Source organism: Staurois parvus, unplaced genomic scaffold (genome assembly GCF_062004578.1).
Source record: "Staurois parvus isolate SC_StPar_1 unplaced genomic scaffold, SC_StPar_1.0 ptg000333l, whole genome shotgun sequence".
In the NCBI taxonomy this organism is placed as follows: domain Eukaryota; kingdom Metazoa; phylum Chordata; class Amphibia; order Anura; family Ranidae; genus Staurois; species Staurois parvus.
The window spans coordinates 32,217-176,395 of record NW_028318129.1 but is presented as its reverse complement, the minus strand read 5'-3'; the positions used below and the strand labels follow the sequence as shown (position 1 = coordinate 176,395).

Here is a 144,179-nt window from a genome sequence, read left to right as displayed (position 1 = left end):
ATGGGCCCCTATATACCGCCTCCTCATGCTGCTGCCAAGTCTAGAGTCTGTCATGGGTCCCTGTACGGCCTCCCATTGCTGCTGTCTCCATCGCCACACTCTGCTGCCATGTGCCACTTTCAGGTCTCTTCACACTGCTGGTGTGTTAAATTTTTTGACATAGGGTGCAGGCAGATTACGGGCCTCACATAGCTGCTGCCAGGCCCCTAATCTGCCATGGGCCCCTATATACCGCCTCCTCCTGCTGCTGCCAGGTCCAGAGTCTCTCATGGGTCCCTGTACGGCCTCCCATTGCTGCTGTCTCCATCGCCACACTCTGCTGCCATGTGCCACTTTCAGGTCTCTTCACACTGCTGGTGTGTTAAATTTTTTGACATAGGGTGCAGGCAGATTACGGGCCTCACATAGCTGCTGCCAGGCCCCTAATCTGCCATGGGCCCCTATATACCGCCTCCTCCTGCTGCTGCCAGGTCCAGAGTCTCTCATGGGTCCCTGTACGGCCTCCCATTGCTGCTGTCTCCATCGCCACACTCTGCTGCCATGTGCCACTTTCAGGTCTCTTCACACTGCTGGTGTGTTAAATTTTTTGACATAGGGTGCTGCAAGATAACGGGCCTCACATAGCTGCTGCCAGGCCCCTAATCTGCCATGGGCCCCTATATACCGCCTCCTCATGCTGCTGCCAAGTCCAGAGTCTGTCATGGTCCCTGTACGGCCTCCCATTGCTGCTGTCTCCATCGCCACACTCTGCTGCCATGTGCCACTTTCAGGTCTCTTCACACTGCTGGTGTGTTAAATTTTTTGACATAGGGTGCTGCAAGATAACGGGCCTCACATAGCTGCTGCCAGTCCCCTAATCAGCCATGGGCCCCTATACCGCCTCCTCCTGCTGCTGCCAGGTCCAGAGTCTCTCATGCCATGTGCCACTTTCAGGTCTCTTCACACTGCTGGTGTGTTAAATTTTTTGACATAGGGTGCTGCAAGATAACGGGCCTCACATAGCTGCTGCCAGGCCCCTAATCTGCCATGGGCCCCTATATACCGCCTCCTCATGCTGCTGCCAAGTCCAGAGTCTGTCATGGTCCCTGTACGGCCTCCCATTGCTGCTGTCTCCATCGCCACACTCTGCTGCCATGTGCCACTTTCAGGTCTCTTCACACTGCTGGTGTGTTAAATTTTTTGACATAGGGTGCAGGCAGATTACGGGCCTCACATAGCTGCTGCCAGGCCCCTAATCTGCCATGGGCCCCTATATACCGCCTCCTCCTGCTGCTGCCAGGTCCAGAGTCTCTCATGGGTCCCTGTACGGCCTCCCATTGCTGCTGTCTCCATCGCCACACTCTGCTGCCATGTGCCACTTTCAGGTCTCTTCACACTGCTGGTGTGTTAAATTTTTTGACATAGGGTGCTGCAAGATAACGGGCCTCACATAGCTGCTGCCAGGCCCCTAATCTGCCATGGGCCCCTATATACCGCCTCCTCATGCTGCTGCCAAGTCCAGAGTCTGTCATGGTCCCTGTACGGCCTCCCATTGCTGCTGTCTCCATCGCCACACTCTGCTGCCATGTGCCACTTTCAGGTCTCTTCACACTGCTGGTGTGTTAAATTTTTTGACATAGGGTGCAGGCAGATTACGGGCCTCACATAGCTGCTGCCAGGCCCCTAATCTGCCATGGGCCCCTATATACCGCCTCCTCCTGCTGCTGCCAGGTCCAGAGTCTCTCATGGGTCCCTGTACGGCCTCCCATTGCTGCTGTCTCCATCGCCACACTCTGCTGCCATGTGCCACTTTCAGGTCTCTTCACACTGCTGGTGTGTTAAATTTTTTGACATAGGGTGCTGCAAGATAACGGGCCTCACATAGCTGCTGCCAGGCCCCTAATCTGCCATGGGCCCCTATATACCGCCTCCTCATGCTGCTGCCAAGTCCAGAGTCTGTCATGGTCCCTGTACGGCCTCCCATTGCTGCTGTCTCCATCGCCACACTCTGCTGCCATGTGCCACTTTCAGGTCTCTTCACACTGCTGGTGTGTTAAATTTTTTGACATAGGGTGCAGGCAGATTACGGGCCTCACATAGCTGCTGCCAGGCCCCTAATCTGCCATGGGCCCCTATATACCGCCTCCTCATGCTGCTGCCAAGTCTAGAGTCTGTCATGGGTCCCTGTACGGCCTCCCATTGCTGCTGTCTCCATCGCCACACTCTGCTGCCATGTGCCACTTTCAGGTCTCTTCACACTGCTGGTGTGTTAAATTTTTTGACATAGGGTGCTGCAAGATAACGGGCCTCACATAGCTGCTGCCAGGCCCCTAATCTGCCATGGGCCCCTATATACCGCCTCCTCATGCTGCTGCCAAGTCCAGAGTCTGTCATGGTCCCTGTACGGCCTCCCATTGCTGCTGTCTCCATCGCCACACTCTGCTGCCATGTGCCACTTTCAGGTCTCTTCACACTGCTGGTGTGTTAAATTTTTTGACATAGGGTGCAGGCAGATTACGGGCCTCACATAGCTGCTGCCAGGCCCCTAATCTGCCATGGGCCCCTATATACCGCCTCCTCATGCTGCTGCCAAGTCCAGAGTCTGTCATGGTCCCTGTACGGCCTCCCATTGCTGCTGTCTCCATCGCCACACTCTGCTGCCATGTGCCACTTTCAGGTCTCTTCACACTGCTGGTGTGTTAAATTTTTTGACATAGGGTGCAGGCAGATTACGGGCCTCACATAGCTGCTGCCAGGCCCCTAATCTGCCATGGGCCCCTATATACCGCCTCCTCCTGCTGCTGCCAGGTCCAGAGTCTCTCATGGGTCCCTGTACGGCCTCCCATTGCTGCTGTCTCCATCGCCACACTCTGCTGCCATGTGCCACTTTCAGGTCTCTTCACACTGCTGGTGTGTTAAATTTTTTGACATAGGGTGCAGGCAGATTACGGGCCTCACATAGCTGCTGCCAGGCCCCTAATCTGCCATGGGCCCCTATATACCGCCTCCTCCTGCTGCTGCCAGGTCCAGAGTCTCTCATGGGTCCCTGTACGGCCTCCCATTGCTGCTGTCTCCATCGCCACACTCTGCTGCCATGTGCCACTTTCAGGTCTCTTCACACTGCTGGTGTGTTAAATTTTTTGACATAGGGTGCTGCAAGATAACGGGCCTCACATAGCTGCTGCCAGGCCCCTAATCTGCCATGGGCCCCTATATACCGCCTCCTCATGCTGCTGCCAAGTCCAGAGTCTGTCATGGTCCCTGTACGGCCTCCCATTGCTGCTGTCTCCATCGCCACACTCTGCTGCCATGTGCCACTTTCAGGTCTCTTCACACTGCTGGTGTGTTAAATTTTTTGACATAGGGTGCAGGCAGATTACGGGCCTCACATAGCTGCTGCCAGGCCCCTAATCTGCCATGGGCCCCTATATACCGCCTCCTCCTGCTGCTGCCAGGTCCAGAGTCTCTCATGGGTCCCTGTACGGCCTCCCATTGCTGCTGTCTCCATCGCCACACTCTGCTGCCATGTGCCACTTTCAGGTCTCTTCACACTGCTGGTGTGTTAAATTTTTTGACATAGGGTGCTGCAAGATAACGGGCCTCACATAGCTGCTGCCAGGCCCCTAATCTGCCATGGGCCCCTATATACCGCCTCCTCATGCTGCTGCCAAGTCCAGAGTCTGTCATGGTCCCTGTACGGCCTCCCATTGCTGCTGTCTCCATCGCCACACTCTGCTGCCATGTGCCACTTTCAGGTCTCTTCACACTGCTGGTGTGTTAAATTTTTTGACATAGGGTGCAGGCAGATTACGGGCCTCACATAGCTGCTGCCAGGCCCCTAATCTGCCATGGGCCCCTATATACCGCCTCCTCATGCTGCTGCCAAGTCCAGAGTCTGTCATGGTCCCTGTACGGCCTCCCATTGCTGCTGTCTCCATCGCCACACTCTGCTGCCATGTGCCACTTTCAGGTCTCTTCACACTGCTGGTGTGTTAAATTTTTTGACATAGGGTGCAGGCAGATTACGGGCCTCACATAGCTGCTGCCAGGCCCCTAATCTGCCATGGGCCCCTATATACCACCTCCTCCTGCTGCTGCCAGGTCCAGAGTCTCTCATGGGTCCCTGTACGGCCTCCCATTGCTGCTGTCTCCATCGCCACACTCTGCTGCCATGTGCCACTTTCAGGTCTCTTCACACTGCTGGTGTGTTAAATTTTTTGACATAGGGTGCTGCAAGATAACGGGCCTCACATAGCTGCTGCCAGGCCCCTAATCTGCCATGGGCCCCTATATACCGCCTCCTCATGCTGCTGCCAAGTCCAGAGTCTGTCATGGTCCCTGTACGGCCTCCCATTGCTGCTGTCTCCATCGCCACACTCTGCTGCCATGTGCCACTTTCAGGTCTCTTCACACTGCTGGTGTGTTAAATTTTTTGACATAGGGTGCAGGCAGATTACGGGCCTCACATAGCTGCTGCCAGGCCCCTAATCTGCCATGGGCCCCTATATACCGCCTCCTCATGCTGCTGCCAAGTCTAGAGTCTGTCATGGGTCCCTGTACGGCCTCCCATTGCTGCTGTCTCCATCGCCACACTCTGCTGCCATGTGCCACTTTCAGGTCTCTTCACACTGCTGGTGTGTTAAATTTTTTGACATAGGGTGCTGCAAGATAACGGGCCTCACATAGCTGCTGCCAGGCCCCTAATCTGCCATGGGCCCCTATATACCGCCTCCTCATGCTGCTGCCAAGTCCAGAGTCTGTCATGGTCCCTGTACGGCCTCCCATTGCTGCTGTCTCCATCGCCACACTCTGCTGCCATGTGCCACTTTCAGGTCTCTTCACACTGCTGGTGTGTTAAATTTTTTGACATAGGGTGCAGGCAGATTACGGGCCTCACATAGCTGCTGCCAGGCCCCTAATCTGCCATGGGCCCCTATATACCGCCTCCTCATGCTGCTGCCAAGTCCAGAGTCTGTCATGGTCCCTGTACGGCCTCCCATTGCTGCTGTCTCCATCGCCACACTCTGCTGCCATGTGCCACTTTCAGGTCTCTTCACACTGCTGGTGTGTTAAATTTTTTGACATAGGGTGCAGGCAGATTACGGGCCTCACATAGCTGCTGCCAGGCCCCTAATCTGCCATGGGCCCCTATATACCACCTCCTCCTGCTGCTGCCAGGTCCAGAGTCTCTCATGGGTCCCTGTACGGCCTCCCATTGCTGCTGTCTCCATCGCCACACTCTGCTGCCATGTGCCACTTTCAGGTCTCTTCACACTGCTGGTGTGTTAAATTTTTTGACATAGGGTGCTGCAAGATAACGGGCCTCACATAGCTGCTGCCAGGCCCCTAATCTGCCATGGGCCCCTATATACCGCCTCCTCATGCTGCTGCCAAGTCCAGAGTCTGTCATGGTCCCTGTACGGCCTCCCATTGCTGCTGTCTCCATCGCCACACTCTGCTGCCATGTGCCACTTTCAGGTCTCTTCACACTGCTGGTGTGTTAAATTTTTTGACATAGGGTGCAGGCAGATTACGGGCCTCACATAGCTGCTGCCAGGCCCCTAATCTGCCATGGGCCCCTATATACCGCCTCCTCATGCTGCTGCCAAGTCCAGAGTCTGTCATGGTCCCTGTACGGCCTCCCATTGCTGCTGTCTCCATCGCCACACTCTGCTGCCATGTGCCACTTTCAGGTCTCTTCACACTGCTGGTGTGTTAAATTTTTTGACATAGGGTGCAGGCAGATTACGGGCCTCACATAGCTGCTGCCAGGCCCCTAATCTGCCATGGGCCCCTATATACCACCTCCTCCTGCTGCTGCCAGGTCCAGAGTCTCTCATGGGTCCCTGTACGGCCTCCCATTGCTGCTGTCTCCATCGCCACACTCTGCTGCCATGTGCCACTTTCAGGTCTCTTCACACTGCTGGTGTGTTAAATTTTTTGACATAGGGTGCTGCAAGATAACGGGCCTCACATAGCTGCTGCCAGGCCCCTAATCTGCCATGGGCCCCTATATACCGCCTCCTCATGCTGCTGCCAAGTCCAGAGTCTGTCATGGTCCCTGTACGGCCTCCCATTGCTGCTGTCTCCATCGCCACACTCTGCTGCCATGTGCCACTTTCAGGTCTCTTCACACTGCTGGTGTGTTAAATTTTTTGACATAGGGTGCAGGCAGATTACGGGCCTCACATAGCTGCTGCCAGGCCCCTAATCTGCCATGGGCCCCTATATACCGCCTCCTCATGCTGCTGCCAAGTCTAGAGTCTGTCATGGGTCCCTGTACGGCCTCCCATTGCTGCTGTCTCCATCGCCACACTCTGCTGCCATGTGCCACTTTCAGGTCTCTTCACACTGCTGGTGTGTTAAATTTTTTGACATAGGGTGCTGCAAGATAACGGGCCTCACATAGCTGCTGCCAGGCCCCTAATCTGCCATGGGCCCCTATATACCGCCTCCTCATGCTGCTGCCAAGTCCAGAGTCTGTCATGGTCCCTGTACGGCCTCCCATTGCTGCTGTCTCCATCGCCACACTCTGCTGCCATGTGCCACTTTCAGGTCTCTTCACACTGCTGGTGTGTTAAATTTTTTGACATAGGGTGCAGGCAGATTACGGGCCTCACATAGCTGCTGCCAGGCCCCTAATCTGCCATGGGCCCCTATATACCGCCTCCTCATGCTGCTGCCAAGTCCAGAGTCTGTCATGGTCCCTGTACGGCCTCCCATTGCTGCTGTCTCCATCGCCACACTCTGCTGCCATGTGCCACTTTCAGGTCTCTTCACACTGCTGGTGTGTTAAATTTTTTGACATAGGGTGCAGGCAGATTACGGGCCTCACATAGCTGCTGCCAGGCCCCTAATCTGCCATGGGCCCCTATATACCACCTCCTCCTGCTGCTGCCAGGTCCAGAGTCTCTCATGGGTCCCTGTACGGCCTCCCATTGCTGCTGTCTCCATCGCCACACTCTGCTGCCATGTGCCACTTTCAGGTCTCTTCACACTGCTGGTGTGTTAAATTTTTTGACATAGGGTGCTGCAAGATAACGGGCCTCACATAGCTGCTGCCAGGCCCCTAATCTGCCATGGGCCCCTATATACCGCCTCCTCATGCTGCTGCCAAGTCCAGAGTCTGTCATGGTCCCTGTACGGCCTCCCATTGCTGCTGTCTCCATCGCCACACTCTGCTGCCATGTGCCACTTTCAGGTCTCTTCACACTGCTGGTGTGTTAAATTTTTTGACATAGGGTGCAGGCAGATTACGGGCCTCACATAGCTGCTGCCAGGCCCCTAATCTGCCATGGGCCCCTATATACCGCCTCCTCCTGCTGCTGCCAGGTCCAGAGTCTCTCATGGGTCCCTGTACGGCCTCCCATTGCTGCTGTCTCCATCGCCACACTCTGCTGCCATGTGCCACTTTCAGGTCTCTTCACACTGCTGGTGTGTTAAATTTTTTGACATAGGGTGCTGCAAGATAACGGGCCTCACATAGCTGCTGCCAGGCCCCTAATCTGCCATGGGCCCCTATATACCGCCTCCTCATGCTGCTGCCAAGTCCAGAGTCTGTCATGGTCCCTGTACGGCCTCCCATTGCTGCTGTCTCCATCGCCACACTCTGCTGCCATGTGCCACTTTCAGGTCTCTTCACACTGCTGGTGTGTTAAATTTTTTGACATAGGGTGCTGCAAGATAACGGGCCTCACATAGCTGCTGCCAGTCCCCTAATCAGCCATGGGCCCCTATACCGCCTCCTCCTGCTGCTGCCAGGTCCAGAGTCTCTCATGCCATGTGCCACTTTCAGGTCTCTTCACACTGCTGGTGTGTTAAATTTTTTGACATAGGGTGCTGCAAGATAACGGGCCTCACATAGCTGCTGCCAGGCCCCTAATCTGCCATGGGCCCCTATATACCGCCTCCTCATGCTGCTGCCAAGTCCAGAGTCTGTCATGGTCCCTGTACGGCCTCCCATTGCTGCTGTCTCCATCGCCACACTCTGCTGCCATGTGCCACTTTCAGGTCTCTTCACACTGCTGGTGTGTTAAATTTTTTGACATAGGGTGCAGGCAGATTACGGGCCTCACATAGCTGCTGCCAGGCCCCTAATCTGCCATGGGCCCCTATATACCGCCTCCTCATGCTGCTGCCAAGTCTAGAGTCTGTCATGGGTCCCTGTACGGCCTCCCATTGCTGCTGTCTCCATCGCCACACTCTGCTGCCATGTGCCACTTTCAGGTCTCTTCACACTGCTGGTGTGTTAAATTTTTTGACATAGGGTGCAGGCAGATTACGGGCCTCACATAGCTGCTGCCAGGCCCCTAATCTGCCATGGGCCCCTATATACCGCCTCCTCCTGCTGCTGCCAGGTCCAGAGTCTCTCATGGGTCCCTGTACGGCCTCCCATTGCTGCTGTCTCCATCGCCACACTCTGCTGCCATGTGCCACTTTCAGGTCTCTTCACACTGCTGGTGTGTTAAATTTTTTGACATAGGGTGCAGGCAGATTACGGGCCTCACATAGCTGCTGCCAGGCCCCTAATCTGCCATGGGCCCCTATATACCGCCTCCTCCTGCTGCTGCCAGGTCCAGAGTCTCTCATGGGTCCCTGTACGGCCTCCCATTGCTGCTGTCTCCATCGCCACACTCTGCTGCCATGTGCCACTTTCAGGTCTCTTCACACTGCTGGTGTGTTAAATTTTTTGACATAGGGTGCTGCAAGATAACGGGCCTCACATAGCTGCTGCCAGGCCCCTAATCAGCCATGGGCCCCTATACCGCCTCCTCCTGCTGCTGCCAGGTCCAGAGTCTCTCATGCCATGTGCCACTTTCAGGTCTCTTCACACTGCTGGTGTGTTTAATTTTTTGACATAGGGTGCAGGCAGATTACGGGCCTCACATAGCTGCTGCCAGGCCCCTAATCTGCCATGGGCCCCTATATACCGCCTCCTCATGCTGCTGCCAAGTCTAGAGTCTCTCATGGGTCCCTGTACGGCCTCCCATTGCTGCTGTCTCCATCGCCACACTCTGCTGCCATGTGCCACTTTCAGGTCTCTTCACACTGCTGGTGTGTTAAATTTTTTGACATAGGGTGCTGGCAGATTACGGGCCTCCTATAGCTGCTGCCAGGCCCCTAATCTGCCGTAGGCCCCTATATACCGCCTCCTCATGCTGCTGCCAGGTCCAGAGTCTCTCATGGGTCCCTGTACGGCCTCCCATTGCTGCTGTCTCCATCGCCACACTCTGCCATGTGCCACTTTCAGGTCTCCTCACACTGCTGGTGTGTTCCATTTTTTGTCATAGGGTGCTGGCAGATTATGGGCCTCCCATAACTGCTGCCAGGCCCCTAATCTGCCATGGGCCCCTATACCGACTCCTCATGCTGTGACGTTGCAACAAGGTGGAATTCAACCCTACATATGTTAGACCGCCTTTACGAACAGCAAAAGGCCATCACAGATTTCCTGATGTTAAAAGCAGATAAAGGTACTCCCTGTGTAACTTAGATGTCAGCCATTGGCAGCTCATGCGTGACACCTGCGCTTGCTCAGGCCCTTTGAGGAGGCCACGCTATTCGTGAGTCGGCAGGACTATGGGATGAACGACGTCATTCCTCTGTTGCACGTCCTGGAACAAATGCTGTTAACAATGGCTGGTCAGGGTGCGGTAGACGTGGCGCACAGATCTCAACGCCACATGGCCCCTGTGGGGGCAGGACTGGAAGAAGAGGAGGAGGTAGAGGAGGACATTGGTGCTCAGGAATTATTGAGTGAAATAGGTGGTTTTTCCACTCAGCGGACAGGAGTGGAGGAGCAGGAGCATCTGGTAGAGGAGGAGGAAGAGGAGACAGAGGACCTAGACGCACCGTGGCAGTATGCTGTGGAGATGGAGGCAGGGAGTCCCTCGCATTCCTTGGCACAAATGGCCCATAGCATGCTCGGTTGCTTGCGTAGCGACAGCCGAATAATAACCATCAGACAGAGGGATGACTTTTGGCTGTCCACCTTGTTGGACCCTCGCTACCGTTCAAAAATGGTGGCCTTTTTCACACCTGCTGAGAGGGAGGCCAAAATAACGTACTATAAAAAACACCTATGTAGTCAGCTGGTCTCTGCCTGTCTGCGCCAACGTCCATCCTCAGACACTGTGGGCCCTGTGCGCTCGTGTTCCGCTGCCATGGCAGCAGGGGAGGGGTGGGGTGGTAGGAGCAGTGGCAGCTCCACCAGCAGCGGCTGCCTCAGTCTGCAGTCGATGATGAGTAGCTTTCTTCACCAGCGCAGTGAGGAAACTACTAACCAGCCGCAGCAGCAGCAGCAGCATCAGGTGGACCTGGAGCAGGACCTCAAACAACAGGCTTAGGCCTACTTGGACAGCACCCTGCCAACCGAGGTAGACAATCCCCTTGACTACTGGGCAACGAAACTTGACCTTTGGCCCCAACTAGCTGAATTTGCCCTTGAAAGGCTGTCATGCCCGGCCAGTAGCGTGGCATCGGAGCGCGTGTTTAGTGCGGCAGGAGGTATTGCAACTCCGCGGAGGACACGACTGTCCACCCAAAGTGTGGAGAGACTCACGTTTGTGAAAATGAATCAGGCGTGGATTAGTCTGGATTTCAAACCACCAGTTCCTGACACAACTGACTAAATCCGCCATGAATCATGCCCCAAACATGTGCCACTTTCAGGTCTCCTCACACTGCTGGTGTGTTCCATTTTTTGTCATAGGGTGCTGGCAGATTACGGGCCTCCCATAGCTGCTGCCAGGCCCCTAATCTGCCATGGGCCCCTATACCGCCTCCTCATGCTGCTGCCAAGTCCAGAGTCTCTCATGGGTCCCTGTACGGCCTCCCATTGCTGCTGCCTCCATCGCCACACTCTGCCATGTGCCACTTTCAGGTCTCCTCACACTGCTGGTGTGTTCCATTTTTTGTCATAGGGTGCTGGCAGATTACGGGCCTCCCATAGCTGCTGCCAGGCCCCTAATCTGCCATGGGCCCCTATACCGCCTCCTCATGCTGCTGCCAGGTCCAGAGTCTCTCATGGGTCCCTGTACGGCCTCCCATTGCTGCTGTCTCCATCGCCACACTCTGCCATGTGCCACTTTCAGGTCTCCTCACACTGCTGGTGGGTTCCATTTTTTGTCATAGGGTGCTGGCAGATTACGGGCCTCCCATAGCTGCTGCCAGGCCCGTAATCTGCCATGGGCCCCCGTACCGACTCCTCATGCTGCTGCCAGGCCCGTAATCTGTCATGGGCCACTGTTGTCGCTTGTTGGCATATTCCGCTCGTTCAGATGCTCCTTCTCCTGCTACTCCTCTTCACGGATTCCGTCAGCAGTCTTTCTTGGAATCCGTTTCCAAGAGACAACAGTTTGCGAGCACGCACCCGACGGTGCAGAAGCTGAACGTCCTCCTGTCCAAGTTGCTGCTGCCAGGCTCGTAATCTGTCATGCGCCCCTGTACCGCCTCCTCATGCTGCTGCCAGGTCCAGAGTGTGTCATGGGCCCCCGTACCGACTCCTCATGCTGCTGCCAGGCCCGTAATCTGTCATGGGCCCCTGTACCGCCTCCCCATGCTGCTGCCAGGTCCAGAGTGTGTCATGGGTCCCTGTACGGCCTCCCATTGCTGCTGCCAGGCCCGTAATCTGCCATGGGCCCCTGTACCGACTCCTCATGCTGCTGCCAGGCCCGTAATCTGTCATGGGCCCCTGTACCGCCTCCTCATGCTGCTGCCAGGTCCAGAGTGTGTCATGGGTCCCTGTACGGCCTCCCATTGCTGCTGTCTCTATCGCCACACTCTGCCATGTGCCACTTTCAGGTCTCCTCACACTGCTGGTGGTTTCCATTTTTGTCATAGGGTGCTGTATGGCCTCCCATTGCTGCTGCCTCCACCGCCACACTGTGGCTCCACACTCTGGTTTTGGCCCCGTGACTGCCCAAATGAGTGAAGTGTGCGGTGATTCTAAGATCGACGGCACTCATCTGCATGTCATACTGACTGACAGTATTATTTCTCTTCCCCAGCAGACTCCAAGGGCATTTAAATTAAAGGTACAGTGTTCTGCACTAATATTAAGTCTCTCTGAAGCCTAGAAACACCCTTTTTTAAGTTAAATTCACAGCGAATTTATTCGACTCGAATCGAATATTGTCCACGAATTCGCCGAATCAGTCGAATCGAATTTTTCATTTCTTCGCTCATCTCTAATCACTACCATAGTATATACAACATTTTGTCAGGTCAAGGCCATATTGATATTCAATCATAGAATTACTTACTGGACCAAAACTGTGACATGTCCCCATCTCTCTCACACCCCTCTCTCACCACCCCCTCTCTCATCACCCCCTCTCTCACCCTGCTCTCTCTCTCTCTCTCCCACCTCCCTCTCTCTCTCATTACCGCTCTCTCACTGTGTCAGGGAGCGAGGAGCCAGACACACAAGGAGGTGCAATTAAAGGTAGGTTTATTATACAAAAACAAGACAGAGTCTATGCAAGTCCAACAGCAACAGCGGATGACTGGGTAGTACAGTAGCCAGGAAGGATGGTTGCCAGAGCCGGGGTCAGAAGCCAGGAAGGATGATCGCCAGAGCCGGGGTCAGAAGCCAGGAAGGATGATCGCCAGAGCCGGGGTCAGAAGCCAGGAAGGATGATCGCCAGAGCCGGGGTCAGAAGCCAGGAAGGAGTCTTGCCAAAGCCGAGTCAGTATCCAGGAGAGCAATGAGAAACTAAAGAGGAGCTTGCTACTGGGCAACAGACAGGACACGAATGCAATGGACAGCTACAAACAGCAGACTTATATGTCATAAGCCGCCACCTCCTGGAGGAGGAGCCGCAGAGGGCTGAAAGCATAAAGGATCCCACAATGCTTTGCAGACACCTAAGATTGATGCCAGCACATGGAGCAGCACAAGCCCTGAGGAAAGGTAGGACCTTGACACACTGCCCATCTCTCTTATCGTCTCTCTCTCTCCCACCCCGTCCCTCTCTTTCACCCCCTCTCTCGTTCACCTCCTTCTCTCATCCTCCCTCACCCCCTTTCTTTCACCCTGCTCTCTCTTATCCCTCTCCCTTACCCCTCTCACCCCATCTATCTCTCTTTCACACCCCACTCTCTCACCCCCCCCTCCTTTCATCCTCTCTCACTCATTGCCTTTCTCTCATCCCCCTCTCTCTCTCACCCCCCTCTTTCTCACCACCATCTCTCTAACCCCCCTCTCTCTCTGTCACCCACCTCTCTCTCTCCTGCCCTCCTCTTTCTCACTGTCCTCTCTCTCACCACCATATCTCTCACCCCCCCTCCCACTCTCTTACCCCCTCTCTCTCACACCCCTCTCTCTCTCTCAATCCCCTCTGTCTCTAACCCCCCTCTCTCTCACCTGCCCCTCTATCTCTCACCCTGCTCTCTCACACCCCCCCTCCCTCTCACCCCCCTCTCACCCCTCTCTCTTTCTCACCCCCCTCACCTCCACGCTCACCCCCCTCTCTCTTTTTGTATCCCCTCTGCTTCTCTCATCCCCCCTCTTTCTCACCCCCTCTCTCGCTCACCCCCACTCTACATCTCTCACCCCCTCTCTCTCAGCTCCCTCTTTCTCACCCCTTTCTCTCACCCCCTTTCTTTCACCAATCTCTTATGCCCACCTCTCTAACCCCCCTCTCACTCTCTCTCTCCCTCTCACCCCTCTCTCTCTCACCCCCAGTGGTGTATTTAGGTTTTGTGCTGCCCTAAGCAACACAAAAATTGCCCCCCTGCAGAGAGACCCTAACATTGACCAACAACATACTTGCCCCCCACCCAAGAGAGCCTTCCAATACCACTGCCCCCATACACCAGCCACCCTCCCCCATGGCGAGAGAGATCAAGACACTCACCTTCACAGCTCTGAGAGTGAGGCTGTGCACACACCGTCATGAAACCCGCAGCCTCTCTTGGGACCCACCATAGGTCCCCATGCCGCGTGTCTTCTTCCGTCCCTTCTTCCAAGGGGCAGTGCTACCCCCCTGAAAAATGCTGCCCTAGGAAAATGCCTTTTGGTAAATACACCCCTGCTCACACCCCCTCATTCTCTCAACCCCGCTTTCTCTCACCACATCTCTCTCACCCCTGTTTCTCTCACCCCCTTTTTCTCTCACCCTCCCTCACCCCACTCTCTCTCTCACCACCATTTCTGTCACCCCCTCTCTTATTCTCCATCACCCCCTCTCTCTCACTCTGCTCTCACTCTTTTTCTCTCACCCTCCCCTCTCTCTCCCACCCCCTCTTTTTCACCCCTTTCTCTCTCATCCCCCTTCTCTGTCACTCCCCCTCTCTCACCCCCTCTCTCTTGTTCACCACCCTCTTTCACCCCCTCTCTATCACCCCCCTTCAACCCCTCTCTCACCCTCCTGTCTCTCACCACCTCTCTCGAATCCTCCTTTCTCTGTCACCCACTTTTCACTCTCACACCCCCTCTCTCTCGTGTCCTCTCCCATCCTTTCTCTCTCTCACTCTCTCTCACTCCCTCACCTCCCTTCTCTGTTTCTCACCCTCCTCTCTCTCTTCCTCACTCCTCTCTCTCTCTCGCCTCACTCTCTCTCACCCCTCTCTTTCTCTCTCACCCCCTCTCTCTTTCAACCCTCTCTTTCTCTCACCACCTCTCTCTCACCCCCCCCCACTACCATCTCTCTCTCACCCCTTCTCTCATCCTCCCTCACCCCCTCTCTTTCACCCAGCTCTCGCTCATCCCTTTCCCTCACCCCTTTCTCTCACCCCATCTATCTCTCTTTCACTCCCCTCTTTCACACCCCTCTCTTTCACCCCCCCTTTCATCCTCTCTAACTCATTGTCTTTCTCTCATCCCCCTCTCTCTGTCACCCACCTCTCTCTCACCCCCTTCTCACCCCCTCTTTCTCTAAATCCCCTTTCCCTCACTACCATCTCTCTCACCCTGCCTCTCTCCTTCTCACCCCCCTCTCTCTCTCACTCCCTCTCCCTCACCCTTCCTCTCTCTCACCCCTCTTTCCCTCTCACCTCCCCCTCTCTCACTCCCCTATCTCTTTCTCTCACATCCTCTCTCATCCTTCCTCTCTCTCACCCCCTTTCTCCCTCTCACTCCCTCACCTCCCTTCTCTCTCTCTCACCCCACTCTCTCTCACCCCTCTCTTTCTCTCTCACCCCCCTCTCTTTCAACCCCCTCTTTCTCTCACCACCTCTCTCTCACCCCCCCCCCCCATCATCTCTCTCACCCCCTCTCTCATCCTCCCTCACCCCCTCTCTTTCACCCTGCTCTCTCTCTCATCCCTTTCCATCACCCCTTTCTCTCACCCCATCTATCTCTCTTTCACTCCCCTCTTTCACACCCCTCTCTCTCAACCCCCTTTCATCCTCTCTCACTCATTGCCTTTCTCTCATCCCCCTCTCTCTGTCACCCACCTCTCTCTCACCCCTCCCCCTTTCTCTAAATCCCCTTTCCCTCACCATCATCTCTCTCACCCTGCCTCTCTCCTTCTCACCCCCCCTCTCTCTCTCCCTCCCTCTCCCTCACCCTTCCTCTCTCTTTCACCCCCTCTCTTTCTCACCCCCTCTCTCTCCCTCACCCCGCTTTCTCACGCCCCATCTTTCACTCCCTTCTCTTTCTCACATACCCTCTCTCTCACCCACTCTCTATTTCACCCCCCTCTTTCTCTCACTCCCCCTCACCCCCTCTTTTTTTCACCTCTTTCTCACTTCCTCTATCTCACACCCCCCCTTACCCCCTGTTATTCTCTCTCACCAGGGCAGCCGTTAGAACTTTTTGGGTCCCTTACACCGCATTTGGCCTGGGCCCCTTCGGCCTGACCACAAACATTCCCCAAGGTCCGCCCAGTCCTGTATACCCATTGCTCTCCCACATCTATATACACGTATCACCCCTACACTGGTGTGCACTCAGCCTCCCCCACACACCTGTACGCACTCAGCCTCCCCCACACACCTGTATGCACTCATCCCCCCCACACCTGTGCACACTCATCCCCCCCACACACCTGTGCACACTCATCCCCCCCACACACCTGTACACACACACACACACACATACACCTGTATACTCTCAGCCTCCCCCTCACACCTGTACGCACTAAGCCCCCCTCACACCTGTACACACTCAGCCCCCCTCACATCTGTATACACTCAGCCCCCCTCACATCTGTATACACTCAGCCCCCCCTCACACCTGTACACACTCAGCCCCCTCACACCTGTACACACTCAGCCCCCCTCACATCTGTACACACTCAGCCCCCCCACACCTGCACACACTCAGCCCCCCCACACCTGTAGGCACTTAGCCCCCCCCCTCACACTTGTACACATTCAGACCCCCCCTCACACCTGTACACACTCAGCCAACATGTACACACCTGTACGCACTCAGCCACCCCCCCCCCCACACCTCTACACAGTCAGCCCCCCCACACAAAAACAACTTTATACACTCAGCAACTCCCCCCACACACACACCTGTACACACACTCACTACCCCCCCACACCTGTACACACTCACCCCCCCTGTACACACCTGTACACACACACACACCTGTACACACACACACACACACCTGTACACACACACCTGTACACACACACACCTGTACACACACACACCTGTACACACACACACACCTGTACACACACACACCTGTACACACTTAGCCCCCATGTACACACCTGTATACAAAAGAATATTTTTGCTCAGGGTAAATTCAATATTGCAGACAGGCCCTGCCTCAGGTGCTTATTATGAAGAAACTATTTTTCTACAGTATAAACCCCGGAGGTATTTTTGTGATTTTGTTTTTTCATATATTCCTCCATAGCATGTCTTTCTTTTGTAATTTTGTTTTCTCCTCTATTGATGGTGTGTGTGTGTTTCTGCCTAGTGAAACAATCATCCGGAACCCCTACATCTGGAACTCTGTTCTTGTGGGGTTGATCATCACCCCCTAAGAAATGTCACAATTTTGGTCCAGTAAGTGATCCCATGATTGACTATCAATATGGCCTCAGTCTGACAGTTTTGTATCAAGATTGAAAGATGCCAGCAGGTCACAGCTGACGTCCCCCACCAAAGACACAAGTCCTGAAACACATCTTGGTGAAGTGACCGTTCTCTGGGATTATTTGAATTGTCACACAAAGACAAGCTATATATAATAATGAATTAATATCACATTTTTATTAACTATAAGCTGTAGATTTCAAATAAAAAAATGTGCATGAATCTCTGTTGAGTAACTGTTGAATGACATTCATGACTTGAGAGTCAAACATTAGATTTGCACAGAAAAGGCCTTAGGTAAACTTTCTGTGGAATAAATGCTATTTTCACATTGTTCTAAGAATAGCAATGATTTGCTTCCAGCCATAAACTATTGTCGCTGCATCAATCACAACTGAAAAAGAAAAGACAAAAACAGTTCTGATGAAAAATTCCAGTGTATTTCTTATAAAGAATGTCTGACTCATTCTGCCATTTTCCTGTCCCTTAGATTCTACCCCATTCTGTCAGAGCAGCTCCCGTTCATTGCTACAGACCAGGGGCAGACTGACAACTCATAGGGTTCCCGTGCAATAGGGGATCATGGGGCCCCTTGTCCTTGCCCAAACTCAAAAAAGCCTATGGAAAAGGTACCAGGGGCATCTCATGGGGCCCCCTACTGACCCCGGGCCCTCAGGCAGTGCCAGAGTGCTCGAATGGTCAGTCCGCCCCTGATACCGACATATTCTGATATCAATGGCTATAGTGACTCAACATGTTTTGCGAAGATATCGCTTCTTCAGGAGTTACTTAATCCACAGGCATCATAGCGGGGGGGGGGGGGGGTTGGGGAGGGGGATCGGAAGCCCTCACAGCCAGGGCCAGTCGACAGGGGCACCCCAATAGGTCGGACAGACAGTCGACAGCCCCTCAAAAAGGTTTCCTTCCTACAAATGGAGGTATAAAAGTGTCATCGATTCTGGACCGATTGGACCACATCTAGAAGCATTCAGTCATATAAAATATATTGGGAAGTGTCGTCATTTCACCAATTCTGGTCCAGACAGAAAACGTGCGTCAACCATTGGTCATCAACAGTAATAAAATGTAAGGAGATCCCTTCCTATGTGCACTAACGTGGTGAAACATGAATTTATTTAAAAGCATATAAATGCATACTCACAAACCAAAAGGGAATAAAAACAGAGAAGAAAAGTCCGTAATATCAGTCCAAAGTGAGGATAAACCCTTGATGGGGTAAGCTAAACGCGTTTCGGGAGACGCACTACTTTCTTCAAAGCTAAAATGTAGACCTGCTATTCCAACATTTATAAGACACAAATGGTTTAAGAGGACTGGACCACACCCCCTCACACATGACAACCCAATCTGGGTTGAGCCAATCAGATCCACCTCCAGCACAAAATGTCACAGCGAAAAAATGGTAATGCGCATGTGAACATAACACATGTGGACAACCAAAACTCTTGGGGCAAAGGCATGACAAGACAAGAAAAAAATAAAAAAAACCAACCAACAACGTATTAAAGTTGAATGTTGGAATAGCAGGTCTACATTTTAGCTCTAAAGAAGGGAGTGCGTCTCCCAAAACGCGTTAGTTTACCCCATCAAGGGTTTATCGTCACTTCGGACTGATATTACGAACTTTTCTTCTCTGTTTTTATTCCCTTTTGGTTTGTGAGTATGCATTTATATGCTTTTAAATAAATTCGTGTTTCACCACGGTAATGCACGATGAGAGTGCGCCCTATAGTATTCAATGCCTAAGCCCACGAAGATATCACTTGCATGGATGCTGGATTGAGACCATCTTCCCGCATCCCCCTGATCACAGTCCATACTATCCCCTTACACCGAGAATGCAAAGGCCCATGATTCAACGTGATCCAGATGGCTCTGGGAACACCTAGAGCCCGTGTCACCTGATGTGCGCTCCATGATGGGGCCAACTCTCACCACCAAGATGATGACTCCTGCTCCTGGGCCAATCAAGTTTGCAGGGGCAGGGGGTCCTTCTCTTGCTCCATCAACTTGTCCTGCTGCAGACTGAAGACAACATTAGTTCCTTCTACTGTCAAGCACAATTCAGCATGTACAAACATAGAAACAGGTCATTCCAACATCCATGATGGCCACCAGCCGGTTGTGCATGCGTGGTAGCATGTGGACCTTCCAACGCAAGCTGGGTGTCACCCAGGAACCCAGAACAGCTGACGCCTTTCGAGGAAAACCTCTGGCATTGGAAGGTCCATCAGGACCAGCACTGTGTCATTACTCGATATGCAAATATTTTTACATTGTTTCTGCGTATAATTTTTATTTGCATTCAATAAAATTCACTAAGGATAATGCACTAGGCCAGTGCGCTCTTTTGTCCATGAAGACAGCACTACAAGAGTTAACAAGGTGTGAATACAAAAGAGATTACCAAGGGTAATGGGGGTCTAGCAAGCAGCCTTTCGTGAAGCCTGTACATGTGATGGGTGAGAGCCTCTTGCAGAAGGTGTTCTCTCCATGAGTAGATCCATCTCCCAACAGGGGCAGATCAGTGCAGCAGAGGTCCTCAACTTGTGCACAGGTATGGAAAAGCAAGAGGTAAAAGACTGCATGCATGGAGCATGTGCTAGGTGCATGGTGGGGCCCAGGGGCGGACTGACAACTCATGGGGCCCCCGGGCAATAGGGGATCATGGGGCCCCTGTGTCCTTGCCCAAACTCAAAAAAGCCTATGAAAAAGGTACCAGGGGCATCTCATGGGGCCCCCTACTGACCCCGGGCCCTCGTGCAGTGCCCGAGTTTCCAAATGGTCAGTCCGCCCCTGGTGGGGCCCCATTTCATTACTGTGGCGAAGTAGAATAGATAAGCTAGACAGGTGGAGTGGGCATAGGTTCAGCTTGTCCCTCCTAACTTCAGCTGTGAAGCGAAATTGTACATTGAGAGTTAACTGGTGTACAGTTTCTTGTTCAAGTGCACTGCAGTGTTCAACACAAAGTAAAGGTACCCCATGTGCAGGGGCGGACTGACAACTCATGGGGCCCCCGGGCAATAGGGGATCATGGGGCCCCTGTGTCTTTGCCCAAACTCAAAAAAGCCTATGAAAAAGGTACCAGGGGCATCTCATGGGGCCCCTTACTGATCCCGGGCCCTCTGGCAGTGCCCGAGTCTCCAAATGGTCAGTCCGCCCCTGCCCATGTGTAAGGCAATGACTCTGCTCAAGGTGCCTAAAGTAGCCCAGAAGACCTTACATTGACCTTACAATCGGATAGGATCTGCTTGCTGAATCTAGGGTATGAAGATCCCCATATAAATGTCAGGAGTTTACGTTGGTGAATCTGTAAAATGTGTAGGGGAACAGGAACTGGAAAGACTCGGAAAGCGTATAGTAATTTTGGAAGGTAAGTCATACGGATCGCATTAATTCTGCCAAACCACAACAGCGGAAAATGAGCCCAAGAAGATATCATGTCTGTCAATTTTTTAAATAAAGGGGGGAAATTGGATTGGTAGAGTCCATCATAGGATGGAGTGAGTCGGACTCCCAGATACGGCAAAGCGGAGAGCCATTGAAAGGGGAACGAGGTTTTTAAAGATGCTAATAAGGATGAGGGGGAGAGCTACCGACATAGCTTTGGGTTTGGCAGGAGCAACGTGAAGGCCCAAGAGAGACACAAATCGGCAAGGTGATACCAGGAGCTGTTAACGTCAGTAATATGGCGTCAGAGAACAGAGCTATTTTGTGGGGACAGCCCGCCATGTCGACACCCAGAATGTCCGGGTGAGTACATATGGCCTCCTCCAATGGTTCCAATGCCAGAATAAATAGGAAAGGGGAGAGCAGACAACCTTCCCTAGTTTCCCTACGGATTGGAAAAGTCGAGGATTCAAAACCATAATATTTAAGTTTAGCCTGTGGGGAAGCATACAAGGCTGCAATCCAACGCAGAAAAAATGGACCAAAGTCATAATGGTGGAGGACAGATGCAGGATAGGGCCAAGACAATGTATCAAAAGCTTTATTAACCATTTGCCGCCCGCCCTATGGCCGAATGGTGGGCGGCAAATGTCATCAGCATTCCGGGTGGACGCCATATGGCATCCTCCCGCACATGCGCAGAGCGACGCAGCGGTGCGATCTGTCACCGGCTGTGTACCTCGGATACGGCCGATACAGATCTGAGTATCGGCCCCGTTGCCGGTACCATGTGACCTGCTGTGACCAATCACAGCAGGTCACATGACAGTTGTATACAATGGATGGCTTCATTCATGCCATCCATTGTATACTAGTGCCTAGCTGTGAATGGCCACAGCAGGTCACATGCACATGGCATGTGATTAGCTGTGGCCAAATCACAGCTAAGCACAAAAAAAAAAAAACCCTGAATGAATCGATGTCATTCAGGTAAATGCTTGCTTATAGCAAAGTAATTCTTTGCTATAAGCAAATTGTTTAAAAAAAAAAAAAAAACAAATACTGATCACTTCCCCAAAGTAGTACTATGTTACTATGGTAACATTGTACTACTTTGGTCATAGTGAAATCTGAAAAAAAAATCTTAAAAAAAAGAAAAAAAATTTAATAAAAAATAATAAAAAAAATTAAAAAAATTATATAATTTTTTTTTTTTCACACTGTCACCAGTCAGTGTCCCTGATCACCGCCATGCCAGTTATATGATGACGCTGTACTGCACTGGTGGAAATATGTAAAAAAAAAAATAGTGAAACTAATTTTTTAAATTTTTTCATTTTCCGAAAAATTATGACAAAAAAAAATACAACTTCAAAAAACTTGCCATGCCTCTTATCAAGAACGTCGGACTGTCTACTTTGCAAAAAGGGGTCATTTGGGGGATATCTGTACTGTTCTAACATTTGGGGGATATCTGTACTGTTCTGACATTTGGGGGATATCTGTACTGTCCTGACATTTGGGGGATATCTGTCCTGTCCTGACATTTGGGGGATATCTGTACTGTCCTGACATTTGGGGGATATCTGTACTGTTCTGACATTTGGGGGATATCTGTACTGTTCTGACATTTGGGGGATATCTGTACTGTCCTGACATTTGGGGGATATCTGTACTGTTCTGACATTTGGGGGATATCTGTACTGTTCTGACATTTGGGGGATATCTGTACCGTCCTGACATTTGGGGGATATCTGTACCGTCCTGACATTTGGGGGATATCTGTACCGTTCTGACATTTGGGGGATATCTGTAATGTCCTGACATTTGGGGGATATCTGTACTGTTCTGACATTTGGGGGATATCTGTACTGTTCTGACATTTGGGGGATATCTGTAATGTCCTGACATTTGGGGGATATCTGTACTGTCCTGACATTTGGGGGATATCTGTACTGTTCTGACATTTGGGGGATATCTGTACTGTTCTGACATTTGGGGGATATCTGTAATGTCCTGACATTTGGGGGATATCTGTACTGTCCTGACATTTGGGGGATATCTGTCCTGTCCTGACATTTGGGGGATATCTGTCCTGTCCTGACATTTGGGGGATATCTGTACTGTCCTGACATTTGGGGGATATCTGTACTGTCCTGACATTCTTGAACCTCAAGAAATTAGATTGGCCGTCAGTACTTCAGGATTGATCAATATTCAGATTTTCACCATAGTTTGTGAACTCTATAACTTCCCTACAAACTAAAAAATACATCCTAATTTGGGTTATTGTCACCAAAGACATGGAGCAGAATACATCTCGGCCTAAATTTATGAAGAACAATTATTTATTTGCAAACTTTTATAACAGAAACAAAGAAAAACTTTTTTTTTTCCAAAATGTTTGGCCTTTTTTTGTTAATTTAGCAAAAAATAAAAACCCAGGTGAGGATTAAATACCACCAAAAGAAAGCTCTAGTTGTGTGAAGAAAATGATAACATTTTAGTTTGGGTACAATGTCGTATGACCGCGCAATTGTCATTCAAAGTGTGAGAGCGCTGAGACCTGAAAACTGGCCTGGGCAGGAAGGTGTAAAATTGCCCGGTATTGAAATGGTTAAAGCGGAGCTCCACTCATCCTGTCAAAAAATAAGTCAGCAGCTACAAAAACTGTAGCACATGACTTTTAAAAAACAGCCACTTACCTGTCTCTCGGTCCCGTGGTGTGTCCCCCGCAGCCCATTTCACCGGCCGTCCTGGATTCCAGGAGGCCGGCATCTTCAGTGTGGGCACCCGACCGTGATATCTTGCGGCTTCACAGCCGGGTACCCACTGCGCATGCGAGAGTAGCGCTGCGCTTCATGAATGGTCCTGTAGTCTTCTGGGACCTGTCACGTGTTCCAAAAGACTACAGGAAGGGAGGGAAGAAAGACACCTTCCTCTTCCAATTGCCTAGGCGATCGGACCGGAAATGGGAGCGGGTACCTGTTAAATTTGGGTACCCGCCCCCCAAAGGTGCCAATCCTTAATGGGGAGCAGGGAAGCAGTCCTTAAAACGGAACTTCCCCTTTTGGGTGGAGCTCCGCTTTAATATCAAGGGACAAAAGCATCATGTCTACCCAACGACTATGGGCTAGATGTTTTGTAATTGTAGAACCCGTCTGATGGGTAGAACCATCTTTGCTCTACTTTAGGTGCGACTTGCATAGGCGTCTGGTCAGATGTCTTGCAAGTCCCACCTAAAGTCAGAATGACATCTGACTTTGAAATCGTGCGACTTCCAGTGAAGTTGCACAATTTCAAAGCTGGATCAATGTGACCGGGGTGTAAGGGTGTAAATACATTATACAGGTGTGCTCGTTCTACGCAAAACCATTAGAGAGCAGGAAAGTATGACCTTTTTTTTGTTTTCTTAGGTTTACATTCGTTTTATTGATCAGTATATCCACCCCACCCAAATATCTCAAAATTTTTTCATTGCGTTTTTAGCAGTGTGAATCCATCGTCCTGCAGCCATGATCTTGGTGTGACCACTTGAGGACCACTTGCTGACCAGGAAGTTTTAATATGTATATTAGGGGCGGACTGACCATTTGGAAACTCGGGCACTGCCCGAGGGCCCGGAGTCAGTAGGGGGCCCCATGAGATGCCCCTGGTACCTTTTTCATAGGCTTTTTTGAGTTTGTGCAAGGACACAGGGGCCCCATGATCCCCTATTGCCCGGGGGCCCCATGAGTTGTCAGTCCGCCCCTGATGTATATCAGTCAGCAAGTGTTTAAGACATCAAAACTGGTAACTTATTGTCAGTTATGTCGGTTTTTGATCACAGGAGCCTCTTTAGGGCAACATAATTATTTTTACAAATGTAGCGTCCTTCTAAGTAGCTAGAGGGAGCTAGACTCCAATGGTTAGACAGTTGCTGAGCAGTCCAGGTGTAATAGCCAGTGGGGGTCAAATTGCGGTTAGGGCTGAGAGGCTCTGCAGGCCAGCCCCTCTGGAATTTCCCCCTGCTCTAGGGCTTTTGGAGGAAGGTTCTGGAGGCAGTGTGTCAGGGACCACCGCGACACATCTGCACATGCGTAGGTGTCCAACAAGACATGTAGGCAGGCGGGCACTAGGACCCAGGCGCGCCTGTCACCTATGACGGCGCTGGGCAGGCACTGGGACCCAGGCACGCCTGTCAGCACTGGGCGGGCTACTTAAACCAGCTCTGCACAGACACAAGTTGCCTGATGGTCTTCTCCCTGTTCCTGTGTTCCTGCTCTTCCTGTATGCTGATTGCCTTGTTGCTGACCCTGCCTGGACCTGATACCGCTGTCTTCTCCTGCCCTAACCTTTGGCTCGCCCTGACCATCCTCTGCCTGCTCCTTTTGTCTGACCTGCTGTTACCGAACCCGGCTTGTGACCCGATTACTCTTTGTCTACCGATCTGTACCGTCTGCCTCGCTGTTACCTACCCAGCTTGCCTGACCACGTCACACCTCTTCACATCTGGCTCCTACCCGCTACACGCCATTGGTGGTTGCCTTTACCACGGTTGGTGTCACTCAGGGGTCGCGACCTGGTCCTGGTCTGCTTCAAGACCATCCCCACCATCAGGGGCTCTGGTGAACCAGCAGACCTGGGCTTAGACTCCGCGCCCTGGGGGACTCCGGCCAGTGGGCCAATAGAGGTCGCCATCAGTGATCGTGACACAGTGATTGGATCTGAGGAGTGGCTGGTTGCACTTTTGAGGGATCCTCGCCATTTTCCAACAGGAAATTGGAAAGGGGCTGGGATACTCTTAAAAGTGTTGAAGTGTGTTCAGTAGCAGGAGTTTGGGTGGAAGAAAGAGAGGAGGATGTGAGGCTGAAGGAAGGAGGCTGCGAGGAGGCACAGAGGGATGGGGCCTACCTGCAGGCCTGGAGCTGGAAAGGAGGAAAGCTCAGAGCTCACTAGCCCCCTGAGAGAGGACCACGTTTTTTGGCAGGGAAGGAGCAGCCCAGCTGATAGGCCCGGTAGCAGCCACCAACCCACCAGCGGTACAGGAGAGGATCTGAGTGAGTACACCTACACCCCCTGGGGGGATAGGGGAAGCAGAGCTCTGGTGGGAAACCAGATTAACCCCTACTAGTGACTGTGCACCTCTTAAAGTGACAGGAACCGGATCCCCTGTTCAGGGAAACCTCCAGATTGCTGGGTGAAGAGGAGGCTCTGAGGTGGTTCACTAGGAGACATTGGCTAGCTCTCCAACAGAGACTGTGCTGCAGAGAAGGCTTGTAAATAGTTCCAGGACGTGGTCCTCAGTTATCAGTTCCCTTGGGCATCCTGGATTCCCCTAAATCTATCCCAGTTCAAATCCCCTAAATAAAACAACAAAAACCAAAGCTCACGGACTGATTTCTGACTCTGGATGCAAGCCTGCGTGAAGATGTGCGATGCCTGGCTGTGCAGAACTATAGGGGGACCCAAATCTTCTAGCGACTCCTAAGGGGGTAGTGCCGCACAAATGTAAGTCTCCCCTTTGTCTCTGCCGCCGTTTGGCAAAAGTGTACTGTGCCTAATGATTAAATATGCCCCCCCCCCCCCCACAAAAAAAAAATCCAGCCACATAGGAAACCCGATCGCTACAAACTTCAGAGTAACAGGAACTGTTTCCTGCTTTGTACGAAAATTAGCAAGAAATGAAAGTTGTCACGCTGCATTGATTGCACTTCTCTGGTACTGGGTGTCTTGTGACTATACCTACATTCTTCAGATAAACTGCCAATTATTTGTCATCTATATAAAAAGTAGTGTTTGTGTCAGAGAGGCGGGGTTTGAGAACACACAATGGTTTTCATGTCAACGGCATGGAGATGGATATATAAAGGCACAAAGCCTTGGGGGTGTCACAAGTCTCCTCCAGCTCACAATGGCAGCACAGACCAGCATCCTTCTCCTGGCCGCTCTCTGCATAGGGACAGGTAAGGGACCGCCGACTTCTCACAGCCAGCAATTCACATTGTGATATTAAAGAGTAGCTCAAGCCGAAAAATCTTTTTGACTGTGAGAATCAGAGGCCATTGGCTGCCATTACCTAACTTGATCATCATTCTGGCTAGGGGGTGACGAAAAGAGTGATTCTGGCTAGGGGTGAGCTGATAGCTTGGCTTTGGCCTCTGCCTACAGTTCTGCCCCCCAAAATCATATTTAGAAAATGTATTTCTAAAGTTTCAAGGAGCTGTCATTCAGCTATGTGTATCTTCAGGAACGGACATGTTTTTTTTTTTTTCAATGGGTGGCGGGCATCATGACCCACGATGGTATTACAACAAGGGACATTTTGGGAGAGTTGCCAAATGTTAAGGTGTCTTTATTTCGAGGTAACAACTTTTTTTGTGAATTCAAATAGGACGTTAAAAAAAAACTCTCCTAGAAGCCGTCCTCCTCCTGGCAGCAGCAATTTTGCAGCAAAAAAACGCCTGACGCTTGCAAAAGTACCTAACGCTTTTAGACGCATTTACAAGCACCAGGCGCTTGGGCATTCATTCATCTCAGTGACCGGAATGATCATTTATTTTGTCCGTTGAAATGAATTAACGCTCAAGCACTAAACACACTAAGTGTTTAGATGTATTTACACGCGTCAACTGCAGGGGCGGACTGACCATTTGGAAACTGCCCGAGGGCCCGGGGTCAGTAGAAGGCCCCATGAGATGCCCCTGGTACCTTTTTCATAGGCTTTTTTTTATTTTGGGCAAGGATGCAGGGGCCCCATGATCCCCTATTGCCCAGGGGCCCCATGAGTTGTCAGTCCACCCCTGGTCAAATGTTTTTTCTGCCAAAACGCTGCTGTTTCTGGACGCACTGGCCCTGAGGGGGGGGGGGTTCCTGCTGGTAAACGCTACTGTTACTAAAAGCTTTTAAAAAGTCTATGTGGGCACAGAAACCTAGGATAACATGGAGGGCCATTTGGAAGCCGTAAAAAACAAACGCCTGACGCCCCTGAGCCCTCACGCACACGGAACGTTTTGTTTACACTGGTAACATTAGCTGTGTAAAGTCACATTAAAAAGGTGAGTTTTTCACCTTTTTTTTAGCGTTTTTGGCGGTTTCCCGCGTTTGCTTTTTCTAGTGTTTTTTTTATCGAAAAAAAATTGGTAGGGGGGGGGGGGGGCAAAAAAAGTCCAAAAACGCTGGTTTGCAGTGTTTTACTGCATTTTGATGCGTTTTTCAGCATTAGAGCATTTTCACAGCTAAAAAAACTCCTCTAGAAACCCATCAGTTCTGGATTTTTTTTCCAGCCAAAAAAATGTCCCTGCCAAAAAACGTAGATTCCAGTCTCTGTGTGTGTATGCACACCTAGGATAACATGCTGGGGGGTTTACTGGCTGTAGAAAAAAAACTTAAAAAGCCAAAAACATCTGCTGTAGAACTTCTAGTGTGCGTGAGGACTAAAAGTGGCTGCATCAACACCTTGTGTGCGTGAGACTTTACCCTCATGCACACTGGGGGGGACGTTCAGATAATGCCGGTAACCAGGGGCGGACTGACCATTTGGAAACTCGGGCACTGCCCGAGGGCCCTGGGTCAGTAGGGCCCCCATGAGATGCCCCTGGTACCTTTTTCATAGGTTTTTTTGAGTTTGGGCAAGGACACAGGGGCCCCATGATCCCATATTGCCTGGGGGCCCCATGAGTTGTCAGTCCGCCCCTGCCCTTAAATCAAAATTAACAGAAAACTTCACAGAAAGGGCATATAAATTCCAAAATATATATGGAATAGAATACGCGTGAAAATCATATATAACAGTGGAACCCCCAAAATACTAAATCTAGGGTGTAACCTAAGTATGCCATAAATAGGTGACTTATGAATTAAAAAATACATAGAATAGAATGCACATGAAAATTAAAAATCATATATAACAGCGGAACCCCCAAAATAAATCTAGGGTGTAGCTATTTATGGCGTACTTAGGTTGCACCCTAGATTTAGTATTTTGGGGGGTTCCACTGTTATATATGATTTTCATGTGCATTCTATTCTATATATATATATATATATATATATATATATATATATATTGGAATTTATATGCTCTGTGAAGTTTTCTGTTCATTTTGATTTAAGAGATATAGTATTAGCGCAGCACCAAATTATTGTATTCAACTATTGTCCATTGTGGTATGTGGTAGGGTGGTATGTGGTCGGGTGGTATGTGGTAGGGTGGTATGTGGTCGGGTGGTATGTGGTCGGGTGGTATGTGGTCGGGTGGTATGTGGCAGGGTGTTAGCGGCTGTATATAGAGATTGACATTCTGAGCGCGGGAGGACTATATAGAGATAGATTTGCCGTGATTAGCAAGGTTTTCCCGCGTTTTTCCGTGTTTGCATTTTTTAGCATTTTTTTAAGCCCCCAAATTTTTTTTTTGGTAAAAAAAAGTCCAAAAACGGCGGTTTGCAGCGTTTTTCTGCGTTTTTCCACATTTGCCTTTTTAGCGTTTCTTTAACCCCCGCCCCCAATTTTTTTTTTGGTAAAAAAAGTCCAAAAACGCCAGTTTGCAGCGTGTTTCTACATTTTTCCGCATTTGCATTTTTAGCGTTTTTTTAACCCCCCCCCACAATTTTTTTTGGGTTAATAAAGTCCCAAAATGCCAATTTGCAGCATTTTTCTGCGTTTTTCCACTTTTTTCAGCATTAGAGCGTTTTCACAGCTAAAAAACTGCTCTAGAAACCTGCTAGTCCTGGGTTTTTTTTCCAGCCAAAAAAATATTGATTCCAGTCTATGTGTGTATGGATAACATGCTCGGGGGTTTACTAGCTGGGGAAAAAAATGTCAAACACTAAAAACTCAAGTGTGCATGAGGATTTAAGCAGGCCATAGACGGGTCAAACATCGGACGATTTTTTTAAAAAAAAACGAAAAATCGGTTGTTCGATTGGCCGACGTTACCACCAATGTTAAAAAAATTGGCCGATTTTCGACCCGTCTATGGCCGGCATAAGCCTGAGCAGGGAGAAACTTTAACACTGTCATTGCTGGTCTCATTTGGAAACATACTAGGTGCTGGATTGTCCCCGACTTCAATAACTAAGGGGTTACATAAGGACTTGATCTACATGAACTGCCATCAAATTCAGATCAAAGGTTATTCGGATACAAATGGATACATTGTTGCAAATGCAAGACTTTTCATATAAAATATAATAGCGGACTGGACTTCCAGTTCGTAGGAAGGATTCAGGTGTCTCCCCTTCTTCTTCTACTTCTTCTTTCTTCTCTTCTTCTTCCTTCTTCTTCTTTCTTTCTTCCTTCTTCTTTCTTCTTCTTTTCTTTCTTCTTCTTCTTCTTTCTTCTTCCTGCTTCTTCTTTCTTCTTCTTCTTCTTCTTTCTTCTTTTTCTTTCTTCCTCTTCTTCTTTCTTCTTCCTTCTTCTTCTTCCTCTTCTTCTTCTTCTTCTTTCTTTCTTTCTTTCTTTCTTCCTTCTTCTTCTTCTTCTTCTTTCTTCTTCTTCCTTCTTCTTCTTTCTTCCTTCTTTTTCTTTCTTCCTTCTTTTTCTTTCTTTTTCTTCTTCTTCTCCTTCTTCTTAACCCTTCTTCTTCTTTCTTCCTTTTTTTTCTTTCTTCTCCTTCTCCTTCACCTTCGTTCTTCTTTTTCCTTCTTCTTCTTTCTTCTTCTTCCTCTTCCTCTTCTTCTTCCTTCTTCTTCTTATTTCTTCTTCTTCTTCTTTCTTCTTTTTCCTTCTTCTTCTTTCTTCTTCTTCCTTTTCCTCTTCTTCTTCCTTCTTCTTCTTATTTCTTCTTCTTCTTCTTCTTCTTTCTTCTTTTTCTTTTTCCTCTTCTTCTTCTTTCTTCTTCTTATTTCTTCTTCTTCTTCTTTTTCTTCTTCTTCTTCTTTCTTCTTTTTCTTCTTCTTGCAGGTCATGGCTCATGCGCAGATTTTTTATCGGTAACATGATTGGCTGATCTGCCCATCATTGCCAGGAAAATCGGCCGATTGTCAAAATCGGCCGCAAATTTTCCAACATGACCGATAAAAATAATGTGCAAAAAGCCCAAAAAACAAAAATTGGCTGATTTTTGACCCGTCAATGGCCAGCATAATTGTCAAAGCTTAATTGAACCAGCTGAAGTTAGAAGCTGATTGGCCCCCATGCACAGCCGCTCCAGATTTTGCACTCTCCGATTATAGTAAATTGACCCCATAGTGTCTGCTATGTATTTCGGAGGATTCCACGCTGTAGGATGTGCTACAGCAAAAGTGACATTTACAAAAAAAAAAAAGATACATTCTAAATTGTCAGCAAATTACATTCATTGTCAGCTTCTTGAAAAAAAAAAACAGAACACAGACCCCGCAAAAGATTCCCCAAAATACCAAGTGGTTCCATGGAGAGGTCTGTGTGCTGTCATTTAACAAAAAAACCCAAAGCAGACGGCACTGAAATGTCATTTGCTGGCAATATTATACACCATTTTCCTTTGTAAATGTCAGGGCTGCTGTAGCATTTTCTGTATATATACATCAGAGATGACTAGGACCCCCCCCCCCATAAATGTTATTTCAAAGAATTTTACATTTTTAATGATTCAATTTAATCATTTAAATAACAATTCCTTGCTCCCAGCCAATGGATTATTCTGAAGTGTTTTTTTATACTGGTACCCCTGGCCAGTGCCAACCCTCCTCCTTGTTTTTGTCACCCCTTTGCCTATTAGCCCAGAAAACGGGTATTTTTATTCCACAGATTCAGCCCCTATTGGTCTATAACCGAGCTCTGGTTCAAAATGAAGTTCTCCGAACCCAACCCAGGGCAGCTCAGCTCATTGATTTTGCTAAAGTGAAAACTCTCAATTTTTCTCATTCAGGAGCTTCAGCTAAATCAGAAAAGCAGAAATGATAATAGAAAGGTGGAGTAACGCTTTAAGTTGTTGTCTTTCAGCCCATTCCCTGCAATGTTACACGTGCGTCTCAGCAACCAGCAACGACAACTGCAAGGCGGTGACTAACTGCCCATCTGCATCCAACTACTGTGAGACCGTCACAGCAACTGTCGAGGCCCGTAAGTTCTTCTCACTCATGTTACCACTTATTATCCAACATGAGGTGAGAGCACAACTCAGTCATGGGGACGTGTGAAATACAAGGTCCAGGTGCAGAAGATCAGCAGTTGATAGCGAGTGTACACAGAGGAATGATAGAGGGTGTACACAGAGGAATGATAGCGGGTGTACATAGAGGAATGATAGCGGGTGTACACAGAGGAATGATAGCGGGTGTACACAGAGGAATGATAGCGGGTGTACACAGAGGAATGATAGCTGGTGTACATAGAGGAATGATAGCGGGTGTACATAGAGGAATGATAGCGGGTGTACACAGAGGAATGATAGCGGGTGTACACAGAGGAATGATAGCGGGTCTATATAGAGGAATGATAGCGGGTGTACATAGAGGGATGATAGCGGGTGTACTCAGAGGAATGATAGCGGGTGTACATAGAGGAATGATAGCGGGTGTACACAGAGGAATGATAGCGGGTGTACATAGAGGAATGATAGCGGGTGTACATAGAGGAATGATAGCGGGTGTACACAGAGAGATGATAGCGGGTGTACACAGAGAGATGATAGTGGGTGTACATAGAGGAATGATAGCGTGTGTACATAGAGGAATGATAGCGTGTGTACATAGAGGAATGATAGCGGGTGTACATAGAGGGATGATAGCGGGTGTACATAGAGGGATGATAGCGGGTGTACATAGAGGAATGATAGCGTGTGTACATAGAGGAATGATAGCGGGTGTACATAGAGGGATGATAGCGGGTGTACATAGAGGGATGATAGCGGGTGTACATAGAGGAATGATAGCGGGTGTACATAGAGGAATGATAGCGGGTGTACACAGAGGAATGATAGCGGGTGTACATAGAGGGATGATAGCGGGTGTACATAGAGGAATGATAGCGGGTGTACACAGAGGGATGATAGCGGGTGTACATAGAGGGATGATAGCGGGTGTACATAGAGGGATGATAGCGGGTGTACATAGAGGGATGATAGCGGGTGTACACAGAGGAATGATAGCGGGTGTACATAGAGGGATGATAGCGGGTGTACATAGAGGGATGATAGCGGGTGTACATAGAGGAATGATAGTGGGTGTACATAGAGGAATGATAGCGGGTGTACATAGAGGGATGATAGCGGGTGTAGACAGAGGAATGATAGTGGGTGTACATAGAGGAATGATAGCGGGTGTACATAGAGGAATGATAGCGGGTGTACATAGAGGGATGATAGCGGGTGTACATAGAGGAATGATAGCGGGTGTACATAGAGGGATGATAGTGGGTGTACATAGAGGAATGATAGTGGGTGTACATAGAGGAATGATAGCGGGTCTATATAGAGGAATGATAGCGGGTCTATATAGAGGAATGATAGCGGGTCTATATACAGGAATGATAGCGGGTGTACACAGAGGGATGATAGCGGGTCTATATAGAGGAATGATAGCGGGTCTATATACAGGAATGATAGCGGGTGTACATAGAGGAATGATAGCGGGTGTACATAGAGGAATGATAGCGGGTGTACATAGAGGGATGATAGCGGGTGTACATAAAGGAATGATAGCGGGTCTATATAGAGGAATGATAGCGGGTGTACATAGAGGAATGATAGCGGGTGTACATAAAGGAATGATAGCGGGTCTATATAGAGGAATGATAGCGGGTGTACACCGAGGAATGATAGCGGGTCTATATAGAGGAATGATAGCGGGTGTACATAGAGGAATGATAGTGGGTGTACATAGAGGAATGATAGCGGGTGTACATAGAGGAATGATAGCGGGTCTATACAGAGGAATGATAGCGGGTGTACATAGAGGGATGATAGCGGGTGTACATAGAGGAATGATAGCGGGTGTACATAGAGGGATGATAGCGGGTGTACATAGAGGAATGATAGCGGGTCTATATAGAGGAATGATAGCGGGTGTACATAGAGGAATGATAGCGGGTGTACATAGAGGAATGATAGCGGATCTATACAGAGGAATGATAGCGGGTGTACATAGAGGGATGATAGTGGGTCAATATAGAGGAATGATAGCGGGTGTACATAGAGGGATGATAGCGGGTTAATAGAGGAATGATAGCGGGTGTACATAGAGGGATGATAGCGGGTGTACATAGAGGGATGATAGCGGGTGTGCACAGAGGAATTATCGCAGGAGTGTGTGTCACACCGGGCACAGGGTTCAGGTGTGTGGGTCACACAGGGCAACAGAATTTAGGAGTGTGTGTTGCGCAGGGCACAGGGCTTAGGAATATGTGTCGCACAGGGCGCAGGGCTCAGGAGTGTGTGTTGCACAGGGCGCAGGGCTCAGGAGTGTGTGTTGCACAGGGCGCAGGGCTCAGGAGTGTGTGTTGCACAGGGCGCAGGGCTCAGGAGTGTGTGTCGCACAGGGCGCAGGGCTCAGGAGTGTGTGTCGCACAGGGCGCAGGGCTCAGGAGTGTGTGTTGCACAGGGCGCAGGGCTCAGGAGTGTGTGTCGCACAGGGTGCAGGGCTCAGGAGTGTGTGTCACACAGGGTGCAGGGCTCAGGAGTGTGTGTTGCACAGGGTGCAGGGCTCAGGAGTGTGTGTTGCACAGGGTGCAGGGCTCAGGAGTGTGTGTCACATCCCCTCAGTACAGAGCTCGCCTCCTAAATTTCTCTCCAAAACTCCTCCAGAATAAATTCCTCCCCAGTATAATGCACGCCACCCAAATATCCCCTCAGTACAGAACTCTCCCTCAAAATCTCTCCCCAGTACAGAGCCATCTCCCCCCCCCCCCCAATCCTTCTCCACTACAGAGGGGAGTCCACTGGGCAGAGAAAACTGTATTAGCTCAGGACGATCGGGATTGGCAGTAAAAAAGGCTATGGTCCTTGGGGTTGGATGGCCAGATGACTGGGGAAGAGTAGGGAATCTAATGGACTGTTCAGTCTCACTTAGAAGCCAAAGCAATTAGTAGTAGTAGTGGTAGTGGTAGTAGTAGTAGTGGTAGTAGTAGTAGTGGTAGTAGTAGTAGTAGTGGTAGTAGTAGTAGTGGTGGTAGTGGTAGTAGTAGTAGTGGTAGTGGTAGTAGTAGTGGAAGTAGTGGTAGTAGTAGTGGTAGTAGTAGTAGTGGTAGTAGTGGTAGTGGTAGTAGTGGTAGTAGTGGTAGTAGTAGTAGTGGTAGTGGTAGTAGTGGTAGTAGTAGTAGTGGTAGTAGTGGTAGTGGTAGTAGTGGTAGTAGTGGTAGTAGTAGTAGTGGTAGTGGTAGTAGTGGTAGTAGTAGTAGTGGTAGTGGTGGTAGTAGTAGTAGTGGTAGTAGTGGTAGTAGTAGTAGTGGTAGTAGTAGTAGTAGTGGTAGTAGTGGTAGTAGTGGTAGTAGTAGTAGTAGTAGTGGTAGTAGTGGTAGTAGTAGTAGTGGTAGTACTGGTAGTAGTAGTAGTAGTGGTAGTAGTTGTAGTAGTGGTAGTAGTAGTAGTGGTAGTAGTGGCAGTGTTAGTAGTGGTAGTACTTGTAGTAGTGGTGGTAGTAGTAGTGGTAGTAGTGGTAGTAGTAGTGGTACTAGTATTAGTGGTAGTAGTAGTAGTGGTAGTAGTAGTAGTGGTAGTAGTAGTAGTAGTGGTAGTAGTGGTAGTAGTAGTGGTAGTAGTAGTGGTAGTAGTAGTGGTAGTAGTGGTAGTAGTAGTGGTAGTAGTAGTGGTAGTAGTAGTGGTAGTAGTAGTGGTAGTAGTGGTAGTGGTAGTAGTAGTGGTAGTAGTAGTAGTGGTAGTATCTTAATGTGAGGGTGGTGCTACACGCAGTAGTAAGTAGCAAGTGTGTCCTATTACTGATAGGTGTTAAAAAAGGAATTCCTGATAAGCTGCCACCATCCCGATATGACTGGATGAATTATGCCCCCCCCCCCCCTGTACCAGTGGGACTTTGAAGCCATCATACATTAAATGTGTAAACTCTTTATTTGTCAAACTTTCTTTAATATTGCAGCAGAACGCGCCATTGTTGTCAGACAGCCATATTGTACCTTTTACCATTACAGGACGTTATACACAGAGTAACCTCTTGGCACCGACGTCACACAAATATGTGGCCTCACAGAACTGGGATTTTTTCCGTGGGGCCCATATTTGTGTATCTGTCTTTCCTAGCACAAAGACCACGGTGTCACTGAGAGCACCAGGTCCCGTTCTAACGAACGGGACCTAGGACTCCAGATTTCGGGTCACATGATCACTGTGATAGCCTCTGATTGGCTATCACAATGATCAGTCACTGCGCAGCCTGGCCCCTTGTTTATTTTTCTCTCTCCCTATGAATGGAGGAGAGAGATACATTGTATCATTATATACATCCCATTATACATTGTATACATTGTGTATCCGCTCTCCCCGGACCCCGCATTCACTATATCCGCTCTCCCCGGACCCCGCATTCACTATATCCACTCTCCCCGGACCCCGCATTCACTATATCCGCTCTCCCCGGACCCCGCATTCACTATATCCACTCTCCCCGGACCCCGCATTCACTATATCCGCTATCCCCGGACCCCGCATTCACTATATCCGCTCTCCCCGGACCCCGCATTCACTATATCCGCTCTCCCCGGACCCCGCATTCACTATATCCGCTCTCCCCGGACCCCGCATTCATTGTATCCGCTCTCCCCGGACCCCGCATTCACTATATCCACTTTCCCCGGACCCCGCATTCACTATATCCACTCTCCCCAGACCACGCATTCACTATATCCGCTCTCCCCGGACCCCGCATTCAGTATATCTGGTCTCCCCGGACCCTGCATTCACTATATCCGCAATCCCCGGACCCCGCATTCACTAAATCCCCTCTCCTCGGACGCCGCATTCTCTATATCTGGTCTCCCCTGACCCCGCATTCACTATATCCGTTCTCCCTGGACCCCTCATTCACTATATCCGCTCTCCCTGGACCCCGCATTCACTATATCCGCTCTCCCTGGAACCTGCATTCACTATATCCGCTCTTCCTGGACCCCGCATTCACTATATCCGCTCTCCCTGGACCCCGCATTCACTATATCCGCTCTCCCCGGACTCCGCATTCACTATATCCGCTCTCCCTGGACCCTGCATTCACTATATCCGCTCTCTCCGGACCCCGCATTCACTATATCCGCTCTCCCCGGACCCCGCATTCACTATATCCGCTCTCCCCGGACCCAGCATTCACTATATCCGCTCTCCCCGGACCCCGCATTCACTATATCCGCTCTCCCCAGACCACGCATTCACTATATCCGCTCTCCCCGGACCCCGCATTCACTATATCCGCTTTCCCCAGACCACGCATTCACTATATCCACTCTCCCCGAACCCCGCATTCACTATATCCGCTCTCCCCGGACCCCGCATTCACTATATCCGCTCTCCCTGGACCCCGCATTCACTATATACGCTCTCCCCGGACCCCGCATTCACTATATCCGCTCTCCCCGGACCCCGCATTCACTATATCCACTTTCTCCGGACTCTGCATTCACTATATCCGCTCTCCCCGGACCCCGCATTCAGTATATCTGGTCTCCCCGGACCCTGCATTCACTATATCCGCAATCCCCGGACCCCGCGTTCACTAAATCCCCTCTCCCCGGACCCTGCATTCTCTATATCTGGTCTCCCCTGGACCCCTCATTCACTATATCCGCTCTCCCTGGAACCTGCATTCACTATATCCGCTCTCCCTGGACCCTGCATTCACTATATCCGCTCTCTCCGGACCCCGCATTCACTATATCCGCTCTCCCCGGACCCCGCATTCACTATATCTGCTCTCCCCGGACCCAGCATTCACTATATCCGCTCTCCCCGGACCCCGCATTCACTATATCCGCTCTCCCCGGACCCCGCATTCACTATATCCCCTCTCCCCGGACCCCGCATTCACTATATCCGCTCTCTCCGGACTCCGCATTCACTATATACGCTCTCCCCGGACTCCGCATTCACTATATCCGCTCTCCCTGGACCCCGCATTCACTATATCCGCTCTCCCCGGACCCCGCATTCACTATATCCGCTCTCCCCGGACCCCGCATTCACTATATCCGCTCTCCCCGGACTCCGCATTCACTATATCCGCTCTCCCTGGACCCCGCATTCACTATATCCGCTCTCCCCGGACCCCGCATTCACTATATCCGCTCTCCCCGGACCCCGCATTCACTATATCCGCTCTCCCCGGACTCCGCATTCACTATATCCGCTTTCCCCAGACCACGCATTCACTATATCCACTCTCCCCGGACCCCGCATTCACTATATCCGCTATCCCCGGACCCCGCATTCACTATATCCGCTCTCCCCGGACCCCGCATTCACTATATCCGCTCTCCCCGGACCCCGCATTCACTATATCCGCTCTCCCCGGACCCCGCATTCATTGTATCCGCTCTCCCCGGACCCCGCATTCACTATATCCACTTTCCCCGGACCCCGCATTCACTATATCCACTCTCCCCAGACCACGCATTCACTATATCCGCTCTCCCCGGACCCCGCATTCAGTATATCTGGTCTCCCCGGACCCTGCATTCACTATATCCGCAATCCCCGGACCCCGCATTCACTAAATCCCCTCTCCTCGGACGCCGCATTCTCTATATCTGGTCTCCCCTGACCCCGCATTCACTATATCCGTTCTCCCTGGACCCCTCATTCACTATATCCGGTCTCCCCGGACCCCGCATTCACTATATCCGCTCTCCCTGGACCCCGCATTCACTATATCCGCTCTCCCTGGAACCTGCATTCACTATATCCGCTCTTCCTGGACCCCGCATTCACTATATCCGCTCTCCCTGGACCCCGCATTCACTATATCCGCTCTCCCCGGACTCCGCATTCACTATATCCGCTCTCCCTGGACCCTGCATTCACTATATCCGCTCTCTCCGGACCCCGCATTCACTATATCCGCTCTCCCCGGACCCCGCATTCACTATATCCGCTCTCCCCGGACCCAGCATTCACTATATCCGCTCTCCCCGGACCCCGCATTCACTATATCCGCTCTCCCCAGACCACGCATTCACTATATCCGCTCTCCCCGGACCCCGCATTCACTATATCCGCTTTCCCCAGACCACGCATTCACTATATCCACTCTCCCCGGACCCCGCATTCACTATATCCGCTCTCCCCGGACCCCGCATTCACTATATCCGCTCTCCCTGGACCCCGCATTCACTATATACGCTCTCCCCGGACCCCGCATTCACTATATCCGCTCTCCCCGGACCCCGCATTCACTATATCCACTTTCTCCGGACTCCGCATTCACTATATCCACTCTCCCCAGACCACGCATTCACTATATCCGCTCTTCCCGGACCCCGCATTCACTATATCCGCTCTCCCCGGACCCCGCATTCAGTATATCTGGTCTCCCCGGACCCTGCATTCACTATATCCGCAATCCCCGGACCCCGCGTTCACTAAATCCCCTCTCCCCGGACCCTGCATTCTCTATATCTGGTCTCCCCTGGACCCCTCATTCACTATATCCGCTCTCCCTGGAACCTGCATTCACTATATCCGCTCTCCCTGGACCCTGCATTCACTATATCCGCTCTCTCCGGACCCCGCATTCACTATATCCGCTCTCCCCGGACCCCGCATTCACTATATCTGCTCTCCCCGGACCCAGCATTCACTATATCCGCTCTCCCCGGACCCCGCATTCACTATATCCGCTCTCCCCGGACCCCGCATTCACTATATCCCCTCTCCCCGGACCCCGCATTCACTATATCCGCTCTCTCCGGACTCCGCATTCACTATATACGCTCTCCCCGGACTCCGCATTCACTATATCCGCTCTCCCTGGACCCCGCATTCACTATATCCGCTCTCCCCGGACCCCGCATTCACTATATCCGCTCTCCCCGGACCCCGCATTCACTATATCCGCTCTCCCCGGACTCCGCATTCACTATATCCGCTCTCCCTGGACCCCGCATTCACTATATCCGCTCTCCCCGGACCCCGCATTCACTATATCCGCTCTCCCCGGACCCCGCATTCACTATATCCGCTCTCCCCGGACTCCGCATTCACTATATCCGCTCTCCCCGGACTCCGCATTCACTATATCCGCTTTCCCCAGACCACGCATTCACTATATCCACTCTCCCCGGACCCCGCATTCACTATATCCGCTCTCCCCGGACCCCGCATTCACTATATCCGCTCTCCCTGGACCCCGCATTCACTATATACGCTCTCCCCGGACCCCGCATTCACTATATCCGCTCTCCCCGGACCCCGCATTCACTATATCCACTTTCTCCGGACTCCGCATTCACTATATCCACTCTCCCCAGACCACGCATTCACTATATCCGCTCTTCCCGGACCCCGCATTCACTATATCCGCTCTCCCCGGACCCCGCATTCAGTATATCTGGTCTCCCCGGACCCTGCATTCATTATATATCCGCAATCCCCGGACCCCGCGTTCACTAAATCCCCTCTCCCCGGACCCTGCATTCTCTATATCTGGTCTCCCCTGGACCCCTCATTCACTATATCCGCTCTCCCTGGAACCTGCATTCACTATATCCGCTCTCCCTGGACCCTGCATTCACTATATCCGCTCTCTCCGGACCCCGCATTCACTATATCCGCTCTCCCCGGACCCCGCATTCACTATATCTGCTCTCCCCGGACCCAGCATTCACTATATCCGCTCTCCCCGGACCCCGCATTCACTATATCCGCTCTCCCCGGACCCCGCATTCACTATATCCCCTCTCCCCGGACCCCGCATTCACTATATCCGCTCTCTCCGGACTCCGCATTCACTATATACGCTCTCCCCGGACTCCGCATTCACTATATCCGCTCTCCCTGGACCCCGCATTCACTATATCCGCTCTCCCCGGACCCCGCATTCACTATATCCGCTCTCCCCGGACCCCGCATTCACTATATCCGCTCTCCCCGGACTCCGCATTCACTATATCCGCTCTCCCTGGACCCCGCATTCACTATATCCGCTCTCCCCGGACCCCGCATTCACTATATCCGCTCTCCCCGGACCACGCATTCACTATATCACCTCTCCCCGGACCCCGCATTCACTATATCCGCTCTCCCCGGACCCCGCATTCACTATATCCGCTCTCCCCGGACCCCGCATTCACTATATCCGCTCTCCCCGGACCCCGCATTGTCTATATCCACTTTCCCCGGACCACGCATTCACTATATCCGCTCTTCCCGGACCCCGCATTCACTATATCCGCTCTCCCCGGACCCCGCATTCAGTATATCTGGTCTCCCCGGACCCCGCATTCACTATATCCGCAATCCCCAGACCCCTCATTCACTAAATCCCCTCTCCTCGGACCCCGCATTCTCTATATCTGGTCTCCCCTGACCCCGCATTCACTATATCCGCTCTCCCCGGACCCCGCATTCACTATATCCGCTCTCCCCTGACCCCGCATTCACTATATCCGCTCTCCCCGGACCCCGCATTCACTATATCCGCTCTCCCCAGACCCCGCATTCACTATATCCGCTCTCCCCGGACTCCGCATTCACTATATCCGCTCTCCCCGGACCCCGCATTCACTATATCCGCTCTCCCCGGACCCCGCATTCACTATATCCGCTCTCCCCGGACCCCGCATTCACTATATCCGCTCTCCCCGGACCCCGCATTCACTATATCCGCTCTCCCCGGACCCCGCATTCACTATATCCACTTTCCCCGGACCCCGCATTCACTATATCCACTCTCCCCAGACCACGCATTCACTATATCCGCTCTTCCCGGACCCCGCATTCACTATATCCGCTCTCCCCGGACCCCGCATTCAGTATATCTGGTCTCCCCGGACCCTGCATTCACTATATCCGCAATCCCCGGACCCCGCATTCACTAAATCCCCTCTCCTCGGACCCCGCATTCTCTATATCTGGTCTCCCCTGACCCCGCATTCACTATATCCGTTCTCCCTGGACCCCTCATTCACTATATCCGCTCTCCCTGGAACCTGCATTCACTATATCCGCTCTCCCTGGACCCTGCATTCACTATATCCGCTCTCTCCGGACCCCGCATTCACTATATCCGCTCTCCCCGGACCCCGCATTCACTATATCCGCTCTCCCCGGACCCAGCATTCACTATATCCGCTCTCCCCGGACCCCGCATTCACTATATCCGCTCTCCCCAGACCACGCATTCACTATATCCGCTCTCCCCGGACCCCGCATTCACTATATCCGCTTTCCCCGGACCCCGCATTCACTATATCCGCTCTCCCCGGACCACGCATTCACTATATCCACTCTCCCCGGACTCCGCATTCACTATATCCGCTCTCCCCGGACCCCGCATTCACTATATCCGCTCTCCCTGGACCCCGCATTCACTATATACGCTCTCCCCGGACCCCGCATTCACTATATCCGCTCTCCCCGGACCCCGCATTCACTATATCCACTTTCCCCGGACTCCGCATTCACTATATCCACTCTCCCCAGACCACGCATTCACTATATCCGCTCTTCCCGGACCCCGCATTCACTATATCCGCTCTCCCCGGACCCCGCATTCAGTATATCTGGTCTCCCCGGACCCTGCATTCACTATATCCGCAATCCCCGGACCCCGCGTTCACTAAATCCCCTCTCCCCAGACCCCGCATTCACTATATCCGTTCTCCCCGGACCCCGCATTCACTATATCCGCTCTCCCTGGACCCCGCATTCACTATATCCGCTCTCTCCGGACCCCGCATTCACTATATCCGCTCTCCCCGGACCCCGCATTCACTATATCCGCTCTCCCCGGACTCCGCATTCACTATATCCGCTCTCCCTGGACCCCGCATTCACTATATCCGCTCTCCCCGGACTCCGCATTCACTATATCCGCTCTCCCCGCACTCCGCATTCACTATATCCGCTCTCCCTGGACCCCGCATTCACTATATCCGCTCTCCCCGGACCCCGCATTCACTATATCCGCTCTCCCCGGACCCCGCATTCACTATATCCGCTCTCCCCGGACTCCGCATTCACTATATCCGCTCTCCCCGGACTCCGCATTCACTATATCCGCTCTCCCCGGACCCCGCATTCACTATATCCGCTCTCCCCGGACCCCGCATTCACTATATCCGCTCTCCACGGACCCTGCATTCACTATATCCGCTCTCCCCGCACCCCGCATTCACTATATCCGGTCTCCCCGGACCCCGCATTCACTATATCCGCTCTCCCCAGACCACGCATTCACTATATCCACTCTCCCCGGACCCCGCATTCACTATATCCGCTCTCCCCGGACCCCGCATTCACTATATCCGCTCTCCCCGGACCCCGCATTCACTATATCCGCTCTCTCCGGACTCCGCATTCACTATATACGCTCTCCCCGGACTCCGCATTCCCTATATCCGCTCTCCCTGGACCCCGCATTCACTATATCCGCTCTCCCCGGACCCCGCATTCACTATATCCGCTCTCCCCGGACCCCGCATTCACTATATCCGCTCTCCCCGGACTCCGCATTCACTATATCCGCTCTCCCTGGACCCCGCATTCACTATATCCGCTCTCCCCGGACCCCGCATTCACTATATCCGCTCTCCCCGGACCCCGCATTCACTATATCCGCTCTCCCCGGACTCCGCATTCACTATATCCGCTCTCCCCGGACTCCGCATTCACTATATCCGCTCTCCCCGGACCCCGCATTCACTATATCCGCTCTCCCCGGACCCCGCATTCACTATATCCGCTCTCCCCGGACCACGCATTCACTATATCCCCTCTCCCCGGACCCCGCATTCACTATATCCGCTCTCCCCGGACCCCGCATTCACTATATCCGCTCTCCCCGGACCCCGCATTCACTATATCCGCTCTCCCCGGACCCCGCATTCACTATATCCACTTTCCCCGGACCCCGCATTCACTATATCCGCTCTTCCCGGACCCCGCATTCACTATATCCGCTCTCCCCGGACCCCGCATTCAGTATATCTGGTCTCCCCGGACCCCGCATTCACTATATCCGCAATCCCCAGACCCCTCATTCACTAAATCCCCTCTCCTCGGACCCCGCATTCTCTATATCTGGTCTCCCCTGACCCCGCATTCACTATATCCGCTCTCCCCGGACCCCGCATTCACTATATCCGCTCTCCCCTGACCCCGCATTCACTATATCCGCTCTCCCCAGACCACGCATTCACTATATCCACTCTCCCCGGACCCCGCATTCACTATATCCGCTCTCCCCGGACCCCGCATTCACTATATCCGCTCTCCCCGGACCCCGCATTCACTATATCCGCTCTCCCCGGACCCCGCATTCACTATATCCGCTCTCCCCGGACCCCGCATTCACTATATCCACTTTCCCCGGACCCCGCATTCACTATATCCACTCTCCCCAGACCACGCATTCACTATATCCGCTCTTCCCGGACCCCGCATTCACTATATCCGCTCTCCCCGGACCCCGCATTCAGTATATCTGGTCTCCCCGGACCCTGCATTCACTATATCCGCAATCCCCGGACCCCGCATTCACTAAATCCCCTCTCCTCGGACCCCGCATTCTCTATATCTGGTCTCCCCGGACCCCGCATTCACTATATCCGTTCTCCCTGGACCCCTCATTCACTATATCCGCTCTCCCTGGAACCTGCATTCACTATATCCGCTCTCCCTGGACCCTGCATTCACTATATCCGCTCTCTCCGGACCCCGCATTCACTATATCCGCTCTCCCCGGACCCCGCATTCACTATATCCGCTCTCCCCGGACCCAGCATTCACTATATCCGCTCTCCCCGGACCCCGCATTCACTATATCCGCTCTCCCCAGACCACGCATTCACTATATCCGCTCTCCCCGGACCCCGCATTCACTATATCCGCTTTCCCCGGACCCCGCATTCACTATATCCGCTCTCCCTGGACCCCGCATTCACTATATACGCTCTCCCCGGACCCCGCATTCACTATATCCGCTCTCCCCGGACCCCGCATTCACTATATCCACTTTCCCCGGACTCCGCATTCACTATATCCACTCTCCCCAGACCACGCATTCACTATATCCGCTCTTCCCGGACCCCGCATTCACTATATCCGCTCTCCCCGGACCCCGCATTCAGTATATCTGGTCTCCCCGGACCCTGCATTCACTATATCCGCAATCCCCGGACCCCGCGTTCACTAAATCCCCTCTCCCCAGACCCCGCATTCACTATATCCGTTCTCCCTGGACCCCTCATTCACTATATCCGCTCTCCCCGGACCCCGCATTCACTATATCCGCTCTCCCTGGACCCCGCATTCACTATATCCGCTCTCCCTGGAACCTGCATTCACTATATCCGCTCTCCCTGGACCCTGCATTCACTATATCCGCTCTCTCCGGACCCCGCATTCACTATATCCGCTCTCCCCGGACCCCGCATTCACTATATCCGCTCTCCCCGGACCCAGCATTCACTATATCCGCTCTCCCCGGACTCCGCATTCACTATATCCGCTCTCCCTGGACCCCGCATTCACTATATCCGCTCTCCCCGGACTCCGCATTCACTATATCCGCTCTCCCCGGACCCCGCATTCACTATATCCGCTCTCCCCGGACCCCGCATTCACTATATCCGTTCTCCCCGGACCCCGCATTCACTATATCCGCTCTCCCCGGACTCCGCATTCACTATATCCGCTCTCCCCGGACTCCGCATTCACTATATCCGCTCTCCCCGGACCCCGCATTCACTATATCCGCTCTCCCCGGACCCCGCATTCACTATATCCGCTCTCCACGGACCCTGCATTCACTATATCCGCTCTCCCCGCACCCCGCATTCACTATATCCGGTCTCCCCGGACCCCGCATTCACTATATCCGCTCTCCCCAGACCACGCATTCACTATATCCACTCTCCCCGGACCCCGCATTCACTATATCCGCTCTCCCCGGACCCCGCATTCACTATATCCGCTCTCCCCGGACCCCGCATTCACTATATCCGCTCTCCCCGGACCCCGCATTCACTATATCCGCTCTCCCCGGACCCCGCATTCACTATATCCACTTTCCCCGGACCCCGCATTCACTATATCCACTCTCCCCAGACCACGCATTCACTATATCCGCTCTTCCCGGACCCCGCATTCACTATATCCGCAATCCCCGGACCCCGCATTCACTAAATCCCCTCTCCTCGGACCCCGCATTCTCTATATCTGGTCTCCCCTGACCCCGCATTCACTATATCCGTTCTCCCTGGACCCCTCATTCACTATATCCGCTCTCCCTGGAACCTGCATTCACTATATCCGCTCTCCCTGGACCCTGCATTCACTATATCCGCTCTCTCCGGACCCCGCATTCACTATATCCGCTCTCCCCGGACCCCGCATTCACTATATCCGCTCTCCCCGGACCCAGCATTCACTATATCCGCTCTCCCCGGACCCCGCATTCACTATATCCGCTCTCCCCAGACCACGCATTCACTATATCCGCTCTCCCCGGACCCCGCATTCACTATATCCGCTCTCCCTGGACCCCGCATTCACTATATACGCTCTCCCCGGACCCCGCATTCACTATATCCGCTCTCCCCGGACCCCGCATTCACTATATCCACTTTCCCCGGACCCCGCATTCACTATATCCACTCTCCCCAGACCACGCATTCACTATATCCGCTCTTCCCGGACCCCGCATTCACTATATCCGCTCTCCCCGGACCCCGCATTCAGTATATCTGGTCTCCCCGGACCCTGCATTCACTATATCCGCAATCCCCGAACCCGGCGTTCACTAAATCCCCTCTCCCCAGACCCCGCATTCACTATATCCGTTCTCCATGGACCCCTCATTCACTATATCCGCTCTCCCTGGAACCTGCATTCACTATATCCGCTCTCCCTGGACCCTGCATTCACTATATCCGCTCTCTCCGGACCCCGCATTCACTATATCCGCTCTCCCCGGACCCCGCATTCACTATATCCGCTCTCCCCGGACCCAGCATTCACTATATCCGCTCTCCCCGGACTCCGCATTCACTATATCCGCTCTCCCTGGACCCCGCATTCACTATATCCGCTCTCCCCGGACTCCGCATTCACTATATCCGCTCTCCCTGGACCCCGCATTCACTATATCCGCTCTCCCCGGACCCCGCATTCACTATATCCGCTCTCCCCGGACCCCGCATTCACTATATCCGCTCTCCCCGGTCTCCGCATTCACTATATCCGCTCTCCCCGGACTCCGCATTCACTATATCCGCTCTCCCCGGACCCCGCATTCACTATATCCGCTCTCCCCGGACCCCGCATTCACTATATCCGCTCTCCACGGACCCTGCATTCACTATATCCGCTCTCCCCGCACCCCGCATTCACTATATCCGGTCTCCCCGGACCCCGCATTCACTATATCCGCTCTCCCCAGACCACGCATTCACTATATCCACTCTCCCCGGACCCCGCATTCACTATATCCGCTCTCCCCGGACCCCGCATTCACTATATCCGCTCTCCCCGGACCCCGCATTCACTATATCCGCTCTCCCCAGGACCCCGCATTCACTATATCCGCTCTCCCCGGACCCCGCATTCACTATATCCACTTCCCCCGGACCCAGCATTCACTATATCCGCTCTCCCCGGACCCCGCATTCAGTATATCTGGTCTCCCCGGACCCCACATTCACTATATCCGCAATCCCCGGACCCCGCATTCACTAAATCCCCTCTCCTCGGACCCCGCTTTCTCTATATCTGGTCTCCCCTGACCCCGCATTCACTATATCCGTTCTCCCTGGACCCCTAATTCACTATATCCGGTCTCCCCGGACCCCGCATTCACTATATCCGCTCTCCCTGGACCCCGCATTCACTATATCCTCTCTCCCTGGACCCTGCATTCACTATATCCGCTCTCCCTGGACCCTGCATTCACTATATCCGCTCTCTCCGGACCACGCATTCACTATATCCGCTCTCCCCGGACTCCGCATTCACTATATCCGCTCTCCCCGGACCCCGCATTCACTATATCCGCTCTCCCCGGACCCCGCATTCACGATATCCGCTCTCCCCGGACCCCGCATTCACTATATCCGCTCTCCCCGGACCCCGCATTCACTATATCCGCTCTCCCCGGACCCCGCATTCACTATATCCGCTCTCCCTGGACCCCGCATTCACTATATCCGCTCTCCCCGGACCCCGCATTCAGTATATCTGGTCTCCCCGGACCCCACATTCACTATATCCGCAATCCCCGGACCCCACATTCACTAAATCCCCTCAACTCAGACCCCGCATTCACTATATCCGCTCTCTCCGGACCCCGCATTCACTATATCCGCTCTCCCCGGACCCCGCATTCACTATATCCGCTCTCCCTGGACCCCGCATTCACTATATCCGCTCTCCCCGGACCCCGCATTCACTATATCCGCTCTCCCCAGACCCCGCATTCACTATATCCGCTCTCCCCGGACTCTGCATTCACTATATCCGCTCTCCCCGGACCACGCATTCACTATATCCGCTCTCCCCGGACCCCGCATTCACTATATCCGCTCTCCCCGGACCCCGCATTCACTATATCCGCTCTCCCCGAACTCCGCATTCACTATATCCGCTCTCCCCGGACCCCGCATTCACTATATCCGCTCTTCCCGGACCCCACATTCACTATATCCGCTCTCCCCGGACCCCGCATTCAGTATATCTGGTCTCCCCGGACCCTGCATTCACTATATCCGCAATCCCCGGACCCCACATTCACTAAATCCCCTCAACTCGGACCCCGCATTCTCTATATCTGGTCTTCCCTGACCCCGCATTCACTATATCCGTTCTCCCTGGACCCCACATTCACTATATCCGCTCTCCCCGGACCCCACATTCACTATATCCGCTCTCCCCGGACCCCGCATTCACTATATCCCCTCTCCCCGGACCCCGCATTCACTATATCCGCTCTCCCCGGACCCCGCATTCACTATATCCGCTCTCCCCGGACCCCGCATTCACTATATCCGCTCTCCCCGGACTCCGCATTCACTATATCCGCTCTCCAGGGACTCCGCATTCACTATATCCACTCTCCCCGGACCCCGCATTCACTATATCCGCTCTCCCCGGACCCCGCATTCACTATATCCGCTCTCCACAGACCCTGCATTCACTATATCCGTTCTCCCTGGACCCCTCATTCACTATATCCGGTCTCCCCGGACCCCGCATTCACTATATCCGCTCTCCCTGGACCCCGCATTCACTATATCCGCTCTCCCTGGACCCTGCATTCACTATATCCGCTCTCCCTGGACCCTGCATTCACTATATCCGCTCTCCCTGGTCCCGCATTCACTATATCCGCTCTCCCTGGACCCTGCATTCACTATATCCGCTCTCCCTGGACCCTGCATTCACTATATCCGCTCTCTCCGGACCCTGCATTCACTATATCCGCTCTCCCCGGACTCCGCATTCACTATATCCGCTCTCCCTGGACCCCGCATTCACTATATCCGCTCTCCCCGGACCCCGCATTCACTATATCCGCTCTCCCCAGACCCCGCAATCACTATATCCGCTCTCCCCGGACTCCGCACTCACTATATCCGCTCTCCCCGGACCCCGCATTCACTATATCCGCTCTCCCCGAACCCCGCATTCACTATATCCGCTCTCCCCGGACCCCGCATTCACTATATCCGCTCTCCCCGAACCCCGCATTCACTATATCCGCTCTCCCCGGACCCCGCATTCACTATATCCGCTCTTCCCGGACCCCGCATTCACTATATCCGCTCTCCCCGGACCCCGCATTCAGTATATCTGGTCTCCCCGGACCCTGCATTCACTATATCCGCAATCCCCGGACCCCACATTCACTAAATCCCCTCAACTCGGACCCCGCATTCTCTATATCTGGTCTTCCCTGACCCCGCATTCACTATATCCGTTCTCCCTGGACCCCACATTCACTATATCCGCTCTCCCCGGACCCCACATTCACTATATCCGCTCTCCCCAGACCACGCATTCACTATATCCGCTCTCCCCGGACCCCGCATTCACTATATCCGCTTTCCCCAGACCACGCATTCACTATATCCACTCTCCCCCGACCCCGCATTCACTATATCCGCTCTCCCCGGACCCCGCATTCACTATATCCGCTCTCCCTGGACCCCGCATTCACTATATACGCTCTCCCCGGACCCCGCATTCACTATATCCGCTCTCCCCGGACCCCGCATTCACTATATCCACTTTCCCCGGACTCCGCATTCACTATATCCACTCTCCCCAGACCACGCATTCACTATATCCGCTCTTCCCGGACCCCGCATTCACTATATCCGCTCTCCCCGGACCCCGCATTCAGTATATCTGGTCTCCCCGGACCCTGCATTCACTATATCCGCAATCCCCGAACCCCGCGTTCATTAAATCCCCTCTCCCCAGACCCCGCATTCACTATATCCGTTCTCCCTGGACCCCTCATTCACTATATCCGCTCTCCCTGGAACCTGCATTCACTATATCCGCTCTCCCTGGACCCTGCATTCACTATATCCGCTCTCTCCGGACCCCGCATTCACTATATCCGCTCTCCCCGGACCCCGCATTCACTATATCCGCTCTCCCCGGACCCAGCATTCACTATATCCGCTCTCCCCGGACTCCGCATTCACTATATCCGCTCTCCCTTGACCCCGCATTCACTATATCCGCTCTCCCCGGACTCCGCATTCACTATATCCGCTCTCCCCGCACTCCGCATTCACTATATCCGCTGTCCCTGGACCCCGCATTCACTATATCCGCTCTCCCCGGACCCCGCATTCACTATATCCGCTCTCCCCGGACCCCGCATTCACTATATCCGCTCTCCCCGGACTCCGCATTCACTATATCCGCTCTCCCCGGACTCCGCATTCACTATATCCGCTCTCCCCGAACCCCGCATTCACTATATCCGCTCTCCCCGGACCCCGCATTCACTATATCCGCTCTCCACGGACCCTGCATTCACTATATCCGCTCTCCCCGCACCCCGCATTCACTATATCCGGTCTCCCCGGACCCCGCATTCACTATATCCGCTCTCCCCAGACCACGCACTCACTATATCCACTCTCCCCGGACCCCGCATTCACTATATCCGCTCTCCCCGGACCCCGCATTCACTATATCCGCTCTCCCCGGACCCCGCATTCACTATATCCGCTCTCCCCGGACCCCGCATTCACTATATCCGCTCTCCCCGGACCCCGCATTCACTATATCCACTTTCCCCGGACCCAGCATTCACTATATCCGCTCTCCCCGGACCCCGCATTCAGTATATCTGGTCTCCCCGGACCCCACATTCACTATATCTGGTCTCCCCGGACCCCACATTCACTATATCCGCAATCCCCGGACCCCACATTCACTAAATCCCCTCAACTCAGACCCCGCATTCACTATATCCGCTCTCTCCGGACCCCGCATTCACTATATCCGCTCTCCCCGGACCCCGCATTCACTATATCCGCTCTCCCTGGACCCCGCATTCACTATATCCGCTCTCCCCGGACCCCGCATTCACTATATCCGCTCTCCCCAGACCCCGCATTCACTATATCCGCTCTCCCCGGACTCTGCATTCACTATATCCGCTCTCCCCGGACTACGCATTCACTATATCCGCTCTCCCCGGACCCCGCATTCACTATATACGCTCTCCCCGGACCCCGCAGTCACTATATCCGCTCTCCCCGGACCCCGCATTCACTATATCCGCTCTCCCCGGACCCCGCATTCACTATATCCGCTCTCCCCGAACTCCGCATTCACTATATCCGCTCTCCCCGGACCCCGCATTCACTATATCCGCTCTCCCCGGCCCCCGCATTCACTATATCCGCTCTCCCCGAACTCCGCATTCACTATATCCGCTCTCCCCGGACCCCGCATTCACTATATCCGCTCTTCCCGGACCCCACATTCACTATATCCGCTCTCCCCGGACCCCGCATTCAGTATATCTGGTCTCCCCGGACCCTGCATTCACTATATCCGCAATCCCCGGACCCCACATTCACTAAATCCCCTCAACTCGGACCCCGCATTCTCTATATCCGTTCTCCCTGGACCCCACATTCACTATATCCGCTCTCCCCGGACCCCACATTCACTATATCCGCTCTCCCCGGACCCCGCATTCACTATATCCCCTCTCCCCAGACCCCGCATTCACTATATCCGCTCTCCCCGGACCCCGCATTCACTATATCCGCTCTCCCCGGACCCCGCATTCACTATATCCGCTCTCCCCGGACTCCGCATTCACTATATCCGCTCTCCAGGGACTCCGCATTCACTATATCCACTCTCCCCGGACCCCGCATTCACTATATCCGCTCTCCACAGACCCTGCATTCACTATATCCGTTCTCCCTGGACCCCTCATTCACTATATCCGGTCTCCCCGGACCCCGCATTCACTATATCCGCTCTCCCTGGACCCCGCATTCACTATATCCGCTCTCCCTGGACCCTGCATTCACTATATCCGCTCTCCCTGGACCCTGCATTCACTATATCCGCTCTCCCTGGTCCCGCATTCACTATATCCGCTCTCCCTGGACCCTGCATTCACTATATCCGCTCTCCCTGGACCTTGCATTCACTATATCCGCTCTCTCCGGACCCCGCATTCACTATATCCGCTCTCCCCGGACTCCGCATTCACTATATCCGCTCTCCCTGGACCCCGCATTCACTATATCCGCTCTCCCCGGACCCCGCATTCATTATATCCGCTCTCCCCAGACCCCGCAATCACTATATCCGCTCTCCCCGGACTCCGCATTCACTATATCCGCTCTCCCCGGACCCCGCATTCACTATATCCGCTCTCCCCGAACCCCGCATTCACTATATCCGCTCTCCCCGGACCCCGCATTCACTATATCCGCTCTCCCCGGACCCCGCATTCACTATATCCGCTCTCCCCGAACCCCGCATTCACTATATCCGCTCTCCCCGGACCCCGCATTCACTATATCCGCTCTTCCCGGACCCCGCATTCACTATATCCGTTCTCCCTGGACCCCACATTCACTATATCCGCTCTCCCCGGACCCCGCATTCACTATATCCCCTATCCCCGGACCCCGCATTCACTATATCCGCTCTCCCCGAACCCCGCATTCACTATATCCGCTCTCCCCGGACCCCGCATTCACTATATCCGCTCTCCCCGGACCCCGCATTCACTATATCCGCTCTCCCCGAACCCCGCATTCACTATATCCGCTCTCCCCGGACCCCGCATTCACTATATCCGCTCTTCCCGGACCCCGCATTCACTATATCCGTTCTCCCTGGACCCCACATTCACTATATCCGCTCTCCCCGGACCCCACATTCACTATATCCGCTCTCCCCGGACCCCGCATTCACTATATCCCCTATCCCCGGACCCCGCATTCACTATATCCGCTCTCCCTGGACCCCGCATTCACTATATCCGCTCTCCCCGGACCCCGCATTCACTATATCCGGTCTCCCCGGACCCCGCATTCACTATATCCCCTCTCCCCGGACCCCGCATTCACTATATCCGCTCTCCCCGGACCCCGCATTCACTATATCCGCTCTCCCTGGACCCCGCATTCACTATATCCGCTCTCCCCGGACCCCGCATTCACTATATCCGCTCTCCCCGGACCCCGCATTCACTATATCCGCTCTCCCTGGACCCCGCATTCACTATATCCGCTCTCCCCGGACCCCGCATTCACTATATCCGCTCTCCCCGGACGCCGCATTCAGTATATCTGGTCTCCCCGGACCCCACATTCACTATATCCGCAATCCCCGGACCCCGCATTCACTAAATCCCCTCAACTCAGACCCCGCATTCACTATATCCGCTCTCCCTTGACCCCGCATTCACTATATCCGCTCTCCCCGGACCCCGCATTCACTATATCCCCTCTCCCCGGACCCCGCATTCACTATATCCGCTCTCCCCGGACCCCTCATTCACTATATCCGCTCTCTCCGGACTCCGCATTCACTATATACGCTCTCCCCGGACTCCGCATTCACTATATCCGCTCTCCTTGGACCCCGCATTCACTATATCCGTTCTCCCCGGACCCCGCATTCACTATATCCGCTCTCCCCGGACCCCGCATTCACTATATCCGCTCTCCCCGGACTCCGCATTCACTATATCCGCTCTCCCTGGACCCCGCATTCACTATATCCGCTCTCCCCGGACCCCGCATTCACTATATCTGCTCTCCCCGGACCCCGCATTCACTATATCCGCTCTCCCCGGACTCCGCATTCACTATATCCACTCTCCCCGGACTCCGCATTCACTATATCCGCTCTCCCCGGACCCCGCATTCACTATATCCGCTCTCCCCGGACCCCGCATTCACTATATCCGCTCTCCCCGGACCACGCATTCACTATATCCCCTCTCCCCGGACCCCGCATTCACTATATCCGCTCTCCCCGGACCCCGCATTCACTATATCCGCTCTCCCTGGACCCCGCATTCACTATATCCGCTCTCCCCGGACCCCGCATTCACTATATCCGCTCTCCCCGGACTCCGCATTCACTATATCCGCTCTCCCTGGACCCCGCATTCACTATATCCGCTCTCCCCGGACCCCGCATTCACTATATCCGCTCTCCCCGGACCCCGCATTCACTATATCCGCTCTCCCCGGACTCCGCATTCACTATATCCGCTCTCCCCGGACTCCGCATTCACTATATCCGCTCTCCCCGGACCCCGCATTCACTATATCCGCTCTCCCCGGACCCCGCATTCACTATATCCGCTCTCCCCGGACCACGCATTCACTATATCCCCTCTCCCCGGACCCCGCATTCACTATATCCGCTCTCCCCGGACCCCGCATTCACTATATCCGCTCTCCCCGGACCCCGCATTCACTATATCCGCTCTCCCCGGACCCCGCATTCACTATATCCACTTTCCCCGGACCCCGCATTCACTATATCCGCTCTTCCCGGACCCCGCATTCACTATATCCGTTCTCCCCGGACCCCGCATTCAGTATATCTGGTCTCCCCGGACCCCGCATTCACTATATCCGCAATCCCCAGACCCCTCATTCACTAAATCCCCTCTCCTCGGACCCCGCATTCTCTATATCTGGTCTCCCCTGACCCCGCATTCACTATATCCGCTCTCCCCGGACCCCGCATTCACTATATCCGCTCTCCCCTGACCCCGCATTCACTATATCCGCTCTCCCCGGACCCCGCATTCACTATATCCGCTCTCCCCAGACCCCGCATTCACTATATCCGCTCTCCCCGGACTCCGCATTCACTATATCCGCTCTCCCCGGACCCCGCATTCACTATATCCGCTCTCCCCGGACCCCGCATTCACTATATCCGCTCTCCCCGGACCCCGCATTCACTATATCCGCTCTCCCCAGACCACGCATTCACTATATCCACTCTCCCCGGACCCCGCATTCACTATATCCGCTCTCCCCGGACCCCGCATTCACTATATCCGCTCTCCCCGGACCCCGCATTCACTATATCCGCTCTCCCCGGACCCCGCATTCACTATATCCGCTCTCCCCGGACCCCGCATTCACTATATCCGCTTTCCCCAGACCACGCATTCACTATATCCGCTCTTCCCGGACCCCGCATTCACTATATCCGCTCTCCCCGGACCCCGCATTCAGTATATCTGGTCTCCCCGGACCCTGCATTCACTATATCCGCAATCCCCGGACCCCGCATTCACTAAATCCCCTCTCCTCGGACCCCGCATTCTCTATATCTGGTCTCCCCTGACCCCGCATTCACTATATCCGTTCTCCCTGGACCCCTCATTCACTATATCCGCTCTCCCTGGAACCTGCATTCACTATATCCGCTCTCCCTGGACCCTGCATTCACTATATCCGCTCTCTCCGGACCCCGCATTCACTATATCCGCTCTCCCCGGACCCCGCATTCACTATATCCGCTCTCCCCGGACCCAGCATTCACTATATCCGCTCTCCCCGGACCCCGCATTCACTATATCCGCTCTCCCCAGACCACGCATTCACTATATCCGCTCTCCCCGGACCCCGCATTCACTATATCCGCTTTCCCCGGACCCCGCATTCACTATATCCGCTCTCCCCGGACCACGCATTCACTATATCCACTCTCCCCGGACCCCGCATTCACTATATCCGCTCTCCCCGGACCCCGCATTCACTATATCCGCTCTCCCTGGACCCCGCATTCACTATATACGCTCTCCCCGGACCCCGCATTCACTATATCCGCTCTCCCCGGACCCCGCATTCACTATATCCACTTTCCCCGGACTCCGCATTCACTATATCCACTCTCCCCAGACCACGCATTCACTATATCCGCTCTTCCCGGACCCCGCATTCACTATATCCGCTCTCCCCGGACCCCGCATTCAGTATATCTGGTCTCCCCGGACCCTGCATTCACTATATCCGCAATCCCCGGACCCCGCGTTCACTAAATCCCCTCTCCCCAGACCCCGCATTCACTATATCCGTTCTCCCTGGACCCCTCATTCACTATATCCGCTCTCCCTGGAACCTGCATTCACTATATCCGCTCTCCCTGGACCCTGCATTCACTATATCCGCTCTCTCCGGACCCCGCATTCACTATATCCGCTCTCCCCGGACCCCGCATTCACTATATCCGCTCTCCCCGGACCCAGCATTCACTATATCCGCTCTCCCCGGACTCCGCATTCACTATATCCGCTCTCCCTGGACCCCGCATTCACTATATCCGCTCTCCCCGGACTCCGCATTCACTATATCCGCTCTCCCCGCACTCCGCATTCACTATATCCGCTCTCCCTGGACCCCGCATTCACTATATCCGCTCTCCCCGGACCCCGCATTCACTATATCCGCTCTCCCCGGACCCCGCATTCACTATATCCGCTCTCCCCGGACTCCGCATTCACTATATCCGCTCTCCCCGGACCCCGCATTCACTATATCCGCTCTCCCCAGACCACGCATTCACTATATCCACTCTCCCCGGACCCCGCATTCACTATATCCGCTCTCCCCGGACCCCGCATTCACTATATCCGCTCTCCCCGGACCCCGCATTCACTATATCCGCTCTCCCCGGACCCCGCATTCACTATATCCGCTCTCCCCGGACCCCGCATTCACTATATCCGCTCTCCCCGGACCCCGCATTCAGTATATCTGGTCTCCCCGGACCCTGCATTCACTATATCCGCAATCCCCGGACCCCGCATTCACTAAATCCCCTCTCCTCGGACCCCGCATTCTCTATATCTGGTCTCCCCTGACCCCGCATTCACTATATCCGTTCTCCCTGGACCCCTCATTCACTATATCCGCTCTCCCTGGAACCTGCATTCACTATATCCGCTCTCCCTGGACCCTGCATTCACTATATCCGCTCTCTCCGGACCCCGCATTCACTATATCCGCTCTCCCCGGACCCCGCATTCACTATATCCGCTCTCCCCGGACCCAGCATTCACTATATCCGCTCTCCCCGGACCCCGCATTCACTATATCCGCTCTCCCCAGACCACGCATTCACTATATCCGCTCTCCCCGGACCCCGCATTCACTATATCCGCTTTCCCCAGACCACGCATTCAGTATATCTGGTCTCCCCGGACCCTGCATTCACTATATCCGCAATCCCCGGACCCCGCGTTCACTAAATCCCCTCTCCCCAGACCCCGCATTCACTATATCCGTTCTCCCTGGACCCCTCATTCACTATATCCGCTCTCCCTGGAACCTGCATTCACTATATCCGCTCTCCCTGGACCCTGCATTCACTATATCCGCTCTCTCCGGACCCCGCATTCACTATATCCGCTCTCCCCGGACCCCGCATTCACTATATCCGCTCTCCCCGGACCCAGCATTCACTATATCCGCTCTCCCCGGACTCCGCATTCACTATATCCGCTCTCCCCGGACCCCGCATTCACTATATCCGCTCTCCCCGGACTCCGCATTCACTATATCCGCTCTCCCCGCACTCCGCATTCACTATATCCGCTCTCCCCGGACCCCGCATTCACTATATCCGCTCTCCCCGGACTCCGCATTCACTATATCCGCTCTCCCCGGACTCCGCATTCACTATATCCGCTCTCCCCGGACCCCGCATTCACTATATCCGCTCTCCCCGGAACCCGCATTCACTATATCCGCTCTCCACGGACCCTGCATTCACTATATCCGCTCTCCCCGCACCCCGCATTCACTATATCCGGTCTCCCCGGACCCCGCATTCACTATATCCGCATTCCCCAGACCACGCATTCACTATATCCACTCTCCCCGGACCCCGCATTCACTATATCCGCTCTCCCCGGACCCCGCATTCACTATATCCGCTCTCCCCGGACCCCGCATTCAGTATATCTGGTCTCCCCGGACCCTGCATTCACTATATCCGCAATCCCCGGACCCCGCATTCACTAAATCCCCTCTCCTCGGACCCCGCATTCTCTATATCTGGTCTCCCCTGACCCCGCATTCACTATATCCGTTCTCCCTGGACCCCTCATTCACTATATCCGCTCTCCCTGGAACCTGCATTCACTATATCCGCTCTCCCTGGACCCTGCATTCACTATATCCGCTCTCTCCGGACCCCGCATTCACTATATCCGCTCTCCCCGGACCCCGCATTCACTATATCCGCTCTCCCCGGACCCAGCATTCACTATATCCGCTCTCCCCGGACCCCGCATTCACTATATCCGCTCTCCCCAGACCACGCATTCACTATATCCGCTCTCCCCGGACCCCGCATTCACTATATCCGCTTTCCCCAGACCACGCATTCACTATATCCACTCTCCCCGGACCCCGCATTCACTATATCCGCTCTCCCCGGACCCCGCATTCACTATATCCGCTCTCCCCGGACCCCGCATTCACTATATCCGCTCTCCCCGGACCCCGCATTCACTATATCCACTTTCCCCGGACTCCGCATTCACTATATCCACTCTCCCCAGACCACGCATTCACTATATCCGCTCTTCCCGGACCCCGCATTCACTATATCCGCAATCCCCGGACCCCACATTCACTAAATCCCCTCAACTCAGACCCCGCATTCACTATATCCGCTCTCTCCGGACCCCGCATTCACTATATCCGCTCTCCCCGGACCCCGCATTCACTATATCCGCTCTCCCTGGACCCCGCATTCACTATATCCGCTCTCCCCGGACCCCGCATTCACTATATCCGCTCTCCCCAGACCCCGCATTCACTATATCCGCTCTCCCCGGACTCTGCATTCACTATATCCGCTCTCCCCGGACCACGCATTCACTATATCCGCTCTCCCCGGACCCCGCATTCACAATATCCGCTCTCCCCGGACCCCGCATTCACTATATCCGCTCTCCCCGAACTCCGCATTCACTATATCCGCTCTCCCCGGACCCCGCATTCACTATATCCGCTCTTCCCGGACCCCACATTCACTATATCCGCTCTCCCCGGACCCCGCATTCAGTATATCTGGTCTCCCCGGACCCTGCATTCACTATATCCGCAATCCCCGGACCCCACATTCACTAAATCCCCTCAACTCGGACCCCGCATTCTCTATATCTGGTCTTCCCTGACCCCGCATTCACTATATCCGTTCTCCCTGGACCCCACATTCACTATATCCGCTCTCCCCGGACCCCACATTCACTATATCCGCTCTCCCCGGACCCCGCATTCACTATATCCCCTCTCCCCGGACCCCGCATTCACTATATCCGCTCTCCCCGGACCCCGCATTCACTATATCCGCTCTCCCCGGACCCCGCATTCACTATATCCGCTCTCCCCGGACTCCGCATTCACTATATCCGCTCTCCAGGGACTCCGCATTCACTATATCCACTCTCCCCGGACCCCGCATTCACTATATCCGCTCTCCCCGGACCCCGCATTCACTATATCCGCTCTCCACAGACCCTGCATTCACTATATCCGTTCTCCCTGGACCCCTCATTCACTATATCCGGTCTCCCCGACCCCGCATTCACTATATCCGCTCTCCCTGGACCCCGCATTCACTATATCCGCTCTCCCTGGACCCTGCATTCACTATATCCGCTCTCCCTGGACCCTGCATTCACTATATCCGCTCTCCCTGGTCCCGCATTCACTATATCCGCTCTCCCTGGACCCTGCATTCACTATATCCGCTCTCCCTGGACCCTGCATTCACTATATCCGCTCTCTCCGGACCCCGCATTCACTATATCCGCTCTCCCCGGACTCCGCATTCACTATATCCGCTCTCCCTGGACCCCGCATTCACTATATCCGCTCTCCCCGGACCCCGCATTCACTATATCCGCTCTCCCCAGACCCCGCAATCACTATATCCGCTCTCCCCGGACTCCGCATTCACTATATCCGCTCTCCCCGGACCCCGCACTCACTATATCCGCTCTCCCCAGACCAAGCATGCACTATATCCGCTCTCCCCGGACCCCGCATTCACTATATTCGCTCTCCCCAGACGACGCATTCACTATATCCACTCTCCCCGGACCCCGCATTCACTATATCCGCTCTCCCCGGACCCCGCATTCACTATATCCACTTTCCCCGGACCCCGCATTCACTATATCCACTCTCCCCAGACCACGCATTCACTATATCCGCTCTTCCCGGACCCCGCATTCACTATATCCGCTCTCCCCGGACCCCGCATTCAGTATATCTGGTCTCCCCGGACCCTGCATTCACTATATCCGCAATCCCCGGACCCCGCATTCACTAAATCCCCTCTCCTCGGACCCCGCATTCTCTATATCTGGTCTCCCCTGACCCCGCATTCACTATATCCGTTCTCCCTGGACCCCTCATTCACTATATCCGCTCTCCCTGGAACCTGCATTCAATATATCCGCTCTCCCTGGACCCTGCATTCACTATATCCGCTCTCTCCGGACCCCGCATTCACTATATCCGCTCTCCCCGGACCCCGCATTCACTATATCCGCTCTCCCCGGACCCAGCATTCACTATATCCGCTCTCCCCGGACCCCGCATTCACTATATCCGCTCTCCCCAGACCACGCATTCACTATATCCGCTCTCCCCGGACCCCGCATTCACTATATCCGCTTTCCCCAGACCACGCATTCACTATATCCACTCTCCCCGGACCCCGCATTCACTATATCCGCTCTCCCCGGACCCCGCTTTCACTATATCCGCTCTCCCTGGACCCCGCATTCACTATATACGCTCTCCCCGGACCCCGCATTCACTATATCCGCTCTCCCCGGACCCCGCATTCACTATATCCACTTTCCCCGGACTCCGCATTCACTATATCCACTCTCCCCAGACCACGCATTCACTATATCCGCTCTTCCCGGACCCCGCATTCACTATATCCGCTCTCCCCGGACCCCGCATTCAGTATATCTGGTCTCCCCGGACCCTGCATTCACTATATCCGCAATCCCCGGACCCTGCGTTCACTAAATCCCCTCTCCCCGGACCCTGCATTCTCTATATCTGGTCTCCCTTGACCCCGCATTCACTATATCCGTTCTCCCTGGACCCCTCATTCACTATATCCGCTCTCCCTGGAACCTGCATTCACTATATCCGCTCTCCCTGGACCCTGCATTCACTATATCCGCTCTCTCCGGACCCAGCATTCACTATATCCGCTCTCCCCGGACTCCGCATTCACTATATCCGCTCTCCCCGGACCCCGCATTCACTATATCCGCTCTCCCCGGACCCCGCATTCACTATATCCGCTCTCCCCGGACCCAGCATTCACTATATCCGCTCTCCCCGGACCCAGCATTCACTATATCCGCTCTCCCCGGACTCCGCATTCACTATATCCGCTCTCCCTGGACCCCGCATTCACTATATCCGCTCTCCCCGGACTCCGCATTCACTATATCCGCTCTCCCCGGACTCCGCATTCACTATATCCGCTCTCCCTGGACCCCGCATTCACTATATCCGCTCTCCCCGGACCCCGCATTCACTATATCCGCTCTCCCCGGACCCCGCATTCACTATATCCGCTCTCCCCGGACTCCGCATTCACTATATCCGCTCTCCCCGGACCCGGCATTCACTATATCCGCTCTCCCCGGACCCCGCATTCACTATATCCGCTCTCCACGGACCCTGCATTCACTATATCCGCTCTCCCCGCACCCCGCATTCACTATATCCGGTCTCCCCGGACCCCGCATTCACTATATCCGCTCTCCCCAGACCACGCATTCACTATATCCACTCTCCCCGGACCCCGCATTCACTATATCCGCTCTCCCCGGACCCCGCATTCACTATATCCGCTCTCCCCGGACCCCGCATTTACTATATCCGCTCTCCCCGGACCCCGCATTCACTATATCCGCTCTCCCCGGACCCCGCATTCACTATATCCGCTCTCCCCGGACCCCGCATTTACTATATCCGCTCTCCCCGGACCCCGCATTCAGTATATCTGGTCTCCCCGGACCCCACATTCACTATATCCGCAATCCCCGGACACCGCATTCACTAAATCCCCTCTCCTCGGACCCCGCATTCTCTATATCTGGTCTCCCCTGACCCCGCATTCACTATATCCGTTCTCCCTGGACCCCTCATTCACTATATCCGGTCTCCCCGGACCACCCATTCACTATATCCGCTCTCCCTGGACCCCGCATTCACTATATCCGCTCTCCCTGGACCCTGCATTCACTATATCCGCTCTCCCTGGACCCTGCATTCACTATATCCGCTCTCCCTGGACCCCGCATTCACTATATCCGCTCTCCCTGGACCCTGCATTCACTATATCCGCTCTCTCCGGACCCTGCATTCACTATATCCGCTCTCCCCGGACTCCGCATTCACTATATCCGCTCTCCCTGGACCCCGCATTCACTATATCCGCTCTCCCCGGACCCCGCATTCACTATATCCGCTCTCCCCGGACCCCGCATTCACTATATCCGCTCTCCCCGGACTCCGCATTCACTAAATCCGCTCTCCCCGGACCACGCATTCAGTATATCTGGTCTCCCCGGACCCCGCATTCACTATATCCGCAATCCCCGGACCCCACATTCACTAAATCCCCTCAACTCGGACCCCGCATTCTCTATATCTGGTCTTCCCTGACCCCGCATTCACTATATCCGTTCTCCCTGGACCCCACATTCACTATATCCGCTCTCCCCGGACCCCACATTCACTATATCCGCTCTCCCCGGACCCCGCATTCACTATATCTGCTCTCCCCGGACCCCGCATTCACTATATCCGCTCTCCCCGGACCCCGCATTCACTATATCCGCTCTCCCCGGACCCCGCATTCAGTATATCTGGTCTCCCCGGACCCCACATTCACTATATCCGCAATCCCCGGACCCCACATTCACTAAATCCCCTCAACTCAGACCCCGCATTCACTATATCCGCTCTCTCCGGACCCCGCATTCACTATATCCGCTCTCCCCGGACTCCGCATTCACTATATCCGCTCTCCCTGGACCCCGCATTCACTATATCCGCTCTCCCCGGACCCCGCATTCACTATATCCGCTCTCCCCAGACCCCGCATTCACTATATCCGCTCTCCCCGGACTCTGCATTCACTATATCCGCTCTCCCCGGACCACGCATTCACTATATCCGCTCTCCCCGGACCCCGCATTCACTATATCCGCTCTCCCCGAACCCCGCATTCACTATATCCGCTCTCCCCGGACCCCGCATTCACTATATCCGCTCTCCCCGGACCCCGCATTCACTATATCCGCTCTTCCCGGACCCCACATTCACTATATCCGCTCTCCCCGGACCCCGCATTCAGTATATCTGGTCTCCCCGGACCCTGCATTCACTATATCCGCAATCCCCGGACCCCACATTCACTAAATCCGCTCTCCCCAGACCAAGCATGCACTATATCCGCTCTCCCCGGACCCCGCATTCACTATATTCGCTCTCCCCAGACGACGCATTCACTATATCCACTCTCCCCGGACCCCGCATTCACTATATCCGCTCTCCCCGGACCCCGCATTCACTATATCCACTTTCCCCGGACCCCGCATTCACTATATCCACTTTCCCCGGACCCCGCATTCACTATATCCGCTCTCCCCGGACCCCGCATTCACTATATCCACTCTCCCCAGACCACGCATTCACTATATCCGCTCTTCCCGGACCCCGCATTCACTATATCCGCTCTCCCCGGACCCCGCATTCAGTATATCTGGTCTCCCCGGACCCTGCATTCACTATATCCGCAATCCCCGGACCCCGCATTCACTAAATCCCCTCTCCTCGGACCCCGCATTCTCTATATCTGGTCTCCCCTGACCCCGCATTCACTATATCCGTTCTCCCTGGACCCCTCATTCACTATATCCGCTCTCCCTGGAACCTGCATTCAATATATCCGCTCTCCCTGGACCCTGCATTCACTATATCCGCTCTCTCCGGACCCCGCATTCACTATATCCGCTCTCCCCGGACCCCGCATTCACTATATCCGCTCTCCCCGGACCCAGCATTCACTATATCCGCTCTCCCCGGACCCCGCATTCACTATATCCGCTCTCCCCAGACCACGCATTCACTATATCCGCTCTCCCCGGACCCCGCATTCACTATATCCGCTTTCCCCAGACCACGCATTCACTATATCCACTCTCCCCGGACCCCGCATTCACTATATCCGCTCTCCCCGAACCCCGCTTTCACTATATCCGCTCTCCCTGGACCCCGCATTCACTATATACGCTCTCCCCGGACCCCGCATTCACTATATCCGCTCTCCCCGGACCCCGCATTCACTATATCCACTTTCCCCGGACTCCGCATTCACTATATCCACTCTCCCCAGACCACGCATTCACTATATCCGCTCTTCCCGGACACCGCATTCACTATATCCGCTCTCCCCGGACCCCGCATTCAGTATATCTGGTCTCCCCGGACCCTGCATTCACTATATCCGCAATCCCCGGACCCTGCGTTCACTAAATCCCCTCTCCCCGGACCCTGCATTCTCTATATCTGGTCTCCCTTGACCCCGCATTCACTATATCCGTTCTCCCTGGACCCCTCATTCACTATATCCGCTCTCCCTGGAACCTGCATTCACTATATCCGCTCTCCCTGGACCCTGCATTCACTATATCCGCTCTCTCCGGACCCAGCATTCACTATATCCGCTCTCCCCGGACTCCGCATTCACTATATCCGCTCTCCCCGGACCCCGCATTCACTATATCCGCTCTCCCCGGACCCCGCATTCACTATATCCGCTCTCCCCGGACCCAGCATTCACTATATCCGCTCTCCCCGGACCCAGCATTCACTATATCCGCTCTCCCCGGACTCCGCATTCACTATATCCGCTCTCCCTGGACCCCGCATTCACTATATCCGCTCTCCCCGGACTCCGCATTCACTATATCCGCTCTCCCCGGACTCCGCATTCACTATATCCGCTCTCCCTGGACCCCGCATTCACTATATCCGCTCTCCCCGGACCCCGCATTTACTATATCCGCTCTCCCCGGACCCCGCATTCAGTATATCTGGTCTCCCCGGACCCCACATTCACTATATCCGCAATCCCCGGACCCCGCATTCACTAAATCCCCTCTCCTCGGACCCCGCATTCTCTATATCTGGTCTCCCCTGACCCCGCATTCACTATATCCGTTCTCCCTGGACCCCTCATTCACTATATCCGGTCTCCCCGGACCACCCATTCACTATATCCGCTCTCCCTGGACCCCGCATTCACTATATCCGCTCTCCCTGGACCCTGCATTCACTATATCCGCTCTCCCTGGACCCTGCATTCACTATATCCGCTCTCCCTGGACCCCGCATTCACTATATCCGCTCTCCCTGGACCCTGCATTCACTATATCCGCTCTCTCCGGACCCCGCATTCACTATATCCGCTCTCCCCGGACCCCGCATTCACTATATCCGCTCTCCCCAGACCACGCATTCACTATATCCGCTCTCCCCGGACCCCGCATTCACTATATCCGCTCTCCCCAGACCACGCATTCACTATATCCGCTCTCCCCGGACCCCGCATTCACTATATCCGCTCTCCCCGGACCCCGCATTCACTATATCCGCTCTCCCCGGACTCCGCATTCACTAAATCCGCTCTCCCCGGACCACGCATTCAGTATATCTGGTCTCCCCGGACCCCGCATTCACTATATCCGCAATCCCCGGACCCCACATTCACTAAATCCCCTCAACTCGGACCCCGCATTCTCTATATCTGGTCTTCCCTGACCCCGCATTCACTATATCCGTTCTCCCTGGACCCCACATTCACTATATCCGCTCTCCCCGGACCCCACATTCACTATATCCGCTCTCCCCGGACCCCGCATTCACTATATCCGCTCTCCCCGGACCCCGCATTCACTATATCCGCTCTCCCCGGACCCCGCATTCAGTATATCTGGTCTCCCCGGACCCCACATTCACTATATCCGCAATCCCCGGACCCCACATTCACTAAATCCCCTCAACTCAGACCCCGCATTCACTATATCCGCTCTCTCCGGACCCCGCATTCACTATATCCGCTCTCCCCGGACTCCGCATTCACTATATCCGCTCTCCCTGGACCCCGCATTCACTATATCCGCTCTCCCCGGACCCCGCATTCACTATATCCGCTCTCCCCAGACCCCGCATTCACTATATCCGCTCTCCCCGGACTCTGCATTCACTATATCCGCTCTCCCCGGACCACGCATTCACTATATCCGCTCTCCCCGGACCCCGCATTCACTATATCCGCTCTCCCCGAACCCCGCATTCACTATATCCGCTCTCCCCGGACCCCGCATTCACTATATCCGCTCTCCCCGGACCCCGCATTCACTATATCCGCTCTTCCCGGACCCCACATTCACTATATCCGCTCTCCCCGGACCCCGCATTCAGTATATCTGGTCTCCCCGGTCCCTGCATTCACTATATCCGCAATCCCCGGACCCCACATTCACTAAATCCCCTCAACTCGGACCCCGCATTCTCTATATCTGGTCTTCCCTGACCCCGCATTCACTATATCCGTTCTCCCTGGACCCCACATTCACTATATCCGCTCTCCCCGGACCCCACATTCACTATATCCGCTCTCCCCGGACCCCGCATTCACTATATCCCCTCTCCCCGGACCCCGCATTCACTATATCCGCTCTCCCCGGACCCCGCATTCACTATATCCGCTCTCCCCGGACCCCGCATTCACTATATCCGGTCTCCCCGGACCCCGCATTCACTATATCCCCTCTCCCCGCCCCCGCATTCACTATATCCGCTCTCCCCGGACCCCGCATTCACTATATCCGCTCTCCCCGGACCCCGCATTCACTATTACCGCTCTCCCCGGACCCCGCATTCACTATATCCGCTCTCCCCGGACCCCGCATTCACTATATCCGCTCTCCCTGGACCCCGCATTCACTATATCCGCTCTCCCCGGACCCCGCATTCAGTATATCTGGTCTCCCCGGACCCCACATTCACTATATCCGCAATCCCCGGACCCCACATTCACTAAATCCACTCAACTCAGACCCCGCATTCACTATATCCGCTCTCCCCGGACCCCGCATTCACTATATCCGCTCTCCCCGGACCCCGCATTCACTATATCCGCTCTCTCCGGACCCCGCATTCACTATATCCGCTCTCCCCGGACCCCGCATTCACTATATCCGCTCTCCCCGGACCCCGCATTCACTATATCCGCTCTCCCCGGACCCCGCATTCACTATATCCGCTCTCCCCGGACCCCGCATTCACTATATCCGGTCTCCCCAGACCCCGCATTCACTATATCCGCTCTCCTCGGACCCCGCATTCACTATATCCGCTCTCCCCGGACCCCGCATTCACTATATCCGCTCTCCCCGGACCCCGCATTCACTATATCCGCTCTCCCCGGACCCCGCATTCACTATATCCGCTCTCCCCGGACCCCGCATTCACTATATCCGCTCTCCCCGGACCCCGCATTCACTATATCCGCTCTCCCTGGACCCCGCATTCACTATATCCGCTCTCCCCGGACCCCGCATTCAGTATATCTGGTCTCCCCGGACCCCACATTCACTATATCCGCAATCCCCGGACCCCACATTCACTAAATCCCCTCAACTCAGACCCCGCATTCACTATATCCGCTCTCTCCGGACCCCGCATTCACTATATCCGCTCTCCCCGGACCCCGCATTCACTATATCCGCTCTCCCTGGACCCCGCATTCACTATATCCGCTCTCCCCGGACCCCGCATTCACTATATCCGCTCTCCCCAGACCCCGCATTCACTATATCCGCTCTCCCCGGACTCTGCATTCACTATATCCGCTCTCCCCGGACTACGCATTCACTATATCCGCTCTCCCCGGACCCCGCATTCACTATATACGCTCTCCCCGGACCCCGCAGTCACTATATCCGCTCTCCCCGGACCCCGCATTCACTATATCCGCTCTCCCCGGACCCCGCATTCACTATATCCGCTCTCCCCGAACTCCGCATTCACTATATCCGCTCTCCCCGGACCCCGCATTCACTATATCCGCTCTCCCCGGACCCCGCATTCACTATATCCGCTCTCCCCGAACTCCGCATTCACTATATCCGCTCTCCCCGGACCCCGCATTCACTATATCCGCTCTTCCCGGACCCCACATTCACTATATCCGCTCTCCCCGGACCCCGCATTCAGTATATCTGGTCTCCCCGGACCCTGCATTCACTATATCCGCAATCCCCGGACCCCACATTCACTAAATCCCCTCAACTCGGACCCCGCATTCTCTATATCCGTTCTCCCTGGACCCCACATTCACTATATCCGCTCTCCCCGGACCCCACATTCACTATATCCGCTCTCCCCGGACCCCGCATTCACTATATCCCCTCTCCCCAGACCCCGCATTCACTATATCCGCTCTCCCCGGACCCCGCATTCACTATATCCGCTCTCCCCGGACCCCGCATTCACTATATCCGCTCTCCCCGGACTCCGCATTCACTATATCCGCTCTCCAGGGACTCCGCATTCACTATATCCACTCTCCCCGGACCCCGCATTCACTATATCCGCTCTCCACAGACCCTGCATTCACTATATCCGCTCTCCCTGGACCCTGCATTCACTATATCCGCTCTCCCTGGACCCTGCATTCACTATATCCGCTCTCCCTGGTCCCGCATTCACTATATCCGCTCTCCCTGGACCCTGCATTCACTATATCCGCTCTCCCTGGACCTTGCATTCACTATATCCGCTCTCTCCGGACCCCGCATTCACTATATCCGCTCTCCCCGGACTCCGCATTCACTATATCCGCTCTCCCTGGACCCCGCATTCACTATATCCGCTCTCCCCGGACCCCGCATTCATTATATCCGCTCTCCCCAGACCCCGCAATCACTATATCCGCTCTCCCCGGACTCCGCATTCACTATATCCGCTCTCCCCGGACCCCGCATTCACTATATCCGCTCTCCCCGAACCCCGCATTCACTATATCCGCTCTCCCCGGACCCCGCATTCACTATATCCGCTCTCCCCGGACCCCGCATTCACTATATCCGCTCTCCCCGAACCCCGCATTCACTATATCCGCTCTCCCCGGACCCCGCATTCACTATATCCGCTCTTCCCGGACCCCGCATTCACTATATCCGTTCTCCCTGGACCCCGCATTCACTATATCCGCTCTCCCCGGACCCCGCATTCACTATATCCGCTCTCCCCGGACCCCGCATTCACTATATCCCCTATCCCCGGACCCCGCATTCACTATATCCGCTCTCCCTGGACCCCGCATTCACTATATCCGCTCTCCCCGGACCCCGCATTCACTATATCCGGTCTCCCCGGACCCCGCATTCACTATATCCCCTCTCCCCGGACCCCGCATTCACTATATCCGCTCTCCCCGGACCCCGCATTCACTATATCCGCTCTCTCTGGACCCCGCATTCACTATATCCGCTCTCCCCGGACCCCGCATTCACTATATCCGCTCTCCCCGGACCCCGCATTCACTATATCCGCTCTCCCTGGACCCCGCATTCACTATATCCGCTCTCCCCGGACGCCGCATTCAGTATATCTGGTCTCCCCGGACCCCACATTCACTATATCCGCAATCCCCGGACCCCGCATTCACTAAATCCCCTCAACTCAGACCCCGCATTCACTATATCCGCTCTCCCTTGACCCCGCATTCACTATATCCGCTCTCCCCGGACCCCGCATTCACTATATCCCCTCTCCCCGGACCCCGCATTCACTATATCCGCTCTCCCCGGACCCCTCATTCACTATATCCGCTCTCTCCGGACTCCGCATTCACTATATACGCTCTCCCCGGACTCCGCATTCACTATATCCGCTCTCCTTGGACCCCGCATTCACTATATCCGTTCTCCCCGGACCCCGCATTCACTATATCCGCTCTCCCCGGACCCCGCATTCACTATATCCGCTCTCCCCGGACTCCGCATTCACTATATCCGCTCTCCCTGGACCCCGCATTCACTATATCCGCTCTCCCCGGACCCCGCATTCACTATATCTGCTCTCCCCGGACCCCGCATTCACTATATCCGCTCTCCCCGGACTCCGCATTCACTATATCCACTCTCCCCGGACTCCGCATTCACTATATCCGCTCTCCCCGGACCCCGCATTCACTATATCCGCTCTCCCCGGACCCCGCATTCACTATATCCGCTCTCCCCGGACCACGCATTCACTATATCCCCTCTCCCCGGACCCCGCATTCACTATATCCGCTCTCCCCGGACCCCGCATTCACTATATCCGCTCTCCCCGGACCCCGCATTCACTATATCCGCTCTCCCCGGACTCCGCATTCACTATATCCGCTCTCCCTGGACCCCGCATTCACTATATCCGCTCTCCCCGGACCCCGCATTCACTATATCCGCTCTCCCCGGACCCCGCATTCACTATATCCGCTCTCCCCGGACTCCGCATTCACTATATCCGCTCTCCCCGGACTCCGCATTCACTATATCCGCTCTCCCCGGACCCCGCATTCACTATATCCGCTCTCCCCGGACCCCGCATTCACTATATCCGCTCTCCCCGGACCACGCATTCACTATATCCCCTCTCCCCGGACCCCGCATTCACTATATCCGCTCTCCCCGGACCCCGCATTCACTATATCCGCTCTCCCCGGACCCCGCATTCACTATATCCGCTCTCCCCGGACCCCGCATTCACTATATCCACTTTCCCCGGACCCCGCATTCACTATATCCGCTCTTCCCGGACCCCGCATTCACTATATCCGTTCTCCCCGGACCCCGCATTCAGTATATCTGGTCTCCCCGGACCCCGCATTCACTATATCCGCAATCCCCAGACCCCTCATTCACTAAATCCCCTCTCCTCGGACCCCGCATTCTCTATATCTGGTCTCCCCTGACCCCGCATTCACTATATCCGCTCTCCCCGGACCCCGCATTCACTATATCCGCTCTCCCCTGACCCCGCATTCACTATATCCGCTCTCCCCGGACCCCGCATTCACTATATCCGCTCTCCCCAGACCCCGCATTCACTATATCCGCTCTCCCCGGACTCCGCATTCACTATATCCGCTCTCCCCGGACCCCGCATTCACTATATCCGCTCTCCCCGGACCCCGCATTCACTATATCCGCTCTCCCCGGACCCCGCATTCACTATATCCGCTCTCCCCAGACCACGCATTCACTATATCCACTCTCCCCGGACCCCGCATTCACTATATCCGCTCTCCCCGGACCCCGCATTCACTATATCCGCTCTCCCCGGACCCCGCATTCACTATATCCGCTCTCCCCGGACCCCGCATTCACTATATCCGCTCTCCCCGGACCCCGCATTCACTATATCCGCTTTCCCCAGACCACGCATTCACTATATCCGCTCTTCCCGGACCCCGCATTCACTATATCCGCTCTCCCCGGACCCCGCATTCAGTATATCTGGTCTCCCCGGACCCTGCATTCACTATATCCGCAATCCCCGGACCCCGCATTCACTATATCCGCTCTCCCCGGACCCCGCATTCAGTATATCTGGTCTCCCCGGACCCTGCATTCACTATATCCGCAATCCCCGGACCCCGCATTCACTAAATCCCCTCTCCTCGGACCCCGCATTCTCTATATCTGGTCTCCCCTGACCCCGCATTCACTATATCCGTTCTCCCTGGACCCCTCATTCACTATATCCGCTCTCCCTGGAACCTGCATTCACTATATCCGCTCTCCCTGGACCCTGCATTCACTATATCCGCTCTCTCCGGACCCCGCATTCACTATATCCGCTCTCCCCGGACCCCGCATTCACTATATCCGCTCTCCCCGGACCCAGCATTCACTATATCCGCTCTCCCCGGACCCCGCATTCACTATATCCGCTCTCCCCAGACCACGCATTCACTATATCCGCTCTCCCCGGACCCCGCATTCACTATATCCGCTTTCCCCGGACCCCGCATTCACTATATCCGCTCTCCCCGGACCACGCATTCACTATATCCACTCTCCCCGGACCCCGCATTCACTATATCCGCTCTCCCCGGACCCCGCATTCACTATATCCGCTCTCCCTGGACCCCGCATTCACTATATACGCTCTCCCCGGACCCCGCATTCACTATATCCGCTCTCCCCGGACCCCGCATTCACTATATCCACTTTCCCCGGACTCCGCATTCACTATATCCACTCTCCCCAGACCACGCATTCACTATATCCGCTCTTCCCGGACCCCGCATTCACTATATCCGCTCTCCCCGGACCCCGCATTCAGTATATCTGGTCTCCCCGGACCCTGCATTCACTATATCCGCAATCCCCGGACCCCGCGTTCACTAAATCCCCTCTCCCCAGACCCCGCATTCACTATATCCGTTCTCCCTGGACCCCTCATTCACTATATCCGCTCTCCCTGGAACCTGCATTCACTATATCCGCTCTCCCTGGACCCTGCATTCACTATATCCGCTCTCTCCGGACCCCGCATTCACTATATCCGCTCTCCCCGGACCCCGCATTCACTATATCCGCTCTCCCCGGACCCAGCATTCACTATATCCGCTCTCCCCGGACTCCGCATTCACTATATCCGCTCTCCCTGGACCCCGCATTCACTATATCCGCTCTCCCCGGACTCCGCATTCACTATATCCGCTCTCCCCGCACTCCGCATTCACTATATCCGCTCTCCCTGGACCCCGCATTCACTATATCCGCTCTCCCCGGACCCCGCATTCACTATATCCGCTCTCCCCGGACCCCGCATTCACTATATCCGCTCTCCCCGGACTCCGCATTCACTATATCCGCTCTCCCCGGACCCCGCATTCACTATATCCGCTCTCCCCAGACCACGCATTCACTATATCCACTCTCCCCGGACCCCGCATTCACTATATCCGCTCTCCCCGGACCCCGCATTCACTATATCCGCTCTCCCCGGACCCCGCATTCACTATATCCGCTCTCCCCGGACCCCGCATTCAGTATATCTGGTCTCCCCGGACCCTGCATTCACTATATCCGCTCTCCCTGGACCCCGCATTCACTATATCCGCTCTCCCCGGACTCCGCATTCACTATATCCGCTCTCCCCGGACCCCGCATTCACTATATCCGCTCTCCCCAGACCACGCATTCACTATATCCACTCTCCCCGGACCCCGCATTCACTATATCCGCTCTCCCCGGACCCCGCATTCACTATATCCGCTCTCCCCGGACCCCGCATTCACTATATCCGCTCTCCCCGGACCCCGCATTCAGTATATCTGGTCTCCCCGGACCCTGCATTCACTATATCCGCAATCCCCGGACCCCGCATTCACTAAATCCCCTCTCCTCGGACCCCGCATTCTCTATATCTGGTCTCCCCTGACCCCGCATTCACTATATCCGTTCTCCCTGGACCCCTCATTCACTATATCCGCTCTCCCTGGAACCTGCATTCACTATATCCGCTCTCCCTGGACCCTGCATTCACTATATCCGCTCTCTCCGGACCCCGCATTCACTATATCCGCTCTCCCCGGACCCCGCATTCACTATATCCGCTCTCCCCGGACCCAGCATTCACTATATCCGCTCTCCCCGGACCCCGCATTCACTATATCCGCTCTCCCCAGACCACGCATTCACTATATCCGCTCTCCCCGGACCCCGCATTCACTATATCCGCTTTCCCCAGACCACGCATTCAGTATATCTGGTCTCCCCGGACCCTGCATTCACTATATCCGCAATCCCCGGACCCCGCGTTCACTAAATCCCCTCTCCCCAGACCCCGCATTCACTATATCCGTTCTCCCTGGACCCCTCATTCACTATATCCGCTCTCCCTGGAACCTGCATTCACTATATCCGCTCTCCCTGGACCCTGCATTCACTATATCCGCTCTCTCCGGACCCCGCATTCACTATATCCGCTCTCCCCGGACCCCGCATTCACTATATCCGCTCTCCCCGGACCCAGCATTCACTATATCCGCTCTCCCCGGACTCCGCATTCACTATATCCGCTCTCCCCGGACCCCGCATTCACTATATCCGCTCTCCCCGGACTCCGCATTCACTATATCCGCTCTCCCCGCACTCCGCATTCACTATATCCGCTCTCCCCGGACCCCGCATTCACTATATCCGCTCTCCCCGGACTCCGCATTCACTATATCCGCTCTCCCCGGACTCCGCATTCACTATATCCGCTCTCCCCGGACCCCGCATTCACTATATCCGCTCTCCCCGGAACCCGCATTCACTATATCCGCTCTCCACGGACCCTGCATTCACTATATCCGCTCTCCCCGCACCCCGCATTCACTATATCCGGTCTCCCCGGACCCCGCATTCACTATATCCGCATTCCCCAGACCACGCATTCACTATATCCACTCTCCCCGGACCCCGCATTCACTATATCCGCTCTCCCCGGACCCCGCATTCACTATATCCGCTCTCCCCGGACCCCGCATTCAGTATATCTGGTCTCCCCGGACCCTGCATTCACTATATCCGCAATCCCCGGACCCCGCATTCACTAAATCCCCTCTCCTCGGACCCCGCATTCTCTATATCTGGTCTCCCCTGACCCCGCATTCACTATATCCGTTCTCCCTGGACCCCTCATTCACTATATCCGCTCTCCCTGGAACCTGCATTCACTATATCCGCTCTCCCTGGACCCTGCATTCACTATATCCGCTCTCTCCGGACCCCGCATTCACTATATCCGCTCTCCCCGGACCCCGCATTCACTATATCCGCTCTCCCCGGACCCAGCATTCACTATATCCGCTCTCCCCGGACCCCGCATTCACTATATCCGCTCTCCCCAGACCACGCATTCACTATATCCGCTCTCCCCGGACCCCGCATTCACTATATCCGCTTTCCCCAGACCACGCATTCACTATATCCACTCTCCCCGGACCCCGCATTCACTATATCCGCTCTCCCCGGACCCCGCATTCACTATATACGCTCTCCCCGGACCCCGCATTCACTATATCCGCTCTCCCCGGACCCCGCATTCACTATATCCACTTTCCCCGGACTCCGCATTCACTATATCCACTCTCCCCAGACCACGCATTCACTATATCCGCTCTTCCCGGACCCCGCATTCACTATATCCGCAATCCCCGGACCCCACATTCACTAAATCCCCTCAACTCAGACCCCGCATTCACTATATCCGCTCTCTCCGGACCCCGCATTCACTATATCCGCTCTCCCCGGACCCCGCATTCACTATATCCGCTCTCCCTGGACCCCGCATTCACTATATCCGCTCTCCCCGGACCCCGCATTCACTATATCCGCTCTCCCCAGACCCCGCATTCACTATATCCGCTCTCCCCGGACTCTGCATTCACTATATCCGCTCTCCCCGGACCACGCATTCACTATATCCGCTCTCCCCGGACCCCGCATTCACAATATCCGCTCTCCCCGGACCCCGCATTCACTATATCCGCTCTCCCCGAACTCCGCATTCACTATATCCGCTCTCCCCGGACCCCGCATTCACTATATCCGCTCTTCCCGGACCCCACATTCACTATATCCGCTCTCCCCGGACCCCGCATTCAGTATATCTGGTCTCCCCGGACCCTGCATTCACTATATCCGCAATCCCCGGACCCCACATTCACTAAATCCCCTCAACTCGGACCCCGCATTCTCTATATCTGGTCTTCCCTGACCCCGCATTCACTATATCCGTTCTCCCTGGACCCCACATTCACTATATCCGCTCTCCCCGGACCCCACATTCACTATATCCGCTCTCCCCGGACCCCGCATTCACTATATCCCCTCTCCCCGGACCCCGCATTCACTATATCCGCTCTCCCCGGACCCCGCATTCACTATATCCGCTCTCCCCGGACCCCGCATTCACTATATCCGCTCTCCCCGGACTCCGCATTCACTATATCCGCTCTCCAGGGACTCCGCATTCACTATATCCACTCTCCCCGGACCCCGCATTCACTATATCCGCTCTCCCCGGACCCCGCATTCACTATATCCGCTCTCCACAGACCCTGCATTCACTATATCCGTTCTCCCTGGACCCCTCATTCACTATATCCGGTCTCCCCGGACCCCGCATTCACTATATCCGCTCTCCCTGGACCCCGCATTCACTATATCCGCTCTCCCTGGACCCTGCATTCACTATATCCGCTCTCCCTGGACCCTGCATTCACTATATCCGCTCTCCCTGGTCCCGCATTCACTATATCCGCTCTCCCTGGACCCTGCATTCACTATATCCGCTCTCCCTGGACCCTGCATTCACTATATCCGCTCTCTCCGGACCCCGCATTCACTATATCCGCTCTCCCCGGACTCCGCATTCACTATATCCGCTCTCCCTGGACCCCGCATTCACTATATCCGCTCTCCCCGGACCCCGCATTCACTATATCCGCTCTCCCCAGACCCCGCAATCACTATATCCGCTCTCCCCGGACTCCGCATTCACTATATCCGCTCTCCCCGGACCCCGCACTCACTATATCCGCTCTCCCCAGACCAAGCATGCACTATATCCGCTCTCCCCGGACCCCGCATTCACTATATTCGCTCTCCCCAGACGACGCATTCACTATATCCACTCTCCCCGGACCCCGCATTCACTATATCCGCTCTCCCCGGACCCCGCATTCACTATATCCACTTTCCCCGGACCCCGCATTCACTATATCCACTCTCCCCAGACCACGCATTCACTATATCCGCTCTTCCCGGACCCCGCATTCACTATATCCGCTCTCCCCGGACCCCGCATTCAGTATATCTGGTCTCCCCGGACCCTGCATTCACTATATCCGCAATCCCCGGACCCCGCATTCACTAAATCCCCTCTCCTCGGACCCCGCATTCTCTATATCTGGTCTCCCCTGACCCCGCATTCACTATATCCGTTCTCCCTGGACCCCTCATTCACTATATCCGCTCTCCCTGGAACCTGCATTCAATATATCCGCTCTCCCTGGACCCTGCATTCACTATATCCGCTCTCTCCGGACCCCGCATTCACTATATCCGCTCTCCCCGGACCCCGCATTCACTATATCCGCTCTCCCCGGACCCAGCATTCACTATATCCGCTCTCCCCGGACCCCGCATTCACTATATCCGCTCTCCCCAGACCACGCATTCACTATATCCGCTCTCCCCGGACCCCGCATTCACTATATCCGCTTTCCCCAGACCACGCATTCACTATATCCACTCTCCCCGGACCCCGCATTCACTATATCCGCTCTCCCCGGACCCCGCTTTCACTATATCCGCTCTCCCTGGACCCCGCATTCACTATATACGCTCTCCCCGGACCCCGCATTCACTATATCCGCTCTCCCCGGACCCCGCATTCACTATATCCACTTTCCCCGGACTCCGCATTCACTATATAAACTCTCCCCAGACCACGCATTCACTATATCCGCTCTTCCCGGACCCCGCATTCACTATATCCGCTCTCCCCGGACCCCGCATTCAGTATATCTGGTCTCCCCGGACCCTGCATTCACTATATCCGCAATCCCCGGACCCTGCGTTCACTAAATCCCCTCTCCCCGGACCCTGCATTCTCTATATCTGGTCTCCCTTGACCCCGCATTCACTATATCCGTTCTCCCTGGACCCCTCATTCACTATATCCGCTCTCCCTGGAACCTGCATTCACTATATCCGCTCTCCCTGGACCCTGCATTCACTATATCCGCTCTCTCCGGACCCAGCATTCACTATATCCGCTCTCCCCGGACTCCGCATTCACTATATCCGCTCTCCCCGGACCCCGCATTCACTATATCCGCTCTCCCCGGACCCCGCATTCACTATATCCGCTCTCCCCGGACCCAGCATTCACTATATCCGCTCTCCCCGGACCCAGCATTCACTATATCCGCTCTCCCCGGACTCCGCATTCACTATATCCGCTCTCCCTGGACCCCGCATTCACTATATCCGCTCTCCCCGGACTCCGCATTCACTATATCCGCTCTCCCCGGACTCCGCATTCACTATATCCGCTCTCCCTGGACCCCGCATTCACTATATCCGCTCTCCCCGGACCCCGCATTCACTATATCCGCTCTCCCCGGACCCCGCATTCACTATATCCGCTCTCCCCGGACTCCGCATTCACTATATCCGCTCTCCCCGGACCCGGCATTCACTATATCCGCTCTCCCCGGACCCCGCATTCACTATATCCGCTCTCCACGGACCCTGCATTCACTATATCCGCTCTCCCCGCACCCCGCATTCACTATATCCGGTCTCCCCGGACCCCGCATTCACTATATCCGCTCTCCCCAGACCACGCATTCACTATATCCACTCTCCCCGGACCCCGCATTCACTATATCCGCTCTCCCCGGACCCCGCATTCACTATATCCGCTCTCCCCGGACCCCGCATTTACTATATCCGCTCTCCCCGGACCCCGCATTCACTATATCCGCTCTCCCCGGACCCCGCATTCACTATATCCGCTCTCCCCGGACCCCGCATTTACTATATCCGCTCTCCCCGGACCCCGCATTCAGTATATCTGGTCTCCCCGGACCCCACATTCACTATATCCGCAATCCCCGGACACCGCATTCACTAAATCCCCTCTCCTCGGACCCCGCATTCTCTATATCTGGTCTCCCCTGACCCCGCATTCACTATATCCGTTCTCCCTGGACCCCTCATTCACTATATCCGGTCTCCCCGGACCACCCATTCACTATATCCGCTCTCCCTGGACCCCGCATTCACTATATCCGCTCTCCCTGGACCCTGCATTCACTATATCCGCTCTCCCTGGACCCTGCATTCACTATATCCGCTCTCCCTGGACCCCGCATTCACTATATCCGCTCTCCCTGGACCCTGCATTCACTATATCCGCTCTCTCCGGACCCTGCATTCACTATATCCGCTCTCCCCGGACTCCGCATTCACTATATCCGCTCTCCCTGGACCCCGCATTCACTATATCCGCTCTCCCCGGACCCCGCATTCACTATATCCGCTCTCCCCGGACCCCGCATTCACTATATCCGCTCTCCCCGGACTCCGCATTCACTAAATCCGCTCTCCCCGGACCACGCATTCAGTATATCTGGTCTCCCCGGACCCCGCATTCACTATATCCGCAATCCCCGGACCCCACATTCACTAAATCCCCTCAACTCGGACCCCGCATTCTCTATATCTGGTCTTCCCTGACCCCGCATTCACTATATCCGTTCTCCCTGGACCCCACATTCACTATATCCGCTCTCCCCGGACCCCACATTCACTATATCCGCTCTCCCCGGACCCCGCATTCACTATATCTGCTCTCCCCGGACCCCGCATTCACTATATCCGCTCTCCCCGGACCCCGCATTCACTATATCCGCTCTCCCCGGACCCCGCATTCAGTATATCTGGTCTCCCCGGACCCCACATTCACTATATCCGCAATCCCCGGACCCCACATTCACTAAATCCCCTCAACTCAGACCCCGCATTCACTATATCCGCTCTCTCCGGACCCCGCATTCACTATATCCGCTCTCCCCGGACTCCGCATTCACTATATCCGCTCTCCCTGGACCCCGCATTCACTATATCCGCTCTCCCCGGACCCCGCATTCACTATATCCGCTCTCCCCAGACCCCGCATTCACTATATCCGCTCTCCCCGGACTCTGCATTCACTATATCCGCTCTCCCCGGACCACGCATTCACTATATCCGCTCTCCCCGGACCCCGCATTCACTATATCCGCTCTCCCCGAACCCCGCATTCACTATATCCGCTCTCCCCGGACCCCGCATTCACTATATCCGCTCTCCCCGGACCCCGCATTCACTATATCCGCTCTTCCCGGACCCCACATTCACTATATCCGCTCTCCCCGGACCCCGCATTCAGTATATCTGGTCTCCCCGGACCCTGCATTCACTATATCCGCAATCCCCGGACCCCACATTCACTAAATCCGCTCTCCCCAGACCAAGCATGCACTATATCCGCTCTCCCCGGACCCCGCATTCACTATATTCGCTCTCCCCAGACGACGCATTCACTATATCCACTCTCCCCGGACCCCGCATTCACTATATCCGCTCTCCCCGGACCCCGCATTCACTATATCCACTTTCCCCGGACCCCGCATTCACTATATCCACTTTCCCCGGACCCCGCATTCACTATATCCGCTCTCCCCGGACCCCGCATTCACTATATCCACTCTCCCCAGACCACGCATTCACTATATCCGCTCTTCCCGGACCCCGCATTCACTATATCCGCTCTCCCCGGACCCCGCATTCAGTATATCTGGTCTCCCCGGACCCTGCATTCACTATATCCGCAATCCCCGGACCCCGCATTCACTAAATCCCCTCTCCTCGGACCCCGCATTCTCTATATCTGGTCTCCCCTGACCCCGCATTCACTATATCCGTTCTCCCTGGACCCCTCATTCACTATATCCGCTCTCCCTGGAACCTGCATTCAATATATCCGCTCTCCCTGGACCCTGCATTCACTATATCCGCTCTCTCCGGACCCCGCATTCACTATATCCGCTCTCCCCGGACCCCGCATTCACTATATCCGCTCTCCCCGGACCCAGCATTCACTATATCCGCTCTCCCCGGACCCCGCATTCACTATATCCGCTCTCCCCAGACCACGCATTCACTATATCCGCTCTCCCCGGACCCCGCATTCACTATATCCGCTTTCCCCAGACCACGCATTCACTATATCCACTCTCCCCGGACCCCGCATTCACTATATCCGCTCTCCCCGAACCCCGCTTTCACTATATCCGCTCTCCCTGGACCCCGCATTCACTATATACGCTCTCCCCGGACCCCGCATTCACTATATCCGCTCTCCCCGGACCCCGCATTCACTATATCCACTTTCCCCGGACTCCGCATTCACTATATCCACTCTCCCCAGACCACGCATTCACTATATCCGCTCTTCCCGGACCCCGCATTCACTATATCCGCTCTCCCCGGACCCCGCATTCAGTATATCTGGTCTCCCCGGACCCTGCATTCACTATATCCGCAATCCCCGGACCCTGCGTTCACTAAATCCCCTCTCCCCGGACCCTGCATTCTCTATATCTGGTCTCCCTTGACCCCGCATTCACTATATCCGTTCTCCCTGGACCCCTCATTCACTATATCCGCTCTCCCTGGAACCTGCATTCACTATATCCGCTCTCCCTGGACCCTGCATTCACTATATCCGCTCTCTCCGGACCCAGCATTCACTATATCCGCTCTCCCCGGACTCCGCATTCACTATATCCGCTCTCCCCGGACCCCGCATTCACTATATCCGCTCTCCCCGGACCCCGCATTCACTATATCCGCTCTCCCCGGACCCAGCATTCACTATATCCGCTCTCCCCGGACCCAGCATTCACTATATCCGCTCTCCCCGGACTCCGCATTCACTATATCCGCTCTCCCTGGACCCCGCATTCACTATATCCGCTCTCCCCGGACTCCGCATTCACTATATCCGCTCTCCCCGGACTCCGCATTCACTATATCCGCTCTCCCTGGACCCCGCATTCACTATATCCGCTCTCCCCGGACCCCGCATTTACTATATCCGCTCTCCCCGGACCCCGCATTCAGTATATCTGGTCTCCCCGGACCCCACATTCACTATATCCGCAATCCCCGGACCCCGCATTCACTAAATCCCCTCTCCTCGGACCCCGCATTCTCTATATCTGGTCTCCCCTGACCCCGCATTCACTATATCCGTTCTCCCTGGACCCCTCATTCACTATATCCGGTCTCCCCGGACCACCCATTCACTATATCCGCTCTCCCTGGACCCCGCATTCACTATATCCGCTCTCCCTGGACCCTGCATTCACTATATCCGCTCTCCCTGGACCCCGCATTCACTATATCCGCTCTCCCTGGACCCTGCATTCACTATATCCGCTCTCTCCGGACCCTGCATTCACTATATCCGCTCTCCCCGGACTCCGCATTCACTATATCCGCTCTCCCTGGACCCCGCATTCACTATATCCGCTCTCCCCGGACCCCGCATTCACTATATCCGCTCTCCCCGGACCCCGCATTCACTATATCCGCTCTCCCCGGACTCCGCATTCACTAAATCCGCTCTCCCCGGACCACGCATTCAGTATATCTGGTCTCCCCGGACCCCGCATTCACTATATCCGCAATCCCCGGACCCCACATTCACTAAATCCCCTCAACTCGGACCCCGCATTCTCTATATCTGGTCTTCCCTGACCCCGCATTCACTATATCCGTTCTCCCTGGACCCCACATTCACTATATCCGCTCTCCCCGGACCCCACATTCACTATATCCGCTCTCCCCGGACCCCGCATTCACTATATCCGCTCTCCCCGGACCCCGCATTCACTATATCCGCTCTCCCCGGACCCCGCATTCAGTATATCTGGTCTCCCCGGACCCCACATTCACTATATCCGCAATCCCCGGACCCCACATTCACTAAATCCCCTCAACTCAGACCCCGCATTCACTATATCCGCTCTCTCCGGACCCCGCATTCACTATATCCGCTCTCCCCGGACTCCGCATTCACTATATCCGCTCTCCCTGGACCCCGCATTCACTATATCCGCTCTCCCCGGACCCCGCATTCACTATATCCGCTCTCCCCAGACCCCGCATTCACTATATCCGCTCTCCCCGGACTCTGCATTCACTATATCCGCTCTCCCCGGACCACGCATTCACTATATCCGCTCTCCCCGGACCCCGCATTCACTATATCCGCTCTCCCCGGACCCCGCATTCACTATATCCGCTCTTCCCGGACCCCACATTCACTATATCCGCTCTCCCCGGACCCCGCATTCAGTATATCTGGTCTCCCCGGTCCCTGCATTCACTATATCCGCAATCCCCGGACCCCACATTCACTAAATCCCCTCAACTCGGACCCCGCATTCTCTATATCTGGTCTTCCCTGACCCCGCATTCACTATATCCGTTCTCCCTGGACCCCACATTCACTATATCCGCTCTCCCCGGACCCCACATTCACTATATCCGCTCTCCCCGGACCCCGCATTCACTATATCCCCTCTCCCCGGACCCCGCATTCACTATATCCGCTCTCCCCGGACCCCGCATTCACTATATCCGCTCTCCCCGGACCCCGCATTCACTATATCCGGTCTCCCCGGACCCCGCATTCACTATATCCCCTCTCCCCGCCCCCGCATTCACTATATCCGCTCTCCCCGGACCCCGCATTCACTATATCCGCTCTCCCCGGACCCCGCATTCACTATTACCGCTCTCCCCGGACCCCGCATTCACTATATCCGCTCTCCCCGGACCCCGCATTCACTATATCCGCTCTCCCTGGACCCCGCATTCACTATATCCGCTCTCCCCGGACCCCGCATTCAGTATATCTGGTCTCCCCGGACCCCACATTCACTATATCCGCAATCCCCGGACCCCACATTCACTAAATCCACTCAACTCAGACCCCGCATTCACTATATCCGCTCTCCCCGGACCCCGCATTCACTATATCCGCTCTCCCCGGACCCCGCATTCACTATATCCGCTCTCTCCGGACCCCGCATTCACTATATCCGCTCTCCCCGGACCCCGCATTCACTATATCCGCTCTCCCCGGACCCCGCATTCACTATATCCGCTCTCCCCGGACCCCGCATTCACTATATCCGCTCTCCCCGGACCCCGCATTCACTATATCCGGTCTCCCCAGACCCCGCATTCACTATATCCGCTCTCCTCGGACCCCGCATTCACTATATCCGCTCTCCCCGGACCCCGCATTCACTATATCCGCTCTCCCCGGACCCCGCATTCACTATATCCGCTCTCCCCGGACCCCGCATTCACTATATCCGCTCTCCCCGGACCCCGCATTCACTATATCCGCTCTCCCCGGACCCCGCATTCACTATATCCGCTCTCCCTGGACCCCGCATTCACTATATCCGCTCTCCCCGGACCCCGCATTCAGTATATCTGGTCTCCCCGGACCCCACATTCACTATATCCGCAATCCCCGGACCCCACATTCACTAAATCCCCTCAACTCAGACCCCGCATTCACTATATCCGCTCTCTCCGGACCCCGCATTCACTATATCCGCTCTCCCCGGACCCCGCATTCACTATATCCGCTCTCCCTGGACCCCGCATTCACTATATCCGCTCTCCCCGGACCCCGCATTCACTATATCCGCTCTCCCCAGACCCCGCATTCACTATATCCGCTCTCCCCGGACTCTGCATTCACTATATCCGCTCTCCCCGGACTACGCATTCACTATATCCGCTCTCCCCGGACCCCGCATTCACTATATACGCTCTCCCCGGACCCCGCAGTCACTATATCCGCTCTCCCCGGACCCCGCATTCACTATATCCGCTCTCCCCGGACCCCGCATTCACTATATCCGCTCTCCCCGAACTCCGCATTCACTATATCCGCTCTCCCCGGACCCCGCATTCACTATATCCGCTCTCCCCGGACCCCGCATTCACTATATCCGCTCTCCCCGAACTCCGCATTCACTATATCCGCTCTCCCCGGACCCCGCATTCACTATATCCGCTCTTCCCGGACCCCACATTCACTATATCCGCTCTCCCCGGACCCCGCATTCAGTATATCTGGTCTCCCCGGACCCTGCATTCACTATATCCGCAATCCCCGGACCCCACATTCACTAAATCCCCTCAACTCGGACCCCGCATTCTCTATATCCGTTCTCCCTGGACCCCACATTCACTATATCCGCTCTCCCCGGACCCCACATTCACTATATCCGCTCTCCCCGGACCCCGCATTCACTATATCCCCTCTCCCCAGACCCCGCATTCACTATATCCGCTCTCCCCGGACCCCGCATTCACTATATCCGCTCTCCCCGGACCCCGCATTCACTATATCCGCTCTCCCCGGACTCCGCATTCACTATATCCGCTCTCCAGGGACTCCGCATTCACTATATCCACTCTCCCCGGACCCCGCATTCACTATATCCGCTCTCCACAGACCCTGCATTCACTATATCCGTTCTCCCTGGACCCCTCATTCACTATATCCGGTCTCCCCGGACCCCGCATTCACTATATCCGCTCTCCCTGGACCCCGCATTCACTATATCCGCTCTCCCTGGACCCTGCATTCACTATATCCGCTCTCCCTGGACCCTGCATTCACTATATCCGCTCTCCCTGGTCCCGCATTCACTATATCCGCTCTCCCTGGACCCTGCATTCACTATATCCGCTCTCCCTGGACCTTGCATTCACTATATCCGCTCTCTCCGGACCCCGCATTCACTATATCCGCTCTCCCCGGACTCCGCATTCACTATATCCGCTCTCCCTGGACCCCGCATTCACTATATCCGCTCTCCCCGGACCCCGCATTCATTATATCCGCTCTCCCCAGACCCCGCAATCACTATATCCGCTCTCCCCGGACTCCGCATTCACTATATCCGCTCTCCCCGGACCCCGCATTCACTATATCCGCTCTCCCCGAACCCCGCATTCACTATATCCGCTCTCCCCGGACCCCGCATTCACTATATCCGCTCTCCCCGGACCCCGCATTCACTATATCCGCTCTCCCCGAACCCCGCATTCACTATATCCGCTCTCCCCGGACCCCGCATTCACTATATCCGCTCTTCCCGGACCCCGCATTCACTATATCCGTTCTCCCTGGACCCCACATTCACTATATCCGCTCTCCCCGGACCCCACATTCACTATATCCGCTCTCCCCGGACCCCGCATTCACTATATCCCCTATCCCCGGACCCCGCATTCACTATATCCGCTCTCCCTGGACCCCGCATTCACTATATCCGCTCTCCCCGGACCCCGCATTCACTATATCCGGTCTCCCCGGACCCCGCATTCACTATATCCCCTCTCCCCGGACCCCGCATTCACTATATCCGCTCTCCCCGGACCCCGCATTCACTATATCCGCTCTCCCTGGACCCCGCATTCACTATATCCGCTCTCCCCGGACCCCGCATTCACTATATCCGCTCTCCCCGGACCCCGCATTCACTATATCCGCTCTCCCTGGACCCCGCATTCACTATATCCGCTCTCCCCGGACGCCGCATTCAGTATATCTGGTCTCCCCGGACCCCACATTCACTATATCCGCAATCCCCGGACCCCGCATTCACTAAATCCCCTCAACTCAGACCCCGCATTCACTATATCCGCTCTCCCTTGACCCCGCATTCACTATATCCGCTCTCCCCGGACCCCGCATTCACTATATCCCCTCTCCCCGGACCCCGCATTCACTATATCCGCTCTCCCCGGACCCCTCATTCACTATATCCGCTCTCTCCGGACTCCGCATTCACTATATACGCTCTCCCCGGACTCCGCATTCACTATATCCGCTCTCCTTGGACCCCGCATTCACTATATCCGTTCTCCCCGGACCCCGCATTCACTATATCCGCTCTCCCCGGACCCCGCATTCACTATATCCGCTCTCCCCGGACTCCGCATTCACTATATCCGCTCTCCCTGGACCCCGCATTCACTATATCCGCTCTCCCCGGACCCCGCATTCACTATATCTGCTCTCCCCGGACCCCGCATTCACTATATCCGCTCTCCCCGGACTCCGCATTCACTATATCCACTCTCCCCGGACTCTGCATTCACTATATCCGCTCTCCCCGGACCCCGCATTCACTATATCCGCTCTCCCCGGACCCCGCATTCACTATATCCGCTCTCCCCGGACCACGCATTCACTATATCCCCTCTCCCCGGACCCCGCATTCACTATATCCGCTCTCCCCGGACCCCGCATTCACTATATCCGCTCTCCCTGGACCCCGCATTCACTATATCCGCTCTCCCCGGACCCCGCATTCACTATATCCGCTCTCCCCGGACTCCGCATTCACTATATCCGCTCTCCCTGGACCCCGCATTCACTATATCCGCTCTCCCCGGACCCCGCATTCACTATATCCGCTCTCCCCGGACCCCGCATTCACTATATCCGCTCTCCCCGGACTCCGCATTCACTATATCCGCTCTCCCCGGACTCCGCATTCACTATATCCGCTCTCCCCGGACCCCGCATTCACTATATCCGCTCTCCCCGGACCCCGCATTCACTATATCCGCTCTCCCCGGACCACGCATTCACTATATCCCCTCTCCCCGGACCCCGCATTCACTATATCCGCTCTCCCCGGACCCCGCATTCACTATATCCGCTCTCCCCGGACCCCGCATTCACTATATCCGCTCTCCCCGGACCCCGCATTCACTATATCCACTTTCCCCGGACCCCGCATTCACTATATCCGCTCTTCCCGGACCCCGCATTCACTATATCCGTTCTCCCCGGACCCCGCATTCAGTATATCTGGTCTCCCCGGACCCCGCATTCACTATATCCGCAATCCCCAGACCCCTCATTCACTAAATCCCCTCTCCTCGGACCCCGCATTCTCTATATCTGGTCTCCCCTGACCCCGCATTCACTATATCCGCTCTCCCCGGACCCCGCATTCACTATATCCGCTCTCCCCTGACCCCGCATTCACTATATCCGCTCTCCCCGGACCCCGCATTCACTATATCCGCTCTCCCCAGACCCCGCATTCACTATATCCGCTCTCCCCGGACTCCGCATTCACTATATCCGCTCTCCCCGGACCCCGCATTCACTATATCCGCTCTCCCCGGACCCCGCATTCACTATATCCGCTCTCCCCGGACCCCGCATTCACTATATCCGCTCTCCCCAGACCACGCATTCACTATATCCACTCTCCCCGGACCCCGCATTCACTATATCCGCTCTCCCCGGACCCCGCATTCACTATATCCGCTCTCCCCGGACCCCGCATTCACTATATCCGCTCTCCCCGGACCCCGCATTCACTATATCCGCTCTCCCCGGACCCCGCATTCACTATATCCGCTTTCCCCAGACCACGCATTCACTATATCCGCTCTTCCCGGACCCCGCATTCACTATATCCGCTCTCCCCGGACCCCGCATTCAGTATATCTGGTCTCCCCGGACCCTGCATTCACTATATCCGCAATCCCCGGACCCCGCATTCACTAAATCCCCTCTCCTCGGACCCCGCATTCTCTATATCTGGTCTCCCCTGACCCCGCATTCACTATATCCGTTCTCCCTGGACCCCTCATTCACTATATCCGCTCTCCCTGGACCCTGCATTCACTATATCCGCTCTCTCCGGACCCCGCATTCACTATATCCGCTCTCCCCGGACCCCGCATTCACTATATCCGCTCTCCCCGGACCCAGCATTCACTATATCCGCTCTCCCCGGACCCCGCATTCACTATATCCGCTCTCCCCAGACCACGCATTCACTATATCCGCTCTCCCCGGACCCCGCATTCACTATATCCGCTTTCCCCGGACCCCGCATTCACTATATCCGCTCTCCCCGGACCACGCATTCACTATATCCACTCTCCCCGGACCCCGCATTCACTATATCCGCTCTCCCCGGACCCCGCATTCACTATATCCGCTCTCCCTGGACCCCGCATTCACTATATACGCTCTCCCCGGACCCCGCATTCACTATATCCGCTCTCCCCGGACCCCGCATTCACTATATCCACTTTCCCCGGACTCCGCATTCACTATATCCACTCTCCCCAGACCACGCATTCACTATATCCGCTCTTCCCGGACCCCGCATTCACTATATCCGCTCTCCCCGGACCCCGCATTCAGTATATCTGGTCTCCCCGGACCCTGCATTCACTATATCCGCAATCCCCGGACCCCGCGTTCACTAAATCCCCTCTCCCCAGACCCCGCATTCACTATATCCGTTCTCCCTGGACCCCTCATTCACTATATCCGCTCTCCCTGGAACCTGCATTCACTATATCCGCTCTCCCTGGACCCTGCATTCACTATATCCGCTCTCTCCGGACCCCGCATTCACTATATCCGCTCTCCCCGGACCCCGCATTCACTATATCCGCTCTCCCCGGACCCAGCATTCACTATATCCGCTCTCCCCGGACTCCGCATTCACTATATCCGCTCTCCCTGGACCCCGCATTCACTATATCCGCTCTCCCCGGACTCCGCATTCACTATATCCGCTCTCCCCGCACTCCGCATTCACTATATCCGCTCTCCCTGGACCCCGCATTCACTATATCCGCTCTCCCCGGACCCCGCATTCACTATATCCGCTCTCCCCGGACCCCGCATTCACTATATCCGCTCTCCCCGGACTCCGCATTCACTATATCCGCTCTCCCCGGACTCCGCATTCACTATATCCGCTCTCCCCGGACCCCGCATTCACTATATCCGCTCTCCACGGACCCTGCATTCACTATATCCGCTCTCCCCGCACCCCGCATTCACTATATCCGGTCTCCCCGGACCCCGCATTCACTATATCCGCTCTCCCCAGACCACGCATTCACTATATCCACTCTCCCCGGACCCCGCATTCACTATATCCGCTCTCCCCGGACCCCGCATTCACTATATCCGCTCTCCCCGGACCCCGCATTCACTATATCCGCTCTCCCCGGACCCCGCATTCACTATATCCGCTCTCCCCGGACCCCGCATTCAGTATATCTGGTCTCCCCGGACCCTGCATTCACTATATCCGCAATCCCCGGACCCCGCATTCACTAAATCCCCTCTCCTCGGACCCCGCATTCTCTATATCTGGTCTCCCCTGACCCCGCATTCACTATATCCGTTCTCCCTGGACCCCTCATTCACTATATCCGCTCTCCCTGGAACCTGCATTCACTATATCCGCTCTCCCTGGACCCTGCATTCACTATATCCGCTCTCTCCGGACCCCGCATTCACTATATCCGCTCTCCCCGGACCCCGCATTCACTATATCCGCTCTCCCCGGACCCAGCATTCACTATATCCGCTCTCCCCGGACCCCGCATTCACTATATCCGCTCTCCCCAGACCACGCATTCACTATATCCGCTCTCCCCGGACCCCGCATTCACTATATCCGCTTTCCCCAGACCACGCATTCAGTATATCTGGTCTCCCCGGACCCTGCATTCACTATATCCGCAATCCCCGGACCCCGCGTTCACTAAATCCCCTCTCCCCAGACCCCGCATTCACTATATCCGTTCTCCCTGGACCCCTCATTCACTATATCCGCTCTCCCTGGAACCTGCATTCACTATATCCGCTCTCCCTGGACCCTGCATTCACTATATCCGCTCTCTCCGGACCCCGCATTCACTATATCCGCTCTCCCCGGACCCCGCATTCACTATATCCGCTCTCCCCGGACCCAGCATTCACTATATCCGCTCTCCCCGGACTCCGCATTCACTATATCCGCTCTCCCCGGACCCCGCATTCACTATATCCGCTCTCCCCGGACTCCGCATTCACTATATCCGCTCTCCCCGCACTCCGCATTCACTATATCCGCTCTCCCCGGACCCCGCATTCACTATATCCGCTCTCCCCGGACTCCGCATTCACTATATCCGCTCTCCCCGGACTCCGCATTCACTATATCCGCTCTCCCCGGACCCCGCATTCACTATATCCGCTCTCCCCGGAACCCGCATTCACTATATCCGCTCTCCACGGACCCTGCATTCACTATATCCGCTCTCCCCGCACCCCGCATTCACTATATCCGGTCTCCCCGGACCCCGCATTCACTATATCCGCATTCCCCAGACCACGCATTCACTATATCCACTCTCCCCGGACCCCGCATTCACTATATCCGCTCTCCCCGGACCCCGCATTCACTATATCCGCTCTCCCCGGACCCCGCATTCAGTATATCTGGTCTCCCCGGACCCTGCATTCACTATATCCGCAATCCCCGGACCCCGCATTCACTAAATCCCCTCTCCTCGGACCCCGCATTCTCTATATCTGGTCTCCCCTGACCCCGCATTCACTATATCCGTTCTCCCTGGACCCCTCATTCACTATATCCGCTCTCCCTGGAACCTGCATTCACTATATCCGCTCTCCCTGGACCCTGCATTCACTATATCCGCTCTCTCCGGACCCCGCATTCACTATATCCGCTCTCCCCGGACCCCGCATTCACTATATCCGCTCTCCCCGGACCCAGCATTCACTATATCCGCTCTCCCCGGACCCCGCATTCACTATATCCGCTCTCCCCAGACCACGCATTCACTATATCCGCTCTCCCCGGACCCCGCATTCACTATATCCGCTTTCCCCAGACCACGCATTCACTATATCCACTCTCCCCGGACCCCGCATTCACTATATCCGCTCTCCCCGGACCCCGCATTCACTATATACGCTCTCCCCGGACCCCGCATTCACTATATCCGCTCTCCCCGGACCCCGCATTCACTATATCCACTTTCCCCGGACTCCGCATTCACTATATCCACTCTCCCCAGACCACGCATTCACTATATCCGCTCTTCCCGGACCCCGCATTCACTATATCCGCAATCCCCGGACCCCACATTCACTAAATCCCCTCAACTCAGACCCCGCATTCACTATATCCGCTCTCTCCGGACCCCGCATTCACTATATCCGCTCTCCCCGGACCCCGCATTCACTATATCCGCTCTCCCTGGACCCCGCATTCACTATATCCGCTCTCCCCGGACCCCGCATTCACTATATCCGCTCTCCCCAGACCCCGCATTCACTATATCCGCTCTCCCCGGACTCTGCATTCACTATATCCGCTCTCCCCGGACCACGCATTCACTATATCCGCTCTCCCCGGACCCCGCATTCACAATATCCGCTCTCCCCGGACCCCGCATTCACTATATCCGCTCTCCCCGAACTCCGCATTCACTATATCCGCTCTCCCCGGACCCCGCATTCACTATATCCGCTCTTCCCGGACCCCACATTCACTATATCCGCTCTCCCCGGACCCCGCATTCAGTATATCTGGTCTCCCCGGACCCTGCATTCACTATATCCGCAATCCCCGGACCCCACATTCACTAAATCCCCTCAACTCGGACCCCGCATTCTCTATATCTGGTCTTCCCTGACCCCGCATTCACTATATCCGTTCTCCCTGGACCCCACATTCACTATATCCTCTCTCCCCGGACCCCACATTCACTATATCCGCTCTCCCCGGACCCCGCATTCACTATATCCCCTCTCCCCGGACCCCGCATTCACTATATCCGCTCTCCCCGGACCCCGCATTCACTATATCCGCTCTCCCCGGACCCCGCATTCACTATATCCGCTCTCCCCGGACTCCGCATTCACTATATCCGCTCTCCAGGGACTCCGCATTCACTATATCCACTCTCCCCGGACCCCGCATTCACTATATCCGCTCTCCCCGGACCCCGCATTCACTATATCCGCTCTCCACAGACCCTGCATTCACTATATCCGTTCTCCCTGGACCCCTCATTCACTATATCCGGTCTCCCCGGACCCCGCATTCACTATATCCGCTCTCCCTGGACCCCGCATTCACTATATCCGCTCTCCCTGGACCCTGCATTCACTATATCCGCTCTCCCTGGACCCTGCATTCACTATATCCGCTCTCCCTGGTCCCGCATTCACTATATCCGCTCTCCCTGGACCCTGCATTCACTATATCCGCTCTCCCTGGACCCTGCATTCACTATATCCGCTCTCTCCGGACCCCGCATTCACTATATCCGCTCTCCCCGGACTCCGCATTCACTATATCCGCTCTCCCTGGACCCCGCATTCACTATATCCGCTCTCCCCGGACCCCGCATTCACTATATCCGCTCTCCCCAGACCCCGCAATCACTATATCCGCTCTCCCCGGACTCCGCATTCACTATATCCGCTCTCCCCGGACCCCGCACTCACTATATCCGCTCTCCCCAGACCAAGCATGCACTATATCCGCTCTCCCCGGACCCCGCATTCACTATATTCGCTCTCCCCAGACGACGCATTCACTATATCCACTCTCCCCGGACCCCGCATTCACTATATCCGCTCTCCCCGGACCCCGCATTCACTATATCCACTTTCCCCGGACCCCGCATTCACTATATCCACTCTCCCCAGACCACGCATTCACTATATCCGCTCTTCCCGGACCCCGCATTCACTATATCCGCTCTCCCCGGACCCCGCATTCAGTATATCTGGTCTCCCCGGACCCTGCATTCACTATATCCGCAATCCCCGGACCCCGCATTCACTAAATCCCCTCTCCTCGGACCCCGCATTCTCTATATCTGGTCTCCCCTGACCCCGCATTCACTATATCCGTTCTCCCTGGACCCCTCATTCACTATATCCGCTCTCCCTGGAACCTGCATTCAATATATCCGCTCTCCCTGGACCCTGCATTCACTATATCCGCTCTCTCCGGACCCCGCATTCACTATATCCGCTCTCCCCGGACCCCGCATTCACTATATCCGCTCTCCCCGGACCCAGCATTCACTATATCCGCTCTCCCCGGACCCCGCATTCACTATATCCGCTCTCCCCAGACCACGCATTCACTATATCCGCTCTCCCCGGACCCCGCATTCACTATATCCGCTTTCCCCAGACCACGCATTCACTATATCCACTCTCCCCGGACCCCGCATTCACTATATCCGCTCTCCCCGGACCCCGCATTCACTATATCCGCTCTCCCCGGACCCCGCTTTCACTATATCCGCTCTCCCTGGACCCCGCATTCACTATATACGCTCTCCCCGGACCCCGCATTCACTATATCCGCTCTCCCCGGACCCCGCATTCACTATATCCACTTTCCCCGGACTCCGCATTCACTATATCCACTCTCCCCAGACCACGCATTCACTATATCCGCTCTTCCCGGACCCCGCATTCACTATATCCGCTCTCCCCGGACCCCGCATTCAGTATATCCGGTCTCCCCGGACCCTGCATTCACTATATCCGCAATCCCCGGACCCTGCATTCTCTATATCTGGTCTCCCTTGACCCCGCATTCACTATATCCGTTCTCCCTGGACCCCTCATTCACTATATCCGCTCTCCCTGGAACCTGCATTCACTATATCCGCTCTCCCTGGACCCTGCATTCACTATATCCGCTCTCTCCGGACCCAGCATTCACTATATCCGCTCTCCCCGGACTCCGCATTCACTATATCCGCTCTCCCCGGACCCCGCATTCACTATATCCGCTCTCCCCGGACCCCGCATTCACTATATCCGCTCTCCCCGGACCCAGCATTCACTATATCCGCTCTCCCCGGACCCAGCATTCACTATATCCGCTCTCCCCGGACTCCGCATTCACTATATCCGCTCTCCCTGGACCCCGCATTCACTATATCCGCTCTCCCCGGACTCCGCATTCACTATATCCGCTCTCCCCGGACTCCGCATTCACTATATCCGCTCTCCCTGGACCCCGCATTCACTATATCCGCTCTCCCCGGACCCCGCATTCACTATATCCGCTCTCCCCGGACCCCGCATTCACTATATCCGCTCTCCCCGGACTCCGCATTCACTATATCCGCTCTCCCCGGACCCGGCATTCACTATATCCGCTCTCCCCGGACCCCGCATTCACTATATCCGCTCTCCACGGACCCTGCATTCACTATATCCGCTCTCCCCGCACCCCGCATTCACTATATCCGGTCTCCCCGGACCCCGCATTCACTATATCCACTCTCCCCGGACCCCGCATTCACTATATCCGCTCTCCCCGGACCCCGCATTCACTATATCCGCTCTCCCCGGACCCCGCATTTACTATATCCGCTCTCCCCGGACCCCGCATTCACTATATCCGCTCTCCCCGGACCCCGCATTCACTATATCCGCTCTCCCCGGACCCCGCATTTACTATATCCGCTCTCCCCGGACCCCGCATTCAGTATATCTGGTCTCCCCGGACCCCACATTCACTATATCCGCAATCCCCGGACCCCGCATTCACTAAATCCCCTCTCCTCGGACCCCGCATTCTCTATATCTGGTCTCCCCTGACCCCGCATTCACTATATCCGTTCTCCCTGGACCCCTCATTCACTATATCCGGTCTCCCCGGACCACCCATTCACTATATCCGCTCTCCCTGGACCCCGCATTCACTATATCCGCTCTCCCTGGACCCTGCATTCACTATATCCGCTCTCCCTGGACCCTGCATTCACTATATCCGCTCTCCCTGGACCCCGCATTCACTATATCCGCTCTCCCTGGACCCTGCATTCACTATATCCGCTCTCTCCGGACCCTGCATTCACTATATCCGCTCTCCCCGGACTCCGCATTCACTATATCCGCTCTCCCTGGACCCCGCATTCACTATATCCGCTCTCCCCGGACCCCGCATTCACTATATCCGCTCTCCCCGGACCCCGCATTCACTATATCCGCTCTCCCCGGACTCCGCATTCACTAAATCCGCTCTCCCCGGACCACGCATTCAGTATATCTGGTCTCCCCGGACCCCGCATTCACTATATCCGCAATCCCCGGACCCCACATTCACTAAATCCCCTCAACTCGGACCCCGCATTCTCTATATCTGGTCTTCCCTGACCCCGCATTCACTATATCCGTTCTCCCTGGACCCCACATTCACTATATCCGCTCTCCCCGGACCCCACATTCACTATATCCGCTCTCCCCGGACCCCGCATTCACTATATCTGCTCTCCCCGGACCCCGCATTCACTATATCCGCTCTCCCCGGACCCCGCATTCACTATATCCGCTCTCCCCGGACCCCGCATTCAGTATATCTGGTCTCCCCGGACCCCACATTCACTATATCCGCAATCCCCGGACCCCACATTCACTAAATCCCCTCAACTCAGACCCCGCATTCACTATATCCGCTCTCTCCGGACCCCGCATTCACTATATCCGCTCTCCCCGGACTCCGCATTCACTATATCCGCTCTCCCTGGACCCCGCATTCACTATATCCGCTCTCCCCGGACCCCGCATTCACTATATCCGCTCTCCCCAGACCCCGCATTCACTATATCCGCTCTCCCCGGACTCTGCATTCACTATATCCGCTCTCCCCGGACCACGCATTCACTATATCCGCTCTCCCCGGACCCCGCATTCACTATATCCGCTCTCCCCGAACCCCGCATTCACTATATCCGCTCTCCCCGGACCCCGCATTCACTATATCCGCTCTCCCCGGACCCCGCATTCACTATATCCGCTCTTCCCGGACCCCACATTCACTATATCCGCTCTCCCCGGACCCCGCATTCAGTATATCTGGTCTCCCCGGACCCTGCATTCACTATATCCGCAATCCCCGGACCCCACATTCACTAAATCCGCTCTCCCCAGACCAAGCATGCACTATATCCGCTCTCCCCGGACCCCGCATTCACTATATTCGCTCTCCCCAGACGACGCATTCACTATATCCACTCTCCCCGGACCCCGCATTCACTATATCCGCTCTCCCCGGACCCCGCATTCACTATATCCACTTTCCCCGGACCCCGCATTCACTATATCCACTCTCCCCAGACCACGCATTCACTATATCCGCTCTTCCCGGACCCCGCATTCACTATATCCGCTCTCCCCGGACCCCGCATTCAGTATATCTGGTCTCCCCGGACCCTGCATTCACTATATCCGCAATCCCCGGACCCCGCATTCACTAAATCCCCTCTCCTCGGACCCCGCATTCTCTATATCTGGTCTCCCCTGACCCCGCATTCACTATATCCGTTCTCCCTGGACCCCTCATTCACTATATCCGCTCTCCCTGGAACCTGCATTCAATATATCCGCTCTCCCTGGACCCTGCATTCACTATATCCGCTCTCTCCGGACCCCGCATTCACTATATCCGCTCTCCCCGGACCCCGCATTCACTATATCCGCTCTCCCCGGACCCAGCATTCACTATATCCGCTCTCCCCGGACCCCGCATTCACTATATCCGCTCTCCCCAGACCACGCATTCACTATATCCGCTCTCCCCGGACCCCGCATTCACTATATCCGCTTTCCCCAGACCACGCATTCACTATATCCACTCTCCCCGGACCCCGCATTCACTATATCCGCTCTCCCCGGACCCCGCTTTCACTATATCCGCTCTCCCTGGACCCCGCATTCACTATATACGCTCTCCCCGGACCCCGCATTCACTATATCCGCTCTCCCCGGACCCCGCATTCACTATATCCACTTTCCCCGGACTCCGCATTCACTATATCCACTCTCCCCAGACCACGCATTCACTATATCCGCTCTTCCCGGACCCCGCATTCACTATATCCGCTCTCCCCGGACCCCGCATTCAGTATATCTGGTCTCCCCGGACCCTGCATTCACTATATCCGCAATCCCCGGACCCTGCGTTCACTAAATCCCCTCTCCCCGGACCCTGCATTCTCTATATCTGGTCTCCCTTGACCCCGCATTCACTATATCCGTTCTCCCTGGACCCCTCATTCACTATATCCGCTCTCCCTGGAACCTGCATTCACTATATCCGCTCTCCCTGGACCCTGCATTCACTATATCCGCTCTCTCCGGACCCAGCATTCACTATATCCGCTCTCCCCGGACTCCGCATTCACTATATCCGCTCTCCCCGGACCCCGCATTCACTATATCCGCTCTCCCCGGACCCCGCATTCACTATATCCGCTCTCCCCGGACCCAGCATTCACTATATCCGCTCTCCCCGGACCCAGCATTCACTATATCCGCTCTCCCCGGACTCCGCATTCACTATATCCGCTCTCCCTGGACCCCGCATTCACTATATCCGCTCTCCCCGGACTCCGCATTCACTATATCCGCTCTCCCCGGACTCCGCATTCACTATATCCGCTCTCCCTGGACCCCGCATTCACTATATCCGCTCTCCCCGGACCCCGCATTCACTATATCCGCTCTCCCCGGACCCCGCATTCCCTATATCCGCTCTCCCCGGACCCCGCATTCACTATATCCGCTCTCCCCGGACCCGGCATTCACTATATCCGCTCTCCCCGGACCCCGCATTCACTATATCCGCTCTCCACGGACCCTGCATTCACTATATCCGCTCTCCCCGCACCCCGCATTCACTATATCCGGTCTCCCCGGACCCCGCATTCACTATATCCGCTCTCCCCAGACCACGCATTCACTATATCCACTCTCCCCGGACCCCGCATTCACTATATCCGCTCTCCCCGGACCCCGCATTCACTATATCCGCTCTCCCCGGACCCCGCATTTACTATATCCGCTCTCCCCGGACCCCGCATTCACTATATCCGCTCTCCCCGGACCCCGCATTCACTATATCCGCTCTCCCCGGACCCCGCATTTACTATATCCGCTCTCCCCGGACCCCGCATTCAGTATATCTGGTCTCCCCGGACCCCACATTCACTATATCCGCAATCCCCGGACCCCGCATTCACTAAATCCCCTCTCCTCGGACCCCGCATTCTCTATATCTGGTCTCCCCTGACCCCGCATTCACTATATCCGTTCTCCCTGGACCCCTCATTCACTATATCCGGTCTCCCCGGACCACCCATTCACTATATCCGCTCTCCCTGGACCCCGCATTCACTATATCCGCTCTCCCTGGACCCTGCATTCACTATATCCGCTCTCCCTGGACCCTGCATTCACTATATCCGCTCTCCCTGGACCCCGCATTCACTATATCCGCTCTCCCTGGACCCTGCATTCACTATATCCGCTCTCTCCGGACCCTGCATTCACTATATCCGCTCTCCCCGGACTCCGCATTCACTATATCCGCTCTCCCTGGACCCCGCATTCACTATATCCGCTCTCCCCGGACCCCGCATTCACTATATCCGCTCTCCCCGGACCCCGCATTCACTATATCCGCTCTCCCCGGACTCCGCATTCACTAAATCCGCTCTCCCCGGACCACGCATTCAGTATATCTGGTCTCCCCGGACCCCGCATTCACTATATCCGCAATCCCCGGACCCCACATTCACTAAATCCCCTCAACTCGGACCCCGCATTCTCTATATCTGGTCTTCCCTGACCCCGCATTCACTATATCCGTTCTCCCTGGACCCCACATTCACTATATCCGCTCTCCCCGGACCCCACATTCACTATATCCGCTCTCCCCGGACCCCGCATTCACTATATCTGCTCTCCCCGGACCCCGCATTCACTATATCCGCTCTCCCCGGACCCCGCATTCACTATATCCGCTCTCCCCGGACCCCGCATTCAGTATATCTGGTCTCCCCGGACCCCACATTCACTATATCCGCAATCCCCGGACCCCACATTCACTAAATCCCCTCAACTCAGACCCCGCATTCACTATATCCGCTCTCTCCGGACCCCGCATTCACTATATCCGCTCTCCCCGGACTCCGCATTCACTATATCCGCTCTCCCTGGACCCCGCATTCACTATATCCGCTCTCCCCGGACCCCGCATTCACTATATCCGCTCTCCCCAGACCCCGCATTCACTATATCCGCTCTCCCCGGACTCTGCATTCACTATATCCGCTCTCCCCGGACCACGCATTCACTATATCCGCTCTCCCCGGACCCCGCATTCACTATATCCGCTCTCCCCGAACCCCGCATTCACTATATCCGCTCTCCCCGGACCCCGCATTCACTATATCCGCTCTCCCCGGACCCCGCATTCACTATATCCGCTCTTCCCGGACCCCACATTCACTATATCCGCTCTCCCCGGACCCCGCATTCAGTATATCTGGTCTCCCCGGACCCTGCATTCACTATATCCGCAATCCCCGGACCCCACATTCACTAAATCCCCTCAACTCGGACCCCGCATTCTCTATATCTGGTCTTCCCTGACCCCGCATTCACTATATCCGTTCTCCCTGGACCCCACATTCACTATATCCGCTCTCCCCGGACCCCACATTCACTATATCCGCTCTCCCCGGACCCCGCATTCACTATATCCCCTCTCCCCGGACCCCGCATTCACTATATCCGCTCTCCCCGGACCCCGCATTCACTATATCCGCTCTCCCCGGACCCCGCATTCACTATATCCGGTCTCCCCGGACCCCGCATTCACTATATCCCCTCTCCCCGCCCCCGCATTCACTATATCCGCTCTCCCCGGACCCCGCATTCACTATATCCGCTCTCCCCGGACCCCGCATTCACTATTACCGCTCTCCCCGGACCCCGCATTCACTATATCCGCTCTCCCCGGACCCCGCATTCACTATATCCGCTCTCCCTGGACCCCGCATTCACTATATCCGCTCTCCCCGGACCCCGCATTCAGTATATCTGGTCTCCCCGGACCCCACATTCACTATATCCGCAATCCCCGGACCCCACATTCACTAAATCCACTCAACTCAGACCCCGCATTCACTATATCCGCTCTCCCCGGACCCCGCATTCACTATATCCGCTCTCCCCGGACCCCGCATTCACTATATCCGCTCTCTCCGGACCCCGCATTCACTATATCCGCTCTCCCCGGACCCCGCATTCACTATATCCGCTCTCCCCGGACCCCGCATTCACTATATCCGCTCTCCCCGGACCCCGCATTCACTATATCCGCTCTCCCCGGACCCCGCATTCACTATATCCGGTCTCCCCAGACCCCGCATTCACTATATCCGCTCTCCTCGGACCCCGCATTCACTATATCCGCTCTCCCCGGACCCCGCATTCACTATATCCGCTCTCCCCGGACCCCGCATTCACTATATCCGCTCTCCCCGGACCCCGCATTCACTATATCCGCTCTCCCCGGACCCCGCATTCACTATATCTGGTCTTCCACAGTACACAAAACATATAAATGTAATTATTTTAGTAAATATAAACTGCTAAATCCCTTTTCTCATCAGCAGTATAGAGCAGTCTTATGACTTCTATCAGTGTCCAGCAGAGCACTGGTTAAAGCTTGTAGGAGGAGTTATCATTTTCCTCTGACTGTCCTATGAGGCTGTATAACCCCCGATCCTCTGTCTGGACAGAGCTCATTGGACCTGTGCTGATCACATGCACTCTCCCACTCCAAAGAAAAAACTCTCTAGCAGTACACACTAAACTGAGCATATCCAGAGTGTCCCCGAGGCTGTGTTCTCTCAGGAGATGAAATGGTTAACGCGGAAAAAGGGGAGGATCAAAGAAGACAGGATTAAACACTCTTTTTACACAATGCAGAGGATTAACCCCTTAGGTGAGTATAACAAGCGTACCTTCCTGCATATAAAGGCTGATTTTACTGTTGGGGGTTTAGTCACTTACAGGTTTGGTGATGAGGTTTCCTGTTTTGGGGGCCCCTCCAGTACCACCTGATCACCTGACGATAGCTACGAGCTCCGGAAATGAGCGCACTCTCACCGAAGTCCATTGCAAACACTCCAACTTTATTGCGGAAACATCAGAGTATATATAAATCTGTCATCGCTGGGCAGATTTTTAATTACCAACTTTAATATCAACCAATCAAATTCTGTCCATGCGTGTTATCTGCAGTATTGCACATTGATTGTCACTAAACTTTGCAGAACCATTGTCCAGCCATACGGTTGTGGTCAGACTTACCCAATGGTTTGGCCCAACGCCCAGACTGCGGTTACTGTCTCACCGAAAGTTACTTCCTCATAAAACTTGCAAACACAGTTATTTTCCTGTAAAGCTTACATACACACTTTTCTCTTAGTGTGTACAAAAGTCATATATCAAACATCTTGTATCACAAAATGGAGATGATTATGTTATCATGTTATCCTTTCAGTGACACTATAAGGTGGGGAGATGCTGATCTCTCTTTCAAGTATTGTACTTACTCACTAATGACCTACTAACTGCTAAAACCAACGGCCATTACTCCATACTCATCCCAACCAACGGCCATTACTCCATACTCATCCCAACCAACGGCCATTACTCCATACTCATCCCAACCAACGGCCATTACTCCATACTCACCCCAACCAACGGCCATTACTCCATACTCACCCCAACCAACGGCCATTACTCCATACTCACCCCAACCAACGGCCATTACTCCGTACTCATCCCACCAATGGCCATTATTCCATACTCATCCCAACCCAGTGGTGGGCCACCTTTTTTTTCAACTGAGCCAAATCTCGCCAAAACCACGATTGAAATTTATTTTGAGAGCCACATTTTTAAAACTGAAAATTCATCTCCCATATAGTAATTCATCCCCCATAGTAATTCATCCCCCATATAGTAATTCATCCCCCATATAGTAATTCATCCCCCATAGTAATTCATCCCCCATAGTAATTCATCCCCCATATAGTAATTCATCCCCCATAGTAATTCATCCCCCATAGTAATTCATCCCCCATAGTAATTCATCACCCATATAGTAATTCATCCCCCATATAGTAATTCATCCCCCATAGTAATTCATCCCCCATAGTAATTCATCCCCCCTATAGTAATTCATCCCCCATATAGTAATTCATCCCCCATTGTAATTCATCCCCCCTATAGTAATTCATCCCCCATATAGTAATTCATCCCCCCTATAGTAATTCATCCCCCATATAGTAATTCATCCCCCATATAGTAATTCATCCCCCATAGTAATTCATCCCCCATAGTAATTCATCCCCCCTATAGTAATTCATCCCCCCTATAGTAATTCATCCCCCATATAGTAATTCATCCCCCATAGTAATTCATCCCCCATAGTAATTCATCCCCCCTATAGTAATTCATCCCCCATAGTAATTCATCCCCCATATAGTAATTCATCCCCCATAGTAATTCATCCCCCCTATAGTAATTCATCCCCCATATAGTAATTCATCCCCCCTATAGTAATTCATCCCCCATAGTAATTCATCCCCCATATAGTAATTCATCCCCCATATAGTAATTCATCCCCCATATAGTAATTCATCCCCCATAGTAATTCATCCCCCCTATAGTAATTCATCCCCCCTATAGTAATTCATCCCCCATAGTAATTCATCCCCATATAGTAATTCATCCCCCATATAGTAATTCATCCCCCATAGTAATTCATCCCCCATAGTAATTCATCCCCCATAGTAATTCATCCCCCATGTAGTAATTCATCCCCCATATAGTAATTCATCCCCCATATAGTAATTCATCCCCCCTATAGTAATTCATCCCCCATATAGTAATTCATCCCCCCTATAGTAATTAATTCCCCATATTGTGTCAATTCACTTACCTTTGCTCCGCGCATTCCTCTCGCCGTGTTCCCGCGCCGTTCCGGTCTTCAGGGCGGACTGTGAGAGGAGAGGAGTTCGTCACGCTGCCCCGCCTACATCCTAACAGCCAATGTTTGCCACGCTCCGCGGGCCGGATTAAAAGGTCCACCGGGCCGTAGTTTGCCCATTGCTGGGCTAGCTGCAGAGTCCTGACTTTTGGGGCGGCCGCCCGAGAGGAGGGAGGGGAGCGGGCGCCCGGCACACAGAAGAGCCGCATTAAAATGTGTAAAGAGCCGCATGTGGCTCGCGAGCCGCGGCTTGCCGACCACTGTCCTAACCAACGGCCATTACTCCATACTCACCCCAACCAACGGCCATTACTCCATACTCACCCCAACCAACGGCCATTACTCCATACTCACCCCAACCAACGGCCATTACTCCATACTCACCCCAACCAATGGCCATTACTCCATACTCACCCCAACCAATGGCCATTACTCCATACTCACCCCAACCAACGGCCATTACTCCGTACTCATCCCACCAACGGCCATTACTCCGTACTCATCCCAACCAACGGCCATTACTCCGTACTTGTCTCAACCAATGGCCATTACTCCGTACTCATCCCAACCAACGGCCATTACTCCGTACTCATCCCAACCAACGGCCATTACTCCGTACTCGTCTCAACCAACGGCCATTACTCCGTACTCATCCCAACCAACGGCCATTACTCCGTACTCATCCCAACCAACGGCCATTACTCCGTACTCATCCCAACCAACAGCCATTATTCCGTACTCATCCCACCCAACGGCCATTACTCCATACTCATCCCAACCAACGGCCATTACTCCATACTCATCCCAACCAACGGCCATTACTCCATACTCACCCCAACCAACGGCCATTACTCCATACTCACCCAAACCAACGACCATTACTCCATACTCATCCCAACCAACGGCCATTACTCCATACTCATCCCAACCAACGGCCATTACTCCATACTCATCCCAACCAACGGCCATTATTCCATACTCACCCCAACCAATGGCCATTACTCCATACTCATCCCAACCAACGGCCATTACTCCATACTCATCCCAACCAACGGCCATTATTCCATACTCACCCCAACCAACGGCCATTACTCCATACTCATCCCAACCAACGGCCATTACTCCGTACTCATCCCAACCAACGGCCATTACTCCATACTCACCCCAACCAATGGCCATTACTCCATACTCATCCCAACCAACGGTCATTACTCCATACTCACCCCAACCAACGGCCATTACTCCATATTCATACTCCTTGACCTTTCCACTGCCTTTGACACAGTCGACCACCCGCTCCTCCTCAGTAAACTCCACTCCATCGTCCTCCATGACTCTGCTCTCTCCTGGTTCTCCTCTTACCTTTCTGAGCTCACTTTAAGTGTCACATACAACTCCTCCTCCTCCACTTCCTCTTTCTGTTGGGGTACCCCAAGGTTCTGTTCTCTCTCTATACCTCCCCCCTGGGCCAACTGATAACCTTCCAATACCACCTTTATGCTGATGACACCCAGATCTCTCTCTCCACTCCCCAGCTAACCCCCTCAATCTCCACACGTATCACAAATCTACTAAGTGACATATCACCATGGGTGTCACATCACTGCCTTAAACTCAATCTTTCCAAAACTGAGCTGTAATATTACCTCCCCCCTGATCTCCCACTCACAACTTTACCATTACGATCAACAGCACTACCATTGGTCCTTCCCCTCATGCCAGGGTGCTAGGCGTAATCCTAGACTCTGACCTCTCCTTTGGGCCCCACATCCACTCACTGGCTAAATCCTGCCGCCTCAACCTCCGGAACATTTCCAAAATCCGCCCCTTCCTAACCAATGACACCACAAAACAACTCATCCACGCCTTGGTTATATCCCTCCTCAATTGCTGCAACTCCCTCCTCACTGGTCTACCGTTACACAGGCTATCCCCCCTTCAGTCTATTATGAATGCTGCTGCTAGACTCATCCACCTTACCAACCGATCCGCGACTGCTGCTAGACTCCTCCCCCTTACCAACCAATCAGCGACTGCTGCCCGTCTCTGCCAATCCCTCCACTGGCTTCCACTATCCCAACATATACAATTCAAAATAATAACCACAGCTTACAAAGCCATCCACAAGACTGCCCCTAGCTACATCGCCAACCCAAGGACTGACAACTCATGGGGCCCCCGGACAATAGGGGATCATGGGGCCCCTGTGTCCTTGCCCAAACTCAAAAAAGCCTATGAAAAAGGTACCAGAGGCATCTCATGGGGCCCCCTACTGACCCCCGGCCCTCGGGCAGTGCCTGAGTTTCCAAATGGTCAGTCCGCCCCTGCACCAACCTCATCCACAGATATCGGCCACATCACCCACTCCGCTCCTCCCATGATATCCTCCTCTCTAGCTCCCTCATCACCTCCTCCCACGCTCTCCTCCAGGACTTCTCCAGAGCCTCTCCCATCCTCTGGAACTCCCTACTACAGCACGTCCGGTCAGCCCCCACCATTAGGCAATCTTTGAAAACTCACTTCTTCAGGGAAGCCTACCCCACCTCCACCTCAGAACTGTACTTGAATCACCTCCACCAGATCATCCCCCGCAGCGATCACCTTTTGTATCCCCTCCCCCTTCCTTTAGATTGTAAGCTCCATGAGCCGGGCCCTCCTATTCCTTCTGTACTGAACTGTATTGTAATTGTACCGCCCCCCCTTATATTGTAAAGCGCTGAGCAAACTGTTGGCGCCATATAAATCCCGTATAATAATAATACTCATGTAATGAAAGCACCACAGACATTTCTAAACCAAGAAATCACCAAACTCGTGGCAAGGGAGGGTACACATTTGATTCCTAATTTTCTAAAATGTGAAATTTTTCCATTACTATGCTTTTCAGTCTACTTGAACCACTTGTCTACCAAAGTACATTTATAAAGGGCATGGAAGACAAGTGGTTAAATCATGAACACATAGCTGCTGGTGTGATCTTGGTGGCGGATTCAAGAGCCAGCGAAGGGCTCTCTGGTGGCAAAAGGAGGACCTACCTAATATTAAGTGGGTAGTCAGAGTGTTATGGCTTATCGGTGTGAAATCCCAGATTCAGGTTTCATTCAGGAAAGATAATATATTGGAAATGAAAGACTGTTCCATTTGTTCTCTCTCTAGTTGGACTTTCTACAACCTCAATTACCAAGACCTGCGCGACCAGCTGCACTCCAACCAGCGGAAGTGCCATCGTGGCTTCAGGCTCCGTGTCCTGCTGCTCCAGTGACCTGTGCAACGCCAGCGAACGCATCAGCATCAAGGCCAGCTATGCCGCCATTATCCTGGCAATGGGAACCATTGTGATGTTCATCAGTAGCTCAATTCTCTGATATATGATGTGAGATCACAAATTGTCCAACCTGCAGCAATAAATGGTTTGTAATGGGAAAGCCTTGAATTGTCTGCCTGTTTCTTGCAATGTCTATAGTGGTGGAGGGCAGAGACCTCCACAGGATGCCTGTCTGGCGTTACATGGCGCCTTGTGCAAAAATACCAATGATGCCATTTCTTAGTTTCTTGTACTTTTATGTGTCGTCTGATTTTTCTGGCATCCAAACAAAAGCACTGTACAATGCCTTGAAAAAGTATTCACACCCCTTGAAATTTCCACAATTCGTCATGTTAGAACAAAAATGTAAATGTATTTTATTGGGATTTGATGTGATAGACCGACACAAAGTGGCACATAATTGTGAGGTGGAAGGAAAATAATAAATGATTTTTACAAATCAATATCTGAAAAGTGTGGCGGCACTTGTATTCAGCCCCCTTTATTCTAATACCCCTAACTAAAATCTAGTGAAACCAATTGCCTTCAGAAGTCACCTAATTAGTAAATAGAGTCCCCCTGTGTGAAATTTAATCTCAATATAAATACAGCTGTTCTGTGAAGCCCTCAGAGGCTTGTTAGAGAACATTTATGAACAAACAGCATCATGAAGGCCAAGGAACACACCAGATAGGTCAGGGAAAAAGTTGTGGAGAAGTTTAAAGCAGAGTTATAAATAACTATCCCAAGCTCTGAACATCTGACAGAGCACTGTTCAATCCATCATCTGAAAATGGGAAGAGTACGGCACAACTGCCAACCTACCAAGACATGGCCGTCCACCTAAAAAGACAGGCCGGGCAAGGAGAGCATTCATCAGAGAAGCAGCCAAGAGGCCCATGGGAACTCTGGAGGAGTTGCAGAGATCCACAGCTCAGGGGGGAGAATCTGTCCACAGGACAACTATTAGTCGTGCACTCCACAAATCTGGCCTTTATGGAAGAGTGACAAGAAGAAAGCCATTGTTGGAGGAAAGCCATAAGAAGTCCCGTTTGCGGTTTGCGAGAAGCCATGTGGGGGGACAGCAAACGTGTGGAAGAAGGGGCTCTGGTCAGGGTTCTCCTCACCTCTCCAAAGTGAGCTGGGTTCCATGGGCCCCCCACTCAAAGTGACTCCCGTCACACTGTGTATTCAGGTCTTCACCATACATTTGGAAAGAAACTATGAATACATATAACTGTTTGTCAATGTGTAAAAGTGTGCAAAGAAGTTTAGGAAATGTTTTAAATCAACCAGTTCCTCTGTGATGGGTTCAGTACCAGAGGCGGACTTACCATTCGAGCACTAGGGCACTGCCCGAGGGCCCGGGGTCAGTAGGGGGCCCCATAAGATGCCCCTGGTACCTTTCATTGGCTTTTTCATAGGCTTTTTTGGGTATGGGCAAGGACACAGGGCCCCATGATGCCCTATAGCCCGGGGGCCCCATGAGTTTTCAGTCCGCCCCTGATCAGTACAAGTAAGCAAAGCTGGGCTTTGTGGGAAGCTACATGCAGATGTAAGGTAATGGTCTATGCTGCTATAAATGCTGGACTGGTCATTCATTGTTTCCAAAAAGTTACCAGTACTGCCAAAACCCGGGACCATTACATGAGTGGTGAAATGAGTGGTGGCCAAGTTGAGGAGGAGTCACATGCTTGACATTGGTAGGAATGATTCCCCAGCAACTTGGGCCCTTATGTCTCATGGACCTCAGGGGGATTGGTGGGTCCCACTGCAGACTAGGCCTGGAACCTCCGGCAAGGGAGAGGCCACTTGTAAGTGTGTAAGTGAATGATTCCCAGCGTGGTCTGGAAGCCAACCTCAGTGTGAAACCTGAACAGTGTAGTGAACTGGAGGGAGGATTTTTAAGGCCTTAATCCCGCCATCACTGGAAATGTAACTGTAGGTCATGGTGCAGGAACTGGCTTAACAACTCACAGCAAGGAGGCGCTACATGAAGGACATGAAATTTATTGGTGATACATTTGCCAAATGTTTATTCATCATCTGAATATCTTCTGCCCAGAAATCTGCTTTTTAGGACTATTAGATGACCAGAGTCTTCTCACCTATGCTGAATCCTTTTTTTTTTTTTTTTGATTGCTCTATTATTATGCAAAGAATGCAAATTATTAACCTTGAAAACAACACACACAAGTACACTGAATAAATCTAATACAAACCTCCATCAACACAAGTTGACCCATGAGTCACTGACCGCACACCAAAAACATTTAAAAGACGTCTTAGGGTTCATGTACACTGCAGCTGCTAAACTCACGTTCAGGAGCTGTTCAGAGTTTTTTTCAGCCGCCCCTGAACCCTCCCTAATGTTCTCCTATGTGTCCATGTACACATCTTCGTTTACAGTCGTTTACAGGCAGTTGAGTTTACAGTCATTTTTTTGAACACAACAAACTTGCGTTCAGACGTCTATTTTATCAGCGTTTCAAACACAAAACACTTGTAAATGCGGCAAATCACATTTATAAGCGCTTGCATTCGAATTTTTTTTAAAACTCTTCCAGTTCCCGATGCTGTCCAGAGCCTTTTTTCATCATGAAAAATGCATGCAAAGTGTTTTCAAGGTGCTCAGATGGACAAAACACTGAACACAGGATGTTCCTACCAAGCTTGTCACACATTGTAGGGACCAATTCACACCTCAGACCTCTCCCACCCTTGGAAACAAAAGATATGGGAATGACCATTCACACCTCAGACCTCTCCCACCCTTGGAAACAAAAGACATGTTAATGACCATTCACAACTCAGACCTCTCCCACCCTTGGAAACAAAAGACATGTTAATGACCATTCACACCTCAGACCCCTCCCACCCTTGGAAACAAAAGATATATTAATGACCAATCACACCTCAGACCCCTCCCACCCTTGGAAACAAAAAGATATGTTAATGATCATTCACACCTCAGACCTCTCCCACCATTGGAAACAAAAGATATTTTAATGTACAATTCACACCTCAGACCTCTCCCACCCTTGGAAACAAAAGATATGTTAATGACCAGTCACACCTCAGACCTCTCCCACCCTTGGAAACAAAAGAGATGTTAATGACCATTCACGCCTCAGACCTCTCCCACTCTTGGAAACAAAAGATATGTTAATGACCATTCACACCTCAGACCTCTCCCACCCTTGGAAACAAAATATATGTTAATGACCATTCACACCTCAGACCTCTCCCACCCTTGGAAACAAAAGATATGTTAATGACCATTCACACCTCAGACCTCTCCCACCCTTGGAAACAAAAGATATGTTAATGCTCATTCGCACCTCAAATTCCTCACGAAATCCCCCTGCCAGATGACCTTAATGACTCCCTCCACCAGACACCTTTCCCACCCTTGGAAACAAAAGAAATGTTAATGAGCAACTCACACCTAATTATCTCAACACATACTGCTGTCTCTGCTCCTACTGTGTGTATTTCTCTGAAACAGTCTGAAATAGTTCATAATTTACTACTTTTCAGGGCATTCTGGGCATTTGGGAGGTTCTCCTGTGCATATCTTTAAAAAATGCTTTGAAACGCAAACGTGCATAAACGCGCATAAACGCGTTATGCAAATGCGGCTAAATAGACTTTTTTTAACCTACGTTTTCCAGCAGTCAGTGTCCATCATTCAGAAGTGTCCCGTGTACATGGGGCCTTATTTGTTCAAACTATAAAAAGCACAGGCTGCCCCAACAAATTCTCTAAAGTTTGGAATATTTGGTCAAGGCACCCCCTGTTTGGGGAGGTAGATGATAATCCTGGGCAATCCCAAGTAAATATAGCCATCTGAGAGAAGCTTCCATCAAGCTGATGTATTTTTACTCTAATTAGACACAAGGGGGCGCCAATCTCAGTGTAGAGGGTTAAAGATTTATTGGTAACAAGAGGTTAAAAACTACTCACAAACGTCAGGTCTGAAGAAGAAGCAAGTGCTTCGAAACGCGTCACCTGACCCTGTTCCTGCCCTGCCATTGGTCGCCTGCCGAGGTCCTGATTTCCTTGCTGTCCATGCTGGTTTCGGCACCATTTTTAAAAAACTCTCTGCATTGCTGATCACTGACAGCTGCATCTCTGCTCATCCTGCACAACCAGGATCCAACTTCCAACTGTCAGACTGAGGGCTTACCAAAGGCATTCTTTTACCATGCTATTATACTTCTTACGTTTGTGAGTAGTTTTTAACCTCTTGTTACCAATAAATCTTTAACCCTCTACACTGAGATTGGCACCCACTTGTGTCCGATTTGTCTTCTACAGAGTTCTGCTTCGCTCTATGGGGAGCTGCCTTCACCATCCATCCACCACTTAGGACCCTTTGACTATGGACTTCTCCGTCTCCATTTGTCACCTCATCGCCACCCCATTTTGAACTTATTACTATTGTACACTTACTCCGTCACAGCTGCTTCCCCCCATCAGGATGACCTCCCCCCCTGCCGTCTCCTGTCCTGCCGTGGCTCTTTGAAGCCAAGCCGCACAGGACGAGAGGCGCGGCCCCTCGCACATCTGCCACTATCTTGTCCCCATCCGGCGAGGCCAGAGGAGGTGAGATAGCGAGGTTCACACCTCTCTACGGAGAGGTGTGAGCCTCTTGCAGAGATGAGAGGGATCACGGCGACAAGCTGACGCTGCACGATCCCGGTCATCTGCATCGCGTGCACGAGAAGTTCCCGCGCTTGCGGATGTCCCTGGACAAAGGCTGTGCTCATGAGAAGCGCGGCCCGTATCCAGGGGGCATGCCTCTTTGCTGAGCGACGAGGCACGTCACCCCCGGCCCCCCCCAGTTTCCAGGATGACCGGAGAGCGCCCTGCATCAGCTTAAGAGGCTGATGCTGGGCTCTCCGATCGTCCATTCTGCTGTGCAGTCACGGAGGGAGCCCAGCTGCGTCGGGACCCTCGTGACCAGACTCTGCCTGAGACCCCCAAGGCTAGGGGGAGATCGCCCACACCTGCCTGAGACCCCAAGCAAAGGGGGGAGATTACCTGCTACCTGCCTGAGACCCAGCGGAGGGGAGATTACCTGCCAGCTGCCTGAGCCCCCCCAAGCCGAGGGGGAGATTGCCTGCCAGCCTGCCGGAGACCCCCAGCCCAGGGGTAGATTGCCTGCTGCCTGAGACCCCAGTCCAAAGGGGGGAGACTGCACAAGCCAGCATGCCTGAGGCCCCAGCAAAGGGGGGAGATTGCCTGCCTGCTGCCTGAGACCCCAGTAAAGGGGGAGACCGCACAAGCCAGCCTTCCTGAGACCCCCAGCCCAAAGGAAGAGACCCCCTCGCCTGTCTCGGACCTGCAACAGGTACCTGTGTCTTACTTTCTTATCCCTGGGAGACCGGACACCCTGTCGGCTCTGTGGGCATATGCTTTCCCCTGTTTTACCTGAACTGTCCCTGTGATGATCCCCTAACCCTTTGTTGGATTACAATCTGTTACAGAGACTTTTTCTTTGCTCTCGATACTGGACTACAAGTGTTTTAGCCCCTCCTTGCTGTCCCTTTACTGGCGAGATCGCTATTTTCCCATTGAGTGACTGTCATTTTGTTGTCTCAATAAAGCTTTGTGCGTTTGCCATCTGCTGTGTGTGTTCTGTCCTGCCTACCCTCCGTCACACTCCCTTATTTGTATTTCTCCCACTGTATCCGTCATTTGTCACTAACCTATTGTAACTTCAGGTTAGGGTGTCTCCAAACAAGACCTTTTAGATCAGATGCCGAGTCCGAATTGGTAGAGAAAGGTGCATTTTTTACACTGTAGTGGAGATAATATAGCATACAAAAGTTCACCTCATGTGAGATGAAATAAAGTAATACAAAATATATATATATACTGTATATATATCTCTTTAAGCTTAGACTATTACATAACGTATAGGCGTGATCGTACTGAGGTTCAGGCGTGGTCATATGGTTTTACCCAATCAAATTTCATATGCTTAACCACTTCCAGTCCGGACACTTTCCCCCCCTTCCAGTCCGGACACTTTCCCCCCCTTCCAGTCCGGACACTTTCCCCCCCTTCCAGTCCGGACACTTTCCCCCCCTTCCAGTCCGGACACTTTCCCTCCCTTCCAGTCTGGACACTTTCCCCCCCTTCCAGTCCGGACACTTTCCCCCCCTTCCAGTCCGGACACTTTCCCCCCCTTCCAGTCCGGACACTTTCCCCCCTTCCAGTCCGGACACTTTCACCGCCTTCCAGTCCGGACACTTTCCCCCCCTTCCTGTCCGGACACTTTCACCCCCTTCCAGTCCGGACACTTTCACCCCCTTCCAGTCCGGACACTTTCACCCCCTTCCAGTCCGGACACTTTCACCCCCTTCCAGTCCGGACACTTTCACCCCCTTCCTGTCCAGGGCAATTTTCAGCTTTCAGCACTATCACATTTTGAATGACAATTGCGCGGTCATGCAACACTGTACCCATATGAATTTTTTACCATTTTTTTGAGACAGATAAAGCTTTATTTTGGTGGTATTTATTCACCGCTGGGATTTTTATTTTTTTTACTATGTAAATGAAAGTCCAAAAATTTTGAAAAAAAGTGGGTATTTTTTATAAAATTTTGCAAATAAATAATATTTCATCATAAATCTTGGCCAAAATGTTAGTAAAAAAAAAAATCCAAATTAGTTTATAACCAAAAATTATAATTTTTAAACATTTTTTTTTACATTTTTATTTTATTTTTTTTAATATTATTTTTTATTTATTTTTTTTTTACATACTGTCACCCTAGCAGTACAGTGTCACCATGGTGACACTGCACTACTTGTTGGGGGGTGATGAAGATTTTTTTTTTTTTTTTTTTTTTTACACTGATTGCTTTTACACCCATATAGGATGTAAAAGCAATAATTTCTCCTTCTCTCTGTCTGCATTCTTGCAGTCATTGAGAAATACTGAGTGAGCTGTGATTGGTCACAGCTTGTCACATGGTACAAGGCTGTTGTGAATAGCCCTGTACCATGTGACCTCTGTGATCATTCACAGATTTCACACGTAGTAAGCAGTGATGTCACAAGTCTCTGAGGTAAGAATTACGCACTCACCAGAAGTGCGTCAAAAAAACGCATGTGGGTTTTATCCTGTAATATCAGAAAACGATCATCCGTTGCCAAGATAGAGATAGAATCCTACACCTTCCAGATCGTCCCTTGGGTATGTGCTTCAAGTTTCATAAGCGCATCTCAGGCATATCACCATCAGGGGTCCCCTTTTAAGGCAGATTCTGCAAGTGGGGACTCTCATAGAAGAGAGCCCAATAAGGGACACCACATAGTGTAATACCGTATGAGCTAGGTTTATTGAAGATGCAGCATGAAAATGAATACAAAGCAGTAAAATAGAATAGAACACTGGACCCTTTGATAACGTGCACTGCACGAAACGCGTCAGATGGGCTGCATTATCTGGACGTCTGACCACCGCTGGTGGTCATCCTTTACAGTATTTGGTCAGTGTTCTATTCTATTTTACTGCTTTGTATTCATTTTCATGCTGCATCTTCAATAAACCTAGCTCATACGGTATTACACTATGTGGTGTCCCTTATTGGGCTCTCTTCTATGAGAGTCCCCACTTGCAGAATCTGCCTTAAAAGGGGACCCCTGATGGTGATATGCCTGAGATGCGCTTATGAAACTTGAAGCACATACCCAAGGGACGATCTGGAAGGTGTAGGATTCTATCTCTATCTTGGCAACGGATGATCGTTTTCTGATATTACAGGATAAAACCCACATGCGTTTTTTTGACGCACTTCTGGTGAGTGCGTAATTCTTACCTCAGAGTCACCGTGTGCTGCACAGAATCTTATCCCACGCACCTATTAGGATCGTTTGGATCCCCACTTCTGATTTATTTTAAGACTATTATTCATCTCATCTAACTTCACCGCAGTGTGATTTGATATTGGCACTTTTGTGTTTTATATGTTATTATAGCGCTGCACCTTATATATGGTCTTTATATATATATGTTTATGTATTTTATTTGAAGGTTTTCTCTTGGTTACCTTTTGGTGTTCTAGCTGCTTTCAGATTTCCGGATAGCGCTCGCTTTTATTTAATTATTTTATAGTGATGTCACAAGTGACATCTTGCTTACTACTTTGCATGTGATCACTGATTCGCCAATCAGTGATCACATGATCGGGACCTCGTACAGAGGTCCTGTCCGACGATCGGTGTTTCACTGTGTCCGGAGGACACAGCGGGCACTGGATTGCGGTGCTGCGCGCTCCCAGGGAGCGCGCACAGCTAGAAAAGGCGGGTGCCATTTAGGAACGGCAACTCGCCCCTGGAGTGCCACCGTCCTGCCGTTTATAAACAGCAGGCAGACAGCAAGAGGTTAACAGCAAACTCAGAGTTAAATGTAGGTTAATAGTTCAAAATAAGTCCAAGATAGACAGTTGCTGGTTCAAGTTGGTTTGACCAGAAGATGCTTTTCTTAAACTTGAAAGAGGAAGTTAACCTTTAAATCCAGCCGGCTGGGTCTGCGCCTTCAGACACACTTCAAATCACATTTCCTGAGAAGAAAAAAAAGGAACTGCAGTAAAAACACTTATAAGTACAGTTGTGTTCAAAATAATAGCAGTGTGTTGAAAAAAGTGACTAAAGCTGAAAATGCTTCTAATCCTTTTATTTCCATCCACACAAATGCATTGGGAACACGACACATTCTATTCCAAATCACAACATGAAGAAAAATACATCAAATTTGTGTTGTTCCTCTAAAAAAAATGGAAGAAAAGTGAATATTAGACGGTTCAAAAAAATCGCCGTGTTTGTATTCTTCTTTACAAACTCCAACATTCACTATATAAACTGAGAAATGTTTGAAGATTTTGCTTTCCTTTGAATGACTTCATGAATATTTGGTTGTAGTCGCTCTGTTTCTGAGAACTGCTGTACATCTGTGTTGCATGGAGTCCCCCAACTTCTGGCCCCTGTGATCAGGTATTCCAGCCCAGGATGATTGGACCACATTCCACAGTTCTTCTCTATTTCTTGGTTTTGCCTCAGAAATGGCATTTTTGATGTCATTCCACAAGTTTTCTATTGGATGAAGATCCGGGGATTGGGCTGGCCACTCCATAACGTCCATCTTGTTGGTCTGGAACCAAGATGTTGCCCGTTTACTGGTGTGTTTGGGGTCATTGTCTTGTTGGAACACCCATTTCAAGGGCATTTCCTCTTCAGCATAAGGCAGCATGACCTCTTCAAGTATTCTGATGGATTCAAACTGATCCATGATCCCTGGTATGCGATAAATAGGCCCAACACCGTAGTATGAGAAACATCCCCATATCATGATGCTTGCACCACCATGCTTCACTGTCTTCACAGTGTACTGTGGCTTGAATTCAGTGTTTGGGGGTCGTCTGACAAACTGTCTCCGCCCACTAGACCCAAAAAGAACAATCTTACTTTCATCAGTCCACAAAATGTTGCGCCATTTCTCTTTAGGCCGGTCAATGTGCTCTTTGGCAGATTGTAACCTCTTCAGCACACGTCTTTTTCCCAACAGTGGGACTTTGCGGGGACTTCTTGCAGATAGCTTGGCTTCACATCGGCGTCTTCTAATTGTAACAGTCCTCACAGGGAACGTCACACCTTCTTTCATCTTCCTGGAGCTGATTATTGGCTGAGTCCTCACAGGGAACGTCACACCTTCTTTCATCTTCCTGGAGCTGATTGTTGGCTGAGTCCCGACCCATTTTCCTCAGAATTTCAGAGAGAAATGCACTGTAACCAGCATGTCCAACATTTGCTGCCTTCCTTCCTTAAATAAGGGCAATCATTGCCACCTGTTTTTCAAAGAATGAATGACGTCACTAATAGAACTCCACACGGCTATTATTTTGAACACGCCCCTTTCAATGAGTGATTCAATGACACAGAATCAGCAGCATGCATGTCATGACTGTTGGGTCTGTTGGATTTCTATTACTCTACTACACCTGCTAGGAAATTATTTGCCATGTAGAAATATCATTTCCACCAAAAACAGTAATTGATCCGGTTAGTGATGTCTGACTGCTAGTATTTTGAACATAACTGTATATATGTATATTAGAACATTCCTTTATCAGACCCCTATATTTCTACCCTTCATGTGTGGTCCTCTCTCAGCGCCGTTTTGTTTTTCCTTTGTATTTTTACAATGTACATAGTATGACCTGAGTGGTTATAGCAATCAGTTGTTCTTGGATGTTTTTAGTTTTTTTATTCTGTTTTACTCTGTCCCTTTCAAACCGGGGTATGCCCACGAGGCTCTGTTTTTAATACTTTTACTTACAAATTTAGAAGAAAGAATTTGGGGAAAAAAACCTGCATTAGAAATTTAGACCACATCACAAAAAAGCCATGGAGCCTATTGATAAATTTCACCCTATTACACTCTTATATGAAGAAAGCACAGCACCACACCCTAAAAAGTTGTACTGGGGTGTATGCAAACCCCAAGAATGAACAATATATACCAACTATAGCCTGGTATACTTTGTTTTTTTGTATATTGATGAAGGTGAATTGTCATCTTGAGTACTGCAACTTTAACACTTTTTATTTGATGAGCACAAAGGTTCTTCAGAAACTTCTCGTATTTGTCCATTTCCTTTATTTGCTCGAGGTTGCTGCGGTTTAAAGCGCACAATAAAACAGTTAAACAACAAGCAATAAATCGGTCCCTATTGTATGCTTTAGTTGTGGAGGAAACAGTATTTGAAAATGTTCAGAGATGAAGCCTAGGAATATATACTTACGTTGTTCCTGGCAGAATGTTATATGGATTTATAAAGCAATGGCCCCCCCAACTTTAAAGGGATTAAGGCCCAGGTGAGTTCTTCCAAAGCCTTCCATGCCCAACAGTAAAAAAAAAAAATGAAAGTTATACACTCACACAATAAAAGTATGGGAATACAAAATATGTATTAAAGTGCTAGAAAGCTCTGGGTATCACTGTGGGGAAAGATGTTAGGGGACTCTGCAGTAGACTAGGTGGTCCTGTAGGGTGTAGGGATCCCTCCATGTTCTCCTCTTTGTTGGGTCACTCCCACTCCCTGGGCCTAATGTCACTAATCTACTCCTCAGTCATTTCTTACAACAATCCCACCCCCCCATGGCCCTATCACCAGCCCTGGCAAACTGAATTAGGAGGCCAGCTTGTCCACCAAGACTGGCAGATCATGACCCAAGCAATATCTAAATGCTCAAAAAATTAGTGCACAGGGATGTCCCTCCGGCGGAATTTTTTCGTTACCTTCAATTGCGGCATTGGCTGACCTCACTGCGGGGGCCGTACCAGAAATCTGCCTTTGAACTGCTTTGCCAACAGCTTCCTTCCTTATGCAGCTTTGAACAGACGTATTATTATTATATATTATTATACTTCTCTCTCATATGTCGCTCAGTGGGAGCGTGACCTGGGGGCAGTCGTGGATCTGGAGGACTGGAATAGGGCCTGGTCGCTTATTGCTAAATGTTCATTTAATAGGACCACGCTGGAGGCAGCATACAAGGTATTGTTTCGCTGGTATTGGGTTCCGGCTCGTTTGGCGCGGGCTAACCCTGCCTGCAGTGGTCAATGCTTTCGGGGTTGTGGCCATCGTGGGGATGTATTGCGTATCTGGTGGTCATGCCTGAGACTGTTGCGTTTTTGGTCTCGTGTGTTTTGGCCTCCTTTTCAGCTTGTTCCATCTCTCCATACGCCGGGATGCTCGGTACGCCTTGCTTCATTGCCCCATACCGGGCCTCTTGGCACTCCAGCAGAAGTTTTCTTCCTATTTATTTCTGTTGGCCACTAGGCATGGAAGAGCCCATTTGTCCCTCTTCAGGGGGTGCGGGACCGTATGACCGCTATAATGCTCAATGAACAGATGTCAAGTATCTGCAACGATTCCCAATGGAAATTCTTGAAAATATGGGAGCCATGGTTACAATATGTCTTTCCCACGCCCCCCCCGGCTAGTCTGGGGTTGTGATGTTGCTCGGTATTCTCGGACCCCTGCTCTTGGTCTTGTTACCTTTTTCAATTTTTCCTCCTCTTTCCTTTTCTTTTTCTGTTTGTTTTTGGTGTGGCAGTGGATAACTGCCTTTAGTTTGAGTTATTGTCGGTGTTATACTAATGTTTTTATCATTTATGTGCCATTGATAGCCCCTGCGTGGCGTGTCTTGGAGCTCCTGTCTTAAACTGTTTATAAATTAATAAAAACATTGAAATACAAAAAATAAGGGCACACAAGAGGGCCTAGGCAGCAGGGGGAAGCATAGGGTGCACAGGGAGGGTAATGGGTGCAGTGGGGGGGGGGTTTGTAATTACTGGGACCGATCCCCTGTAGCAGCAGAAAGTAAGTGGGAAGGAGGGAGTCTGGCAGCACACAGGGGGGTGGGGGCACACAGGGGGGCCTAGGCAGCAGGGGGAAACATATGGTGTACAGGGAGGGTGACGGGTGCAATGGGGGGGCAATTATTGGAACTGATCCCCTTTATGGCTCTCTCTGCAGCAGCAGAAAGCCAGTGGGAAGGAAGGAGTCTGGCAGCACACAGGGGGGTGGGGGCACATAGTGGGGCCTAGGCAGCAGGGGGAAACACATGGTGTACAGGGAGGGTGATGGGTGCAATGGAGGGGGGGGAGAAATTATTGGAACCGATCCCCTGTATGGCTCTCCCTGCAGCAGCTGGAAGCCAGCAGAAGGGAGAGGAGAAGAAGCCGGCTTCCAGCTGCTGCAGAGAGGGCCACACAGGGGATTGGTTCCAGTAATTACCCCCCATGTGCCAATCACCCTCCCTGTCCACATTCAGTTCACCCAGCTGCCTGGCCCCCTCTGCTGGACTGGGCCCCATACAGGAGGACTGGTGGTACCCCACGGTCCGGATTACAGTAGCATATTTGTCGTGGACTGAAAGTCCTCCAGCTGAAACTCGCTGCAACTGGACCGGACTGAACCTGGAGGGAAGCTGTCATACCTGCCCACTGCCACCCAACCAACTGAGGGCGATATTAGGTCAGTGACACCATGAGCATCTCCTCCCATTTGTGCACACGTAGCTGCAGGCATGGAAAAGCCTTGGCTGCAGTTGATTGGGTGGCAGTAAGTGGGTGTGACATCTTCCTTCCTGGTTCAGTCTGGTCCCAAGTTCAGACCAAACTGGGGCTCATCCTTAAAAGAAACTAAGACCCCGGTCACACCGGGTGCGACTTGGCATGCAATTTGCCATGCCATGCGACTTGCATATCGCATGGTAAGTCGCACCCATAAAGGGGATCGGTTCCAGTAATTGACCCCCTGTCACACCCATCACCCTCCCTGTGCACCATATGTTTCCCCCTGCTGCCCAGGTCCCCCTGTGTGTCCCACTCCTCCGCAGCGCTTCCGGCTTCCCTCCTCTCCTTCCATCCAGCAGCTTCAAGCGCACAATAGGATCCTTCAGGATGGAGAGTAGGGGAAAGGTCCAGTAAATATGTCACATTTACCAGCCCCTTTCCTGAATGAATACAATGAGAGATCAGTTCTGGTCACTCACTGTGTTCATTCATAACTAAAGCATAGTAAGCTGTGTTTTTTTATGGGGGGGGGTGCTGTCATGTTGGTTGTAGGGGGCCCCGTGGTTTCTAATAGCAGCCCTGACTGCGATTGTGGCAGCTCTGACAGTGTGTGGGTGCATAGATCGTGGAATCCGCTGTGCAAGCCTACACCGTGAGAGCGATGGCTCCGATTTATTACCGCTAACCCGTGTGGATGGAGGGATCTCCCTGTCTGGCTGTTGAATCTGAATGGCTGCAGTCACTGTCTGGCCGAGAATTTTATGCCCCAGCTCCTCCGATTTTCAGATTGTTGAGCCCGGCGGTACCAAAGGGGCCGCCCTTGGCTTGGACTTCCACCAATTCAGCAGGAATCCTCCAAACTTCCCGCTATGTACGGAATAAAAACCGCATTTACTTTCTGCTTCTATGAGTTGCTACAACTGAAGATTTTAAATATAACAAACAATTGTTGTTGTGGTGTCTATGATATTATAGTTTAAAGTGATTCTAAAGGTTGTAATTTAAATAAATAAATATGTCATACTTACCTGCTCTGTGTAATGGGTTTGCACAGAGCAGCCCCATTCCTCTTCTTTTTTGGGTCCCCCACTGACAGTTCTGGCTCCTCCCCCCCTCTGAGTTCTCCCAATAGCAAGCCTCTTGCTATGGGGGCACTTGAGCTGGCTCACTCCCGAGCCGTGCTCCTGTGAATGGACATTTATCAACATTAAACCTCATTGGCCCCATAGTCCCCCAATTACACAGAGCATTGAGGTCGGCTTGTAAATTGGAGACATCCTGTAAGGATGTTATTCCCCGGCACAGCTTGGTGTCATCTGCAAAGACTGAAATGGGAATTATAATCTCAGACCCCATATTGTTTATAAATATATTAAAAAGTAAGGGTCCCAACACTGAACCTTGGGGTACACCACTAACACTGAACCCTGGGATACCCCACTAATAACACTGAACCCTGAGGTACACCATTGATGACCCCTAGACCATTCAGAGTATGAATCATTAACCACTACTCTTTGAATACGATCTTTTAGCCAGTTTTCTATCCATTTTCATACAAATTTTTCCAAGCCTGTAGACTTTACCTTACACATTAGCCGTGTGGGGGTGACTCTGTCCAAGTATTCCACATCCACAGCCACCCCTCTGTCCAGGTATAACACATCCACCACCACCCCTCTGTCCAGGTATACCATGACCACAGGCACCCCTCTGTCCAAGTATACCACGTCCACTGCCACCCCTCTGTCCAAGTATAACACATCCAGCACCACCCCTCTGTCCAGGTATACCATGACCACAGCCACCCCTCTGTCCAAGTATACCACGTCCACCGCCACCCCTCTGTCCAAGTATACCACGTCCACCACCACCCTTCTGTCCAGGTATACCATGACCACAGCCACCCCTCTGTCCAAGTATACCACATCCACCGCAACCCCTCTGTCCAAGTATACCACATCCACCGCAACCCCTCTGTCCAAGTATACCACATCCACCGCCACCCCTCTGTCCAGGTATACCACGTCCACAGCCACCCCTCTGTCCAAGTATACCACGTCCACCGCCACCCTTCTGTCCAAGTATACTACATCCACCGCCACCCCTCTGTCCAGGTATACCACATCCACCGCCACCCCTCTGTCCAGGTATACCACGTCCACAGCCACCCCTCTGTCCAAGTATACCACGTCCACCGCCACCCTTCTGTCCAAGTATACCACATCCACCGCCACCCCTCTGTCCAGGTATACCACGTCCACAGCCACCCCTCTGTCCAAGTATACCACGTCCACCGCCACCCCTCTGTCCAAGTATACCATGTCCACTGCCACCCCTCTGTCCAGGTATACCACGTCCACAGCCACCCCTCTGTCCAGGTATACCACGTCCACTGCCACCCCTCTGTCCAAGTATACCACATCCACAGCCACCCCTCTGTCCAAGTATACCACGTCCACAGCCACCCCTCTGTCCAAGTATATCACGTCCGCTGCCACCCCTCTGTCCAAGTATATCACGTCCGCTGCCACCCCTCTGTCCAAAGTTTTGCTCACCCCCTCATAAAAAGAAATCAGATTTGTTTGACAACTTCTGTCTTTCATGAATCCATGCTGTCTGTTGCTTAAAATATTTTCTTCCAGCAAGAACTCCTCTCTGTGGTCTTTTATTAAACTCTCCAGTATCTTCCCAACTATAGAAGTTACACTAACAGGTCTATAATTACTTGGGAAAGATTTTGACCCCTTTTTAAATATTGGCCCCACATTGGCCTTACACCAATCCAGTGGTACTATGCCAGCCATTAAAGAGTCCCTAAAAATGAGAAACAATGGCTGTGAGATGACAGAGCTGAATTCTTTAAGGCCCCCGTGGGTGTCTGCCATCCGGTCCAGGGGCTTTATTCACCTTTATTCTGTCTAAATATTTCTGGATCATATGAATTGTGAGCCAATGTGGATAATATGGAGCTGTGTCAGTACCACCCCCCATTATGGACAAGAGCCCCCCCATGCTCCTTTCTATACACAGAGCTGAAGAAGGGATTAAATAAATTTGCCTTCGCTTTGTCCCCAGTCACCCCATCTAGATTATTCCGTAAAGGGCCTACATGCTCGGACCGGACCTTTCTACTATTCATATACCGTATTTTTCGCTCCATAAGACGCACTTTTTTCCCCCCAAAAAAGGGGGGAAAATGTCAGTGCGTCTTATGGAGCGAATATAAAGCGGCCGGTCCGGTATTTCTGCCACCACCATGTCAGAATACCGGGCCGGCCGCTCAGCTGTTCTCGCCTGCAGGGCCTTACCTGTTCCTCGCTCCAGCGCTGCACAGTCTTCCCGCGCTGGCTTCTGTGACAGCCGGGTGCCCACTGCGCATGTGCTGCGCTTTGTGAATGATCCGGTGTCTTCTGGGACACATAACAGGTCCCAAAATGCGCCGGGCCATTCACAAAGCGCAGCGCTTCTCGCGCATGCGCAGTGGGCACCCGGCTGTCACAGAAGCCGGCCCGGGAAGAAGAAAGGAAGGACAACTCCGTGGAAGTGGGAGCGGGTACCTGACAAATTCAGGTACCCGCTCCCCCTCCCTCTCCAAAGGTCAGCAGTCTCTGGTCATTCCCTGCACTGTCTGCAGTCTCTGGTCATTCCCTGCACTGTCTGCAGTCTCTGGTCATTCCCTGCACTGTCTGCAGTCTCTGGTCATTCCCTGCACTGTCAGCAGTCTCTGGTCATTCCCTGCACTGTCTGCAGTCTCTGGTCATTCCCTGCACTTTCTGCAGTCTCTGGTCTTTCCCTGCACTGTGTCCGCAGTCTCTGGTCATCCCCTGCACTGTGTCCGCAGTCTCTGGTCATCCCCTGCACTATGTCCGCAGTCTCTGGTCATCTCCTGTACTGTGTGCGCAGTCTCTGGTCATCTCCTGTACTATGTCCGCAGTCTCTGGTCATCTCCTGTACTGTGTCCGCAGTTTCTGGTCATCTCCTGTACTGTGTCCGCAGTCTCTGGTCATCTCCTGTACTGTGTCCGCAGTCTCTGGTCATCTCCTGTACTGTGTCCGCAGTCTCTGGTCATCTCCTGTACTGTGTCCGCAGTCTCTGGTCATCTCCTGTACTGTGTCCGCAGTCTCTGGTCATCTCCTGTACTGTGTCCGCAGTCTCTGGTCATCTCCTGTACTGTGTCCGCAGTCTCTGGTCATCTCCTGTACTATGTCCGCAGTCTCTGGTCATCCCCTGTACTGTGTCTGCAGTCCATTGGTTCAGAATATTTTTTTTTCTTGTTTTTCCCCTCTAAAACCTAGGTGCGTCTTATGGTCAGGTGCATCTTATGGAGCGAAAAATACGGTATTTGAAGAATTTTTGGGGTTGGTCCTGCTATCTTTTGCAATCTGTTGTTCGTTTTCAATTTTTGTGCCTCTATTTCCTTTTTGCATATTCTGGTATATTCTTTGTAATGTGTAAACGATGTTCCTTCATTTTTATATTGAATAAAAGCTCTTTTCTTATTATCTATAGCCTTTTTAACTGGCCGTAAGCCACATAGGTTTGATTTTTAGCCTTTTATACTTGGTGCCCACGGGAATATATCTTGCAGTGTGGTCACATACAGTCTTCTTGAAGAACTCCCATTTCTGTGTTGTGTTCATTGATGCCAATACTGAAAGATCTTAAGAAATCTTCGATTTAAAGAAATTCAAGTAATTGACACGTATCTGTCTGGAAAGGGTTACAAAACCATTTTTAAGGCTTTAGGACTTCAGCAAACCATGGTGAGAGCCATTATCCACAAATGGAGAAAACTGTGAATGGTGGGGAACCTTCCCAGGAGTGGCCGGCTGACCAAAATTACTCCAAGGGCACAACGACTACTCTTTCAGGAGGTCATAAAAGAACCCAGAACAACATCTAAAGGACTGCAGGCCTTGCCTCAGGTAAAGTCAGTGTTCATAATTCAACAATATAAAAACCAACTGGGTAAAAATGGCTTCCATGGGAGAGTTCCAAGGTGACAGCCACTGCTGACCAAAAAGAACACAAAAGCTGGTCTCACATGTGCCAAAACACATCTTGATTATCCCAAGGCTTTTGCGTTAATCTTCTGTGGACTTATGAGACAAAAGTTGAACTTTTTTGGAAGGTGTGCGTCCCGTTAGGTCTGGTGTAAATCTAACAAATCAGATCATAAAAAGAACATCATCCCAACAGTCATACAAGGTGGTGGTAGTGTGATGGTCTAGGGCTGCTTTGCACCTTCAGGACCTGGATGACTTGCCATAATTGATGCTAAATAAATAAACAGGAAGGGGGCAAATACTTTTCCACAGAATTGTAAATGGAAATTCCTTGCTTCCCATGGCTTCCAACTCCCTCGGGGCAGGTCTTCCTATGCTTTTATACCCCTCTAGCAGGAGGTGACCTAGCCTCCAGCTGACACACGCAGTGAACAGTTGCCACCTGCCAACACAAAAAGTCCCTTCCCAGACTGTATTATTATTATACAGGATTTATATAGGGCCAACAGTTTACACAGCACTTTACAACATAAGGGCAGACAGTACAATTACAATACAAATGAATACAGGAGGACTCAGAGGGCTCGGCTCGTTAGAGCTTACAATCTAAGAGGGAGGGTCCAGAGATACAAAAGGTAATAACTTTGGGGGATGGGCTGATAGAAAAATACATGTACAGTTGTTAGGTGCTGGCAGGATAGGCCTCTCTGAAGAGATGAGTTTTCAAGGATTGTCTAAAAGTGAACAGAGATGGAGATAGTCAGACACATTGGGGAAGGGCGTTCCATAGGATGGGAGTGACTCTGGAGAAATTCTGGAGGCAATTCTGGAGGTGACAATGGAGCTAGAGAGCAGGAGGTCTTGGGAGGAACGAGGAACAGTTTTGGATAGATTGATTTTCAGGAAGTGGTGTGACATCCAGGCTGATATGTCTGTTAGTAGATTAGTGATGCGTGAGGAAACTGATGGAGTGAGCTGAGGGGTAGAGAGATAGATTTGAGTGTAATCAGCATAGAAATGGTATTGAAAGCCATGGGAGGCAATCAGTTGACCCAGGGAAGAGGTGTAGATTGAGAATAGGAGGGGTTCCAGAACAGAACCTTGGGGAACCCCAATGGAGAAAGGAAGAGAAGAGGAAGTAGAATTGTAAGTGACACTGAAGGTGCGGTGGGATAGGTAGGATGAGAACCAACAAAGAGCAAAGTCATGGAGACCAAAGCAGTAGAGTTTTTTTGAAGAGGAGGGAGTGTTCCACTATGTCAAAAGCAGCAGAGAGGTCCAGGAGTAGGAGTACAGAATAGTGTCCATTGGTTTTAACCGTTGGTAGATTGTAAGTTTGAGGAGAGTAGTTTTGGTGGACTGCTGAGAGCGAAATCCAGACTGAAGGGGATCAAGAATGTTATTTTCAGTGAGGTGGTTGCTCAGCTGGTTGTAGACCAGGCTTTCAAGGAGTTTAGAGGAAAAGGGGGGAAAGGAGATGGGTTGTAGGTTGTTAAAATTGGTGGGGTCTAGTGAGGATTTTTAAGTATGGGGGTGACTAGTGCATGTTTTAGAGAATTGTGGAAGATGCCAGAAGAGAGGGAGAGATTGAAGAAGTGAGTTAGAGATTGTAGGATTGAGCCAGAGGGTGACTGTAGCATTTGCGATGGAACAGGGTGCAGGGGACATTAGGTGGCCATTAGAAAAAAACTTCAGCAACCTCGTCTATAGTAGAGGAGTTGAATGCGGGAAGTAGTGATTGTCCCTGTGGATGGGGAGTGTTAAGCAGGGGAGGTATCTGCACGTCGGAGATCTCACAAATTGTATCGATTTTCTTTTTGAAATGATTGGCGATCTCATAGGCAGTGAGTGAGTTAGTGGGTGGAGGCAGTGGGGGATGAAGAATGATGAAGGAAGAGAAGAGTTGATGTATATAGCTTTTCCTTGTGTCCCTGAACAAAACGAGCAGTTAACCCATGTGGGCGCAACTCCACTGCGCTGGAAAGTAAACATTTTCCCAGAGTTCTTTTTTAAGTGTTGAACGTCCAGCAAATCGAACTCCTCTCATCCCTACTGACAAATAAACAATAATCAACGTCCGCAACATCTCCAGAATACGCCCCTTTTTAATCAATGATACCACAAAGCTCCTAATTTACTCCCTGGTAATCTCCCGCCTCGACTACTGCAACTCCCTCCTCATTGGATGACCTTTACAGAGGCTATGCCCCCTCCAGTGCTTCATGAATACTGCTGCAAGACTCATCCACCTTACCAACCGTTCAGTGTCTGCCAATCCCTCCACTGACCTCTATTTAGTGTCCTCCACCCCTCTCTGCCAATCCCTCCACTGGCCTCCATTCAGTGTCCTCCACCCCTCTCTGCCAATCCCTCCACTGACCTCTATTTAGTGTCCTCCACCCCTCTCTGCCAATCCCTCCACTGGCCTCCATTCAGTGTCCTCCACCACTCTCTGCCAATCTCTCCACTGATCTCCATTCAGTGTCCTCCACCCCTCTCCGCCAATCCCTCCACTGGCCTCCATTCAGTGTCCTCCACCCCTCTCTGCCAAACCCTCTACTGGCCTCCATTCAGTGTCCTCCACCCCTCTCTGCCAATCCCTCCACTGGCCTTCATTCCGTGTCCTCTGCCCAGAGGCGGACTGACCATTTGGAAACTCGGGCACTGCCCAAGGGCCCAGGGTCAGCAGGGAGCCTCATGAGATGCCCCTGGTACCTTTTTCATAGGCTTTTTTGAGTTTGGGCAAGGACACAGGGGCCCCATGATCCCCTATTGCCCGGGGGCCCCATGAGATGTCAGTTCGCCCCTGCCTCCGCCCCTCTCTGCCAATCGCTCCACTGGCCTCCATTCAGTGTCCTTTGCCCCTCTCTGCCAATCCCTCCACTGGCCTCCATTCAGTGACCTCCACCCCTCTCTGCCAATCCCTCCACTGGCCTCCATTCAGTGACCTCCGCCCCTCTCTGCCAATCCCTCCACTGGCCTTCATTCAGTATCCTCCGCCCCTCTCTGCCAATCCCTCCACTGGCCTCCATTCAGTGTCCTCCGCCCCTCTCTGCCAATCCCTCCACTGGCCTCCATTCAGTGTCCTCCACCTCTCTCTGCCAATCCCCCCACTGGCTTCCACTCAGTGTCCTCCATCCCTCTCTGCCAATCCCTTCACTGGCCTCCATTCAGTGTCCTCCACCCCTCTCTGCCAATCCCTCCACTGGCCTTCATTCAGTGTCCTCCTCCCCTCTCTGCCAATCCCTCCACTGGCCTCCATTCAGTGTCCTCCGCCTCTCTCTGCCAATCCCTCCATTGGCCTCCATTCAGTGTCCTCCGCCCCTCTCTGCCAATCCCTCCACTGGCCTCCATTCAGTGTCCTCCACCACTCTCTGCCAATCCCTCCACTGGCCTCCATTCTGTGTCCTCCACCCCTCTCTGCCAATCCCTCCACTGGCCTCCATTCAGTGTCCTCCACCCCTCTCTGCCAATCCCTCCACTGGCCTCCATTCAGTGTCCTCCACCCCCCTCTGCCAATCCCTCCACTGGCCTCCATTCAGTGTCCTCCACCCCTTTCTGCCAATCCCTCCACTGGCCTCCACTCAGTGTCCTCCATCCCTCTCTGCCAATCCCTCCACTGGCCTCCATTCAGTGTCCTCCACCCCTCTCTGCCAATCCCTCCACTGGCCTCCATTCAGTGTCCTCCACCCCTCTCTGCCAATCCCTCCACTGGCCTCCATTCAGTGTCCTCCACCCCTCTCTGCCAATCCCTCCACAGGCCTCCACTCAGTGTCCTCCACCCCTTTCTGCCAATCCCTCCACTGGCTTCCACTTGCTCAATGAATAAAATTCAAAATACTAACAACAACTTACAAAGCCATCCACAACTCTGCCCCCGGCTACATCACCAACTGGTCTCATAATATCAACCAAACCGCTCTCTTCGATCCTCCCAAGACCTTCTGCTCTGTAGTCCCCGTGTCACCTCCTCCCATGCTCGCTTCCAGGACTTCTCTCGAGCTTCTCCCATCCTATGGAATTCTCTACCCCAATCTGTCCGGCTGTCTCCTAATCTATCCACCTTTAGATGATCCCTGAAAACCTTTCTCTTTAAAGAAGTCTATCCTGCTTCTACCTAGTGAACCGCCATTTATTTCCTCCATCAGCTTCTCCCCCCCACAGCTATCACCTTTTGTATCACTCAACCCTTCCTCCTAGATTGTAAGCTCCCAGGATCAGGGCCCTCTGTTTCCTCTTGTACCAAATTGTATTGTAACTGTAATGTCCGCCTTCATTTTGTAAAGCGCTGAGCAAACTGTTGGCACGATATAAATCCTGTATAATAATAATAATAATGGGTATGACACCTTACACGGCATATAATTGTCTGAAGCACCATCTGGGTGGTCTTTGATCTGAGAGTAGCCCCACCAGATTTTACTGCATTGTATTGTGGGGTCCTAATGAGAGTACTTTGGCATCTGTCAGGGATCCCGGGTTCGCGGCGGTGTGCGCATGCGCAGAGTGCTGGGTCCTCAGCAATCGCGGCGGCGGCCGCGCATGCGCACTAGCGATCGCGGCCGCACCAATGGAAGAACAGGGCGCCCTATTTAAACGGCCCTGTGCATTTCCAAGTTGCCGCAAGGTCTTGTTCCTGTCCTGTAAGTACGTTTCCTTGTTGCCAAACTCTGCCTGTTCTGATTTACGCTGACCCTCTCCTGCTCTGACCCCGGCTCGTTCCTGACCATCCTTCTGCCTGATCCTCGGTACCGCGCTGCCCGCTACCTGCTGAACCTGGCTTGTGACCCCGACCATTCTCCGCTTACTCCCCCTGTACCACGCTGCCCGCACGATACCGACCCGGCTAGTCTGACCTCGCTTACCCCTGACAGTCGCCCATCCATCCCGCTCAGATCGGGATCTGTCATCCCATCCATCCCGCTCGGATCGGGATCTGTCATCCCACCCATCCCGCTCGGATCGGGATCTGTCATCCCCTTCACAGCAGGCTCAACCCGGGCACATACCCTCAGCAGGACCCCTCTGCCACCGCCGGGAGTGCCCCGGAACGCGACCTGGTTTCAGTCTTGCACCAAGTCCATCCCCACCATCAGGGGCCCTGGTGAAAAGGCAGACTGGGACTTAGACTCCGCGTCCTGGGAAACCCCGTGCCGTGGACCACTAGAGAACCCGTTGGGCGGAGCCTTACAGCATCCAACATTGCTCCTAACCAGGAGCGGACTGACCATTTGGAAACTCAGGCACTGCCCGAGGGCCCGGAGTCAGTAGGGGGCCCCATGAGAATCCCCTGGTACCTTTTTCATAGGCTTTTTTGAGTTTGGGCAAGGACACAGGGACCCCATGATCCCCTATTGCCCGGGGGCCCCATGAGTTGTCAGTCCGCCCCTGCTCCTAACCCAACACCTGCTATAAGAAGCCGGGTCCTGACCAAGGACTGACCATTTAAATATATCGATTTTCTCCAAATTAAAAACCCTAAAAGGTGTAGGCTCACTTCAGCGTGACACCAAACCAGTAATTCCAACGCCAGAAACTTCTCACCTACAAGGTCTATTTCCGTGTTTCCTGTTTTCTTTAATCTGTTGATCTGTCACCTTTGAGAAAAGCTGCTTCAAGGAATTTTCTTGTGTAAACTTCGAGCTGTTTCCTTGTCCTGACATCGACACCTTTGTACTCCCTTTGTAAACACTTTATGAAAGAAATACAGTGCTTTTGTTTGGATGCCAGAAAAATCAGCCGATACATAGAGGACCATGAGAAGAAGAAATGGCATCGCTGGTATTTTTGCACAAGGCGCCATGTAACGCCAGACAGGCGTCCTGTGGAGGTCTCTGCTCTCCACCACTATAGACATTGCAAGAAACAGGCAGACAATTCAAGGCTTTCCCATTACAAACCGTTTATTGTTGCAGGTTGGACAATTTGTGATCTCACATCATATATCAGAGAATTGAGCTACTGATGAGCATCACAATGGTCCCCATTGCCAGGACAATGGCGGCGTAGCTGGCCTTGATGCTGATGGCTCCGCTGACGTTGCACAGGTCCGTGGCGCAGCAGGACACGGAGGCTGAAGCCACGATGGCACCTCCGCTGGTTGGAGTGCAGCTGACCGCGCAGGTCTTGGTAATTGAGGTTGTAGAAAGTCCAACTAGAGAGAGAACAAATGGAACAGTCTTTCATTTCCAGTATATTATCTTTCCTGAATGAAACCTGGATCTGGGATTTCAGCATCTCTCCAGCTTATGGTGTTACTAAACCCACAGCAGTAAAATCAGCCTTTATATGCAGGAAGGTACGCTTGTTATACTCACCTAAGGGGTTAATCCTTTGCATTGTGTAAAAAAAGGATGTTTAATTGTGCCTTCTCTGATCCTCCCCTTCTTCCATGTTCCCCATTTCATCTCCTAATAGAACACTCTCGGGGGACACTCTCAGTTTGGCGTGTACGTCTAAAGAGTTTTTTCTTTTTCTTTGGAGGGTGCATGTGTTCAGCATTGTCCATACAGAGGGTCAGCGGTTATACAGCCTCAAAGGACAGTCGAAGGAGAATGAAAACTCTTCCTACAATCTTTAACCTGTGCTCAGCTGGACACTGATAGAAGTCACAAGACTGCTATGTACTGCTGATGAGAAAATGTATTTAGCAGTTTATATTTACTAAAATAATGTCCATGTTCTGTGTACTGTGGGGGAGTGGATATAGTGAATGCGGGGTCCGGGGGGAGTGGATATAGTGAATGCAGGGTCCGGGGGGAGTGGATATAGTGAATGCGGGGTCCGGGGGGAGTGGATATAGTGAATGCAGGGTCCGGGGAGAGTGGATATATTGAATGCGGGGTCCGGGGAGAGCGGATATAGTGAAAACGGGGTCCGAGGAGACCAGATATAGTCAATGCAGGGTTCGAGGAGAGCGGATATAGTGAATGCGGGGTCCAGGGAGAGCGGATATAGTGAATGTGGGGTTCAGGGAGAGCGGATATAGTGAATGCGGGGTCCGGGGAGAGCGGATATAGTGAATGCGGGGTCCGGGGAGAGCGGATATAGTGAATGCGGGGTCCGGGGAGAGCGGATATAGTGAATGCGGGGTCCGGGGAGAGCGGATATAGTGAATGCGGGGTCCGGGGAGAGCGGATATAGTGAATGCGGGGTCCGGGGAGAGGGGATATAGTGATGGATCGTGTTGGATATAGAGCAATCATGCAGATGAGATAAACTTACAGGCTGAAACAGATGCTACGCTGGTCTGGCAGTAGTTGGATGTAGATGGACAGTTAGTCGCCGTCTTGCAGTTGTCGTTGTTGGTTGCTGCGGCGCACGTGTAACATTGCAGGGAATGGGCTGAAAGACAACAACTTAAAGCGTTACTCCACCTTTCTATTATCATTTCTGCTAGTTTTGCTGAAGCTCCTGAATGAGAAAAATTTTGAGTTTTCACTTTAGTGAAATGTGAATGACAGCAAAATCAATGTAGAATTAGCGGTGAGCTGAACTGCCCCCCATCCCCCTTATGTATTATACATGGAGATCATATCCTCCTTATGTATTATACATGGAGATCATATCCCCCCCTTATGTATTATACATGGAGATCATATCCCCCTTATGTATTATACATGGTGATCATATCCCCCCTTATGTATTATACATGGAGATCATATCCCCCCTTATGTATTATACATGGTGATCATATCCCCCCCCCCTTATGTAGTATACATGGAGATCATATCTCCCCCTTATGTATTATACATGGTGATCATATCCCCCCCTTATGTATTATACATGGTGATCATATCCCCCCCTTATGTAGTATACATGGAGATCATATCTCCCCCTTATGTATTATACATGGAGATCATATCCCCCCCTTATGTATTATACATGGAGATCATATCCCCCCTTATGTATTATACATGGAGATCATATCCCCCCTTATGTATTATACATGGAGATCATATCCCCCTTATGTATTATACATGGAGATCATATCCCCCCTTATGTATTATACATGGAGATCATATCCTCCCTTATGTATTATACATGGTGATCGTATCCCCCCTTATGTATTATACATGGTGATCATATCCCCCCCTTATGTATTATACATGGAGGTCATATCCCCCCTTATGTATTATACATGGAGATCATATCCCCCTTATGTATTATACATGGAGATCATATCCCCCCTTATGTATTATACATGGAGATCATATCCCCCCCTTATGTATTATACATGGAGATCATATCCCCCCCTTATGTATTATACATGGAGATCATATCCCCCCTTATGTATTATACATGGAGATCATATCCCCCCCTTATGTTTTATACATGGTGATCATATCCCCCCTTATGTATTAAACATGGTGATCATATCCCCCTTATGTATTATACATGGAGATCATATCCCCCCTTATGTATTATACATGGAGATCATATCCCCCCTTATGTATTATACATGGAGATCATATCCCCCCCTTATGTATTATACATGGAGATCATATCCCCCCTTATGTATTATACATGGTGATCATATCCCCCCCCTTATGTAGTATACATGGAGATCATATCTCCCCCCTTATGTATTATACATGGTGATCATATCCCCCCTTATGTATTATACATGGAGATCATATCCCCCTTATGTATTATACATGGAGATCATATCCCCCCCCCCTTATGTATTATACATGGAGATCATATCCCCCCTTATGTATTATACATGGAGATCATATCCCCCCCTTATGTATTATACATGGAGATCATATCCCCCCTTATGTATTATACATGGTGATCATATCCCCCCCCCTTATGTAGTATACATGGAGATCATATCTCCCCCTTATGTATTATACATGGTGATCATATCCCCCCTTATGTATTATACATGGAGATCATATCCCCCTTATGTATTATACATGGAGATCATATCCCCCCTTATGTATTATACATGGAGATCATATCCCCCCTTATGTATTATACATGGAGATCATATCCCCCTTATGTATTATACATGGAGATCATATCCCCCCTTATGTATTATACATGGAGATCATATACCCCCCTTATGTATTATACATGGAGGTCATATCCCCCCTTATGTATTATACATGGAGATCATATCCCCCTTATGTATTATACATGGAGATCATATCCCCCCTTATGTATTATACATGGAGTTCATATCCCCCCCTTATGTATTATACATGGAGATCATATCCCCCCCTTATGTATTATACATGGAGATCATATCCCCCCTTATGTATTATACATGGAGATCATATCCCCCCCTTATGTTTTATACATGGTGATCATATCCCCCCTTATGTATTAAACATGGTGATCATATCCCCCTTATGTATTATACATGGAGATCATATCCCCCCTTATGTATTATACATGGAGATCATATCCCCCCTTATGTATTATACATGGAGATCATATCCCCCCCTTATGTATTATACATGGAGATCATATACCCCCTTATGTATTATACATGGTGATCATATCCCCCCCCCTTATGTAGTATACATGGAGATCATATCTCCCCCTTATGTATTATACATGGTGATCATATCCCCCCTTATGTATTATACATGGAGATCATATCCCCCTTATGTATTATACATGGAGATCATATCCCCCCCCCCTTATGTATTATACATGGAGATCATATCCCCCCTTATGTATTATACATGGAGATCATATCCCCCCCTTATGTATTATACATGGAGATCATATCCCCCCTTATGTATTATACATGGTGATCATATCCCCCCCCCTTATGTAGTATACATGGAGATCATATCTCCCCCTTATGTATTATACATGGTGATCATATCCCCCCTTATGTATTATACATGGAGATCATATCCCCCTTATGTATTATACATGGAGATCATATCCCCCCTTATGTATTATACATGGAGATCATATCCCCCTTATGTATTATACATGGAGATCATACCCCCCCTTATGTATTATACATGGAGATCATATCCCCCCTTATGTATTATACATGGAGATCATATCCCCCTTATGTATTATACATGGAGATCATATCCCCCCTTATGTATTATACATGGAGATCATATCCCCCCTTATGTATTATACATGGTGATCATATCCCCCCTTATGTATTATACATGGAGATCATATCTCCCCCTTATGTATTATACATGGTGATCATATCCCCCCTTATGTATTATACATGGTGATCATATCCCCCCTTATGTATTATACATGGAGATCATATCCCCCCCTTATGTATTATACATGGAGATCATATCCCCCCTTATGTATTATACATGGTGATCATATCCCCCCCCCCTTATGTAGTATACATGGAGATCATATCTCCCCCTTATGTATTATACATGGTGATCATATCCCCCCTTATGTATTATACATGGAGATCATATCCCCCTTATGTATTATACATGGAGATCATATCCCCCCTTATGTATTATACATGGAGATCATATCCCCCTTATGTATTATACATGGAGATCATACCCCCCCTTATGTATTATACATGGAGATCATATCCCCCCTTATGTATTATACATGGAGATCATATCCCCCTTATGTATTATACATGGAGATCATATCCCCCCTTATGTATTATACATGGAGATCATATCCCCCCTTATGTATTATACATGGTGATCATATCCCCCCTTATGTATTATACATGGAGATCATATCTCCCCCTTATGTATTATACATGGTGATCATATCCCCCCTTATGTATTATACATGGTGATCATATCCCCCCTTATGTATTATACATGGAGATCATATCCCCCCTTATGTATTATACATGGAGATCATATCCCCCCCTTATGTATTATACATGGAGATCATACCCCCCTTATGTATTATACATGGAGATCATATCCCCCCTTAATCTCCTCTTCTCAGTAGAGAATACATTCAGTTCCTCTAATCTTTCCTCATAGCTGATCTCCTCCATGCCTCGTATCAGTTTGGTTGCCCTTCTCTGTACTTTCTCCAGTTCCCCAATGTTTTTTCTGTGAATTGGAGCCCAAAACTGAACTGTATATTCCAGATGAGGTCTTACTAATGTGATTCTCACAGTCAACAGATTTTTGTCTTGAGCTACACTTTAATATCACAATGTGAATTGCTGGCTGTGAGAAGTCGGCGGTCCCTTACCTGTCCCTATGCAGAGAGCGGCCAGGAGAAGGATGCTGGTCTGTGCTGCCATTGTGAGCTGGAGGAGACTTGTGACACCCCCGAGGCTTTGTGCCTTTATATATCCATCTCCATGTGTTTGGCCACAGTTGTCACCATGAAAACCATGGTGTGTTCTCCATCCTGACCTCCCCAACACAAACAACTTTCTGTATAGATGACAAATAATCGGCAGTTTATCTAAGGAACGTATTCATAGTCACAAGACACCCAATGCTGGAGAACGGCAATTAATGCAGCGTGACAACTTTTGTTTCTTTCTAACATTCGTACAAAGGAGGAATCAGTTCCTGTTACTCTGAAATTTGCAGCGATCGGGTTTCCTATGTGGCCGAATTTTTTTTCAATAACATTTTACCATTAGGGTCCTTTCACCCGGGTGTTCCGTATGTCCGTTTATGAATGAAAAACGGACCCCCATGTATTTCTATGGACTAGCAGATGTAAACGGATCAGGGGCGGACTGACAACTCATGGGGCCCCCGGGCAATAGGGGATCATGGGGCCCCTGTGTCCTTGCCCAAACTCAAAAAAGCCTATGAAAAAGGTACCGGGGCATCTCATGGGGCCCCCTACTGACCCCAGGCCCTCAGGCAGTGCCCGAGTTCCCAAATGGTCAGTCCGCCCCTGAAACGGATCATCATCTGTTGACACCCGTTAACCCTTGTTGACCCGCCTCGTGTTCTGGTCCCCTATGCCCGCCCCCCAGACTCCTTTGCCGCTGATCCTTCTCCACATAAGCCCAGCTTTATTTTACACATATGTATCGTGTTTATTATATGTACAACTGCGTGCTTGTTGTATGTTTATTATGTATCTCTTTATATCTGCAGAAGAACAATCTTCCCTGATATTCAAGTTACGGTCCTGAGGAAGCCAACTGCACAGGCGAAACGCGTTGACGGTTTTTGATGAATGTATACTGTAATTATTGTGCTTCGTGATTTAAATACGAGGGAGGCATTGTGCTCACAATTATGAGGTTTTGCCCTTTTTGCTCCTTTTTCTCCATGTTTTTACTATGGGTCCTATTATGAATATATGACTCTTATGTCAATAAATGGCTGTATGTATTTTATGGCACGGTCTCTTAATGTGCCCAAAGAATGTAATATTTCTGCCATACTATGTTTTGGCTTTTTTTCATCCATTAACCCCTCACTCTCCAGAGGATTTCCCCCCCCCCCTTCCTGACTATGCCATTTTTAACCCCTTGCTCTCCAGAGGATTTCCCCCCCCCCCCCCCCCCGTCCTGACTATGTCATTTTTAACCCCTTGCTCTCCAGAGGATTCCCCCCCCCCCTACTTCCTGACCATGCCATTTTTTTGAATCCCTTGCTCTCCAGAGGAATCCCCCCCCCATTCCTGACTGCCATTTTTAACCCCTTGCTCTCCAGAGGATTCCCTCACCCCCCCCCCCCCCCTTCCTGACCATGCCATTTTTTGAACCCCTCGTCCTCCAGAGGATTTCCCCCCGTTCCGAACCAGGCCATTTTTTTAACCCCTCATCCTCCAGAGGATTTCCCCCCGTTCCTGACCAGGCATTTTTTGAACCCCTTGCTCTCCAGAGGATTTCCCCCCGTTCCTAACCAGGCCATTTTTTGAACCCCTTGCTCTCCAGAGGATTTCCCCCCGTTCCTGACCAGGCCATTTTTTGAACCCCTTGCTCTCCAGAGGATTTCCCCCCCATTCCTGACCAGGCCATTTTTTGAACCCCTTGCTCTCCAGAGGATTTCCCCCCCATTCCTGGCCAGACCATTTTTTGAACCCCTTGCTCTCCAGAGGTTTCCCCCCCGTTCCTGACCATGCCATTTTTTGAACCCCTTGCTCTCCAGAGGATTTCCCCCCCTCCCTGACCATGCCATTTTTTGAACCCCTCGCCCTCTTTACTACTTTAACTGACAATTTTGCGGTCATGCAACGCCGCACCCAAATTAAATTTATGTCCTTTTTTTCCCCACGAATTGAGCTTTCTTTCGGTGGTATTTGATCACCTGTGCGGGTTTTATTTTTTTGCGCTATAAACAAGAAAAGACTGACAATTTTGAGAAAAAAAACTATATTTTTGACATTAAATAAGTCTGGTAAAAAAAAATTTAAAAATCAAATTTCGGCCAAAATGTATTCTGCTCCGTGTCTTTGCTAAAAAAAATCCCGATACGTGTAAATTAATTGTTTTACGTGAAAGTTATAGAGTCTACAAATGGCGGGATAGATAATGGGATTTTTTTTAATATATATTTTTACTAGTAATGGCGGCGATCAGTGACTTATAGCGGGACTGTGGCAGGCATTCTGACACTGGGGGGGGGGAGCTGACTTGGGTTCACTGACTTCCTCAGTGACACCAATACAGTGATCAGTGATAAAAAAAAGAGCACTGACACTGAACTAATGGCACTGGGCAGGAAGGGGTTAATGTGAGGGTTAACTGTGTGCTGTTTCACTATGTCCTGTGTCTGTGTGCTTGACTGTAAGCACACTGCTTTGGATGGCTGTGCTGTGCACAGCCATCCAAAGCGGTGTGCATTACCCGACAGGGAGAACTGTTTTGTTTACAAACAATTCTCCTCCCCATTAAAGATCCTCGGCAATCACCGGGTGCCGGCAAGTAATCAATGGCCGGAACCCGGTGATTGACAGTCACGGCCGCGAATGACAGCACGGGAGATGCAAAATCACATATATATGTGATTTTGTGCACCCGTGCCACCCTGTAGCCGTATTCCTGCTATAGGGCGGTCGGGAAGCTGTTAATGTCCGTATCCATTAACATTGGTTTTTTGACCGGAAGAAAATCCTATTTGTCTTCTGTAAAAAAAAACCTGGATGTAAACGGATAAAAAAACGGATGTGAAAGGATTAAAACGTATGGAAACTAGTCAACAACAGATGTAAATGGATCAACAACATATGTAAACGGATATAAATAGATGTAAATGGATGAAAACTGATGTAAACGGATGATAACGGATCAACAACGGATGTAAATGGATGTAAATGGATCAACAACAGATGTAAAATGATGTAAAAGGAAGAAAAAGGATTTAAACGGATCAACAACAGATGTAAAATGATGTAAAAGGAAGAAAAAGGATTTAAACGGATCAACAATGGATGTAAATGGATCAAAAATGGATAAAAATGGATGTAAATGGATGAAAATGGATGTAAACAGATGATAACGGATCAACAATGGATGTAAACGGATGAAATTGGATGTAAACAGATGTAAATGGATCAACAATAGATTCAAACGGATGTAAACGGATCAACAATGGATGTAAACGGATGAAAAACAAATGAAATAACTGATAAAAACTGATCTGTTTTTTCTTTAAAAAAATGACACTGAACTGATGAAAAAATGGAACGCCCATGTGAAAGGATCCAAAGGCACAGTAGGCTTTTGCCAAAAGGAAGAAGAGACAAAGGAGGACTTAAATTTGTGCGGCACTACCCCCTTAGGAGTCGCTAGAAGATTTGGGTCCCCCTATAGTCCTTCACAGCCAGGCAACACAAATCTGGACTGGGATAGGGTTAGGGGTGTCCAGGATGCCAAGTGGTAGACCAGCGTCTCCTTATTGTACCACCCCAGACTCTAGATGGACTTCTCCTCTTTACCCAGCAATCTTGAGGCATCCCTGAATTAGGGATCCAGTTCCTGTCCCTTTAAGAGATGAAGTCACTGCTAGGTGGCTAATGTGGTCTTACACCACTATCCTCCCAGGGGGTGCAGGGGTACTCACTCAGATTCTCTCCTGTACTGCTGGTGGGTTGGTGGCTCCTACCAGGCCTATCAGCTGGGCTGCTCCTTTGCTGCCATACAGGCGGTCCTCTCTCAGGGGGCCGGTGAGCTCCAAGCTTTCCTCCTTTTCAGCTCCAGGCCTGCAGCTAGGCTTCCTCACAACCTTCTTCCTTCATCCTCACATCCTCCTCTCTGTCTTCCACCCGAACTCTCCTGCTACTGAGCAGACTCCAACACTTTTAAGGGTGTCCCGGCCCCTTGTCAATATCCTTTTGGAGATTGGTGAGGATCCCTCAAAAGTGCAACCAGCCACTCCTCAGATCCACCCACTGCCTCCAGGTCCTTCCTCCAAAAGCCCTAGAGCAGGGAGAAATTCCAGAGGGGCTGGCCTGCAGAGCCTCTCAGCCCTGACCAAAATATAACCCCTCTCTGGCTATTACACCTGGGCTGCTCAGCCCCTGTCTAATCACTGGAGTCTAGCTCCCCCTAGCTACCTCGGAGGGTGCTACATTTGTAAAAATAACTATGTTGCCCTAAAGAGGCTCCTGTGACCAAAAACCGACAATACGTTACCAGTTTTGATGTCTTAACCACTTGCTGACCGATGAACATATTAAATCATCCTGGTCCTGACTGGGGGGCCTAGGCAGCAAGGGGAAACATATGGTGCACAAGGAGGGTGATGAGTGCAGTGGGGTGGGGGCAATTACTGAAACCGATCCCCAGTATGGCTCTCTCTGCTGCAGCTGAAAGCCAGTGGAAAGGAAAGGAGGGATGCCAGCAGCACTGTGGGGGTAGGGGGCACACAGGGGGCCTTGGCAGCAGGGGGAAACATATGGTGCACAGGGAGGGTAATTTGTGCAGTTTTGGTAGGGGGGGCATTTACTGGAACCGATCCCCTGCAGCAGCTGAAAGTCAGTGGGAGGGAGTGGAGAAGAAGCCAGCAGCACTGTGGGGGTGGGGACACACAAGGATGCCTAGGCAGCAGGGGGAAATGTATGGAACACAGGAATGGTGCAGTGCGGGGGCAATTACTGGAACCAATCCCTGTGGGAAGGAGAGGAGGGAGTCCGGCAGCTCTGTGGGGGTGGTTGCACACAGGGGGGCCTAGGCCGCAGGGGGAAACATATAGTGCATATGGAGGGTGATGGATGCACCGGAGAGGGGGCCAATTACTGGAACCGATCCCCTGTATGGCTCCCTCTGCAGCAGCTGAAAGCCAGTGGGAAGGAGAGAAGGAGAAGTTGGCTTTCAGCTGCTCCAGAGAGAGTCATACAGGGGATCGGTTCCAGTAATTGCCCCATCCTGCCTTGTCAATCATCCTCCCTGCCCACATCCGATTCACCCAGCTGCCTGGGCCCCCCTGCTGGCCCTGGGCCCCGTACAGGAGGACTGGTGGTACCCCCTTATCCACGACCCTGTTCACGCCTCTTCATTCCGGTGCATTGCATTAGAGCGGCCTTTTCAATCGAATGGCTTTCAATGCACCATCATGGCCCCCAATAAACGGAAACGCAGCATTTTTGTGATGCAGCCACCAGCATGCGCGGTAACATGTTACTTTGCATTGTGCTGCATTTTATTTTTTTATTTTATTAATTTATTTCAGGTACTTATATAGCGCCGTCAATTTTACGCAGCACTTTACACCTATATATATTGTACATTCACATCAGTCGCATCAATCTTTAAAGAAAAAACGTATTTTCTAAAGAGGAGATGATACAAACATTAAAAAATGTTATAAAATTGCCATCTAGTGGTGAAAAATAAATACACCTCTCATATGTGATATTACTACATAATTCCCTATGTAATTTCCTCTTTATAAAATATGCTTTTTCTTTAACCCCTTCCCTACCGGGCACTTTCCCCCCCTTCCAGTCCGGACACTTTCACCCCCTTCCAGTCCAGACACTTTCACCCCCTTCCAGTCCGGACACTTTCACCCCCTTCCAGTCCGGACACTTTCACCCCCTTCCAGTCCGGACACTTTCCCCCCCTTCCAGTCCGGACACTTTCACCCCCTTCCAGTCCGGACACTTTCACCCCCTTCCTGCCCAGGCCAATTTTCAGGTTTCAGACACTTTGAATGACAATTGCGCGGTCATACAACATTGTACCCAAACTAAAATGTTATCATTTTCTTCACACAACTAGAGCTTTCTTTTGGTGGTATTTAATCACCGCTGGGGTTTTTATTTCTTGCTAAATTAACAAAGTTTGAAAACAAAAAAAATGTTTTTCTTTGTTTCTGTTATTAAAGTTTGCAAATAAATAATTGTTCTTCATAAATTTAGGCCGAGATGTATTCTGCTACATGTCTTTGGTGAAAATAACCCAAATCAGTGTTTATTATTTAGTTTGTAGGAAAGTTATAGAGTTCACAAACTATGGTATAGATCTGAAAATTGATCAATCCTGAAGTACTGACAGCCAATCTAATTTCTTGAGGTCCAAGAGTGTCAGAACAGTACAGATATCCCCCAAATATCAGAACAGTACAGATATCCCCCAAATGTCAGGACAGGACAGATATCCCCCAAATGTCAGAACAGTACAGATATCCCCCCAAATGTCAGGACAGTACAGATCCCCCCAAATGTCAGGACAGTACAGATATCCCCCAAATGGCAGAATGGTACAGATATCCCCCCAAATGTCAGAACAGGACAGATATCCCCCAAATGTCAGAACAGTACAGATATCCCCCAAATGTCAGGAGAGTACAGATATCCCCCAAATGTCAGGACGGTACAGATATCCCCCAAATGTCAGGACGGTACAGATATCCCCCAAATGTCAGGACAGTACAGATATCCCCCAAATGTCAGGACAGTACATATATCCCCCAAATGTCAGGAGAGTACATATATCCCCCAAATGTCAGGACTAGAGATGAGCGAATCGAAGTAGCCGAAGTGGAATTCGAGTCGAATATCGGAAAAATTTAGATAGGACGCGCGAATCGAAATTTTTCCGAAAATGGCGGCTGACATGTGCGGCGACGGAGCGGGGATGTCTGGGAAGGCGCGCAGACAAGGCGCGCTGACCCATAATGCATTCCTCAACGACATGTGATCGCATCAGCCAATCAGCAGCCAGCCAGCTAGCACTGTGTAATGGTCGAGCTATAAATTGCGGCCATTTTGGAATTCTTCATTTGCCTGCAGTCATTGAACAGAGGCAGACCGCTCTGTATTAGGGACAGGGACAGAGTTAGGGCCACAGAAACGATACTTGGGGACAGAGAAACGATACTTAGGGACAGAGAACTATTACTCAGGGACACAGAATTGTTAATTAGGGCCACAGAATCGTTACTTAGGGACAAAGAAACGCTAGTTAGGGCCACAGAATTCATACTCAGGGACAGACAGAATTGTTACTGAGTGCCAGAGAATTGTTACTTAGGGCCACAGAAACGTTATTAGGGCCACAGAATTGTTACTCAGGGACAGACAGAATTGTTACTGAGTGCCAGAGAAATGTTACTTAGGGCCACAGAAACTTTAGTTAGGGCCACAGAATTGTTACTCAGGGACAGACACAGAATTGTTACTTAGGGCCACAGAATTGTTACTCGGACAGACACAGAATTGTTACTCGCACAGACACAGAATTGTTACTCAGGGCCACATAACTGTTACTTAGGGCCACAGAATTGTTACTCGCACAGACACAGAATTGTTACTCGCACAGACACAGAATTGTTACAGAGGGCCACAGAACTGTTACTTAGGGCCACAGAATTGTTACTCGCACAGACACAGAATTGTTACACAGGGACACAGAACTGTTACTTAGGGCCACAGAATTGTTACTCGCACAGACACAGAATTGTTACTCAGGGACACAGAATTGTTACTGAGGGCCACAGAACTGTTACTTAGGGCCACAGAATTGTTACTCGCACAGACACAGAATTGTTACTCGCACAGACACAGAATTGTTACTGAGGGCCACAGAACTGTTACTTAGGGCCACAGAATTGTTACTCGCACAGACACAGAATTGTTACTCAGGGACACAGAATTGTTACTGAGGGCCACAGAACCGTTACTTAGGGCCACATAAACGTTAATCAGGGACACATAATTGTTACTGAGGGCCACAGAACCGTTACTTGGGGCCACAGAAACGTTAATCAGGGACACAGAACTGTTACTTAGGGCCACAGAATTGTTACTCGCACAGACACAGAATTGTTACTCAGGGACACAGAACTGTTACTGAGGGCCACAGAACTGTTACTTAGGGCCACAGAATTGTTACTCGCACAGACACAGAATTGTTAC

At 52.5% G+C, this 144,179-nt stretch overlaps 2 protein-coding genes across 2 annotated transcripts; one reads left to right on the top strand and one right to left on the bottom strand.

Annotated features, from left to right (window-relative positions):
- Positions 1 to 26,181: 26,181 nt before the first annotated feature.
- On the top strand, positions 26,182 to 106,924 carry LOC149457146 (lymphocyte antigen 6E-like). The gene is made up of 3 exons (XM_089684002.1): positions 26,182 to 26,340; positions 31,301 to 31,420; positions 106,656 to 106,924. The coding sequence occupies exons 1-3, from the start codon at positions 26,289 to 26,291 to the stop codon at positions 106,862 to 106,864; spliced, it is 381 nt and encodes a 126-aa protein (XP_089540128.1). The 5' UTR covers positions 26,182 to 26,288; the 3' UTR covers positions 106,865 to 106,924.
- Positions 106,925 to 130,798: 23,874 nt separating this feature from the next.
- LOC149457145 (lymphocyte antigen 6E-like) lies at positions 130,799 to 136,269 on the bottom strand. Its single transcript, XM_089683996.1, has 3 exons — positions 136,095 to 136,269; positions 132,138 to 132,257; positions 130,799 to 131,067 (listed from the first exon to the last, which is right to left on the bottom strand). Exons 1-3 carry the CDS (start codon positions 136,144 to 136,146, stop codon positions 130,859 to 130,861), a joined length of 381 nt encoding a protein of 126 aa, XP_089540122.1. The 5' UTR covers positions 136,147 to 136,269; the 3' UTR covers positions 130,799 to 130,858.
- Between the last annotated feature and the right edge of the window lie 7,910 nt (positions 136,270 to 144,179).

Coding starts and splice junctions, on each gene's coding strand:
- LOC149457146 (XM_089684002.1), top strand. CDS start 26,289: ATGGCAGCACAGACCAGCATCCTTCTCCTGGCCGCTCTCTGCATAGGG. Junction 26,341..31,300: donor CGCTCTCTGCATAGGGACAG/GTAAGGGACCGC, acceptor GTTGTCTTTCAG/CCCATTCCCTGCAATGTTAC. Junction 31,421..106,655: donor CACAGCAACTGTCGAGGCCC/GTAAGTTCTTCT, acceptor TTCTCTCTCTAG/TTGGACTTTCTACAACCTCA.
- LOC149457145 (XM_089683996.1), bottom strand. CDS start 136,146: ATGGCAGCACAGACCAGCATCCTTCTCCTGGCCGCTCTCTGCATAGGG. Junction 132,258..136,094: donor CGCTCTCTGCATAGGGACAG/GTAAGGGACCGC, acceptor GTTGTCTTTCAG/CCCATTCCCTGCAATGTTAC. Junction 131,068..132,137: donor CGTAGCATCTGTTTCAGCCT/GTAAGTTTATCT, acceptor TTCTCTCTCTAG/TTGGACTTTCTACAACCTCA.